The sequence below is a fragment of the Doryrhamphus excisus genome, linkage group LG8, assembly GCF_037039965.1.
Source record: "Doryrhamphus excisus strain RoL-2023G ecotype Guam linkage group LG8, RoL_Dexc_Guam_v1.1, whole genome shotgun sequence".
Classification (NCBI taxonomy): Eukaryota; Metazoa; Chordata; class Actinopteri; order Syngnathiformes; family Syngnathidae; genus Doryrhamphus; species Doryrhamphus excisus.
This window is the reverse complement of record NC_136364.1, coordinates 6,736,732-6,860,117: the sequence shown is the minus strand read 5'-3', so window position 1 is coordinate 6,860,117 and position 123,386 is coordinate 6,736,732. Positions and strand designations below refer to the sequence as shown.

Below are 123,386 nucleotides of genomic sequence, written 5' to 3'. Positions count from 1 at the left end.
GAACATGAATTGGAACGTGGCTGCATGGCGTCAAGTGGTTAGCGTGCAGGCCACACAGCTAGGAGACTCGAGTTTGATTCCACTCTCAGCCATCTCTGTGTGGAATTTGCATGTTCTCTCTGTGCATGTGTGGGTTTTCTCCGGTTTCCCTCCACATTCCAAAAATCCAAATTGTCCATAGGTATGAATGTGAGTGTGAATGGTTGTTTGTTTATTTGTGCCCTGTGATTGGCTGGCCACCAGTCCAGGGTGTACCCTGCCTCTCGCCCAAAGACAGCTGGGATAGGCTCCAGCACTCCCGCGACCCTCGTGAGGATAAGCGGTAGAAAATGAATGAATGAATGAATTGGAACATGCTATTTATTTACATGCATACTTTAGTGTAAATCTATTGATGGTTTAAAGACACCAAAATCTAGTCGTTTTTTATCATTTCAGAAAAAAACATCAATTGAAAAGGAACATATATAGGAAGCACCATCTTTTTAGGATGTTACCTTTAGATCAACAATGGGCTGTCGTCACGTCACTGATAACCATTTCAGACATGCAAGTGTACATGATATACTGTAAACACATGATAGTAACTGTTATGGAAACACTTCACAGAGCTCCCTGAATGCCGTTACTAGATAGCTTTCTTTAGCTTCATAATTAGCACGTAGTTTGTTGGTACCCTTGAGTTGTGTGCACAAATGACCAGCCGCACGTGTAAGTGGATGCTTATAGTTGTCAATTGCATCAAAATATAGAATAGCAAAGAATGAAGTGATGTAAACGCAAGTGACATATCGGTGAACGTAAACCAGGATGTCAATGTTGAGCAAATAGTCGCTTCAGGAAACACATCTTTGACGATCTTATTTGAAAAAGGAGGGCAAAGAGTCAACCAGAGAATGAACACAATGACAAGGACGGCATGCCATTGCTGCTGAGTGGGTTGCAACCACTTGAGGGCACAATGAGCAGCCCTAAAGGAAATGGACAGCGTGATGGTTTTGCCCAGAGAGTACTTGAGTACTAGTGCCAAGGTTATCCAGGACCACTGGGAGGATTGACACACGGCAACAGAAAACCAGCTCAGCTGTATAGAAACAAATGCCACCGACATTTTCATCCTGGCAATGCGGACTCCTGACAGTGCGATTGAGGCCACAAACGCTCTGCTGATCCATCTGTGGGTGTCAGCAAGCAGCCAGCATTCCAGTCTGGCTGGATTTATCGTGATGGTGCCTGTGAAGGAGAAATGCACACATGGTCACGTGTGACACTTTAGGAACATTCAGCCGTACGAGGTCTGTTATTACCTGTTCTTGTGAGAAAGGCCACTTTTGGAGAAAATGTTGCAAACTTTTCTGACAGTTTCTGCATTTGATAAAATACTACTTCAGTATGTGTGGTACATATTTTCAATGTCAATTTAATGTAAGTCATTAATTAACACCATAAATGACTCATCATATGATACCTAACTCTAACCCTGTGTCATGAATTCACACACAAATCCCTCTCATTTAAACTGAAAGAAGAATTATTAAAAAAAACTTAACAGTAGAAAACTGGAGCGAAAACCTTCTCACAGTAGATCCTGATGTACGCCTTTTCTGACATGTCTTTGTCCATAGGTGAGAAATATGATAACATGAGCGTTCCGTTGAATAAACCTTGCTTGGTTTTGAGCTCTGGGTTGTAGTTTTGCAGTTCTGCTCCTACAAGAGCATCAACATTGTGGACCTTTGCCATAGAAATGAGGAGAAAAGAAAAACGGCTGCAATTTAATGTGCTGCAATGATGAACTTTTATCTAGGTGGAGGAAATAGGCAGACAAACACAGAAGCTCATTAGTGCATTTTTATACATGAAGGCATGAATGAGGATGTACAGTTTAACTCACCTGCTTCATCAGAAACGTTTGCATCCTTTTAGGAGCATCTTCTTGAGCTTTGTTTCTCGGTAACTCAGCAAGATGCGTGTTGCGACCTGAGAAGACCATGTAGCTCATCTGTAGAAACCTAAACAGGTCAATAGAAACAAAACCCTTCATTTAGTTAATCAGCTTTATAATATTCTGTATAATAAGCTGGTATCTGTTGCAGGCAAAAACAAATAAATGGTTAAAGAGATGGATTCAATGGAGAAAGTACAAACGTGATTTCACTCACCTGTCGCAGGTTAGCGTAGTTTTGTGTCTATTTCTATGAGGTGCCCAGGTCGAGTCCTCACGGTGGACATGGTGACGGAGCTGAGAACATTGGGCTTGCCTGAGCCATAAGTCAGGTGACACCATCCAAGTGAGCAGTCCCAAAAAGACCAACGCCACTGTTGTCATCTCAGCGCTTCACCTTTTGGCACAGTCAGCCTTCTTTGAACGGGGGGGGGCTGAGTTTTTATTGCTTCTTCTCTACCATTCAGGAGTAGGAGGCAACTTCGGGGGCCGTTCTCTAAGGTACCTGTTTGACTTTGTCAGGCATGAAAGTGAATCCGATGGGAATACACCAGGGCCTGGGTTTCCCATTACCATTGATTATTTGGTGATGACAAGTGCAGCTTCCATGCACAGAACAAATATGCAAAGTGGTTGAAACATCATGAAGGTAATGTATTGTAATTCTATTGAAATAAATAAGGATTTAAAAGTAGAAAACAAGTCCTTTTGTAAGACTTACTACAAGATGTTCAAGATGTTGGAAAATGTCTCTGAGAAGCGTTAGGAATGGAATATGGAATGGACTGAACATTCATGAAGTCAGAGGTTCCTGATGTGTTCCTGGGTTGAACATGACAGAGATACTGTTGTACTTAATTCCAACGGTGCTCCAGTCTTGCCTTTTGTGGACCTTGATTGTAGATCCTGTGTCTTGAAGGCGTGAACAAGAAGAGGACGGGGAAGTCTGCACGGTGCGACTGCAGGTCCTGCATGGCGTTCCACTTGTTGATCGCGACCTGGTCCGAGGAGACAGCGCTTTTGTAGTAGCTGACCCAGGTGAGGATCAGCGACTTGAGTGCCGACGAACAACAAAAGGCCATTCTCAAACAGAAACTGAAAGCCCACAATTGTTCACAATGCTTCAGAGAAACCTAGGAGGTGACCCCAATTGGATTCTGGACTGGACCTCTCCAGCAACGAGGGTCGAATTCCATTCATGGACCAAAATGGATGCACTGCATGAACATTATGTTTGTATTCATTTTGTGTGATGTACTTCTGGATTATTCATTCATTCATTTTCTACCGCTTATCCTCACGAGGGTAGCGGGTGGTGCTGGAGCCTATCCCAGCTGTCTTCGGTTCGGGTGAGAGACGGGGTACACCCTGGACAGGTGGCCAGCCAATCACAGGGCACATATAGACAAACAACCATTCACACTCACATTCATACCTATGGACAATTTGGAGTGGCCAATTAACCTAGCATGTTTTTGGAATGTGGGAGGAAACCGGAGTACCCGGAAAAAAACCCATGCATGCACGGGGAGAACATGCAAACTCCACACAGAGATGGCCGAGGGTGGAATAGGTCTGCACGCTAACCACTCGACCGCCGTGCAGCCTTACTTCTGGATTAATCAAAGACAAAACATCATCTCATAATTATAGTATGCATGACACATTTTAATCATGTCTATAAACAACATTTGTTGACGTAATTTTCCAAGTAAAGACAATTCATAGAACGGACACTGACGAGCAAAGCGACCAGTCGCAGGCCTTTTGGTCAAAACTGTAAACACAAGGAAGTGGGAGTGATCCAAACAAGCTCTTAATCGCTGCAAAACACATGAGGATGTGTTGACAAGGGTGCTAATGAACATAGAGTGTTTTCTGCTCGAGGCAACATGCCACCTGTTGTCCATGTTGTTGTGTTTGAGGATGAGGCAACATTGTTTCATCTCTTGCCTCCTGCCGTGCGCCTTCTCCCGGTGGGCCGGCACCGCAGGGTAATAAAGTTGCGAGCACAACAATATGAGGGCGTATTCATCTCCCACTGGTCTTCCTCCTATTCTTTCTTTTTTGGTTCTCTTTTGGTTGCCTTTTTCAGCTTTAAGACACAATGGGAAGATTTCTTTCTTATGTGTTGTTACTATAGGAAGCATTATTCCCACATTTAATGCAGTTCGGCGCAGGATCGGATATATGGATAGTCCAGTTATATCGGTATTTTTTCAGACTCCCGAGAATATCGATATAACGAGACTTTACTGTATAATGATAATGATAATGATAATGATAATGATAATGATAATGATAATGATAATGATAATGATAATGATAATGATAAATGATAGTGATAATGATAATGATAATGATAATGATCATAATAACCACAATCCTAATAATCATAATCATAACCATGCTCATAACCATAATCATAATCATAGTCATAATCACAATCACAACCATAAACATAATCATAATCACAACTATAATCACAACCATAATAATCATAAGCATAATCATAATCATAATAATCACACTAATCATAGTAATCATAATAATCATAATAATAATATATGATATGATAATGATAATGACCATAATAACCACAATTGTAATAATCATAATCATAACCATGCCCATAACCATGCTCATAACCATACCCACAATCACAATAATAATCATAATTATAATCATAATCATAATACCAACCATAATCATAGTCATAATCACTATCATAATAATAATAATAATTACATAATATAATATAATAATAATATAATCACAAAAATCACAATAATCATCATAATAATTTTAATAATTTTAATTTTGAATCATTGAAATGCAATTCCAAATTTATCTGAAATAAAATAAATAACATACATGTTATGACGCATGACAACATGCACAATTCAAAGGAATACCTAATCATTGATAACCTACCTTTGATTATTTGACTTTCCCATTATGTGTTTTTTAGTGTTCTTTTCAGGTCTAAACATAATTATAAAGCACTTTGGCATAAAAATGGAAAAAAGCAGTGCATAACTGGAGGCCAGAATAGCAAATATCTCCACAGCGACAGTGAACTTGCCGGGAGAGCTGATATAAGCTGGGATGAAGGCGATCCAGACAGCACAGAATATCAACATGCTGAAAGTGATGAATTTAGCTTCATTGAAATTATCAGGCAGCTTTCGAGCTAAAAAAGCAATGACAAAACATAAAACGGCTAGCACTCCTATGTAGCCCAGAACGGCCCAGAAGCCCAAAGCGGCGCCCAAATGGCACTCTAGGATGATTCTGTCTTGGTAAAGTAACATATTTTTGAATGGAAAAGGAGGGCTGATGGTTAACCAAAGTATGCATATGACCACCTGTATAAGAGTGAATGCCACAACACAGATCCGATGCTGCGTGGGTCCAAACCACTTCATTAGATTACTGCCTGGAAGGGATGCTTTAAAAGCTATCAGCACCAGTATTGTTTTCCCTAGAACGCATGAGATGCATAGAACAAATGTGATACCGAAGGCCGTGTGGCGCAGCATGCAGGACCATTGAGTGGGTCGGCCGATGAAGGTTAGGGAACACAGGAAGCACAGGGTCAAGGAGAAGAGCAGCAGGAAACTCAGCTCAGCGTTGTTGGCTCGTACGAGCGGCGTTTCTTTGTGGCAGTAAAAAACCAACGTTACCATTGTGGTTAGGAAGACTCCCAGCAAAGAAAACAAAGCTAAAAGAGTTCCAAGTATTTCTCCATAGGTTAGAAACTCTATTTCCTTTGGGATGCAGGCATCTCTATGCTTGTTAGACCAGAACTCTGAAGGGCATTTCATACAGTGTATGGAATCTGCAAGATGGCCAACAGCACCGTGTTAGAATGCATTGATTTTAACATCATTTGTGAAATTTATAAGTGATTTACCTGTCATGTTACTGATCTCTCCTGCGGGACAAAGAATACAGTCATAGCAACACACTGGACGGCCTTTTTGAAGGACTTTGTGGGTTCCTGGAACACAACTCTCACTGCACACTGACACAGGCACCTGTAACACAAACCTGGTTCAAATCATCGAAATAAGTGTCAAAAAACAATTTCAGAATAAGCAGATTGACCTCAAAGTGCCCGTTACCCCAGACCAGTGGAATGTTACTCATGATAAACTGATGGTTCTCTGGCAGGGAAGCGTCATAAACGCCCACTGTCACTCCCTCCATGGTTCCTTGGCTTTTCATTTGTAAGTTGACCAGTTCGTATTTTGCTGGTGAGTCACCATTGCTGTCAAAATAAACTATTTCCCCTTCTGGAGTGGTGAAGTTGACCATACTGATATACTGCAGGACCTGGAGAGATACCGCAAACATGCAAACAAATTATCTGGAACTGTATAAAAAGTTAGGCACTCTTGAACCAATGTCACTATACAGGCATTGGTTATGTGCACATGTTCAAAAACCCACAGGAATACACACACACACACACAGACACACTAAGTGACGAGTTCTGCTGCAACACACAACACATAAAATGCTATAATTTTCAACAATAACAATGTGTTATGGTTCTACGCTGACCTGCCATGGCTCAATGTGTGCAGTATTAGCACACCCCCCGTTGGAAAAGGGCCCTCTCCCTTCTTCACACATGAATAGGTCGTCAAGTGCATGAGCCACCGAGTAGACTGACTTGTAGACATTGTTGGTAAACCTCAGTTCCGACACATCTGTGTATTGCGACTGGACGTCTTGCAGGCTCTCCATGCCGCTGCATGGCTTTCGTTGCTCGTTTGCAGTTTTGTTCAGTGAGCAGTCAAACACGTTCTCCCAAAAGTCTTGGACAAACTGGCTGTGTGGAAATTGTGAGGGGTGGAGCCCTCTCAGGTGCTCCTCCAGCCCCGGGATCTCGGCTCTGCTGACAACAAAGCCCAGGGAACCCACAAGGACGCTGTGACCTTCGCTGGCTGTCAGGGAGTGATCCGTGATCCAGGCATCGCTGCCGACCCACTGCAGACCTGTAACGTTCCGGATGAACAGCTCCTTCGCTAGCAATTTAATTTCTCTATGAGACACAAAAGCCATAATCACTTTTGAAGTAGCGTTTTGGATTTTGTCCATCACCCTCTCCAGATCCTCAGGTGGACCAGAAGATGAAAAAGCATCTGAATATTCAATGCACACTCCGTATTCTTGTGCAGCCTCTATGAATGCAGCGATGCCGTTGAGGCCGTATTCATTGTCCACAGCTATGGCTCCAATCCACGTCCAACCCAGGTGCTTGACCAGCCTTGCTAAGGCTCGACTCTGGTAATAGTCGCTGGGAATGGTTCTGAAAAAGGTCGGATACTCTTTCCTGTTGCTGAGACAGGCGCAAGTGGCAAAATGGCTGATCTGTAAACAAAAAGACAAACTAGGTGCTAAATGATTTTTTTTTTACAGTATTAAAATCAATGGAAGCATGTCTTCTTACCACTGGAACATGGAAACGTCCCACAGTTGGTGCAAACGCAATAGTCGGTCTGGAGCCGGAATGACCCAGGATAGCATGTACCGTCTCGATTTTTGTACAGTTTTCATCGCTGACTTCTGTCTTGAATCCACTCACCAGCGCCAGCGCAGCTCTCAGAATGTCCATGCTTCCACAGGCATCATAGATTTTGTAGCCCAGTTTGACATGAGGGAGCATGTCGGGGCTTTCATTGATCTCATTGATAGCGAATATCATCGTCTGAGCAAATTTAAATTCCCTAAAGTTGAAGCTGCGGAAGCATCAAAAAAAGCAAAAATATATTCACTCACTTGACAGATTAAATAAAGTAACTACTAAATAAACTAGTATGCAAATCAGTACATACTTTTTACACCTTCGCACCTCTGGAATGACTTGAAACGTGTTAACTGAATAATCTTGCCCTGTGCGGAATGAAAAAATGCCTCCGATCACGAGATCCCCATCCTGCGCCAGCTCAGGCAGATGTGGCGACCCTCGCAGTCTGCACACACACCCCCCCCTCTTTGCGAGCAAGACCAAAATCAGCAGACTCAACGCTGACATAGTGCAGCTCTGCAGACCAGGCCAGCCAGCCACACAACACATGGCTGGGCTTTATACACCAAGGGTGGGGGGGAAGTTGTCATGGTTCAGCTCATACCTCAGGAGACCAGAAGAAGCTAAGATGTGTTGTTTGTGGAAATATGGATTTTATTCTACAATGAGTACAAGGGTTGTCAATGAAAGATGATCAGAAATAATAATGGCATTTATTCTTCATATAAAAGTAGTTTCATGCAGCACTTCCTCGTGCTATGGTGTGTATTATTTTCCGTGGATGAACATGTGAGGTTGGAGTGGTTTCCTTTTCCAGTTAGCCTAACTTCTATCCTTTTGTGAGGCAGATGTTGGGCCTGCCAGTTCACATTATTTCTTTTGGTACATCTCATATACATCTGAACATGCCTTTTTGGAGCTAGCTGGAACAGAACAAGCCATTCTCAAAAAGTATCTTCGTAAGAAGACTAATTAAGATTAAAGGAGAATCACGGCGGTTGAGTGGTTAGCGCGCAGACCTCACAGCTAGGAGACCAGGGTTCAATTCCACCCTCGGCCATCTCTGTGTGGAGTTTGCATGTTCTCCTCGTGCATGCGTGGGTTTTCTCTGCACGGCGGATGAGTGGTTAGCGCACAGACCTCACAGCTAGGAGACCAGGGTTCAATTCCACCCTCCACACAGAGATGTGTGGAGTTTGCATGTTCTCCTCGTGCATGCGTGGGTTTTCTCCGGGGACTCCGGTTTCCTCCCACATTCCAAAAACATGCTAGGTTAATTGGCGACTCCAAATTGTCCATAGGTATGAATGTGAGTGTGAATGGTTGTTTGTCTATACTATGTGCCGTGTGATTGGCTGGCGACCAGTCCAGGGTGTGCCCCACCTCTCGCCTGAAGACAGCTGGGATAGGCTCCAGCACCCCCACGACCCTCGGGAGGATAAGCAGTAGAGAATGAATGAATGAAGGAGAAAAATAAAAAAAGGGCATCATCTTCTCTAAATCGAAACAAAGAACTGATTATGTGATGTACTCAATTGTATTCTGATGCATGTTCAAATGAAATAAAACCATGACCAAAGGTGTTTTGAAAATTATTCATAAGGATTTTAGTGTCCCTTTACTCATCATGTGCTTTTTTGTGTTCTTCTCAGGTTGCATTAGTATAATATAACATTTAGGTATAAATATGCAAATAAGCAATCCAAAACTGGAGGCCAGTATTGCAAAGATTTCCACTGCAACACTGAACTTACCAGGGGAGCTGACGTAAGCAGGGATGAAAGCAATCCACACTACAGAAAATATCAGCATGCTGAACGTGATCAGTTTGGCTTCATTAAAATTATCGGGCAGCTTCCGGGCCAGAAAGGCCAGAATGAAGCACAACATGGCCAAAAGACCAATGTAGCCAAGAACAGCCCAGAATCCCACAGCTGAACCCACAGCACACTCCAAGATGATTTTATCCTTAAACTCCTTGATATTCTTAAACGGAAAGGGAGGAGCTATTGTGAGCCAAAGGATGCATATGATGACTTGTATGAGAGTAAAAACCAGAACACTCAGCCTCTGCTGAAGAGGCCCAAACCACTTCATGACATTACTGTCAGGTAGTGTGGCCCTGAAGGCCATCAGCACCACTATAGTCTTTCCCAGTATACAAGAGATGCAAAGCACGAATGTGATGCCGAAAGCCGTGTGCCGCAGCATGCAGGACCACTGAGTTGGCTGGCCGATGAAGGTCAAGGAGCACAGAAAGCACAAGGTCAAGGAGAACAGCAGCAGGAAGCTCAACTCTGAGTTGTTGGCCCTGATGATTGGCGTTTTTCTATATTTAAAGAAAACACAAGCCACAGCAGCAGTCATGCCCGAGCCCAATAAAGACGCCGTGGTGAGGACAACTCCCATGACTTCCTTGTAGGACAGGAATTCTGCATTCTTCCTCATGCAGGCGTCTCTCTTCCCATTTGACCAGAACTCAGGATGGCATCGCTTGCATGTGACGGAATCTGCAAATACAGTATAAGATTAGTGGATAACTGATATCAGCAATAAAATCAGTATCAAATTATTCAGCCTGCATCTAATATTGCAGATGTTAGCACTCCGATGCAAGCAGTTCCATAATGGAGCATTGCGGCCATCTTGTTTACGTGTGTGTTCATTACATATACAAGAATGCGCACTTCTAGTCGATTGATGAGAAAAGTAGTTCTGGTTAGTCATTGGCGCATTAATATGATGTCAAAAAAAGTAAGGCCAAGCGATTTTGTGAGTAAGATTTTTTTCGAGGAGGCATTTTTGTCATGCAAATGAAATACTCTTTGGAGCGCATATTGTTTTGAGAGGCTAAACTCTAATTATGTAACCCCAATCACTTACCCCAAAATCAGACCACAATTGGGCTCAAGGGACGACATGTGTGGTAAGTCACCACTGATGCACTACATTGCTGACGGTGATGTCATAAAAAAACAATTTACAGCTGCAGCATATGATTAGATTTTACAATTAAGCCTGATATATAGTCTTGTGAGTTTATTTCTCATCATTTTTTGTGGGTTTTTGTTGTCATTTTCATGTATGCAATCAGTTTGAGTACCTGTTGTGTTGCTAAATTCTCCCTCTGCACACCTCACACAGTCATAACAGCAGACGGGTTTTCCTTTCTGCAGAACCTTGCGTGTGCCTGGGTGACACTTCTCGCTACACACTGACACAGGCACCTGCACGGTTAAAAATAATGACTTAATTCTACTAACTACTGTCAACGTTGCTTGTTGCACTACGGCTTACCTTTTGAGATTTCCGTGCCCAAACCAGAGACTTAGTCTGCAAAGTCAGCTGTTTGTGTGCAGATGCGTCATAGTGACCAACGGTGACAAATGTGACGACTCCCGTCTCTGTGGGCTGCCAGTTTATAATTTCATACTTGGCTGTTGGATCTCCATTTTCATTGAAGTAAACCTCGTCTCCTTCCTTTGTTTTGAAACGAATCTTCTTCATTTGCTGTAAAATCTAAGCAAGATACAGTACATATTGATGTTATGTAGATTAAAAATCAGATTTTCACACATTGGTATGTACAATATTTTTTGTCCCGTACTGAAGTACGAGGTGATATGACCATATCAAGAGTCTTGAATCAGTCATGATGGGCTATACATACCATTATATTGACAGTTACTATGATACCCATTATGTCATTGTATGGTCATATCACCTTGTACTTCTGTATGGGGAAAAAAAAATACAAAAAAATTACAAAAAAACCCCTTAAACTATATTAGGAAAGCAGAAAGTGAACAAATGTAAGAGTTACTGATTGTAAAAGTAGCAGATGGAGGGGTAGGATTTAATAAGCTTTGCTTCTTCCTACTCCTTTTGGACATGTGGAACTGTGAACTGATCATGTGATGCATTCAATTGTAATCTGATGCATGTTCTAATGAAATAAAACCATTACCATTACCATTACCATTACCATTACCATTACCATTACCATTACCATTACCATTACCATGACTTACCGTGAATGGCTCCAGCTGCACCTTTGTGTTACATGTTGTGTTACAGCCAAGAACACCATGAAGGGCATGGGCCACAGTGTACACCGCCTTATAGACGTTGTTAAATATGGGCATGAGTGACATATCAGTGAAGCTGTTTTGAATGCTGCTCAGGTCCTCAAAACCACTACACTCCCTCCGAGTGGCGGAGGATGAGTTTGTTTGCTTGAGCTGACAGTTGAATAATGTCTCCCAGAATTTCCTGAACGTATCATCCCCCGAGAACTTGAGCGGTTTGATGTCCAGTATAAACTCCCTCATGCCGCTGACGTGTGCTTTGGGGATGGACAGGCCGATGGCTCCATCTAGGATGTGATGCCGATCCATAGCTGCAGTTTGGGAATCAAAGATCCACCCCTCGGTGCCGACCCACTGATAGCCAGTCAGGTTGTGATGAGATAATTGGTGTATTAGTACATCCAAGTCCATATGGGAGAGGAAAGTGACAATCACTTTGGAAGTAGAAGCCTTAATGATATCTATTATGTTTTGTATTTTGTCTGGTGGATCAGTCCTAAAGAAAGACACAGAGTACTCTAGACAGATACCAAGCTGTTGGGCAGTCGCTGTGAATGTCGCCATTCCGTTATTGCCATAATCATCATTGGTTCTAATAGCTCCCACCCAGGTCCACCCAAAGTACTTGACTAACTGCGCCAGGGCTCTACTTTGGTAGTAATCACTGGGTATTGTTCTGAGGAAAGATGGGTATTTGGCTTTATCGCTGAGACAAGCACAGGTGGCAAAGTGGCTGATCTGCAGGAAAAGAGTACAAGTCATTGTTTACATTATTAGATAACCATAGTCTGTACATTTCATCCACTCTAACCCACCAGCGGGATATGGAAGGGTCCGATTGCAGTGGCTATAGCCATGCAGGGAGATGAAGACGTCTCTCCCACAATGGCCTGTACTTGGGCTGGTCTGGTGCAGGGCTCCTCCAAAGGACCGTCTCTGTCCCCATTGGCTAAAGCAAGTGCGACTCTCACCCCTCTAGAAATGGAGCCACAGGAATCGTAGGTTTTGTAGCCCAGAGTGACGCCGGGTAGCAGGTCCGTGCTGTTGTTGATCTCCTCGATAGCAAAGAGCATCGCCTGGGTAAACTGGAACCCCCTAAAATTCAACCTGGTGCAGACAGTGGTAAGCAGCTTTATGCATGAAATGTAGTATTCAAACACAATGAAATGTCTTTGCTATAATTTACCTGGTGCATTGCAGTGGAGGTGGCTCATGCGTGTAAGTATCCTTTCGGTCGTTCCAGCTGCTGTGGAGAGAAAAGATGCCCCCCAACATGATGTCCCCGTCTTTAAACAGCTGAGGGTCCTCAGTATTTCCTCTGCGCCTGCAGATCGGCTGCTCGGCCCGAGAGAAGGACGCTACTAGCAATAGGTGTAGAAGTACCCAACCCTGCTCTGCCCACCTGTGTGTGGACGTCATAGTGTCTGAGCATGAGGCCAAACCACAGAGTGACATGACAGGACCATTAATGTGAATCAGGAGCTCTCAGTGTTTTTTATATGTTGGAGAGCAGCGTACAATCAGTCTGTAAGGTGGGGCCAGAGGAGGGATATGCCCAAAGATATGGATGTTGGGGCCACAGCTTTTATAAAAAAAAAAAAAAAAGACGTCCATTTGTGTTTGGAATGTGCATTTGTTTATTTAAACAATATAATTAACCGATATAATTTCTAGTATGTTCTACAGAGAACATACTAACTCCTTATTTCTAAAATCACAAATACTTAAACTTACTGATATAGTTCATCTTCAAACAGCTAAAATAATGCATAAGGCTAAAAAAAACCAATTACCTAAAAATGTCATCCAATACTTCTCTACAAGAGAGGAGAAATATGATCTGAAAGAATAACTAAATTTGAAACACTTCTATGCTAGGACTACGTTAAAAAGCCATAGCATTTCAGTATGTGGAATCAAACTATGGAATGGATTGAGTAAGACCCTCAAACAATGCACAACGATGAGCCAATTCAAGAAACAATACAAGCAGTTGATGTTTGCTAAATACAAGGATGAAGAGTCTTGAACCAGTCATGATGTGCTATACATATCACTATATTGACACTTACTATGGTACCCATTATGGCATTGGATGGTCATATCACCGAGTACTTCGGTACGGGACAAAAATAAAATTAAAAAACAAAAAAAACATTAACTAACTATATTAGGAAAGCAGGAAGTGAACAAATGTAACAGTTACTGATTGTAAAAGTACCAGATGGAGGGGTAGGATTTAATAAGCTTTGCTTCTTCCTACTCCTTTTGGACATGTGGAACTGTGAACTGATTATGTGATGCATTCAATTGTAATCTGATGCATGTTCAAATGAAATAAAACCATTACCATTACCATTACCATTACCATTACCATTACCATTACCATTACCATTACCATTACCATTACCAATTATTTTGCTCTGTCAAGAAGCATGCTATTCTATTTATTTATAACAGTAAAGACAGCCATTCTCTGACATACCATTGTGATCACCTGTAACCTGTAGACATACAAAGCATTTGGTTTCAGGAAAGCACTGTAGTACAACCTTACAATGTCCGGACACCTCATTAGGTACACCCGCACTACATCTAATGAGACCAAACAGAGAGCTGTGTCCAAAATACAAAGCTCATTGTGAAACAAATTCATGTCCGAAATAAAACTGGGTATAATCATATATTGTGAAGACAGTTAAAACAGGTACCAAATAATTGTCCAATGTGCGTATATTAATTGATGTCTATTACTGAGGTAAGCCTAAAGCGGTTATATCTCAAGGATGCCCATAATATTGGCCAACAGATGGCATTGGCACACTCAGCCAATGATATTGGCGAGCGATTGATGACATGCTACACACAGCATTTCCGGCCTTCACAATAGAAACCTTTGGTCATCACATTCTGTCAGACGGTATCTAACTTCGTCTTCATCAAATCATCAAATCATCATAGATTTTGTTTTTGTAATTTTATGACTTTTCCCCAACACTTATGCAACTTTCCTTTGTTAGGTTTGTTTCTCATAATATGATGATTTTTCTCATGTCACTTGAGATGCTTGCCTCTTTAGGCAAGTTGGCTTTCCCTTACACCCAAACAAACATTTCCTGGAAGCCATTGCTCTGTGCTAACACGGTGAAATTTTCGACAAAAGAGTGCTGCTAAGCAGGGAGGAGGGCAGGCATACCCTGTCCCGCCCATATAAGGAAGTCAGGCTCCCTGTGACATCACATGGTGTTAGAAAAAAAAACTCTGAAACCGAGCGTTTAGAGCCACCCGCAACATGCTGGTGTCAGAAGTGGGATGGCAAATCGTAAAAAGACAACTCACGGGGGCTGCGCTCACATAAACAGCTAGCAGAGACCGGTTTTGATGACCCTAAAATGGACGTGGCCAGAGAAGTGGAGGCCTCAACCCAGTCAGTTTGCGTCTCTCTGACCACCACCTAACATTGGTTGTTATTCATAGACCTGTTGGACAGCAATGGAGGAAAAGTGGGTGAAGTGTGAACCACCAACCTTCCGGTTTCCGGCCAGCCTGCTTTACCTGCTGAGACCCTGCCGCCCTGCATTCCCACTATCCACCTCAGTGAAGTTGCACCCCCACCTCAGTCAAAACTCTGGTCAAATAGTCTCATTTTTTGTGCTATGTTTGTGCTGCTTTCATTTTTGAGTTATTATAGTTTCTTACGAAGGTCAACCAAAAGTCGACCAGCCCCTGACATGCTCGGAATGAAACTAAAATTACCTAAAATGATTTTTTTTTAGTGCTACGTTTGTGCTGTTTTGTGCAGCTAAAATGAACGTTTGTGCTGCTTTTGTTATTGATTTATTATAGTTTCTTACATAGGTCAACCAAAGGTCAACCTGCCTCCCACTCCGAATGAAATCAAAATAATAAACATTTTTAGTGCTACGTTTGTGCTATTTTGTGCAGTTAAAATAAACATTTATGCTGTTTTTGTTTTGGAGTTATTAACAATTAATAAAATCAACTTTAATAATAACTAATAAAAACTAAACTAGCACGAAAATATTAGAATATTTTGGTTGAATTACAAGCATGTTCGGGGGCTGATTTTGCAATAGGCCAAAACTTAAATCAATAATAGATCAATAAAAAAAAAAACAAAACAGCAAAAATAATCATTTTAACTGCACAAAACAGCACTAACCTAGCACTAAAAAATTTGATTGCTCTGGTTTCATTTCGGAACGGCATGGCGGTCGAGTGGTTAGCGCGCAGACCTCACAGCTAGGAGGTCATCTCTGTGTGGAGTTTGCATGTTCTCCCCGTGCATGCGTGGGTTTTCTCCGGGTACTCCGGTTTCCTCCCACATTCCAAAAACATGCTAGGTTAATTGGAGACTCCAAATTGTCCATAGGTATGAATGTGAGTGTGAATGGTTGTTTGTCTATATGTGTCCTGTGATTGGCTGGCGACCAGTCCAGGGTGTACCCCGCCTCTCGCCCAAAAAGACAGCTGGGATAGGCTCCAGCACTCCCTGCGACCCTCGTGAGGAAAAAGCGGTAGAAAATGAATGAATGAACTGTTATAATAACTAATAATAACTAACCTAGCATGAAAATATTAGAATATTTTGGTTGAATTACAAGCATGTCCGGGGGCTGATTTTGCAATAGGCCAAAACTTAAATCAATAATAGCTAAAAAAAAAACAAAACAAAAAAAACAGTAAAAATAATCATTTTAACTGCACAAAACAGCACTAACCTAGCACTAAAAAATGAGAGTGCTTTGGTTTCATTTTGACCATGTAAGAGGCTGGGTGACCTTTGGTTGACCTATGTGATAAACTGTAATAACTCAAAAACAAGAGCAGCACAAACATTCATTTTAACTGCACAAAACACCACAAACGTAGCACTAAAAATGAGAATATTTGACGAGAGCGTTGAATGATGCCAGGCTCACGCTGAATCCGTTGTGTCTCCGGTCCTGATCCAGCCCCCCTTGACCAGAGAGTGCTCCAGCGTCTGCGGCATCTACGGCCGCCAGAGAGCAGCACGGTGCTAGTGTGAGCCCATGACAGGGATCTCTATCTTGCAGAATGCTGCAACGGAGATCAGCTGATGGACGGCCTATTTCACTTGAATGTTTGTTTGCAATAAATTACTTACTCAAAATGTTGGCACAGTTATATTCATATTTGTCCGTGATAATGTCATCATCACTGTCTCATTCATTTGCTGAGTTTTGCATCTGGATAAGAGGATTAGACTTCCACTTTTGACAAGTGATCAAAATAAACTCTTGCACACAACTGATTAAGGAAGGCATTGGGCCGTGTCATATTTAATTTAATGTTGTTGTTTTCCATTGACGAGCTTCCTCTTAGGGCCCAGTTTAATTAAAAAAAGAACGTAAGGCTAATGTCAGTGGATCAAACAGATCAGGGCTCTCCTGAGGGTCGGCCACGTGGGATGGGAACAAGGTCTGGTGCCTCAGGCCTGACCTTGACTTACACCTGAGGTTCTTTCACCTACACACACACACACACACTAACACAAAGCGAGACTCCCTCTGGGGTTTCGTGCCTTTTGCTTTCTGTTACAAGCTGATTGCAACATGAGCCCCTCTCCAAGGAGATTTTTGAAGAGAGACTTGACCTTGATGTTTACACAACAACAAGCACTCATGAACTTCTGATACCGTACGTAAACAATAGTTGTCTTGCTCGTTAGGCCTATAGCCAAACAATGCCTGAAAGTTTCAGAAAATTAGAAAAAAATATGATAGTCTAGTTTATTGGTGTAAACCTGCATCATACTGAAAGCTGTTTGTGCGTCATGTGAGGGACAAATATAACCAACAACTATATTTTGCACAATATTCAATATACTGTACATGTGTCCATAAAGTCTCATATTTTATATATCAGTCTTCATATTTTCTTTTACAAAAGCAAATTAATAGTCAAATCAGGGTTGTTCTGTGTGACCGATTCTGTTCTTAATTCTATGAACAGTATTTCTAGATGATGTGGTCCTGCTGGTCTCATTGAGCCGTGACCTACAACTATCTATATCGGTTCATAGCCGAGTGTGAAGCAGCCGGGATGAGAATCATTATCTCCAAGGCTGAGTCCGAGATTCTCGCTCGGAAATGGGCAGTGTACCAAGAGGGAGCTGAGCCGAAAGGTAAATCTCTCAATTTACCGCTGGATCTACATTCCTTGGAAAAGACAAGATTGTGGGTGAAGCACTGTCATCCCGGAGATACTCGGAGTACTCCAAATTGTCTTTAGGACACAACTGACTGGCTTTGAGGAAAACCTGGGACACTTTGGAGGGACTATTTCTCTCAACCGGCTTGGGAACACCAGGATAGGCCAAAAAGGCATATCTTAATCTTAATCTTAATATATTGTAGCTATACAGTAATCCCTTGTTTATCATGGATAATTGGTTAATATTGTAGGTAAGTAGGACTTCCTATTAATAAATAAAAAAAATTGCATTTATAGTATCAAAAACACTCATATGGTCATCTTTACATGTATATTACCCAATATAGTAGACATAATAAAAGAATTTAAGACAAAATCTAGTTCTTTGTGGTTTTATTTCTGAACAGTGTACTGTATTATTGTGCAATGACAATAAAGAAAGTCTATCTATCTATCTATCTATCTATCTATCTATCTATCTATCTATCTATCTATCTATCTATCTATCTATACTGACACCTAGTGACCAGTTAGGAAAACTACACATGGTTTAATTTTATTTCATTTGAACATCCATCAGGTTACAATGGAATGTGTCACATAATCAATTCACATTTCCACAGTTCCATATCACATCTATGAATGCATCTCCTGAATGCCTGATATTTGTCCGATCCTCCATTTAGCCCTTTTATGCTTGAAAATGCACCAGAGTTCAATTCCACCCTCGGCCATCTCTGTGTGGAGTTTGCATGTTCTCCCCGTGCACGTGTGAGTTTTCTTCAGGTGTACCCCGCCTCTCGCCTGAAGACAGCTGGGATAGGCTCCAGCACCCCTGTGACCTTTGTGAGAAAATGAATGAATGAATGAATGAATGCTTGAAAATGCTTCATTTAGGCCAGAAATGTGCAAAATTTGATATTGCAGTTTTTTTTCAGTCCACGACAAAACAGAGATTATTCGTTCATTTCTTTATTTTGAAAAGAGTTTTGATAGAGAGACGTCTTGAACTTGGAACCACAAAATGGCGAATGTACTGATTTCCTGCCATGTTTGCTAAAGCTTTGCCTCAGTGGTAGCATTAGTGATCTTTTACTTCAGTGTGGCGATGACCTGTTTGAATCATCTTGGTGATGAATCAAATATCTATCTTTCTATCATGTATTGAACACATGATACTGTTAACACAACCCCATAGAAAGGAGTACAAGGGAGTCATTTCTTCATCAACAAGATACCTGAAAAACACAAGGTCAAAACTTTGACAAACGCTGAGTACATAGAACATCCAACAGCCAATATTTCACCATTTTTTTGCTATATTGAATTTAATTGTGTTTGTTTTTGAATAATATGTGCCCTGAATCCAATATTGCATTCCTCCCATGTGATGGTCTACAGTGCCACCTTCTGGCTACATTGTGTAACAGCTACTGTGCTTCTCATGGGGAATACAGTCGGTAATAGCAAGAATCATCCATATACATTTATACAGTTTGATTGATTCTTTTCTATAATTCCTGATTTTTTTTTTTTTTAGAAAAAACACAACTCTCCATCCATTTAATTGATGTATAAACAAGTAGAATTTAAACGGTAAGCCTGCATACACTTCACGTCTAGTTTTAGCTACTTATACACAAATGACTGATAAAGCGTTTTTAGAGGTAAAAATAACAAACATGGTGAACAGCAATTTATTGTTCTGAGTAAATATATGTACTACTCATTTTGTTATACTATATACGTAGATTTGTGAAATGTGCTAAAATAAACCCGGGAAGGAATATATGAGAGTATATAAAAGGAAGACGACCAAATATTGTAAAATTAAACGTTAAAACAAGTAATCTATCTGTTTTATATGACATATTTTGGACTATTTAACCAATAATGGGTCCGTTTATGGTGGATAAAGCTGATGTGATAAACCGGAAATGCACAACTAACCTGCAGAGGAGACGGCAACAGCAGACAGAAAGCTGATTGGCTGAAACAAATGGAAGGGGCGGGGCTTACAGAAATGGCTAACGCTCATGACTGAAAGGATAAAGCCAACACAACCATGCACTGGGAATCATTCAGACAAAGAAATGAAATATTTGAAGTATTTTTTTAAATAAATCAGAAAGAGTTTTTTCCCCCTTTTTATTCTGTGTCAAAATTTTATTAAATAGGTTAAAACCTAGATGCATTTTAAAATATAATTATATCGGATTAAATATATATCGTACATCATAAGACAAAGGCTTGACTTTAAATACAATAAATGTATTTTTTGGCCTTTTATATCAAAATGGCCCCCAGCATCCTTTGATTTTGTATGCATCCCACAGTGGAGAAAGCGTGGACGCCATCCTTCCATCTTCTTCCACTTATCCGGAGGCGAGTTGTGGGGGTAGCAGCCTAAGCAAGAAAGCCCAGGCATCCTTCTCCTTGGCTACTTCGTCCAGCTCCCCCTGGCGAATCCATAGACGTAGTCTCTCCAACCTGTGATGGGTCTTCCTTGAGGCCTCTTACCAGTCAGACGTGTCCTGAACACCTCCCCAGGCAGATGACGACCCACTTCATCTGGCCGTACTCACTGCGTAGAAGCTGAAGTATCTCCCAAAGCCCATGGCCTGGGGCGTCTGCAGTGATGGGGCATCAGCATCGGTCTGTGGTGGAGAAAAGGGAGCTCAGCCGAAAGCAAAGCTCTCAATTTACCGGTCCATCTACATCTTACCCTCACCTTGGGAAATTTGGGCACCCCTGCTCTAAAGGGTCCACAGGTGTGACTGTATTTGTACATTATGATGGATGTGATTGACCTTGACCTACGTAAATGAGAAGAAGCAGCATGCAAGATGGATGAATGGATTATCAGTAATTTCCTCTTAACTAAATATCTAAAATACATACATTTTGTTCCGTTTGTTATACACCAATGTACTTAAATAGTTTTAAAGACATTTGCCTTATTTGATTACTTCTATGAGGGATACAACTAAATAAAAACACACATTTACATGAACATTCACTGTAAACATAAGCTTTCCTTTTTATGAGATTATTTATAAGATTATACAGCATATTACTTAGTTTGCAAGTTGTTATTGGAAAAACCCAAGCCAGCCAATTAGTTCTTGTTTAGAACGAGGTGAGCAGGCCTTTCATTAAAACCTAAAAATAATTAATTTCCCCCACCACACCAGGTGAGCCCGCAAATCCCAGCCTCGGGCTCGCCTCAATCTCATTGGAAACTCTTCCTTGTCTTTGCTTGCCCGTCTGCCCCTCGGCCTGCTGGGAGTAAAGTCAACTGGCAGGTCTGTTGTGACTCCACAGACACAATAACACATTTAAGTGCCTCCCAAGTGTGTGCTGGTCCGGTCCAGCTGATTGTTGTTGCCGCTGACTGGCTGATTCGAATTCAAAACATCCCGATCCCAAGGCAACCCCACATCTGATCCCTGTAATCTCTTCGTAGACAACAATCACAGTTGTGTTTGTGCATGTTGGACATGCTAGGACTGTATCCACTCCAGTAAATACCTCTCTGACAGTGTCAATCATAACTCAGCATTATTATCTTCTAGAGGCAGAATTATAGTCAGGAAATCAAGTGTACCTAAAGTTACAGTAAAGTCAAAATGAATGAAGATTATTAGACATTATTTTGCCTCAGCTTGGACAGGCTCCAGGTCTACCATGATCAAAAGGATGAAAATGAATGAAAACAAAAGTACTTGTAGTAATTTGTCTTCCTGGTTCTATAAAAATTGTCACGTTTTCCACTCTGCATTTAAGCCGAGCTTTTTCGGATGGCGGTTCCACCTGAGGATTTGCATCTTTGGAGGCATAGCGTTCCCAAAATTGAACTTGGTTGGAACTTGTCTTTCACTTGACTTTAGCGGTTCCACTGTACAGGGCAACCCATAGATAGATAGATGGATGGATGGATGGATGGATGGATAGAATTGCCAACGAAATGTTGTTGCCTGGCTCCCATATAATAATAAATAATAAATAATACTGTGAAGAATAAATAAATGACATCAAATATGAACAATGCCCTTTTAATCTGCCGATCAACCACATTACTGACCAACAATAAGAAGCAGACCTCCCCTGATGATCTGTGGTTTATTACACCTGAGTACAATTTTGTCTAGTTACTGTCACACCTCTTCTCAATTGAGAAATCTCTTAAATAGGACCTGTTTGACAAAGTGAAGTAGACCAAAGATCCTCTGAAGCTACGCATCATGCCAAGATCTAAAGAAATTGAGGAATAAGTGTTAAAAGAAAGTAAATGAGATCTATCAGTGTGGGAAAGGTTCTAAAGCTTTGGGACTCCAGCCAACCACAGTGAGAGCCATTATCCACAAATCCACGAAAAACAAGGAACAGCGGTGAACCTTCCCAGGAGTGGCCAGCAAACCAAAATGACCCCTAGAGAGCAACAGCAACTCATCTAAGAGGTCACAAAAGACCCCACAATAGCAAGAGGTCACAAAAGACCCCCCAATAACATGCAAATAACTGCAGGCCTCACTTGCATCAGTTAAGGTCAGTGTTCATGACTCCACTATAAGAAAGAAACTGGGCAAAAAAGGCCTGCATGGCTGAGTTCCAAGACCAAAACCACTGCTGAACAAAAAGAACATTAAGGCTTGTCTCAATTTGGCCAGAAAACATCTTGATAATCTCCAAGACCTTTGGGAAAATACTTTGCGGTCTGACCAGACAAAAGTTGAACCTTTTGGAAGGTGTATGTCCCATTACTTCTGTAGGTATACCAAAATGGTCTCCTTGAGATTAGTGTGTTTAATTGATGGTTTTGGCTATTATTTGATTTGAGTGTTTTTCGCAAGGTTTCCCACGCTCATGCTAATATGGACTTGCACGTGCATGCATGCATGTGTGCCGTGTGTGTGTCCACCTGTCTCTTCCGATCACTGAAGGTTGAGTTAGACCTGCTCAGGCATGACATGGCGACATGACACCGCTAATGTCTCTTCTCCGTTTGGTCAAAGTGTTTCCTTGTTATGGTTGTTATTTACTTTGCAGCAGAGGTTTCCTTTTCCATCGATCATCGACTCAGGGGAAATCTGCTGAATTTGACATTGATGATATGTGACAGGGGGCTAGTCGGTGTATATTAAGCTATAAAGGCTTCAGACTGGTGAAACATCACACTTTGGCGCTGTGGAAGGTTTCCACTGAAGATTTTGTTACAGTCTTTGATATATAGTCTAGTTTTTGGCAAACATTTTTTTTGTTATGAAGACTTTTTAAGACGATATGTTGCAGGTATGGATGAAGACCAGTCTATCCTGTGGGAGGACAGAACTTATACTATGGAGCATCTTATGGGGGGTAATGTTGTTGCCCCACCAATCCCACCAAAACCAGAAGCAACATTGTGACGTCATCCAAGGTTCTATGACCCTGCCGGCGCTGGAGAAAAAGGGGGATATTGTCTTGGGGGGACTCTTCTCCCTTCACGATATGGTTATGGAGCCTCATCTGACCTTTACCCTCAAGCCCCCACCCACACAATGCAGCAGGTAATCATGTGATGATGTGAAACCAATGACATTCATGTTTGCCTGAATCGTTTTTCACCCCAGATTCAACTTCCGGACATTCCGCTGGATGCAGACCATGATCTTTGCCATCGAGGAGATTAACAGGGAGGGCAGACTCCTTCCTAATGTCACTTTGGGATATAAGATCTATGATTCGTGCAGTACCCCTCACCAGGCTCTCAAAGCTGCAATGGAGCTGATGGCCAGTGAGAACACATCAGTGGCTGAAAGTGGGGTGTATCAAAGCAGCTGCAGAGGGGGCGTACCTGCTGTGATCGGGGACGGGGGCTCCACCCAGTCTCTGGTAGTGGCCCTCTTCTTGGGAGTCTTCCATGTGCCTCAGGTGAGACCATATAATGGTGGGGTAGGATGTGCTGCACAATTTTGGACTGCTTTATTGCCAAAAGTGTGCAACAATTTAAATATAAACGACATCCCAATACAAATGTACACTTTCCTTTTGAAATAGAAATAAGAGAATTAGAATGAAAAATGCCTTTTATTGTCACGATACTTGGGATGTCAAAGCTAATCCATTATAATGAAAGTTCCCTTTAACGGCACTATTTTTTTGATGCGCAATTGACCCTCGGCCCACACCGTAGTTTGAGGAAATGCAGCGGTTACAATGGCGCTTCAAGCGGGAGCAAATATTGTGCAGAAATTAAATTTTCATTGCTAATTTTAGCTTCACAAAACCCCGGCAGACCAGAATTTTTTTAATCTACTGTCGTTTTCATGGATTACATCGCCTGCCGGAGAGAAACAAGAAGTTACTGAAGCAATGATGGTATTTTTCAAGTTATTTTTTTAGCTTTACCTTGGCATGCCAGTGTTTTTTTAATGCGAGGTTTCTCTCCTCTGATTTCTTGCTTTAACTTTTAATACAATTTGTGTTACAAGCTGCTAGTTGATGACAGGCATTACTGAGGACAGCTATTTGGGGGCTTGTGTCCGTGTGACCCATAGCTAAAGACGAGAATGGATGTAAATAGCATTAGCAGCGAGCTATCTAAACTTTATAAAACTATGACAGGAACAACATCAAATTAAAAGTACTAAATGAATACAGAACCACCATCACCAGTACAACTCCTTTCGTTCTTTCTGGCATAATTTTTGTGTGTTTTCTCATTCAGGTTAGCTACTTTTCTAGCTGTGCTTGCCTTAGTGACAAAAAAGACTTTCCTGCTTTCCTACGGACCATGCCCAGCGACTTCTTCCAGGTGAGTGCAGCAAAGTCATTCAACTTTATTTGGCTCTCTGAGGGCAAAAGAAAGGTACAGTCATCCCTTGTTTATCAATATTAATTAATTAATTAAAGTAAAGTATTTGAGTACTTGTAGCATAGAAAACCTGCGTGTTTTTTTTACATTATTAGAGCCCTTTATTTATGAAATAACACCCATATAGTCACCCTTACATTGAATATGCAATATAGTAGGTATGATCAGAGAAAATAAGTCATTTAAAACATAAATAAACCGGTGCTATGAGGGGAGCTGATTGGGTGGCGAACAGGAAGTGATGTTGGTGTTCCAGCATTGTCGTGGATTATGGCTGCAACAGTGGTTTGTGTTGTTATTGTTATTATTACTGTACATGCTTCGAGATACTGGAATTTAAACCTGCACTGAACACAGTCAACTTCTTAATGGCTTATATTTTAGTTGATTTAGCCATTTTTAATGCTTGAAATTTATGCTGAAAATTTTTGGGACTAAAAAAAGGCCGGATTTTAACACAAAACAGCATCGCCTAATGCTCATTCACATCCTATGCTACACATTCTACAGTGCATCCGGAAAGTATTCACAGCGCTTCACTTTTTCTACATTTTGTCATGTTACAGCCTCATTCCAAATTGTATTAAATTAATCTCTTACCTCAAAATTCTACACAAAATCCTCCATTATGACAATGTGAAAAAGTTTTTTTTTTTACTTTTTTTGAATTTATTAAAAATAGAAAACAAAAAAATCACATTTACATAAGTATTCACAGCCTTTGCCATGAAGCTCAAAATTGAGCTCAGGTGCATCTTTTTTCCACTGATCATCCTTGAGATCTTTCTACAGCTTAATTGGAGTCCACCTGCAGTAAATTCAGTTGATTGGACATGATTTGGAAATATAATAACTGTCTATATAAGGTCATACTCTGTCACTCTGTCAGAGCTCCAGCGTTCCTCTGTGGAGAGAGGAGAGCCTTCCAGAAGGACAACCATCTCTGCAGCAATCCACCAATCAGGCCTGTATGGTAGAGTGGCCAGACGAAAGCCATCAGACCAGAGAATTTTGTTTCTCATGGTCTGAGAGTCATTCAGGTGCTTTTTGGCAAATTCCAGATGGGCTGCCATGTTCCTTTTACTAAGGAGTGGCTTTCGTCTGGCCACTCTACCATACAGGCCTGATTGGTGGATTGCTGCAGAGATGGTTGTCCTTCTGGAAGGCTCTCCTCTCTCCACAGAGGAACGCTGGAGCTCTGACAGAGTGACCATCGGGGCCTTGGTCACCTCCCTTCTTCCCCGATCGCTCAGTTTAGAAGGCCGGCCAGCTCTAGGAAGAGTCCTGGTGGTTCCAAACGTCTTCCATTTAGAAATAATGGAGGCCACTGTGCTCATTGGGACCTTCAAAGCAGCAGAAATTTTTCTGTATCCTTCCCCAGATTTGTGCCTCAAGACAATCCTGTCTCGCAGGTCTACAGACATGCTTGGTGTTTGTGCTCTGACATGCACAGTCAACTGTGGGACCTTAAATAGACAGTTATTATATTTCCAAATCATGTCCAATCAACTGAATTTACTGCAGGTGGACTCCAATTAAGCTGTAGAAAGATCTCAAGGATGATCAGTGGAAAAAAGATGCACCTGAGCTCAATTTTGAGCTTCATGGCAAAGGCTGTGAATACTTATGTAAATGTGATTTTTTTGTTTTCTATTTTTAATAAATTCAAAACATGTCAAAAAAAACTTTTTTTCACATTGTCATAATGGAGTATTTTGTGTAGAATTTTGAGGTAAGAGATTAATTTAATACAGTTTGGAATGAGGCTGTAACATGACAAAATGTAGAAAAAGTGAAGCGCTGTGAATACTTTCCGGATGCACTGTATGTCCACATTCTTTATGTTACAATATAGCCAAGGTAATCTACAACAAGAGAAAAACAGAGGACAAGGGGTAGCTGGAGCCTACCCCAGCTGACTTTGGGCGAGAGGCGGGGTACACCCTGGACTGGTCGCCAGCCGATCACAGATAAAATATGTGAACATTGTATCGTGAGGATAAGCGGTAGAAAATGAATGAACAATAAAAAAGAAAATAAGCAAACAAGTAAAACCATTCAAATAAATGATATATTATTTTAAAACTACTTTAAGAATATTGACGTCTCAGACAAACACCGCTTCAAATGGCTGAAGTATTAAAAGTATTTGATTTTAGAATTGATTTTAGACTACTTTTCAGAATACTGTGGCGACTCATGCCTGCCACTATAGCCCAGAATGTCATTATGCAACAGTTTCAATGTCAAGAGAATTTGGAAATGCCCGTGGTGGGGGTTACGATGCTTGGCGGACCTGATGTGGCCCATGGGCTGCAGTTCACCCACCCCTGGCCTATAGTGTGTCGCTGGGAGGTGGGGGCTCATCATTCAATATATAAATGTTTCTGAGAGAGAAGAAGAGAAATGACCATTATTGCTTTAAACATGAACACACTCACTGCAGATATTGGATGCTTTGTTCACGGTGCAAGTGTGTTTATTTTAGGTTGATGCGCTTGTACAACTGGTGAAACATTTTGGCTGGACTTGGGTAGGTGTGATCGCAGGCGATGATGCTTATGGTCGTGGTGGTGCAAACATTTTTGCTAATGAGGTGAGTGAAAATGCTTTCCAGTAAAGGTCTCTGTGTATCATCAGTCACCTACAGTATCATCCTGTATTGTTTTCTCAGGTCAGAAAGTTAGGCGCTTGTGTCGCTCTCCATGAAATCATCCCCAAGAATCCGGCGCAGACTGCAATTTCTTCCATCATTTCCAAAATCCTCTCCTCCAGAGCCAGAGTGATACTCGTGTTTGCGGTGGAACAGGACGCAGCAGCGCTCTTTGATGAAGCTCTCAGGCAGGATATTATACAGCAGGGGTGTCCAAACCTTTTAAAGCGAGGGCCACGCAGGGAAAAATGAAAGGATGCGACTTTGATATTTTTGAAAGCAACACATGAAGATATGCTAAGACGTTCAAGAAAAAAATATTTGTCATATAGGTGAAAAAGCCTATTATTAGGGATATCAGCATAAATATGCAGTATCGGTTGATATCGGTATCATTTTTTTTCCCTGATCATGAAAAAACGATCTTAAAAAAATGCTGTCCAACCCACATATGTGTTCATTCCACCACAGGAGATATGTCATGTTACACATATCGGCATATTACCCAAAGTATTCACTTTGATCTTTGCTTTGTTTGTTTCCATTTTTGCTGTAGTTTCAAATATTACAACTTTGTTCACTTATATTTTTTTTAGGTTTTCTTCTTATGATTGTAATATTTTCACTTTATTCCCACACTATTATAACTTTACCTCTTTTTCCAAGGTTTCCAAACATTTTTGCTTAGTTTGCTTAGTGCTGCTCATAATGTCAGGACGTTTTTCTTTAATATTTATTCTCTGTGCTACTAAAATGACATTATTTTCCTCATCGTATGAAGTGTTCTATTCTTATAAAATTGCAAAATTTTTCCTGTTAAATTACGACTTTAAGTTATTATTTTGACTTTATTCTCATAAATTCTTTTTTTGTATTTCTAACTTTCTTCTTCTAAATTTTAACTTTATTGAGCTTTTTCTTTGTTTTTCATAATTGTATTAAAAGTTTAATATTTCAACTTTATTTTCTCATAAAATTAAAAATGTTTATTGCTAGATTACATCTTTTTGCTTAATATTTTGACTTCATTGTTGCAAAGTTACTGCTAATTTTTTTGTAAATAAAATATATACCTTTAAGATGAGCCGTGGGTCAATAAACAAACATTTGGGCCGCTAATGGCCCCCAGGCCACAGTTTGGACACCCCTGTTTTATAGTATGAAATATCATCTCCAGCATTGTAAGCATTAATCTTTGATCATTGATCTTTCTTCCCATTCTTCCCAGGGAAGGCCTGACTGGGATACAGTGGCTGGCCAGCGAGGCTTGGAGCACCGCGGCCGTCCTCTCCACCCCCAAAAAGTACCATCCCATCCTGCAGGGATCCATGGGCTTTGCCATACGCCGAGCAAGCATCCCTGGGCTGCGTGACTTTCTGCTCCGCCTGCATCCCTCCGACCCTGATGCTCGTGAGGATCCTTTTCTGATCCCGTTCTGGGAAGAAGTTTTCCAATGCAGCTTGGTTGCTCAGCAAAGCGATGATGCAAAACCGCCGTGCACTGGAGATGAAGACCTAAAGAGTGTGGCAAATATCTATTCGGATGTATCCCAGCTGAGGATCTCCTATAATGTTTATAAAGCTGTGTATGCTATAGCCTTTGCATTGAGGAGCATGAGTGGCTGTGAGGAAGGGAAAGGGCCTTTTTCTTTACAGGCATGCCCAGATGCACACAGCATACAGCCATGGCAGGTATTTTTTTTTTTACCAAATAATCAGACCTTTTTTTTTTTTACATCATGTAACAAATGCCCTTTTATACTTTTAGCTGCTTCATTACATAAAACAAGTGGAATACTTCAACTCCTTTGGGGATGAAATCAAATTTGATGCGAACGGTGACCCCGCAGCCGTGTACGACCTGGTCAACTGGCAGCTGAGTCCAAGCGGAGAGATGGACTTCGTCACTATTGGAAAGTTTGATGAAAGCGTCACAAACGGACAGCAAAAGCTCCGTATCCAGGAAGAGGATATCGTATGGAACGACAACCAGACCCAAGTAAATATTTCAATCCAATATTCTCCCAGTTATACTTCTATTTACAAACACAACAATCTGCACAATCTAAGGCAGGGGTGGGCAAACTACGGCCCGGGGGCCACATGCGGCCCACTAAGCGATTGAATCCGGCCCGCCTGTTGCTTTTTAAGTATTTCAAATTTTAACATACAATTTGGCAACACAAGTCGGACGTCTTATTTAGTAAAAAAAAAACAAAAAAAATTACAAATTAAATGAAAATAAATAACAAGAAAAATATATATAGTATTAACAATATATATATAAATAAATGTATGATATATTAAATGACTGATGTTTAAAGTGCTCCTGAAAAAGTTTTACAGATAAAATTAGACCAAAAAAATCTAGAAAAATTATAAGTATAAAATAGTGTGTATGTTAAATATATGTTATGGCCCCCCCGGACAATTTTGTTAACTCAATGCGGCCCACCAGTCAAAATATTTGCCCACCCCTGATCTAAGGTGTCCAAGGCACGACCCGAGGGTATAAATATAACAAGAAAAATCAGCAAAAATGGGCAAAAATTGGCATAACGTCATTTTAGTTACATAAAAGTGAAATATAGTGTTAAATGTTTCATATCATCCAACCAATGTAAACATAACACAACACAAGATAACACAAAATGCAGTTTTTATTATCAAGGGAGAAAACAAATCCAAAGCTACAATGAGTAATTGCCCCCCCCTAAAGCTAATAAGTGGTTCAGCCACCCTTAGCAGCAACAACTGCAATCAATCGTTTGCGATAACTTGCAATGAGTCTCTTACAGCGCTGTTGTCATTCAGCCACATTGGAGGCTTTTCCAGCATGAAGCCTTTTTACGGTCATGCCACAGCATCTCAATAGGATTCAGGTCAGGACTTGGACTAGGTCACTCCAAAGTCTTCATTTGGTTTTTCTTCAGCCATTCAGAGGTGGACTTGCTGGTGTGTTTTGGATCATTGTCCTGCCGCAGAACCCAAGTTGCTTTCAGCTTGCATGCTTGCATTTATCACAGCAAGTCTTCCAGCTCCTGAAGCAACAAAACAGCCATAGACCATCACACTACCACCACCATATTTTACTGTTGCTATGATGTTCTTTTTTGAAATGTGGCCTTATTTTTACGCTACATGTAATGGGCAAACACTTTTTCACACCACTGTATAATTTCATGGCTGGATGGATGGACAGAGTATATACACTCCACAAAAGTATCCAGAACAAAGCAATCAGTGAGCATGCTAGGCATGCAAGAACTATCTAGAACTACTAGAACAAGAACTACTTTTGGATCATTGTCCTTCTGTAGAACCTAATTTAGTTTCAGCTGGAGGTCACCAACAGATGGCAGAACATTCTCCTTCAGCAAACTTCATGCTTCCATTTATCACAGCAAGTCCTCCCACTACCACCACCATATTTTACTGTTGCTATGATGTTCTTTTTCTGACACACAACCTCCAAAAAGTTACAATTTTGTCTCGTTGGACCACAGAGTTCTTTGGATGCTGTTGTGAGGTCTTTTGTGACCTCTTGGATGAGCCGTTGCTCTGCTTTTGGGGTCATTTGTCCACTCCTAGGAAGGTTGACCACTGTTCCATGTTTTGACCATTTGTGGATAATGGCTCTCTCTGTGGTTTGTTGGAGTCCCAAACATTTTCAGACTTAATTACAATAATGGAAACGGGGAGCAAAGGCGTTTTGTGGCACCCGTTAGAATTCACCCAAAAATGGTTCCAGGCCCTGTAAATACCTCGAAACTGACGTGATTGTTGATGGTTTGTGACTAGATTGTGCAGATGTACCTATTGAATCATCTGTCATGTGACTGTGCAGGAACCATTGTAGTTTGTGTTGTACTCGTTGCATAGATCCCCCTGTCCGTATGCAGCAGCATATGTCCTCCAGGCACCCGCAAGGCCATCAGACCTAACTTCCCTATCTGCTGCCATGATTGTGTGGTGTGTACAGCTGGGGAGATTAGCAATCAGACCGGTGAGAGAAGTTGCTTGCTAAAATCAACATGACATCAAAAATCTGTCACGCTTTTATTTCTGCTTGCTAGATGCCATAGAGTGTGCACGCTGCTTGCCTGAATTCTGGTCCAATGGCGAGAGGACCGCCTGTGTCCCCAAGCAGGTGGAGTTCCTTTCTTTCAGTGACACCATGGGCATCACCCTGACCGCCATATCCCTCATCGGCGCCTTCTGCACCGGCGTCGTGGTCTTCATCCTCTCCTACCACAGAACTACACCCATCGTCAGGGCCAACAACTCGGAGCTGAGCTTCCTGCTGCTCTTCTCCTTGACTTTGTGTTTTCTTTGCTCTCTGACTTTCATTGGCCGGCCCTCCGCGTGGTCCTGCATGCTGCGACAGACGGCCTTCGGCATCACCTTCGTCCTCTGCATCTCCTGCATACTAGGGAAGACGATAGTGGTGCTGATGGCTTTCAAGGCGTCGCTCCCTGGTAGCAGAGTCATGAGGTGGTTTGGGCCTGCCAGGCAAAAAGCCATTATTGGTTTTTGCACTCTTGTGCAGGTGAGGACGACTACATGCTACGCTAGTCTTGTCTTATGCACGTTGGTTTGTACCACAGTGGAGACTGTACTCTGCTAGAGAACTCTCAATTAGACCGTAAAATTGTCACCGCATTTTTAGAACCTTAATGTGACCAGAAAAAACATTGGCACTGAACACAGGAGTTCAGACCATTCAGAGAAAGCGAGAGGCAAAATAGGCACTTAAAACACTTAAAACGGGGGCAACCGAGCTGCGGCACATAGCTGTTAAAAAATAATTTAACTTAAGCAGTAATTTAGAATGAAGTCAAAATACAAACATTAAAAAGTCTGGTGGGAAAAAAAATTGAATTATGAATTATGTGTGAGGTTTATGTGACTTGTGTGTTATTATTGTGAGGAAAAAAATACAACAAGCATAAAATGAAAATATTGAAAAGAAAATACATGTTTTTAAATAGTGCTACCAATAAAGTAGCACAATAATAAATAATAATAATTGTGAGATGAAAATTAACAAGAAGAAAGTTAAAATAGTTACAACATTCTAAAAAGAGCAGAAATGGAAAAAACAAATGAGAAAAAGTCGCATATTTACAGAAAAAAAGAAAAATATGTATGTCTTACTATTATAAAGAAAAATAGTCATTTTTGCATTGTATTGCGATGGAGTATTAGAGCCACACTGAAAATAAGTAATCTGAGATTTTGAGAATAAAGTCATAAATCTATCAGAAAAAACTCACAATATTGCAAGAATAAAATCATGAATTTGTGAGAGTAAAATCATATATCTAGGAGAAAAAAAACTTGTAATACTTTGAGAATAAAGTCATAAATTTAGACTAAATTTACAAGGAAAAAAGTCAAAATATTACAAGAATAAAGTAATAAATGTACAATAATAAAGTCATAAATCTATGAAAAAACTAGTAATGAGGTCATCAATCTATGAGAAAAAATATGACAAATAATATATAATTTATAATGTTACAAGAATAAAGTAATGGATTCATGAGAATAAAACCATAAGTTGAAAAAATGTTATGAGAGTAAAGGCAAACATTAATGAGAATACATTTATGAGAAAAACCTCCAACTATTACAAGAGTAAAATAAATCTATGAGAAAAAAGAGTAATGTTACAAGAATAAAGTCATACATTTATGATAATAAAGTCATAATCTCAGAAAAATATTTCTCTTGCTTCAGACAAGCTTTTATTGATAAAGTGGCAGCAAAACAGCAGTTGAGCACAAACAGATCAGTACATGTCTAACCCTTCTGACGTCCACCTTCCTCACCCCGCCCACCACCTGACCTAATAGGTCCATAATTGTGCCTGATAATCAAGAAATGAAATATTCATCTCACAGTATTGACGTGTTTTAGAATAATGGAATGAGACCCTTACAATTCCTTTCTCTGCTATTCCTAAAACAGAAAGTCCAGTCAGACGTCCATCCAAGTTGTGAGGGTCCATGCATTGAGCTTTTCTTTCATACAAATGTACCTTTGGACAGGTGGTCATCTGCACCGCGTGGCTCATTGTGGCCCCTCCCACCCCACACAAGCTGATTCCTCGCGAGAGCGCCATGGTCATTCTCCTGTGCAACGAGGGCTCCCACGTGGCTTTCGGCTCCGTCCTAGGCTACATCGGCCTGCTGGCCTGTCTCTGCCTCCTGCTGGCATTCCTGGCCAGGAAACTCCCGGACAATTTCAACGAGGCCCGCCTCATCACCTTCAGCATGCTGATCTTCTGTGCCGTGTGGGTGGCTTTCATTCCCGCCTACATTAGCTCCCCAGGAAAGTACTCCACGGTCACGGAGGTGTTTGCCATCTTAGCCTCCAGCTATGGCTTGCTTGGATGTATCTTTGCACCAAAGTGCTACTTGATCCTGTTCAGGCCTGAGAAGAACACCAGAAAACATCTCATGTCCAGAGCTGATAAGTCTTAGTCACTGCACTATTTTCTAATCATAAATATATATAATACGTCACAAAAATACTGGACCTTTATGATAAAAATGATTGATTGACTTTTCACCACTAGGTGGCAGCAGCAGGTAGTGTCGCACTGCCCTATCCATATTCAAAATAGTTTATTCAGTTTTAGATATCCACAACAGTGCACCATAAAATTGCATGTAATTTGTAATACAATTAAATATAATGAAATACAATTTAAAAATGCCTTTAAAAAAGTTTTATTCTCCAAACATTTACAAGATATATAGGAATTGGAATGGTTTTCACAGCCCACTATATTAATTAGAAAAATTTGTAAAAAACATTTTAAAACCCTTTTTTTAAAAAAATCAAATACACTTACACATTTATATTCAGGAGGGATATACATAATTGGTAATTATTTGTGTGCGTGTGTCCCCCCTCCTCTTGCCCCGCATCTGCAATTTACATTTACAGTTAAGAACCCCCCCTGCATCTGCAATTTACATTTACAGTTAAGACGTACATTTAAGACATATATTTAAGACAATGAAATACAATATTAATACCCACAATATAAAAATCCTGGAACTAATAATTAGAAATACAACAATCTTGTTGGATTTTTTGCAAGACAGCAGAATTCATACTTCTATTTATTACAGGAAGTCTTCCAGGTCTAGAAGCAGCAAAACAGCCCTAGACCATCACACTACCACCACCATATTTTACCGTCTCTATAATGTTCTTTTTCTGAAATGCACACACCTTCCTAAGAGTTCAACTTTTAAGTATTTTCCCAAACACCAAGATCTTTCATATCTATACTTTTAGGTTGACATTTTTAATCATGCCTGACCCTCACAGGCTAGACCACGTTGAACCATTGCTGTGTGGGAACTCCATAAAGGCAACTCTAATGTACGTGAGTGACTATGTTGACAGGGAGCCGTGGAGCTATCTGGGTTGTACAGGGAGGTTCTTGTGTTGTCGAAGCACAATTAGCAGGAGATATTGAGTGGAGAATCCAATTAGGATGAGAGACACTGGAGAGAAAGGCGCAGGGGTTGAGCTGTCAGGTGTTTGCCCAATTATACAACAAGCATTGTCTCTTTTCCACTCCGCTCCTTGTTCTTGTTCCGTTCATCCACTCAACCGCCTGATCTTCCTCACTAAATGACAGTTTTCACCCTGCTACCAAAACACTCATCTGTATTGGTGTTACAGTACCTCAAAGGTGCAGCTCGTCTCCATGTTTCCCACACAACTGTGGTGTTGGGGGGGAGAAATTGTTTTATCACATATGTTGGTATGCATTATGTTATGTTATCTTATCTTGTCCCCATGAAATTGTGTTTTTGTCCTTAAATATTAAGCCATTGTAAAATCGTTAAAACACAAACAGAAGAAATGGGAGTGAGACCAAAACATTTTGAGTCAATTTATTGAAAACAAGCATTAAAGCAGGGGCCCAAACACGCGGCCCGCGGGCCAAATGTGGCCCACAGGACACTAGTTTGAGGCCCCCGCCTTGATATGAAAGTTTAATGTCAGTGCGGCCCACGCAAGTTTGATATGGATGCTGTATGGTATCATGTACCCAGAAAAAATTATTACGTTTGATTAATGTTCATGTTAAAGGTTACTGTTAATAGTTATCCTCCTTATCCGTGTGGAAGTGGTAAGTTTTTGGCTTTTTAAGTTTAAAGGAATTAACTTGAAGGCTACTGTTTAGGTCGCTAGCTCTCTAGTTTGCGAGTTAGCATGTGTCTCAAGACCCTGCAGTTGCGCAATATGTTGTAAATAAAAAGAGTATAAATGTGACTATAGTCGTGTTTTGTCATGTCTACAGGGCTCTAATAATGCTTTGTTCATTTTAATCTGAAAAAAATCATTTGTTTACCCACCAACTATATGTGCTTTCTTAAGTTTTTATTATTTGCCGTTTTATTATTATTATAATATTTATTTATTTATTACTGATTGACTTTCTTTATTCTTGATTTGTTTATTTATTTTTCCATCTCATTTTGTGTAGAAAAATAAAAATTAAGATATTTGAGAACAGTGGAATGTTTCATCAGAGCTTTTATTGTAGAAAATCGGAACCAAAGCAAAGTTTATTCATTTTTCTGTTTTTAATAAATGCGTTTTTTTTTGGTTTTTTTTTTTCGGAAAACCTGATGCGGCCCAGCCTCGCCCAGACCCTATCTCCAGTGGCCCCCAGGTAAATTGAGTTTGAGACCCCTGCATTAAAGTGAACTTGGCTGTTCATCAGCTGATCAAAGGTTTCAGAGCACAGCCTTTAAAAGTCATGATCTCTTGATGGCAAAGGCAAAAAGGCTTTCTCTCTTTGAACACACTTAAATTGTTGAGGTGCGTGAGCAAGCCCTCTTGCAGCGTGCCAAGGCTGCCGAGGTTGGATGCAGAAACTTCTTTAAACATCCTGAGGGTTATGGAAGTGGCAGACCCAACAAAATGTCACCGGCCCTGAGTCGGAGGATTCCATTGACTGTCAATACACGGAACCCAAAAGAAGGTTGTTATTGGTGCACAGTGCAGTCCAACAACCATCAGACCCCATCTGCCAGAGAAGGCTTTCAAGAAGAACATATTTTTTTCAAAGTCCTCATCTCCTTCAACACCCACACATTGTCGTTTGGAAATTGCAGGAGAGTTATTATTATTATACGTAAATTGCTAAAATGCTAATTCTTGTGATTTTCCAACTGGTCTAAAAATTTGGATGAGTGTACATGCGTGCTGATTTTAAAAGTACTGGTGAACTGAAGCCTGAAGTATACATACTCCCTGGACAGGTTTCCAGTTAATCGCAGTTAATCACAAACAAAGCATTCACAATCGCATTAACACATGCAGATAATGTAGACTTTCTACATGCGTGTTTTTAAAATGTGGGACGAAACCCAACCAAGCACAGGCAGAACATTCAAACCTTGTCACCTCGTCTAGCTCACCACTCGGGTTGGATTTGAATTAAAACATGTCCGTTAGTGTCTATAAGAAACTCAGCGCATATAGATATATTTTTTTATATAAGTCCACAAAAACAAGTTTCCTTTTGTCTTGAAGCTTCATGCCCATTTTTCGCCCCCTTATATTGAGTTATGGACTCCTTTAAAGCAGCTACACACCATAACCAGCACAGAAAGCTTTCTAGATCTTCCAGAATCTGCACCTATTCCACCTACTTATTTGGATTTCGTGCTTCCCTCGAAGACATCTGTTTTGAATTTATTCGACCCAAGATCACGGCCACTCCGCTGTGGTTCGTCACACTCCCAAGTGCTTAGAAGGACTTCCGGTGTTAGGCTACTAGCCGCTAACTTTATAGTAGTTAATAAACAGTACAGGAGTTGATAATAAACGGCCATGTATCTTTTTAAAATGTTTGTTTTTAACATACAGCCACATGTGTTGGATCCCGAATCCAATCTGGACGTAGAGACTGGACAGTCCACAGTTTCTCAAGAAAAGAGGTTACTTCAAATGTCTCAATAGTAAGTAGATTTAGCATTTGAGCGTTTTCTACAGCATCAGTAACGTGTAATGTGGTCATTACATGTTTTTTGCGGGACTACGAGTGTTGAAAAAACGCGGGTAGAACCACTGATTGTGGTGGGAAAAGACTGTTAGCAACTCCAGACTTGGTGAGCTTGGAATTTGCACTCTGCTCCTTGTATGCACACTCTATAATGCTACACAGACTACCACTTTAGTTCCATGACTTCCAACACAGTTAGGACACTGATAAATTGTTACTTACTGATTACTCTTTTGACTCTCCCACATGACCACGTAACGTTGGAACGGCTTCGGCATGCTTTTTGGCTAGTCCAACTGCATACTGGCTCATGTTCACCAAACAGTCCAGTGTGAAATACTGTTGACAGATGAGAATCTTTGTCTTTTGCTGGTATGGAATCAGCAACTCCAACTACTTGTGCCTGATGGTGGTGTTGTTAAGAATTGTAAACAAATGTAGCTTTCATTTCCTGGGAGCCATTGCTAGCAATGTAAACACAGAAACAGAGCTTGGGGGAGGGCAGACTGCGTATCTGGCCTACAGCGCACTCCCATATAAGGAGGCCTGCCTATGTGACATCACGAAAACCTGAGTTTGTTGATTGTTTATCATGATAATACAACATTCTAACTACATTTATAGGTCAGAAAAGTGGGAAAGACATAATAATAGGTCCCCTTTAAAAAAAAACATGTATACCCACTGGAGACTGAGTGGGTCGTCTCAGCTGGAGTTGATCCCCTGGGAAAAACAGCCAATGAGGCCATGCACAGCCATGCACAAATCCACTGAGGAAAAAAACGGAACGGAAATGACTCCAAAAAGAGAGAGTGAGAAAACATGAGTTTTTTTTTTTAAATATTTGTAGAAATGGCTAACTAAAGTATGTATGTGGACGAGTGGAGCAGTTTGATTTGGCTTCAGTATGCAGGATGCCAACGTCAACCCTTCCCAAATGTGGCCATGTGCTCAGTACAGCAGGATGATAGTGGAGAGCGATGCCAAGAGAGGTAAGAAAGCAGCATGGCGACTCACAACACTTGACACTCACATCAATATTTACATTCCCCTCCCGCCCGCCCCACCCCGACATAAAACTCTAACACTATGTTGTGTTTTTATCTCTAGCCGAGAGCCCGACAGCTTCGCCCTACAAACTCTTTCCGGTTCTGCTGATTGTTGGCTGGATTGTGGGCTGCACAGCTGTCGTTTATTTTGTCTTTATTTTTACATGAGCCAAAATGTATCATTAAAGTAGGTATAATACACATTGTACATATTAGCCTATGTTTTGCTTGTACATTGTTTAAGTCAAGGGGCAAAAATTGCCTGCTATACAAACACCAGCTATGTTTTCCTCTCTTAATATTTGTGGTTGACGCATGTGCATGCATTTTAGGAATAATTCATGTTTATTTTCTAAACTTTGACAGAATGGAGGTGATGAATGAAGAAAGAGAAGTCAGGGCAGTGGTGAAGTTTCTCCTTGAGTTGAACAGAGGAAGAACAGTTCATATTGTGCTGTGTTGCTGATAGAAATAGAAACTCTACAGTGTCACTTATTAAAGATTCCTTTGAAGATTCCGTTATGTCTGTTTTATAAAAAAAATAAAACGTTATTTCTGCATATTTACATATTTATTGACATGGTGAATTAAAATCCAGCATCATAATGAGAAGACATTAAATCCCATGAAAAGCCAGATGTCACGGTACAGCATGTCTGTGTTGCGGTGCGACCCCAGGATGCAGAGAGCAGGACCAAAAGCAAGTAATAATATTTATTTTTTGCTATAATAGCAGCAGCCGAAAAAGGCAACTCAGGTAGCAGTAGGACAAACTAACAATGATCCAACACAGGGAGACGCACACCTGAACTAAATAGACACAAATTAGGGACAGGTGTGAATGATTGGGACAACGAAGGAAGACAGGGAAAAAACGGAAGTGCAATACAAAATAAGAGTGTCCCAAAAGGTAAACCAAAGCCCAGACAGGAAATTCAGACAAACTGTCACACAGGAACCCACACAGGGCGTGACACCAGATGGATGACAATTACTTCCTTTTTGCTTAATTATAGTGGTGTGTCAGTCATAAACGAATGGGTCAAAAGAACAATTTCTTTTTTGTGAACGGAATGAACGGGGTCACCGCCCCTAAAATAACTGTTCAGTCTCTTCAGTTGCAAATGCTTTTTTTGATTGGCTGGAGAGTCAGTTCGCCGTTCCTTTTGCAGGGCGGGACTTGCCTGTCTTATCCTATCGTTGCGCCTCGCTCTGTGGGTGGGTGAGGTTAGCTCACTGAAAGACTGAGACCAAGAGCATCAATCTCTCGGTCTCGGTCCCCCCATCCCCCGGAGAGACCAAAAGATTGAATATCGAGAGATTGAATATCGAGAGATTGAATATCGAGAGATTGAATATCGAGAGATTGAATATCGAGAGATTGAATATCGCGAGATTGAATATCGAGAGATTGAATATCGCGAGATTGAATATCGAGAGATTGAATCTCTCGGTCTCTCGAGAGATTGAATTTCGAGAGATTGAATCTCTTGGTCTCTGACTGGAAAGAGTAAAAACCATTGAAAACCTTATATTTTTTGTTATTCCTACTATTGTTGCGCTGTTGAGTCAGAACGAACGTGAACATGAGTGAACGGACTGACTCGACACGTCTGACCAGGTCTATGCACAGGGAAGAGATCACAGGCTAACGACCAATTGACCGAAATGAACGAAATTAACAAAATGAACGGATCTTTTTTGAAGATTGAATGAACCGGAATGATCGGTTTTGCCCACCACTACTTAATTACGTCTGCCAAGCACAGCACAGACGTTATGTTTTTGCTGTTTGTTTGTGTTTAAAATATCGTGAAAACTTCTTTATGGATTTGAATGAAATTTTGAGCGATTGTTGGAAACGGGATATGGGAGAAACAATTGCATTATTGGGGTGATCCGGATCAAAATCTGGATTTTCTAAAGGATTCGTTAACATTGCTAGATAGGAGCGTTTTCTGCATATGTGCATATAACTCCACAAAAAATGGTCAGCGCTCTTGGGAATTTTTTTTTTCAACAGGTTCTACAAAATATCAAAAACTGATCCAAAACATTTATGATTATTTTGATGTGAATCACAATGGCTTGGTGGAGATTTTCTCTGTAACATGATACGTGTTTTGTATGTTTTGGCAATAGGGGATTCAAAAGAATATTAAATATATTCCGTTGTTCAGTACGTCTCGCTTCCAAAATATCATGAAAACTTCTGTATGGATTTGGATAACATTTTCAGCGATTGTCGGAAATGTGATATGGGAGAAACAATTACATTTTGGGGGTGATCCGGATCAAAGTCTGGATTCAGGGATTTTTTTAAAGGATTTGTTAACATTGCAAGACAGGAGCGTTTTCTGCATTTGTGCGTATAACTCCACAAAAAATGTTTTTTTCCAACAGGTTCTACAAAATATCAGAAACTGATCCAAAACATGATCATTTTTGGTGTGAATCACACCAAAGGTCTTTTCTGGATCATGATGTATGTTTTGGCGATTCAAAAGAATATTCCATATATTCCGTTGTTCGGTACGTCTCGCTTCCACAGTCCGACCTGATCTACCGGTCTACCCGATGGAGTCACAAAAGGCAGATTCCATTGTTCGTGTTTCTTATGAATTCTTAGCAGGATATACAACGCGGTTCTGCATTCCCAATCAAATAATATCTCTGTTTAGCTGTTATAATATTTATTGATACAACTACAAGTCATAATTCTTTGAATCATTGGAATGGTCTCCATATACATCCGGGCTTCTAACATTTTGTAATCTCTTTGCACTTCCTAAATGTACTTCTCCTGTCCCATAATCACCTCTGAACGTTCTTTATCTGCTGGTTTAATCACCATGTGTCTATTTCACATCAACTCCTTCAATGCCTTCACCTTTCTCTTTCCGAGTCTACACAAAAAGTCTCTTTGATCTTTTTCAATCAACGTTTGAAGTTTGGGTGACATGATTTGTGGAGGTGGCAGCCAAGTAAACGGCTTTAAAAAAAGACCGTTGTTCCTGCTCCTCTGATAGTCTTGCATATCCAGTTTCATTTGTATTCTCTGATCTTTGTACAAATCAATTGTGGCCACAAATGTTAATCCTCGGTTCAGTCATTTTAAATGTGCCTCTGAAGGGTGAAAGTTTTTTGGTCAAAACCCCTGTGGGCTGTGTCTCCAATGTCCCCGTCCCCTCTAGGTTTAAGGGGGACACAAGTTTAAAAAGTCAATCCCGTGCTCCAGCATATGCAATGATGTCAAAGTGTCCCTCCGGAAGCAGTGGAATAAAAGGCACATGGTGGGCAATGTATTCATTCATCTGTTGTAGTACCATACTATACTCTTCTTGGAGATATGAGGAGAAGTTAATCAGTGGGATCTAAATCTTTGCATACAGGAAACATATTTTCGCTTTTCTGAATGCCCCGTCCGAATGCCATGACCCTAAATCTTTGGTCTTTGAAGTTAATCCCAAACGCCAACGACAACTTCTACGTTTGCCTTTGACATCAACAACTCGGCATCACGGAATGTCACCCCTGAGAATCTACCAATCTACAAATCTGGAGGTGTGTGTTGCGGAAATCTGGATATGTTCAAGTCTCCCATGATAAGCCATTGTTTAAGAACTGTCAACTCCCACTGTGGTTTTTCCTCAGACATTCCGGACTGGACATAATGTCTCCCTGTCTTTATTATCAGCAATTTCCAACCTTTTTTTCCTCATAAATTCAGGACTTTTTTTCTCGAAATCACATTTTTTTTCCAATGTAGCCCCAATACTAAGTTGTAGCAAAGTACAAATATAGTACATACAACAAAGGATAAAGGTTTATTTTCGCCGAAATCCCAGTGACCGGTTTTTGCTGTTGCGCTGTGCAAGGATTGGTATACCAACATAAATGAGATCTTCAAGATGAAACATTCTAAATCAGGAGTCTCAAACTCAATTTACTTGGGGGCCACTGGAGCTCGGGTCTGGGTGAGACTGGGCCGCATCAGGTTTTCAAAAAAAAAAAAAAAGCAAAAAACATTTTTAAAACGCAATTATTAAAAACAAAAAAATTTAAACAACTTCGCTTTGGTTCCAATTTTCTACAAGAAAAGCTCTGATAAAACATTCCACTGTTCTCAAATATCTTACTTTTTATTTTTCTACACAAAATAAGAAGAAAAATAAATAAACAAATCAAGAATAAAGAAAATCAATCAAATAAAATAAATAAATATAATAATAATAATAAAACGGCAAATAATAAAAACTTAAGAAACCACATATAGTTGGTGGGTAGACAAATTATTTTTTTCAGATTTAATCAACATAGCATTATTAGAGCCCTGTAGACATGACAAAACACGACTATAGTCACATTTATATATTTATTTTTTATTTACAACATATTGCAACAACTGCAGGGTCTTGAGACACATGCTAATTCGCAAACTAGAGAGCTAGCGACCTAAACGGTAGCCTTCAAGTTATTTCCTTTAAACTTAAATAACCAAAAACTTACCACTTCCACACGGATAGGGAGGATAACTATTAACAGTTATTTAACCTTTAACATGAACATTAATCAAACGTAATATTTTTTTCTGGGTACATGATACCATACAGCATCCATATCAAACTTGTGCGGGCCGCACTAACATTAAACTTTCATATCAAGGCGGGGGCCTCAAACTAGTGTCCCGCGGGCCACGTGTTTGAGACCCCTGTTCTAAATATACCAAATAAGACTTGCATATTTCTTCATATGATGCACACAAGGCAATGAACACTTTGTCCTCTCTGCTCTGTTCTCCTTGTGCCATGAGGCGTTCAGGTCCATGTAATTGTGTAAAAGTGTTAGGCATCACAGGTTTTTCATTTGTATTCACATACCCCCTATTAGAATTGACGTAACCTACTTTGGGAACCTAGATTCTGGATAGTTTCTTTTAACTTTCATTAAAAAAATGACCGAACAAGAAGCTCATCCCCGCAAACGAACGCAAGTGGTTTGGCACATTAGCATGGAAACCACGGAAACATATTTTAAGTAGCTGCTGTCATCATTTTGGTTGAATTTTGCTTTCTTGTCTCCTCATTATCCTCACCGGAAGTTCTTTCAGCGAGAAAGCTTATTAATGCAATTTGTCTCTTCATGTGCAGTAGTGCCCGTTAGTGTCCAACAACCAAGCAGTTCGTATCCGCCCATGCACCAGCGGTTCTGGCCACAACATTGAGTAAACACCAAGTAAAGATGCACAGACAATAATACTCTGCCAGAAGGGTGTTCATTTAACACTTTACTATTGTGGTGGAAGTTTCCAATGGCGGATGTACGTTGGTGTTGTGGCCAGTAAGAAAGCATTCCAACCCACACAACCGCAGAATTGGTGGTTGTCAGCAGCCTTTGACAGTGAGAGCACTTCACAGCGGATCAAGAGTGCATCACTGTGGTTTCATCTCACATGAAGCACTCATGAGCATTATAGTCCCAGTGTATTATTAGCATCGGTGTGTGTGTGCACGTGGGGGTGTGAAGATGAATGCTGATGACAGTGCAACCCTTACCTACTCCTCACACTTAGATACGCTGAACATTCCACAGAACATATGTACAGGGTAAACACACACTAGTAGGGTCACCGACGAGGAAACTATAATAAAATGTTTTAGGACGTAAGATGGCAATTTAGTATTATTATTTTGAAATAGACATCATTTTATTTTGGAAGCTCCAAAATACAATACGGTCCTCCTCTGCAGCATCAATTACGCTGTGTGCATGCATGTCCCAGGAACATGCTGAGGTGTGGTAATGTTAGCTAGTAAGGAAGCAATGACAGGAGGGCGGTGTGAGCCGTCACCATGTCGGCATCGATGTCTCTACGGGCGTTCACGGTAAAGGGTCAGGAAGCTGGCTAAGCACTGCCATTGCAACATATATTAGGCTACAAAATGTCATATGATGAGTAGCGGTGGGTATTCATTCATTCATTCATTTTCTACCGTTTATCCTCACAAGGGTCGTGGGCGTGCTGGAGCCTATCCCAGCTGTCTTCGGGCAAGAGGCGGGGTACACCCTGGACTGGTTGCCAGCCAATCACAAGGGGTGGGCATTGTTTACATATTTACTTCCTCATTATCTGAAACTTTGGCATGGTTTAACATGAGAATACAACATTCTAACTACATTTATAGGTCAGAAAAATGGAAAAAGCATAATAGGTCCACTTTAAGGGAACAAAATTATAATTATGAGAAGAAAAAATAGTTGGAAAAAAACAAAAATAAAGTGCAATTATGAAGAAAAAAAGCTGTATTTTAAGAAGAAAAAGTCACAATTCTATGAAAATAAAATCTTAATATTATGAGGAAAAATAATTATAATTTTAGTTGCATACAGTTGAAATATTTAAGAAAAAATCTTATTTTTTAAGGTCATAATGTTAATCTCAATCTGTAAAATTGTCATGCAATCTGCTATTATTATTTATTATTTTATATTTATATTTAAATATTAAAAAAAAATAAAATATTATAATAATTACAATAAAATTATAATAATAATTATTATATTATTATTATGTAAAATATGCAAATATAACAATAATATTATATATAATTAATATAATAATTAGCATTAATATAATAATTATAATAATCATAATAGTTCTAATAATAATATAATAATCTAATAATAATAATAATTGTTATTATTATTATGTGCTTGTGTCCCTTTTTTCAGGAGCACTTTGTAAACAACAGACCATGTCAAAAAACGAAATTGATAAAACCATCAAAAGGTTGGCTCAGGCCATGATGCCAGGTTGTATGTTGAGTTTAAATGAAATACTTTGGAAAGATTGGGCGGGCCGTATTCAAACACTTGGCGGGCCGGATGTGGCCCCCGGGCCGTAGTTTGCCCACCCCTGCTCTAGTGCCTCCCATGACAGTTCCCCGCTTTCTCCAGGGGAGAGGCACTGGCTTAACCGATTTAACCAATTTTTTTTTGCGCGAGAGGCACAAGAGGTGATGATGTAACGCCACAATAGAAGAGATCATGTTTGGTGCAGTTTTAAGCTTGAAAAAACAAGCCCAAGGTGGCAGACATGCATTTTATAAGAACTCGGCCTGCATCTCATCCTCACCCTGTCCCATACCAACTCCCTAACTAAAGAATATTTGCTGAATGATTATGTAAAGTGTTTTCTGCTGTCACATTTTTGTGATACTACCCAAAGTTCAAGAGCTCAAACAAAACAAAAACACCAACCAGATTCTTTTTGGCAGACACATGCGGCTCACTGTCTTCAAACATTTCATGCCCTTTGATTGTACTAACTTATTATAATCCTATGAAAGGAAGCCAAGTTCACATTCTTGTACACTCACACACACACACACTGTACGCACACATACAGTAGTAACAGCACTCGCCTGAGATCATTGAAAGATTTTATTTTGAAAGGAAAAATGCTCCTGGCGATGATTATTATATTACTAGAAAATACCTTAATACAGGCAACTGAGGTATATCTTTTATATCTTTCTACACGTGAAAAGAGAGGCTGACACCCACACAGACATTGGTGTGCAGAAGTAATAGAAAAAACAACAAATAAACATTCTAGATTCTTACTTATTGGTATTATTTGTAATGATAGCTTCATTTACCTGAAATTGTAGCCTGTTACATTTCAATCAAAAAAGTCGCAAAAACAAAACAGCGCAACATTTTGAAAAAGAGAATGACAGGTTCATAAAATCATAGAAAGTTTAAAACAAAACAATCCATCCAATGTGGGATTATGACTCTTAAAGCTGCAGTACATACCGTCATTTCGGGTGTGTAAGCCGTTACTTTTTGCTTAAACTTTGAACCCTGAACCCCAGAACAAATTGTTTACAGGCTGTGGCGCTCGCGAGTCAGTGAGGAAACGGTAGCTTTTTCTTTGACAGGAGCCAATCACGAACTATCAGCTTGTCAACCCATTGGAAATCACAGGAGGTCATTATATACAACAGTATAACAAAAACACTCTGACTCACGGTGTCATCTTGCACAGAACACTAAACTCATCACACAGCAACTTAACATGCAAACGTTAGACATGAGAAATAAACAAACATGTACCAATATGAGTTTAAAACGTTCTTTTAAAGTTTTCAAGTAATGCGTTGCATCTGAGCAACGCATTCATTGGTGCCTGCTGTCGTGCTGCAATGACATTAGCCTCCCTTTGGTCTCCTCTGCTGGACAGAGACAGCATTACAACCAATATTCTTAGACAAAATGCATCTTGAGAAAACTTTTGTATAAATTTTGTATAAATTTTGTAAATTTATATGTGTGTATATAAATTAAGTATACTTTTCCAGTGTTGCTGTGTGATGAGTTCAATGTTGCTTGTAAGATGACACCTTGAGTCACACTGCTATATTGAGTAAAGACCTTCCGTCATTTTCAGTGAGGTGACAAGCTCGTTGAGAGGTTTTTCACAGCTCATGATTGGCTCCTGTCAAATAAAGAGTTACCTGGTCCTGACAGACTCGTGTGTGCCACAATATGTCATTTTATGACTTGGGCTAGTGCGGCTTATATATATATATATATATATATATATATATATATATATATATATATGCAAATCAATTTGTGGTTGCAGTTTATACACCGGAATTTACGGTATGTTTTTTTTTTCACAAAATAAAGGACTTTTTCACTTTGAAAGGAAGACTGCACTTTTTGAGGAATTTTGCCAATCATCCACAGTCCTTATCTTTCTCTTTTATATGCGTTATAAATAGAGAAACACAGTTAACGCAAGGCAGCTAACAATGGGAGTAATGGGATTTACCTCGCCCACCTCTAAAGACCTCTGCTAAAAAAAACATCCAACTATGTTTTACATACTGTACGTTGTACATTGAATTCAACACCACTGGACTGTTCAGGTTGTTCACGGTCAAAGACTAGGTAGGACAAACACAAGTCAAACTAGATAGGACGGCACTTCTCTAAGAACTTGACGCAACAGTGTTTTTATCCTGTAGAGAAGGAGGCATGTAATGCATGTAATACATATAATACTTACAGTATTTTGCTGTAAAAATGGTTCTTTGAAGTATTACCTTCCAGAGCGCATTGATTTCACAGAGCCCATAGCAACTAATACTACTTCTGTCAACAACAGAGTTTGCTATCAGTAATCACAGCAGCCTTCCTGAGAGCCCCATACTACTTTTAACTTTTACCCCCCCCCCTTTTAAAACTAAATTAATTTCAAGACTGGACGAACAAAAAAACTCAATACAGAGTTATTCCAACATGAGAAAAAAAAACTAATGTGACAATGTGATGTTGATGTTTACGCTACATTGACTATTCTGTTTGATTATAGCGGCGCATGTAGACAAGAGATTGAAATATTCTTTTCCTTGTATACCATTGTTTTCGGAAAAGTCATTTGGAAAGATTCCATTCGGAAAGAGGAAAAATTCCTCATTTAAACGTGGCTAGTGTTGGGCGCTGTGCTAGGCAGATCCAGCTACAGTGAAACGCTTGGTCATTCTCATAGCGTTAGCATGTAGCACTGGTGCTATATGTTTCACAGACAAATTAAGACCATAATACATCAGTCAAATACTCACTCTGATACCCGCTAATGGGATGGCTGACTTGTGCTCCCCGTTGACTTGGTAAATCCAGAATAGTCCTTAGGTACAAAACGCTGAAGGCTAACGAACATCTAGCTTAATCTTCCTTGCAATGTCGTTGAGTCTAAGTTGAGAGCCAGTATCGACTGCTTCAGTCTGCCCAGATGTTGGGTTAACCAACCTTTCTGCTTATTGCCACAATGTTCTACTATATACGCGTACGTGGCCTGATTTATAACCTTGCATGAACTTTTCCAAACTCACGGACGGTGCAGCAACTCCAGCAGCTAACATGACCTCTCGGTATTGGCTTGAGGCGTTGTGAGTGAGGCGCTGTGTCACGCGCCAACAAAGTAGTTCCTGTGTGTTGAGCTGCAACAATTAATTGATGTTTAATCGATTACCCAATTAATTGGTAACTATTTTGGTAATCGAGTAATTGTTTTGGGATTTAAACAGGTAACTATCCTCTGATTCCAGCTTCTCAAATATGAATATTTTAACATCATCCATGATAGCAGATGTATTTTCTTTAGGCAGGGCGTTTTCTTCCCTTTTTCTTGATATGTTGCAGACCCGGCCATTAACTGGAGTTGTTTGCTTCATATCCATTTGGTCCATTTATGGTCGAATTGATCACTCCATCAATTGAAACAACAAGCTTTGGATTAATTAGACTAATAAAATCAGCATAATTGTATTTTTGTGAACATTTATAGCCTGGTTAATATGCAGGTCACATTATACGTATAAGTGGAACCTTGTTGATGTTTTTTTTGAGTTTATAGTAAGTGGGTCCCATTATGTGCATTGTTAGCTGCCTTATGCTCGCTGTTTTTTTCCTCTTTAGAACACACAGAAAAGGGAAAGACATGTGCTCATGTCTCACATTTGAGATGATTGGCTAAATTAAAAAAAAAAAGTGCAGTTTTCCTTGAATTCAACGAACACTGACTCAGAAATCATCCTCTGTAAATCCGTCACTTTTTTATAACCGTTATAACATAACCGGCAGAGACGGTCTTTTGAGACAATACAAGACTTGAGCCTTGACAAAGATGATAATACTACTCAATGATCATTTTCAGCTCTTGTATTGGATCCCATTAGGTGTACCTCCAAATCCAACCCCTAACCACTACCTATGAGCAGCAGACGGGTCATGTAAGGCATTGCGATTGGTGTGACATGGACACACAGTCTGTCGATTGTCGTCTCGGTGACTGGTGCGTCGATCTTAAAAGGCAAGAAAGCGTCCACTAGCTTACAGCACGGATGTGACATATCATATTGATATGCCCATTGACGCCGACTGCTGGCTCATGTCAAACATAGAACAGCATTGTGTAAATCACGAGTAAATACTTTGTGTAACAATGTATCTAAGATAAGGTATGTATGAAGATTGAAGAGTACACCGAAGGCAGTCCCACATACAGTACAGTGGTTCATCCCTCTTTATGGCTATGAGTGTGAGTGGGTGTTTGGTGTATTTATAAGCCAGTGGGCTGGCTTGCATTAACCTCCACATATGCAACACTCCTTGGCAGACTCACACATAAGATGCTCTTAAAAAAGACAAAAGATTGTTTGCATCCAGTGAAGACAATAGTGATGCTTACTGGATGAAATGCAGAGTGGTAGGTGAACAGTGTTCCAGTCTGCTGCTCTTATTCTCCCAGGAAGCGCCTACTGCAGTTCTGCTCTATCCAGGTGAGAGCTGGGAGCATCTTACAACTCCCTCCTTGTGCCCCCCCTTCCACCCACCCACACCAGCAGGGCCTGTGGGTGTACTGTAAGACATCACGGGAGAGCGTTGCGGATCACCACAGGTGGCACACTTTGTCCGGGACCATGTAGCTGCTCTTGTTGCAGCTGAAAGCTTTGGCAAATTCTGGGAAATTCTGAAGGGAGCCCAGGACCCTGAGGGAATTGGGAGGTGTTGTGTTAGCATCATTCCGGCCGTCTACAAACCCCCTCGCTTGTCCCCAAAACATACCTGAATTTTCCTGGACTGTGTTCACTTTCCATGGAATTCTGAGCATCTTCAGGTCGTTGTGTTCCACACCACACCTGAGACAGACACACACGGGATTGATATAATGTAACTATGACACATTCCTAATATACTCCAGTTATTTATCTCAGGGGAGTCCAGACTTTTTCCAAGTTTTCCCGGCCAGCAAGAGAAAAATATGCTCATCTGTCAACAGCACGTTACACGGGACCGTTTTGGGAACATGGGCCAATATATAGCTGGACAATACAAACTGTTGCTGACGTTCAACGTTCAACGAGGTGATGGTTGTGCATGAACGGCACAACGAAGGGCGTCAGGATGTTGTCGCGGCATCTCTGTGCATTCATAACGCCATAAAAAAATGCACCTGTGTTCGTTCTGTTCCTTGACCATAACCTTATTTTGCAGTATGATCAAGCAAGGCACCACGTTGCAACGTCTGTAAAGAATTCCTAAAGCTGAAAACTACTAGTTCTTGCATGGCTCGCATGCTCACCGAATGCTTTGGTCTGGACACTTTTGTGGAGTATATATACTCTATATCTGTCCATCCATCCAGCCATGACAGTGCTGTGAAAAAGTGTTTGCCCATTACATGTGGCGTAAAAGTAAAGCCACATTTCAAAAAAGAACATCATAGCAACAGTAAAATATGGTGGTGGTAGTGTGATGGTCTAGGGCTGTTTTGTTGCTTCAGGAGCTGGAAGACTTGCTGTGATAAATGCAAGCATGCAAGCTGAAACCAACTAGGGTTGTGCAGCAGGACAATGATCCAAAACACACCAACAAATCCACCTCTGAATGGCTGAAGAAAAACCAAATGAAGACTTTGAAGTGACCTAGTCCAAGTCCTGACCTGAATCCTATTGAGATGCTGTGGCATGACCTTATAAAGGCTTCATGCTGGAAAAGCCTCCAATGTGGCTGAATGACAACAATTCTGCAAATAATTCACTACCTGAGCAAAGTTGAGGAAGAAGAGTTGATTGTGGGAAAGGTCAATTCCTGGCAGCGGTGGTTCCTCCCCATGTTTCCTCACATATTTCTGATAGGCCTGCAAACACAACACAATGTGTTGTTTATCATTAAAATCCTGTAGACATTTATACATCTGAAATATCCTTGTTAATTTGACTAAAATATATCATTGTCATACCTGATAGGCCTGCCGTATTCCTCCGTTATCAGCAATGTTCTCCCCCAGGGTGAGGTTACCATTTAACTAGAAAGGGAACAACATGGAGAAAAGAGCGGAACAATGTAGCACTTCAGCAAAGAAACCCGTTTGCCGTACAAGAAAGAGCAGTATAAAAAAAACATTAGTGTAAAAAAAGAGGAGTGAGGCGGGAGGAAGTGGGGATTTATCTGTCAACACTGTATGAAAGACTCAGAGAAACTTGGTGAAATAGAGCGTCTGCTGCCGTGTGAGAAAAATTGGGCTGCTTAAAGATTAAACGGAACGTACATGAAGTCCGTTGGCCAGGTCCCATGAGAAGTTGCTGTACTGATCCACAATGCACTTGGACAGCTCCATGAAGTTTTCAGCAGACTCAGGACTCCACCAGTCTCTCAGGTCGCCATTTTCATCGTATTTTTTACCTGAGAACAAACGTCATTGGCTGACCCCTTGGGTTTTATCAAGGAAAAGGCACATTAGAAAATATGATTTAAAAAGAAAACAAAAATGGCTGCACGGTGGACAAGTGGTTAGCACGCAGGCCACACAGCTAGGAGACCAGGTTTCAATTCCACCCTCGGCCATCTCTGTGTGTAGTTTGCATGTTCTCCCCGTGCATGCATGTTTTTTCTCCGGGTACTCCGGTTTCCTCCCACATTCCAAAAACATGCTAGGTTAATTGGCAACTCCAAATTGTCCATAGGTATGAATGTGAGTGTGAATGGTTGTTTGTCTATACAGTGAAGAAAATAAGTATTTGAACACCCTGCTATTTTGCTATTTCTCCCACTTAGAAATCATGGAGGGGTCTGAAATTTTCATCGTAGGTGCATGTCCACTGTGAGAGAGATAAACTAAAAAGAAAAATCCAAAAATCACAATGCATGATTTTTTAACAATTTATTTGTGTGATACAGCTGCAAATAAGTATTTGAACACCTGTGTATCATCTAGAATTCTGACCCTGAAAGACCTGTTAGTCTGCCCATTAGAAGTCCACCTGCACTCCATGTATCATCCTGAATCAGATGCACCTGTTTGAGGTCGTTAGCTGCATAAAGACACCTGTCCACCCCATACAATCAGTAAGACTTTAACTTGTAACATGGCGAAGACCAAAGAGCTGTCCAAAGACACCAGAGACAAAATTGTACACCTCCACAAGGCTGGAAAGGGCTACGGAGCAATTACCAAGCAGCTTGGTGAAAAAAGGTCCACTGTTGGAGCTATCATTAGAAAATGGAAGAAGCTAAACATGACGGTCAATCTCAATCGGAGTGGAGCCCCATGCAAGATATCACCTCGTGGGGTCTCAATGATTCTAAGAAAGGTGAGGAATCAGCCCAGAACTACACGACAGGACTTGGTCAATGACCTGAAAAGAGCTGGGACCACCGTTTCCAAGGTTACTGTAGGTAATACACTAAGACGTCATGATGTGAAATCATGCATGGCACGAAAGGTTCCCCTGCTTAAACCAGCACATGTCAAGGCCCGTCTTAAGTTTGCATATGACCATTTGGATGATACAGAGGAGTCATGGGAGAAAGTTTTATGGTCAGATGAGACCAAAATAGAACTTTTTGGTCATAATTCCAATAAGCGTGTTTGGAGGAAGAAGAATGAAGAGTACAATCCGAAGAACACCATCCCTACTGTGAAGCATGGGGGTGGTAGCATCATGCTTTGGGGGTGTTTTTCTGCACATGGGACAGGACGAGTGCACTGCATTAAAGAGAGGATGACTGGGGCCGTGTATTGTGAGATTTTGGGGAACAACCTCCTTCCCTCTGTCAGAGCATTGAAGATGGGTCGTGGCTGGGTCTTCCAACACGACAACGACCCGAAGCACACAGCCAGGAAAACCAAGGAGTGGCTCCGTAAGAAGCATATCAAGGTTCTAGCATGGCCCAGCCAGTCTCCAGACCTGAACCCAATCGAAAATCTTTGGAGGGAGCTCAAACTCCGTGTTTCTCAGCGACAGCCCAGAAACCTGACTGATCTAGAGAAGATCTGTGTGGAGGAGTGGGCCAAGATCCCTCCTGCAGTGTGTGCAAACCTGGTGAAAAACTACAGGAAACGTTTGACCTCTGTAATAGCAAACAAAGGCTACTGTACCAAATATTAACATTCATTTTCTCAGGTGTTCAAATACTTATTTGCAGCTGTATCACACAAATAAATTGTTAAAAAATCATGCATTGTGATTTCTGGATTTTTCTTTTTAGTTTATCTCTCTCACAGTGGACATGCACCTACGATGAAAATTTCAGACCCCTCCATGATTTCTAAGTGGGAGAAATAGCAAAATAGCAGGGTGTTCAAATACTTATTTTCTTCACTGTATGTGCCCTGTGATTGGCTGGCCACCAGTCCAAGGTGTACCCCGCCTCTCGCCCGAAGACAGCTGGGATAGGCTCCAGCACCCCCGCGACCCTCATGAGGATAAGCGGTAGAAAATGAATCAATGAATGAAGAAAACAAAAAAAATTCAAAAATAAAACATTTTGAAAGTAATTTTTCAGGAATAAAGTCAAAATATTAAGACAAAAAGTTGTAGTCTAACATGAAGAAGTTGTGATATTACAGTAACAGTAATATAATAATATAATAAATAATACATCAAGAAGAATATAATATTAATTAAGAATATTCATTCATTCATTTTCTACCGCTTATCCTCACGAGGATTACAGGGGGTGCTGGAGCCTATCCCAGCTCTTCGGGCGAGAGGCGAGGTACACCCTGGACTGATTGGCAGCCAATCCCAGGGCACATATAGACAAACAACCATTCACACTCACATTCATACCTATGGACAATTTGGAGTCGCCAATTAACCTAGCATGTTTTTGGAATGTGGGAGGAAACCGGAGTACCCGGAGAAAACCCACGCATGCACAGGGAGAACATGCAAACTCCACACAGAGATGGCCAGCAACATCAAAAATGTGGAAATAACAGCTAAGAGCAAACTATTACTGAGTTGAACAAGACATTGTGCCATGGCTGTACAGTCCAGTTCAGTGTGCAAAAAAAAAAAATAAAGTCAAATTATTTATATATTTTTTTAAAGTTGGAAAGTTGCATCCTTCCTTTTTTTTAGCCCTTGCTTGAAAAAGTTTGGAGTTGAGGTCAAATAATTTCCTTTGCTGAAATTATATTTTAACATCCCTCGTAGGTCAAGCCACATGTGTGAAGCTAAAGCAAAAACGGTGGTAGTTGCAAAGCAAAAATATTTTTTTAAGGTGGTACTCTTAAAAGAATCACAGTACAGTAACAACACCAAGTATGACGGTATCTACCCGTGTTGTCAAAGCCATGCGTGATCTCATGGCCGATGACTGCCCCGATTCCTCCGTAGTTGAGAGATTTGGCCTGACCTTGACTAAAGAAGGGTGGCTGCAGGATACCAGCAGGGAATACTAAGACCAGAGACCAGAAATAAAATACTGTTAGTACAACAGAAAATGGGGGATATGTGTGAACGTGACCTGTAAATACCTATATGGTTTATTCTCGATGAGTAGAAAGCATTAATGACAGCTGCTCCTGACAACCACCTGCAATGAATATAAGTTCATGTCATTATCTTGAAGGCAACCTCCGTATTTATCATGTGACACATTTGTGTCACATGATAGAAAAACAGGCCTTATTCAACCAAGAAAAATAATTAATTACGTATAAGTAGAACCAGAGTAACAGATTTGTACATACATAAGCCACAACAAACAATAAACCGAACGTGTTCATGTATTAAAATGGATTATTGTGGCATGCAGGAGTTTGTGAGGACCAAGCAGCTCTTTATTTGACAGGAACCAATCATGAGCTATGATAAAACTCACAACAACGGTCAACCCATCGGGAATTGCAGGAGGTTATTATTCAACATAACAGTCTGACTCACAGTGTCATTTTAGACAGAAAGCTAAACTCATCACACAGCAACTTGACACTCAAAAGTGCCAATATGAGTTCAAAATAAAAACACATATTTTAACATTTTCCCATAACGCATTGCATCCAAGCAAAGCATTCATTGGTGCCTGCCAGGAAGCAGCAACATGTTTTTTTTGGATGGAGTCAAGTGATAAAAAGATGTCATTCTGAACTCAAAGCAGATTCATAGTCACAGCTAGTGCACTGCTAGAAAGAAACCACATACAGTTGGTAGAGAAATTATTTTTTTCAGATTCAAATGTACAGTATTAACAGTTATTTAACCTTTAACATGAACATTAATGAAACTTAATAATTTTACCCAATTAGCAAGTTAGCATCATACTCAGTCCCATCTGGGATGGAGCGTCGTAACTTTAACAACATGTTTGATGAGATGCTTTATTTTAACGTGTATTTCCCGTTTTATTCCAAATCATTTTCTGCATTTTTTTGTACCCGGCGTCATAAGCCTTTAGCTTCATTGGTAATCCAAAGCAAAACAGGGCGGGGTAACAGGGTAGGGTAACAGTATGGGCGGGGCAAAATCATGTTAATTGTGTCCGGTGTGCATACAGCTTTAAGCTGTCATTTCAACATTAAACTTTGGTATCAAGGTGGGGGCCTCAAACTAGCGTCTCGCGGGCCGCATTTGGCCCGCGGGCCGCGAGTTTGAGACCCCTGCACCAGTACAAGCCTGGTGTTTGTTTTTCCACTGAGAAGATTATTAAGTCATTGTTTGATATGTGTGGTTCAAGGCAATGTGCTCGCATGAATTAACATGAGGGTCTGTGCGCCGAACAAATATGCACATTAGCACTCAATAATGTCATCAAATCTTACCTTTAAGCATTCTCACATAGGAACGGCATTTGGGATCGAATATAAAAAGGGTACAAATACAGTATAGCAGTCTATGTGTGCAGCGATGGAGAAAGTTTGCACGTAAACAATAGTGCTAAGTCTCATGCAACCAGTTTCCAACACGTGACATTAATTGTGTTTTTTCATTATTCTTGTTTTTTTTTGTTTTATTTTACTCAAAATGACAAAACATTTTTAGTTTTCATGGACTAAAACATTTTGAGCTTTGAGCTAATACTATAACATATAGAGAGGCATTTTGTCCAACAGACACAGACTAAAAATATACTGGCTGCCAAAACCAACACTTGGTTGTTTCGCCAATGTACTGTAACTCCGCAAATATAACTTTGCTTAACGGGATCATGATTTGAATTCTGACCCTGACTTAAAATTTTGTATTGTTGTGTAATGGCAGAGGTCCGTGCTCCTGTCAGTGTTATGAATATGAAACATTGGCAAAGATTCAACCACAGTAATGGTACAGTAATCATTGAAGAGCCAAATTAATGAGTGCTCACTCGTCTTTGTTGGCTTTCTGTCTGAGTTTCTCCAGGCGTTTCCTCTGCATGTACTCCAGGGTGTGCAGGCTGTTTTCAAAGAACTCCTCCTCACTGTAGTGCAGCTAACACCAACACACAGCCAGAGAAGATCAGGCTCGATAAGCACCGTGTATCTCTCAGCAGCCAGTGTTATTACAGAGAGCCCACATTTTTCACAAGAATGATATTTATCCACAATAAAGCCATTGTGTGCCATCTTACATAAATGCAAAAGCACATATTTGATACACACTCACATCTTTGTACGCGTCGTTGAGGTATTGGTCGTTCATGATGTCCTCAGAGTAGCCGATTTGTTCTTTGATAGCTCGAGCCTGGAGGTTAAAGTACATACTGTAATCTTATATTCACCATGTTAAATCTCCACACCCTTGTCACCAATACCTTTCGCTCGGCCGCTTTCTTGGTTTCGGGATCCATCCAGGTCAGTTCATGGAGGTTCCTGATGAACATGTCCTGAATCTCTTTAATCATCTCCTCCATCTAAAGCACGTCAAAGATAAGCCGCTGATTTACCGCGTCTATTTCAGACCACGGTGCTAAATGTGAATGTTCTCATGAGGAGATCATAATAGCGCCACATTTTGTCATAGGGCCACATAGTGTAATAACAGCTAAATATTGGACTCCAACGTAATCTTTTGGGGTCCCATCCCATTAACAATTGTCGCCCAACAGGTATAAAATGTACTCTTTCTCCTGCTGCCTCTGGTACATTTAAAAGTACAATTTCACAAACTAATAAAAGCCAGCAGTAACTTTACAAGAATAAAGTCAAAATATGAAGAGAAAAAAAGTTTAATCTAACAAGATTTTTTTTAGAATAATGTTATAATATAAGAAAAAATAATATCTTGAGGAGCATAAACAAATAAATATTAAAGAATAAAAGAACGTAATAGTGTGAGAAACAGAATGTAAAGAATTAGGTTGTGGAAAAAGTTCTAATGCTACAAGAATAAAGTCACAATATTAAAACATTTTAAAGAACATTTACAAGCAGTAAAGTTGGAAAATAAATACAGTAGCAGAAGGTTGCAATTTCATGAGAATAAATTGGAAATATTATGAGGAATTTATTTCAGACCTCAGTGCTAAATGTAAATGTTCTCATGAGGAGATCATAATAGCGCCACATTTTGTCATAGGGCCACATAGTGTAATAACAGGACATATATTCATGCCGCAAATGTCCATTATCATAGCTTATTGACTGTTGGTTGACATTCACTGGGCGTTTGCATTGCTTTCAATGGTGGAGGCGTTTTGTCTTTCCCAACATAAAGTGTGAAATCGGTTCAATTAGAAGGCTGTGAAGTCAGTAGTAATGGCAGGAATCTGTTATATAAAATTAACTATTTACTTGAATCGGTATCGGCCGATACGCGCGTGGGTTCGCCGATGTATTTTTCCGCTGCATGATTTTCAGTCAGGCATCCGCCGGGCAGCTTTTTGTTGCCGGAGGACCCTGCAACACACTCAGTCGCGGTACCCTGCCCCCACTGGTGAATCACAACTCATAAGAAAACAACGTTTTCAACTTTTAATTAGTTTCTACCAGTTAAACTTAGTTAAAATTAGTGACGTTACAAGAGGTGGCGGGGCTTCAAAGCGTGTATCGAGGCTTGATTCATTGGGGGGAGGGGCCGGAATTGATGACGTCCAAAGCCTCGCTGCCCGGCTGTACCACGTGACGGATTCGGGAAAGGATTCCGAATTTGCCGTGATATTTACGGTCACTCAGTTGAGCGTGTGGATAGTGTTTGTCGATGGTTTGGACGGTTTGGTTACTACGGTTACGTTAGTTTGGAATTCAGAGAGAGATGATATGGAGCCAGCTAGAAAGAGGAACATTTTGACTTGATCAGTCCGAATAAGTAAGCTAAATCCAACACTATTAAGAGATGGTATGTTTGCATTTCAAAACCTGTATTTTCATTGTTTGTCATTGTTATTGAGAGGTGAAGTGCTTTATTGTGTTTCAAAGAGTTGGGGTACAATAAAAGTGGCATTAACATGCCTTTCACAAACATAAAGATGAAACTGGACCTTCACCCATCCATGGTAAGTTTATTAGTACTACATTATACAGTAAAGTCTTGTTATATCGATATTCTCGGGAGTAGGAAAAAATACCGATATAACCGGACTATCCATATATCCGATCCTGCGCCGAACTGCATTAAAAGTGGGCAATAATGCACTCGACATTGTTCTATACTATAGAACAATGTCGAGCAATGTCCTTAATCAATCTTTGCTTAAGGATTTCAATACCAAAAAAGAACACGGCGAACGGCTGCTTCCAGTCAACATTATTTTTCACACTTCCACCACCAGAGCACAGCACACACACCGATTCCCGCACTTCCTGGTTCCTGGTTCCCACACAGGCATGTGTTTGGCCAGCTATGTGGGGCAGGTTGAGCATGACCTGTAAACCAGGAAGTCTTTTTTGGTATTGAAATATTGAAATCCTTAAGCAAAGATTGATTTAAGCTGCTTTTGTATCGATATAAGCAGACCAAATTGGCTGGCGGGAGATGAAAAGGGCATCGTAGTAACCGGATTATCATAATAACCGCGTATCGTACTAACAAAATTAATTATATCATGAAAGACTAGAAATTTGCCGGGAAATGAAAATAGTATCGTAATAAGTAGTAATTCGTTATAACCGATATCGCTATAACGAGACTTCACTGCAATATTAATATATTAAAGTATTACTAGTCACACTGCGGAGAAGCAGTCATCACATCGATGCTAGATAAAACTTAAACGACGACAGAAATGTTTTGCACGTAGTTGAATATTTACTCCTTTTAAAGTTGATAATGCCGTTTAAATGTGTGTTCAAGAAAGCTTAATCCTACTGTGTTCAGTGTTAACATTCATTCATTCATTTTCTACCGCTTTTTCCTCACGAGGGTAGCGGGGGGTGCTGGAGCCTATTCCAGCTGTCTTCGGGCGAGAGGCGGGGTACACCCTGGACTGGTCGCCAGCCAATCACAGGGCACATATAGACAAACAACCATTCACACTCACATTCATACCTATGGACAATTTGGAGTCGCCAATTAACCTAGCATGTTTTTGGAATGTGGGAGGAAACCGGAGTACCCGGAGAAAACCCACGCATGCACGGGGAGAACATGCAAACTCCACACAGAGATGGCCGAGGGTGGAATTGAACTCGGATCTCCTAGCTGTGAGGTCTGCACGCTACAGTGTTAACATTTCAATAAATATTTCTTTAAACTTGAGACCTGGAATATTTGTTATCATTGTCTTTTTTCATGGAAATTGAGGGAGCAAAAGCAGTATCGGCCACAAATATCGGCCCAAGCAAAATCGGCCATCGGCTAAGGCTGATGGGAAAAAAACGGTATCGCCCCCCCAAAAAAAACTACATCGGTCGATCCCTATAATTAACTAAATACGAGCGTACAATAGCTATACTGTAGTTATTAGCTTGTAATTATTAGCTTGGCGTGTAGCATCTTGACCAAGTAGCATTGATAATTCTGCATCTTTTGTGCCATTTTGTTTACATTTTCTAGCCATTTCTAGGCAATTAGCCTACAAGGTCAAAGCGACACATTTATTCTCAAGGACAAACATTTCCCATTGAAAACCACTGACATCTTAACATACGTAGATTAAGGCAATCCTTTATGTTAGCATTTCAGTTTGGACTTTAACTGAAATGCGTGTGTGTCTTTGTCTCGATTTTTCCAACAGGTTTAAGATAATAGTGTAAAGTCACATTCAGAGGTGTGCGTGGAAAGATGTATATTTACAGCAACGTATATACTATATATGTGTATATATGTATATATTCAGTAATCCCTTGTTTAATGCAGTTAATTGGTTACTTGGTAGGATTTCTTATTTATGAACATTCAAAGCATAGTATATGAATATTTGCATAGTTACACCACAGAAAACCTTTTTACAACCGTCCAAATACTGTTTTTATTATTGTTAGAAACCTGCGGACATGAGATAACAGCCCTATAGTCATTTTTACACTCCTATTGCCCTATATATTTATTCATTTATTCATTCGTTTTTTCCCGCTTATCCTCACAAGGGGGTGCTGGAGCCTATGCCAGCTGTCTTCGGGCGAGAGGCATGGTACACCCTGGACTGGTCGCCAGCCAATCACAGGGCACATATAGACAAACAACCATTCACACTCACATTCATACTTATGGACAATTTGGAGTCGCCAATTATCCTAGCATGTTTTTGGAATGTGGGAGGACAAACAACCATTCACACAACCATTCACAGATATGGCCGAGGGTGGAATTGAACCCTAGTCTCCTAACTGTGAGGTCTGCGCGCTAACCACTCGAACACCGTGCAGCCCTGCCCTATATATTAGATATGAAATAAGATAACATAAGACATTTAAGACGGTATCAAAGCTTGTGTTTTTCAATAAATGAGTTCCGGATATGTGGAGGACAGGAACTGACGCTTGTTGAGTGGATTACAGCTAGCCCGTGTTATTATTATTGTTATAATCTTTATGAATACTGTTGTCCCTCATTTATCACAGTTAATTGGTTCCAGACTGGACACGATGAGTGAATGTCCGCGAAGTAAGATTCAGTATTATTAAATAGAATACAGTCGTAGGAGTCGTAGAGATGTTTGAACAACAATCTTGCTCGTTGTTATCATCGTGCCAATTATATTGTTTCTCCAAACCACGTCCACATAATCCAAACTCCTTGCCTGTTGTCATTCCAGTAACGACTTAGGCTGAATTAACTTGGGTCGCTGCAGGCAGTGCCAGTGCTGGAGTGTTGCCATCTTGCACTGACGTTGTACACATATGCTGCTGTACTGGATGCCTTATTATTATATGCTGTGATTTTTCACACAACATTGGTTATGACATGATGGTGACATGTTGAAACAAAGGAACACATTGTAAAGGTGCTGAAGCAAAGCAGTGCCTCTATTTCGCTTTACATGACTAACTTGTGAGTGAGGTTCAGTAGACGAGAAACCAGTTTTGGAAATCAATCTGAGGGACTGTGGGACCGCTACAAACATGTGGTCGGAGGTGGCGGTAGAGGAAATCACGCACACACACACACACACTCACAGAGTTAAGACATTTACACACAGTTCCACATGCTAGAGTGGGAAAGGCTCCAGGAGATGACAGAAATTTACGGTGTGTCATTTTGACAAATGCACACTGTCACGGACACACACCGTGATGTGAGTACACAGTTTGACTCAACCACATACACACACACACTCACAACCCCCCCCCCCAAGGATTTACACCGTGGGTGAGAAAAAAGTGCATGTTCGACACACTGTGAAGGGACGAGGGATGGGCAAAATTGATTGTTGATTAATCACATCTTGAAGCCGTTGAAGCAAAATAGAGTGCACTACATTGGCGCCAGCAGCAAAGGCGTTGTCGGTCTCAACTAGTGTGCTGTCTAAAGAAGCCAGGCAAAATGCTCATAATATCAAATTGTATGGAGTATCTCTGTGTACCCAAAGTACATACCAGTATTTTGCTGTTTTTGGAGAAAGCCTCCTGCACATACAGTCGTCCTACTGCATTATCCATGTTATTGTTGACGTAAACCGTACAAAATCGCCACGCCACTGTCTCGGATGTCACGCCGTACAGAACCTGCAGGGAAAGAAATGAGGCCCACATCACATATTTTTGCACACCTCCATTCATACCCTGAATGGTCGGCAGTTTTCAGAAAAAGATAGGAGTCAAGGTCCACTATTGTACTCCCAAGTGCTGAATATTGGACTCCGAGGTAATCTTTTAGGGTCCCATCCCATTAACAATTGTCGTCCAACAGGTATAAAATGTACTCTTTGTCCTGCTGCCTCTGGTACATTCTAAATGTATAATGAAAACTAATAAAAGCAAGCAGTAACTTTACAAGAATAAAGTCAAAATATGAAGAGAAAAAAAAACAAAAGTTGTAATCTAACAAGATAAAGTCGTAATTTTTTGAGAATAATGTTGTAATATAAGAAAAAATAAAGAAAGTCGCAATTTCATGAGAATAAACTGGAACTATTATGAGGAAAAATAATGTCATTTTAGTTAGCAGCATAAAGTTGCAATCGTAAAGAAAAAATATGCAATTTTTTTACGTTGTATTATACAAAAAAAATTGGGGGGAAAATTAGGTTGGGGAAATTTTATTTAATTTAATAATGTATTGTTAAAAAAAAGTTGAAATATTTGGAAAATATATAAAAAAAAAGCAAAAACCAAACTTTCATTCATTCATTCATTTTCTACCGCTTTTCCTCACGAGGGTCGCGGGGGTGCTGGAGCCTATCCCAGCTGTCTTTTTCGGGCGAGAGGCGGGGTACACCCTGGACTGGTCGCCAGCCAATCACAGGGCACATATAGACAAACAACCATTCACACTCACATTCATACCTATGGACAATTTGGAGTTGCCAATTAACCTAGCATGTTTTTGGAATGTGGGAGGAAACCGGAGTACCCGGAGAAAAGGGTGGAATTGAACCCTAGTCTCCTAGCTGTGAGGTCTGCGCGCTAACCACTCGACCGCCGTGCCGCCTTAAGCTGTACTATACAAAACAAAATTTGGGGAAAATTAGGTTGGGGAAATTTAATTTAATAAAATATTGTTTAAAAAATGTTGAAATATTTGGAAAATATTAAAAAATAAAAAAGCAAAAAACAAACTTTATATTAATAAAATAATAGGCTTTTTCATGAATATGACAAAGCTTTTTTTGCAGTATATATAACTTCTTAGCATATTTGACAAAATATCAAGTGGCATCCTTTCATCTTTGGCTATGTTGTCCCTCGGTGGGAAAAGTTTGGACACCCTTATACGTAAGGAATCCCTTCCCCTTTGAGGCACACGTGTACACCTCATTTCCAGTTCATTCCACCTTGAATTGACGATAACTTTTCTTTCGAATTGGTCTTTTTTTTTTTGTGTGTCATGTCTCAACGGATATCTGCTGGGGAATTTAGCATACCTGTGCTGCCAGCTCGACCTGACCTGTTGGAGAAGAGGACGCTTCATTTATTTTACAACCAGCATTCCACAAAGGCAGGGGAAAAAAAAAATCCCTGGTGGTGTAATGGTCCATGCTTCTGACTCTCATGGCAGAGGGCATGGGTTCGTTTGCTGGCCAGACTTGCGTCAGAAAGGGCATTTGACGTAAAAACTAATCTAAACCTGTCATGCGATTGATGAAAAGTAAGCGGAAAAAAAAATCCTCTAAGAAAAAAAAACCTACACTGCATTTGGGAAGAGGTAGCAGGCAGTGGTTAGCACAGCAGGAAGGCTCTGACACAGAAAATCTGGATCCCTAAATATCAATACATTCGTTGTAGACCTTGACCTTGTACAAGATTGGTATTGTGGACAATATCAAATGAATAGATTACAGCAGAGGAGATCAAAGCCTTGATCACAACCAGACATAACATTTTTTAGTTGTGCGATTTTTGGCGTTCCTCAAATCGTTGCATTTTTAAAACATCTGTCGCACGTACACTGTCTGTTCTGTTTGTGCGGTACCTTTCTGAATACTTTTTCTGTATCCCTGTATGCCGTGCTTAGGCGCATCACCATGTTCATAGCAACACGCCACACCAGGTAGTTCTGCAAATCTCTGTGAAAGAGAAAGAGTGTTATATAAAACAACAAAAGGGAACATAATTAATTCACTATTGTTACATACCTCTTGGTGTATTTGGCCAAGATTATCTTAAGGCTTCTGTAATAGTCAGGGCAGAAGTTTATGACCTTCTCGGTGTCATTCACGGTGATGTTGACTGTATTCATTATTTTAGCCACAAAATAAGTCCAGTTGAATACCTTCAGGAGGAGCGCAGACATGGAGAATAATACATGATCAGGAGAATAGAAAGGTGTAAGGTTGTTTGTTTTTTTTTTTACAACTGGTATTTACCTGTGATTCAATTTCAAGGGTGAAATTGGCATTCATATCCCCGAGTTCCATCTTGTGGTAACGCAACTTTGGATCGCTGCGGTACTCTACAGACTCAATAGCCTTAGAGAAGAATAGACAGAGGTCAAAACTTGGTTTAATCCCCTGAGCACAACTGCCGTGCAGGTCCAGGAACAACAAATAACGATCCCTGGAGTCCTTGAGATGTGTAGAGTTTTCAGAGAGAACGGTTTTGTGAATGCTAGCAGTGTAGCACAGGGATGTAAGAGCGTAGATCAGGACAGACTGACAAACGAGAAAAATCTGTTGATGTTTGGCAAAAATCAATGGTGCGAGGATCAGAGGATCAGACGGGTCAACAGCTCGCTGTGCACCGCACCCGGTCCAAAGACTGGCATCGGTAAACTCAAAGACAAGAGCAGCTTTTAGTAGCCCAAATACAAGGTCAATGTAGTGCAAAGCTGGGAAATGAGCGAGACATCTCTCTCGTCTCAGACCCGAGTTGCCATTGGCGTGTGTGAGTGATGAGTGGCGCTTACATTGGCAATGTCTCGCTCCAGGTCGGTTACTCGTGTCATTTCCTCCCTGACCAGTGTCTCGTTGAAGGACAGACCCCGGTCGCTGCGGATCAGCTTCACCAGGTCAAACATGAACTGCTCGTAGGCCCGACATGCCTGTGAAGTAGTCAGCGTTCATGACAGTCACAGCTTAGCATGGAGTGAGCGTGAAGGAGACTGCTTACTGATTTATGTTCAACCAGACTGGACTGGAGTTAAGCACGGACAAACATGCGGCTGCTGTTAAGATGAATGTGATTGATTGCTTCTGAGTGGTAATCAAAAAAGAAAATTTAAAACCCCAAGCTCAAGTCATGTAGAGTCAGAGCGAAGTGTACGTGTGCCAATCACACACATCTGGTTGGAGATGCAACCAAAAAAATGCAAGTTGAATTGCTTTTTCCACCATTGTCCTTTTACGGTCAAGGCTTACTTATTGTGTAGAAATATGGGCTAATAACTATAAGCAATCTTCACTTGCTAAATGTACTGCAAAAAAGGTCAGTAAGGATAATTCATAATGCCGCCTACAGAGAACATACTAACTCCTAATTTCTAAAATCACAAATACTTCAACTTGCTGATATAGTTCATCTTCAAACAGCTAAAATAATAGCCCCCTCGCCGGGGTAGGCCCCCGCTCCCGGGCAAGGCGCCCCCTACCGGGCCAAGCGTGCCGACCCCCGCGTGGACAATCTTGTCCCCTTCACCATACACTTCTCCCCTGCCGCAAGCAGTGCGCACACGGCGGGGCTGTGTGGTTGTCCCCGCACTCACGGCTTCTGGGGGGGCTTGTGTAGTTGTAGGTTACTGGGACATAATTCACCCCGGAACGATCGATAGGGGAGGGGTTGCTACCCGGAGGGGTGGGCGCAAGGGATGGGGGTTTTCCGCTTCCTGTTGTGGTTGAGAGATGGGGCTTTCATGTCTTACGTAGCAAAGAGTGCAAGTTAATGTTTGCAAGAAAAATAAGTTCTTCGGCACTTCAAGGTATTTGTATTACATGTCTGCTAGCATGGTTCTCTGGTTCTACCATATCTTCCTTATTGTGTGGAAATATGGGGTAATAACTATAAAAGCAATCTTCACTCACTAAATGTACTGCAAAAAAGGTCAGTAAGGATAATTCATAATGCCGCCTACAGAGAACATACTAACTCCTAATTTCTAAAATCACAAATACTTGCTGATATAGTTCATCTTCAAACAGCTAAAATAATGCATAAGGCTAAAAATAACCAATTACCTAAAAATGTTATCCAATACTTCTCTACAAGAGAGGAGAAATATGATCTCAGGGAAGAACTACATTTGAAACACTTATATGCTAGGACTACGTTAAAAAGCCATAGCATTTCAGTATGTGGAATCAAACTATGGAATGGATTGAGTAAGGAAGTCAAACAATGCACAACGATGAGCCAATTCAAGAAACAATACAAGCAGTTGATGTTTGCTAAATACAAGGATGAAGAGTCTTGAACCAGTCATGATGTGCTATATATATCACTATATTGACACTTACTATGGTACACATTGTCACGATGTGGGCGTCACCCTCTCGTGACAGCTCCTTTAGTTTCCTTTTTTGCCTCAGTTCGGTTTTCATGCCCTTATTTTGGTTCAACTTCCTTTCTACTTCTCCCTTCTGCTCTCTGACTCAGTTCACACACCTGTCTCTAATTTCCACTCCCTATTTAGTTCAGGTGTGTGCTCTTTTCGTTTGTGGCTTCATTGTCTTTGTTTTTGGTTTGCCTGTAGTTGCTGGCTACATCGCTTAAACACCATTAAATCCCTTTTGCCTACATTTTTGGTCCTGCTCTCTGCATCCTGGGGTCGCATCGCTAAGCTCGCAAGCCAACCGTGACAGAATGAAGCCACCACAAGACAACCTCGCGGAGAGCGATTTCTGGACTTGGCAGATCTTGAAGGCCATGGAGAAGGAATCAGCCATGTTTACCCCGGAGGAGCTGGAGGATATGGTTTGGGGGCCGGACGGCACGCTTATCCCCATGGCGTGGGTGTATTCGGGACCCGCAATGGACAAGCCTATCCGACCACGACGCCGACGCATGTCTCGGCCGACCTCTGCAAAGGGTTCACGTGGCTGTAAGGTGAGGGCACCCCCTTCCTCCACGCCATGCCATGCCAAGGCGGAATTAACCCCCCACGCTGTCGCTGAGTGCCGGCCCATCACACCACTATTGATGGTGCCCCCGTTACGACAGCCCGCTGAGCCCCAGCCGCCTCCCTCTTCGGAATCCCCGTTGCCTCCCATGCAACACGAAGAGGACCACGGCGCACGTTCCCCTCCTGTGCCAAAGCCACGCAGCCTCAAGGGTTCCCAAACCCCGGCTCCCGTGCCAAGCTGCGTGACGGCCCAGATTCCTCCTGTGCACAAACCACGCAGCCCCAAGGGTTCCCAAACCCCGGCTCCCGTGCCAAGCTGCGTGACTCCCCGGATTCCTCCTGTGCCCAAGCCGCGCAGCCCCAAGCCGCAGCATCCCCTGGCTCTCCTGTCCAGTGGCTTGATACTCCAGACCCCTCCCAAGCCCAAACCCCGCCTGAGGTCCCTTCTAGACCTGGTCCGGGCAGCAGAGCGGGCTGAACTCAAGACCCTCCTCCAGGTCCCCCTCCTCCCGTCCCTGGTTCCACATCCAGCAGCATACGGCGTCTGGAATCCGCCTTCGGAAGGGGGGGCTAGTATGACCAGCCGTGCGTTGGAGGACGCACATCACACCCTGTCCGAGGGGTGTAGGGATGATGCCCTCAGCTGGTCGCCTGATGAGGAACAGCCCGCCGGACCGCCAGCGCAACCGGTTCTTCCAGCTGGCCGGGATGTGCTGTCCGGTCGGTTACCTCTCGGCCAAGACTCACTGTGCTGTTCCTCTGCTCCACAGTCCAGCCAAGACCGAGAGTCCGTTCCTCGTGTTCCGGCGCCACCTCTTCCACGGTGGGACGCCACGCCGCCGCCGCCTCCTCCGGGGCCACCTCTTCCACGGTGGGACGCCACGCCGCCGCCGCCTCCTCCGGCGCTACCTCTTCCACGGCGGGACGCCACGCCGCCGCCGCCTCCTCCGGCGCTACCTCTTCCACGGCGGGACGCCACGCCGCCGCCGCCGCCTCCTCCGGCGCTACCTCTTCCACGGCGGGATGCCACGCCACCGCCGCCTCCTCCGGCGCTACCTCTTCCACGGCGGGACGCCACGCCGCCGCCTCCTCCGGCGCTACCTCTTCCACGGCGGGACGCCACGCCGCCTCCGCCTCCTCCGGCGCTACCTCTTCCACGGTGGGATGCCACGCCGCCGCCGCCTCCTCCGGCGCCACCTCTTCCACGGCAAGACGCCACGCCGTCGCCGCAGCCGCCTCCTCCGGCGCCACCTCTTCCACGGCGGGACGCCACGCCGTCGCCGCAGCCGCCTCCTCCGGCGCCACCTCTTCCACGGCGGGACGCCACGCCGTCGCCGCAGCCGCCTCCTCCGGCGCCACCTCTTCCACGGCGGGACGCCACGCCGTCGTCTCAGCCGCCTCCTCCGGCGCCACTTCTTCCACGGCGGGACGCCACGCCGTCGCCTCAGCCGCCTCCTCCGGCGCCACCTCTTCCACGGCGGGCGGGCCTCCCCGGCCAGGCCCACCACCCTGCGCGGCCCCCAGAGGGGTCCACCCATGGCTTCTGCTGGGCCTGCCGTCATGGCCATCCTCCAAAGGAGCCCGGTTCCCTTCGGGCTGCTCACCCTGCGGGCCGCCCTCCTGCGTGGCCTTGCCACCCTGGCCGACCTCCGGAGAGGTCCGGCCAGCAACCCGCCTCCCATCCCTCTTTGTCTGTGGACTTTTTGGACGTCTGGGATCCGTCCTTAAGGGGGGGGTACTGTCACGATGTGGGCGTCACCCTCTCGTGACAGCTCCTTTACAGCTCCTGACAGTTTCCTTTTTTGCCTCAGTTCGGTTTTCATGCCCTTATTTTGGTTCAACTTCCTTTCTACTTCTCCCTTCTGCTCTCTGACTCAGTTCACACACCTGTCTCTAATTTCCACTCCCTATTTAGTTCAGGTGTGTGCTCTTTTCGTTTGTGGCTTCATTGTCTTTGTTTTTGGTTTGCCTGTAGTTGCTGGCTACATCGCTTAAACACCATTAAATCCCTTTTGCCTACATTTTTGGTCCTGCTCTCTGCATCCTGGGGTCGCATCGCTAAGCTCGCAAGCCAACCGTGACACACATTATGTCATTGGATGCTCATATCACCTCCTACTTTGGTATGTGACAAAAAAAATTATATTAGGAAAGCAGGAAGTGAACAAATGTAACAGTTACTGATTGTAAAAGTACCAGATGGAGGGGTAGGATTTAATAAGCTTTGCTTCTTCCTACTCCTTTTGGACATGTGGAACTGTGAACTGATTTTGTGATGCATTCAATTGTAATCTGATGCATGTTCAAATTACATAAAACATAAAAATCCCGGTCTCCACGATACCAGCTCATCAAAATGCCTGCTGCACTTGTAATACTCCTCATCTCATCAAGCAAACCCAGCCACCATCATCATCACTTAAAGCGGTATCCTGACTACCACTGCTGCCTCAACTGCTATTATATAACACAATTATTACTTATTATTACAGAACATTCCCAAGTGATACGACCGGCTATGCTGTGATCAGATTTGAGGGATGTGAGAGGAAGCCAGCAAGCCCAGGGAAAACCAACGCAAGCACAAGGAGAAGATGCAAACTTGACACAGATGTTCCAACAAAGATTTGAACCCAGATCTGCACACTGTGAGCCATCATTTACCTGAGTTGTATGTATCAACAGAATGTAATTAGGCTATGTTGTGTAATTACAGATGGACACTTAACAAACATATTCCTTCATGTTGTCTCCTGGGGCCTGCCTTTTTATGTGGCAGAGGCTTTTTTGAAACACCCTATTAGTGTGTGTGGGTTTTTTTTGTGACGTATAGTCATCCCTCATTTATCGTGGTTAGCTGGTTAAGAAGTGAGTATCCGCAAAGTAGAATTCCTTCTTTAGAAATGGAATATTTTCATAGTTATGGCATATACAACCTGCTTATGATCTTCTAAATCAGGGGTCTCAAACACGCGGCCCGCGGGCCAAATGTGGCCCGCAGGATACTAGTTTGAGGCCCCCGCCTTGATATGAAAGTTTAATGTTAGTGCGGCCCGCGCAAGTTTGATATGGATGCTGTATGGTATCATGTACCCAGAAAAAATGATTACGTTTGATTAATGTTCATGTTAAAGGTTAAATAACTGTTAATAGTTATCCTCCCTATCTGTGTGGAAGTGGTAAGTTTTTGGCTTTTTAAGTTTAAAGGAAAAAACTTGGAGGCTACTGTTTAGGTCGCTAGCTCTCTAGTTTGCGAGTTAGCATGTGTCTCAAGACCCTGCAGTTGCGCAATATGTTGTAAATAAAAAGAGTATAAATGTGACTATAGTCGTGTTTTGTCATGTCTACAGGGCTCTAATAATGCTTTGTTCATTTTAATCTGAAAAAAATCATTTGTCTACCCACCAACTATATGTGGTTTCTTAAGTTTTTATTATTTGCCGTTTTATTATTATTATTATTAGATTTATTTATTACTTATTGATTTAATTTTCTTTATTCTTGATTTGTTTATTTATTTTTCATCTTATTTTGTGTAGAAAAATAAAAAGTAAGATATTTGAGAACAGTGGAATGTTTTATCAGAGCTTTTATTGTAGAAAATCGGAACCAAAGCAAAGTTTATCAATTTTTTTGTTTTTAATAAATGCTTTTTTATTTTTTTTTTTTTTGGAAAACCTGATGCGGCCCAGCCTTGCCCAGACCCTAGCTCCAGTGGCCCCCAGGTAAATTGAGTTTGAGACCCTGTTATAATTATAATATAATTTGCATTTGTGTTGCAGTGAATATGTTCTGAGTAGAGGACAGGAAGTGACGAAGATGGGTGATGAAAGAACATTGCTACATAGTTAGAGAGTATGTATACGCTAGAGACGGAGGGAAAATGGGCAGTCAAATTTTGCCACAATTTCACTAAAGACTACAAGACTGTTGCTGCTATTTCTTTTAGTTTTTCACATTTTAATTCATGCTTGCAACTCAGATTAATTTCACCCTCAAGGCTACAAAGGTACAACATTCAGCAGTGAGAAAGGGGCTTCAGAATAGGCGATTCAGGCCCAAATGAGAGCATGATACTGATTTTTGACACCAAATAAAATAAAAATCATTATCATGCAAACTTTCCACCCACCTCTTCGTAGGATCCGTTACAAGCATAGTGAGATCTGGTCCAGAGGCCCAGGCTGCTCTGCTGGTCAAACTGCCAAAAGGAAAAACACTCCCATTTATTTGTATAAGTCAAAGCAATCAGAACTCCCATTTTATCTGGAAGTGCTGAAAGACGAGGCGGGAATACAGAAGAGAGTTCTTGCTTATTATTATTGCACACCTACATGAATGATGTGTGATTTGGAGTCCTTGTCATCGGTAGACACAAACATAACAACCAGGAGTTCACGTGTATATTTCACATTCAACTTTGCGATGACGTCCTCTAATCTCCATGTTGTACCTAACAAAAAACACACACACACACACACATTTAGAATATGTACAAAGCTCTGGATAAAATTTGCTTAATAACATTATTAAGTATTTTACCATAGTCGGTGTCCCAGTTGTCGACAGCCATGGGCCACTCGAACACATCGGGGAGCATATTCAGCAAAGGTGCACCCCCTCTTTTCTCAATTAAACCTTTGAAGATAGCAGTTACCGTTATTTCAAACTACATGGCTAATTTGCCTCTAGACCAGGGGTGGGCAAACTACGGCCCGCCAAGTGTTTTAATACGACCCGCCCGTTCTGTCCGTATAAGTATTTCATTTAAACTTGAGCTTGAGCCAACATTTTTATTGGTTTAAGTAGCAATTTGGTTATTTGCTGTTTACAAAGTGCTCCTGAAAAAAGGTAAACAAACACATGTAGCAGATTGCATGACACTTTTACAGATGTAATAATTCCAGGTGGAGTGTTACCTGTAAAATATATAGTCTGACCACCCGTCAATTTTGTTAAATCAATGCGGCTCGCGAGTCAAAAAGTTTGCCCACTTCTGCTTTAGACAATGAAGAGTGACAATGAAAGAGAGAGACTGACAAAGTGTGTGATGAAAAAAATATAAGAGTTGTGATGCTTGTCAAGACAACCTGAGTGGTTTTAGTCCCCAGGAGGAGGAGGACGGTAAGCAACTGTTCAACTAGACATTCATTCATTTTCTACCGCTTTTCCTCACGAGGGTCGCGGGGGGTGCTGGAGCCTATCCCAGCTGTCTTCTAGCGAGAGGCGGGGTACACCCTGGACTGGTCGCCAGCCAATCACAGGGCACATATAGACAAACAACCATTCACACTCACATTCATACCTATGGACAATTTGGAGTCGCCAATTAACCTAGCATGTTTTTGGAATGTGGGAGGAAACCGGAGTACCCGGAGAAAATCCACGCATGCACGGGGAGAACATGCAAACTCCACACAGAGATGGCCGAGGGTGGAATTGAACTCGGATCTCCTAGCTGTGAGGTCTGCGCGCTAACCACTCGGCCACCGTGCAGCCTCAACTAGACATCTTACACTCATTGTTATGTAGTGTTTAACTAGTCATCTTATGCTCACTATAACTTGTTATGTTAAAAGGTACTTTTTTGGGAAAAAAGTATTTATGGATAAAAAGTTTAAAAACATCATTATGTGTAACATAATGTAACAATAGAGTGCGGCTTTATATGTACAAATCTTTTTCTCTTCAAATTTAAACAAAAATGACAGTACTATATTATTCCTTTTTTCTATACTTGTCATGTTCAGGGTTACAGGTGATCTGGAGCCTTTCCTAGCTGACGTTGGGTACGCCCTGAACTGGTCACTGGTTACGCACAGGGCACAAACTTCACGAGACTCCATGTTGACCCCAACCTCATCCAAGCAGTTTCTAGAATTGTGCATAACCTGGAATCTTTAACGGCAAAACACTCAAAGTCGCTTACTCACTCTCATTGGTACAGGACTTGTAGAGGGTCTTAGCCTTAGTGAGAGCTTCTGCTTCCCCTTCCACGTTTTTTTCAAGAACACCTAAAAACAAGAAGAAGGTAGTGATGACTGCGAGGCAAAGCAGCACATAGCAAGTCGTCAGCATGAGGCCTGCATCTGATCAAAGCAGCCATGCATTGATTGTGTCTGTACAACACGATATGTTGGTTGAAATATTATACAGCACTGTGTGATGAAAGACCTCTTTCAGCTTGCCTGCTGGTAAAAAAGGAATAAAGTTGACTGCTTTATTGAGTAGTAGTAGTAAGCTGCTTTGTATTATTTTGCAGCAACAAAAGACCTCAATTGGGAATGTTGTGCAGGGCTCCCAATGAAACTACGGTACATCAAGGTGAGTTGCATGATATGAAATAATCATGATTTAGATGGCAAATGAAGATTATTTGACCTCAGCACAAATAGATTTGGGTCAGTGGGGGACTTTCGTGGTTTTCACTTTTTTTTTTTTTTTTTTTGCATGGCTGCAACACCATACACAGTCATGGGTTCTACTGGCAATGTTGTTTTACCACCCTTTGAAACACAACACAACGTTTTCCTTAAAATCAATGACTAAGTTTTTGTAACAAGAAAACTTCCCAGCAGGACGTTGAATGCAGAAGTTGTTTAGATTGCTCATAATGCTGCACAAGAAATGAAGAGACAACTAATTTGTACAGTATAGCCTGAACTGGACAAGCCCCCAATGGAGGCTTGCTAGGTTATTATGAGGATGCATAGTCCTTGAAGGTGGACAACTAAAGTAGCCCAATGGAAGTGTTTTAAAATGCACCGCTTGTAAGGACCTAAGACACGTTAGAGGAAAGGGCACATGACATATGAGTAGAAGGGTTAACAGTGAAGTCCAATGACCATCCTTACTGACAACCAAAACCTTTATCTGTGAACATTTTTGAAAAATACATACATTTGTTGTATTACAACTTTTTTTCCCGTTCTTTCTTTTTTTACTAATTAATGCACATTAAAATATGTTATTTTTTCAGATTTTTGTGTATTTTTTTTAAATTTATCCTTTTTTTGTGTAAATAATCTTCCTTAAAAAATCATTTTATAACTTTAGATTTTGTTAGATTGTGTTAGATTTTGACATTATTGCCATAACACTATACTTTTCCCCCAACATCACCAAAAATTACAACTTCAGATGTTTTATGTTTGTCATATTACGACTTTTTAAATTAAATTATTTAATTTTTTATTTAATGTTAGAACTCTATGCATCTACTAAAACAACTTTATTTTTCTTCAGAATATTAAGAGTTGATTCCCCTAAAATGAAAATTTTTTTCTCTTAATATTTTGGCTTTATTTTAGAATTAGAGTTGGGGTTTTTTTCCTTTCAGCTATTCCTTTTTTATTTTCCAACTATTATGACTTTCTTCTTTTAAATAATCTTCCTAAAAAAATCATATTATAACTTTGTTCCTAGATCTTTTAGACATTATTGACAAAACATTATACATTTCCCCCAACATCACCAAAAACTACAACTTGTAGTTTTTTGTTTGTTATATTATGACTTTAGAAAATATATAATTTTTTCTTTAATGTTTTTTCTTCAGAATATTAAGAGTTGATTCCCCTAAAATGGAAACTTTTTCTTTCATTAGAAAAGTTTTTTTTCTCCTAATATTTTGGCTTTATTTTAGAATTAGGGTTCAGGTTTTTTTCATTTCTGCTACTCTTTTTTTATTTTCCAACTATTGCGACCTTCTTCTCTTAAATATTCTTCTCATACTTATGACTTTCTTTGCATTTTGTTTTTGGAACATTTATTTCTCATAACACAACTTTAAAAATAACATGACTTTAAAAAAATATTCAAAAAAACATCAACATACGTTATTCACAAAAAATTACTATTAATAGCAAATTAATATTTTCTTTATGTTTATGAATATTAACATCTTAATTGTATTATTGTAAAACAATTTTTAACAATTTTGCCAAAAAAATGTCATATGTTACGAGCCAATAAAAAAAAACAGCGGCGGGCCGAATATAGCCCCCAACCTGCACTCTGGACACCCCTGGATTAATGGCAAATTTGAAAAAGGTATGCCCATTAATGCTCATTTTATTTAATAATTTTTAAGGTTAAAAATGCTTACACCCCTGAAATACATTTACATGTAGGGGTGTCCCAGCCGTGGTTATTTATAGCTGAGATGGAGTTTTAAGCATGTCATGCAATGCGATCTTCTGGCATTCAAAAACACTGTGTAGAGTGGCAAGCACGCCGCTATGTTGATCTGCTACAGTCACTCGGGGACAACATGAGGCTTAGTTCATTATTGAAGGTGAAAAATATTTTTATGAACTGGAGTTTTTCTTCTTCTTCTAGTCTTCCTAGTCTGTGTCAGAGTCATGGAATGTGCAGAATCTATACAACTGGTGGCCTCCTTTACAACTCACAATAAATTTCAAAGAAAGGCATAAATATGTTGGACAGCATGGCGACACCAGTGCACGAGGGTTTTCTTCTGGTACTCCAATTTCCTGCCACGGTCCCTACATACAGTATATGTTGGCTTGACTGGAGACTCTAAATCAGGGGTACCCAACCACTGGGCCGCGTAAACAGGAATCTCTATAGACACACGTTTTTTTATTTTTTACATTCATCATTTTTTTGTAAACTGCTGAAAAAACTTCCGGCTGCACGGAAGACAAGTGGTTAGCGTGCAGGCCTCGCAGCTAGGAGACCCGAGTTCAATTCCACCCTCGGCCATCTCTGTGTGGAGTTTGCATGTTCTCTCCGGGCACTCCGGTTTCCTCCCACATTCCAAAAACATGCTAGGTTAATTGGCGACTCCAAATTGTCCATAGGTATGAATGTGAGTGTGAATGGTTGTTTGTCTATATGTGCCCTGTGATTGGCTGGCCACCAGTCCAGGGTGTACCCCGCTTCTCGCCCGAAGACAGCTGGAATAGGCTCCAGCACCTCCGCGACCCTTGTGAGGATAAGCGGTAGAAAATGAAGGAATGAATGAATATATATATATATACACACATTTTTATGAATAAAAATTAAGTTTTTATGAAATGAATTAATATATATATATATATATATATATATATATATATATATATATATATATATATATATACACATATATATACATACTTTTATGGACATTTTTGTGTTCAAATTCAAGAACTAAAAAGTCAAGTGAATTGAACATTAAAATATTTAATTATTAATTTAAAATGTGGAAATTACCATCAAATATTTATTTCATGTATTTCCTGTGTTTAGTTATTTTTTTCACTATTCACGGTTAACTATTTAAAACGAATGAAGTTGAATGAAGAACATGTTTTGCTGAGTTACCATTTCTGTAAAATGCTGAAATGCTGAAACTTCCCTTCTGAGTGAAACTTTTGAAGAACAATACAGACCCGAAGACAGCTCGTCAATAATGTAGCCCAGTGATGGGAAACGCTCTCCCGTGCAGCCAGCAACATTCGTCATGTCACATGGAGGTCACCTCTACGTAGAAAAACACGGTGACTTCAACAGACAAATCCATCCAGTCGTGCATCCGCAAAGCCTCTCCTCAAAACAGACATGGCACAATTTATCCAATCCAGCAGCCCTAAAGATGCACTAAATTGAATCCGGTATATTCATTCCCAACTATTAATTATTTCGTTTTGCTTAACATAGCAATTGTGACGACTCCCCCCCCCATTGCACCCACCACCGTCGAATCATTCCATTTGCACCATTTATGCGCTCTAATGCTTCTGCAGATAGGGAGCCTTTCAGCAAAAGGCCACAGATCGTGTTTGTGATTGGATTAGTGACCGCCTGGTGTAAGAGTTTAGCTCCACGCGGCAGCAAGAGAATAGATTTGATGTTACTTTGAGGCACGGCTGATCTTTTGTCACACTTTTTTTATTCTCAGTCATGTCACAACAAACCATCCATAGCAAGCTGTACAGTACTGTTTGTCCTGACTAATATACAATATCCATCACTGAAAAGAACTCAACAGCTAATGACAGTACGCCTCAATAATGGCATGACTCTGTTATGTAGCAGGAATTTGTTTTTGAACCCCCGGCGTGTCTCCCAGGGTGTTTGAATTAGCAAAAAGAAAAATGGAGCATTTCTGTATGCCACTCATCATCATCATCATTATAATACGACTGCTGTTGAGCACATTTGAAAATATGAACTGTTGCAAAATCACTGCTGAAGTGTGTCAAGATGACCCCATTTGTTCTCCTGTTTGTAACCACGAGAAGAAGAAAACATTGATTTTGGAGAGTTGCAAGGCGATGATCTCGGTTATAACATCTCTTGTTATGTAGCCAGGGTGATGTTTTTGTAGTAGATTGTATATGACTCTCTTGGAAGTGTGCGCTGTATGTTTAATGGCTTTGATTAACTGCAATAATATTTAGTCAACCGGTCCTAGACTGATAAGGGATTTATATCCTGTATGTGGGTGTGGGACCCGTTCACTCTTTTCATCACTAGTGTCTAAAGTGCAGCCTGGGGCCATTTGAAGCACACATTAAATAGAATTTAATGAGAAATATATATATATGTATAAATATATTATATATATATATATTTTTTTTTATTATATATATTTTATATTATATATATTTATATATATATTCTATTATCATACTCCCTAAAAAAACAACAGCAGAGAAAATGGAAAACTCAGCAGTAATTTTACAAGAACAAAGCGACAATATTAAGAAAAAAAAAAGATTATTATATTATTATGATATCATTATATCATGTATGACGTGATCATTGTATTACAATTACAATATTGTATAACATTTATATGCTACATTAATTGTCTCATACTATACTATACTATATAATATAATATAATATAATATAATATAATATAATATAATATAATATAATATAATATAATATAATATAATATAATATAATATAATATAATATAATATAATATAATATAATATAATATATACACACACATTTTATGGACATTTTTGTGCTCAAATTCAAGAACAAAAAAGTTACGTGAATTTAACATTAAAATATTTTATTATTAATTTAAAATGTGGACATTACCATCAAATATTTATTTCATATATATCCTGTGTTTAGCTATTTTTTTTACTATTTTAATGGCGTTATGTTGAATGGCGTTATATATAAATGGTAACATTTATATGCTACATTAATTGTCTCATCCTATTTTATATATAAAATAAAATAAAATAAAATAAAATAAAATAAAATAAAATAAAATAAAATAAAATAAAATAAAATAAATTTAAATATAATATAATATAATATAATATAATATAATATAATATAATATAATATAATATAATATAATATAATATAATATAATATAATATAATATAATATAATATAATATAATATAATATAATATAATATATACACACATTTTATGGACATTTTTGTGCTCAAATTCAAGAACAAAAAAGTTAAGTGAATTTAACATTAAAATATTTTATTATTAATTTAAAATGTGGACATTACCATCAAATATTTATTTCATATATATCCTGTGTTTAGCTATTTTTTTACTATTTTAATGGCGTTATGTTGAATGGCGTTATATATAAATGGTAACATTTATATGCTACATTAATTGTCTCATCCTATTTTATATATAAAATAAATAAAATAAAATAAAATAAAATAAAATAAAATAAAATAAAATAAAATAAAATAAAATAAAATAAAATAAAATAAAATAAAATAAAATAAAATAAAATAAAATAAAATAAAATAAAATAAAATAAAATAAAATAAAATAAATATGTCCACACACATTTTATGGACATTTTTGTGCTCAAATTCAATAACTAAAAAGTCAAGTGAATTGAACATTAAAATATTTAATTATTAATTTAAAATGTGGAAATTACCATCAAATATTTATTTCATATATTTCCTGTGTTTAGTTTTTTTTTTTTTACTATCTTAATGCCGTTATGTTGAATGGTATTTTCATTTGGCATTTTTATTATTATTATTTTACGACGTATTTATTCATGTCATGGTCATGCTGCTGTAGCACATAGAAAAGCAACATTCAAAATGCCATCAGAAGACCTATGGAATGCAACATGAATTTAAATGACTCTTTCAAAGGTCTCGAGGCGGGAATAAATCACGGCGTTTAAACGGGCAGGGATGAGAACAATCCCAGACATTTGCTGGCCAACGCTTGGGCCGTGGTGCCGTTTCCAGCTCTGCCCTATAGGTGTTCCCAGACCGGTCCAGCTGTCAAGCAGGAAGGAGATCTGTCCCCCAGCTGGATGTGAGATCCAGGCACACTTCAGACGTCTTTGAGTTTGACATGAAAGGATAATATCAGCCAACTTCCACACACAAAAACACACCCGACATGTGTGTGTACGCTATGGCGGCTGAAGGAATGGGGCTTGCGGATTTCAGCTGCTGACTGATTAGCTGAAGTAAGTGTAAACATTTACACTGCATCAAATATTACACAATTTGAAACCAATGAACTTGGTTCATTTTAAAGCGACACGCTTAGAAATACCAAGGCACACTGTCTGTTTAGTTATGAAAACATGACATAGACTGCTCTTGTGAGCCATTACATCTCATCATGCAGCAAATTATGCATGAGGGGTAGCGGCCAGAATTTAAATAATGCACTTTTATGATGACGGTACCAATTATCCGGTGGCAGGTGGCGAATTAACTGACTTCTTCCATTTCTTAATAATAATAATAATAACGGATTAGTTTTTATATAGAGCTTCATAATGAACCTATTATTCATTCATTCCTCCTTCACGCACTAGTGGTGGTATTCTACATCTGTGGACACAGCTGTTCTGGGGTAGTCTGACAGGAACGTGGCTGCTAAACTTTCATACATCAGTGTGAGCAGCCCTGAAGCCAAGGTGGGCGAAGTGTTTTGCCCAAAGTCGCAATTATACAAAAAATATACAAAAATACAAAAATATACAAAATGCAAAATAACAATTATAACTTGCATTGTCGAACTGTTTTCTCTAATCAACCAATCATAGAACGGAAAAATGTTGTCTGAAATCTCATAGATTAAAGAAACAGCTCCATTTGCACGGCAACATAAACAAGCTGAAATCTGATTGGACCAAAACATCAAACTACGCATGCTGGAAGCAGTGCAGCCAAGAGACACAACAACATGACGAATAAATGAATACATTTTCATGGAGCAAATACTATAAGTTCAGTTGTAAATGTAGGTCAGTGCTTCTGATAGTGTAATAGCAGCAGAGAAGGCTTTGCTGGCACTGACTACACTCCACTGCAATTATCATCATATTCACTTTTACCCCTAAGAGCCCCATCCTAGGAAAAGATGTTAGCATTTAAGGTGTCTGCAATCATGTCCTCAAGCTGCATATGGAAGATATGTTTTGCTGCAGAGGAAACGAGGAACAAAAGCTTAGCGCTGAAGACATATAATACACAGTGGAGCGACAAAGCGATGCGCTTCTCTTGATTGTTTGTGCTTTGATCTGGATTCACAACTCCAAAAGAGTCAGGGGTACGTTGTGACAAAGTGAATTAGTTTGGAGCTCATCGCTTGTCCCTTTAGATTCAGAAGAACTAAATTTGAAACACTTATATGCTAGGACTACGTTAAAAAAAGCCATAGCATTTCAGTATGTGGAATCAAACTATGGAATGAACTGAGTAAGACCCTCAAACAATGCACAACAATTCAAGAAACAATACAAGCAGTTGATGTTTGCTAAATACAAGAATGAAGAGTCTTGAACCAGTCATGATGTGCTATATATATCACTATATTGACACTTACTATGGTACCCATTATGGCATTGGATGCTCATATCACCTCCTACTTTGGTACAAGGTACATTATTAAAAAAAAACTGTATTATAGAAAGCAGGAAGTGAACAAATGAAACAGTTACTGATTGTAAAAGTAAACTGTATTATGGAAAGCAGGAAGTGAACAAATAAAACTGTTACTGATTGTAAAAGTAAACTGTATAATGGAAAGCAGGAAGTGAACAAATGTAACAGTTACTGATTGTAAAAGTACCAGATGGAGGGGTAGGATTTAATAAGCTTTGCTTCTTCCTACTCCTTTTGGACATGTGGAACTGTGAACTGATTATGGGATGCAATCAATTGTAATCTGATGCATGTTCAAATGAAATAAAACCATTACCATTACCATTACCATTACCATTACCATTACCATTACCATTACCATTACCAGAAGTCACATCATTTAGTTGTTTTATTGTGAATTAGTGTGTAAAATGTACGTCATTTTTAATCAGGCATACGTATGACCATACCATGTACTGAGGGTTTTGTTAGTCCAGTCAGCGTCTCTGGGCACTGATTATGGTGGAGGCCATTTTGACGGTTTGAGGGAGAACGACAGGATCACTACATCCGGTCACAACACCTGCGGGACCAATTGGTTTGATCTATAATGCATGAATATTCTCATTAATTCAAGTCAGTATATTCTCAGGTGATTTTTATCTATTCGCAGATCGTACCTCATATACTGCTACCACATTACGACACGCTTATATACGTAATTCCATCCACTTTGAGTTTGTCAACTCTATTTCAACTGCGTAAGATTGATGTCGGAGCTGACCAGATTTCTGACAAACCACAATTTCATCTGATATGATCATACGATTGGACGGCAGCTACCAATCCCTCTGACGGGTCTTGAAATGGGCCTACTCTGTATCGGGCTTGAAGGCGGAATTTAAATGACATTGGTTTTCTATTTCTCCTGCAGACAATCCAGGATCTTGACAAATTCCCAATGACAACCTCGCCGCTGCTCCACTAAAGCGCTCTCATTTACAAGTTTGTACGTCATAAGGTGGGAAAGAATGTAACACGACTCTGTTTGTATCACTTGAAGATGTCAGTCAGCGGATCAGAACAGGAGTCAAACTGTCCTGGCATGGTTGACATCTACGGCGTTGGATTTCCTGGAAGGACATCCGCTATGAATCTGATCCTCATCCTCGTTCCCTTCCTTACGTTTTAACCCCATCCTTGACTTAGCTGCCAAAGCTCTGAATGCCACCGCAGAGTTGGTTGTTTAAGAGATCCACTTCCTGCAGCACTCGGATGTGACTCCCTTGATGCGTACTATAGAAGCAGAGGTATTTTATATGGAAATAAAGAGAAGGCACCAACCACTGAGGGAGACTACATACCAGTGTGCGATGGTATAAATTACAATAAAATGAATCAATATAAAAGCCGATAACAAAAATAAGAATAACCATAGAGCAGCAGTAATATTACTGTACTTGACCCAAATATAAGATGGTATTTTTCCCGGAAAAAATGTGTCAGTCGCAAACAAATCGGCTCTTTGAAATGAACAATAAGAGACAGCTTTTTTTCTATTAAAAGTGTCTTTAAATGCCAATCTTCCAACTCTTACCTGGATGCTGCTTTTTCTTTTATTTTGCACATATTCATTTGTGTGTTGTTTGATTGTAACTCGTTAGAAATGTGCATGCAGATATTTGACCTTGTCTATTGAGATGGGTCTTGTATTTTATATATTTTTAGCTGCTCATTGGGGATTGAAATGAATCCATTTAAATGGTAAACATTTGACATTGTGTATTTCTTACATTACACAATACACATAATTTGGTGAGAAAATTAATTTAGGACAACAACAAAAAAAAAAAATCGGAGGAGCCACTTAGCAGCTCTTTTTTGTGAATGGAGCCAAAAGAAACAGCTCTCTAAAAAGAGCTGAAATCTCCATCACTGCTAGAAAACAGTCTGAAAAACACAGATGCAGGCTGTCCGAAGTTCGAGATCTCGAGACTTATATGTGAAAGCCATCACTTTTTCATAATACTCATCCCTCGACTTTCACGGCTTCACTCTATCACGGTTTTTCAAAATGTATTAACCCTTTATAGAGCACTCACTGAAATACTAAAAATTCAATCCTTGAGTGTTATTGGGGGCTATAAGAAGACATTTTTTCTCGTTTTACTTTTTAAAAAAGTTTCAGTGTGTGACTGTGATCAATTTATCATGGTTAGTTTTTATGTTTGGGCCGAGAGTGTCGGGCCCCAAGCGTCAGAAAATTGCAATTTCCAACTTCTGAATGAAGAAGGAAGTTTGATACTCTCTGGCTCACTCCTGATTGATCACAGCCCATGATGTCACTTCCTGTGACATTGTCTGATCTTGGCTGATTGGCATGAGAAAGTCACATGACTCTGTTGCCTTGCTGAGACATGTGCAAACCCTGTTTTTTAAGTTACCATATATGGATGAATTAATAAATCATTACTGTCTCATATATGACTACAGCTTATTATTAGTCAAAAATATGCATGTTTAAGCACATTTTATCTTTTTTTGGGCTTAAATTAAGCATGTTCAAGCATAAAAAATCATTAAGACTGAAACACATTCAGAAAACACATTAAAAAACTACCACTATATTGGTTAGCATGAGTGTAAAGGTAACCATAGGGGTGTTATTTCATGTCTAGAGGACTCTAATAGTGTTACAAAAGTTAAAAATAATGTGAAAAAACACATTTAGGAGGTCATAAATGGGTTTTCTATGCTCAACCTTTAAAAATATCTCAATCACAAAGAATCCTAATGAAGAATCCTAATTCAGTCTAAACAAAAACTTACCACTTCCACACAGAATGAGAGGATAACTTTGTTTTCATATGGGACATACCATGGCTAACTTCATGCAGCGTTAAGGTGATGTAATGTAAGGTAATGTCTCAATGTTTTGTGTCATTACTACCACCTAATGACCAGCATACTACATATCACTTGTATTTCAATAAGTATTGAATTAATTATCATTAGTTAATTATTTTCTGAAAAACACCATACAGAGAGAGGTCGATAATTGAAGGAGGGATTACTGTAAATCCAAACTGTATGTAGCAAATGATTCTTGTGCTGTAGTGGAGGTAAATAGCTGATGTGGTGTTATTCTTTGAGACTGGCACAACAGAGCTTCTGCTGGTTGAGAACAAGTGGTGTACTCCATTTTGCCCGGGTGTGTGAGCAGACGCTGACCTTTAAGAATAACCTGCAGTTCCTCCCGTAAGATGTCAAAGGTGCTGTATCTTGAGCTGCTATCAGGGATGACGTTCTTTTTGAGCCAGCCCCCGCAGGCGTACTGGTAGAAGTTGTCGCAAGGATCCGTGCTGGTGTCCATGTTCTGGAGCAGGCGAGCCGCTGTCATGTAAGAGACAGACGGCGCAAACCATGTAAGTGGCAGGAAGTGGTCAGGTAGGAATTATTTGCTCCGTCATGATAGGGCTGTGGCACCACATCACATTAAAGGATAAACTCTCAACCTCGTACAAGATTTCTGATTTTTTTTTCCATTTCTCTGATATAATCATAGCGAGGAATGAAAATTACAAATCCCAAGGTTGACAACAGTAGAAGCTGAGATTTGTCTCTTTTCCAAAGCTATTTTTTAGAAGTTATGTAACAGCAAGCTGGCAAAAGGCGATAAAGGGATTATTATCGCATTTTGGGGTGTGCTTATTTTCCATGTTGATGAAATTCTTTGTGGTGGTGATTTGAGGGTTTAATTCTTGAAAAGCACTGGGACTTACTCTGCTATTAATAATCTAGCGTAATTATTGCAAGGCAAACCATAAACTCATCTGATTATTTGCATTCAGCATCTCGAAATCATATCAAGTATCGCGTATATGATCTAAAAGTCAGAAAAGTCCATGCAGGTAGGCTTAATAGTGCAAAATAAACATTAAGTTAATGTCTCAATCAAAGCTCAGCATTATCCATTATTATGTTATGTAATACACTCCTGATCCAAAGTTTAAGACCAGTTAAATAAATAAAAGAATTTACATTGTGCACTGTTGGACCTTAAGGAGATTCTAAGTACAGTAGATCTAAATGCAAAACAAAGAAATGGGAGTCAATCAAAAGTTTAAGAGCACAACCTTTAAAAGGCAAAAATGTGTTCATTCATTCATTTTCTACCACTTTTCCTCACGAGGGTCGCGGGGGTGCTGGAGCTGTCTTTGGGCAAGAGACGGGGTACACCCTGGACTGGTTGCCAGCCAATCACAGGGCACATATAGACAAACAACCATTCACACTCACATTCATACCTATGGACAATTTGGAGTCGCCAATTAACCTAGCATATTTTTGGAATGTGGGAGGAAACCGGAGTACCCGGAGAAAACCCACGCATGCACGGGGAGAACATGCAAACTCCACACAGAGATGGCAGAGGGTGGAGCGCTAACCACTCGACCGCCGTGCCACTCGGCAAAAATGTGTCATGTATTCTATTGATGGCATAGGCCGTAAAGGGATTGTTGAGCTGCATAAGCAATGCCTCTCTCAGCTGCCAAGGTTGGATGCAGTAAGACAGTCATTGAAACTTCTTCAAGCATTTATGGAAAAAAATTATGGAAAAAAGTTAAGTGGTCGACCCCAAAATAAATGTTTTTGGATGTTTTGGAATTGGCAGGAGAGCACCAAACATTGGACATTGAAAGTTTTATTCTCCCTTGACGGTCCTGATGGCTTCCAACATTACTGGCATGACAAGGAGATCTTCATGACCCATAAATGGAACAATGGAGCCTCAGGTTGTGCAGGGGTGTCAAACAACAGCTAGCTATGTGGAGATGTTGCCTCTTCACTGAAGGCCCTCATCTGTGTGGAACACAGAACATTTGGACATGGATGGCAATGGAAATTTCCAAAAATTGACATTTCCAGACAGTGGAAGCCATCTTCACCAACCTTTGAAGCTCTACTTAGAACCTCTGTAAGATCCAACAGTGCAAAATGTATATTTTTGTACTATTTTAACTATTTAGTATATTAAAATAGTATAAAACAGATTTAGTAATGTGACCCAAACTGCGGATTGTTGAAAGTGTGAAGCAGGCCTCCCAGCAGAGGTGCCAGAGAAGACTTTGTGAGTGACGGAAGGGTGGGAGGCGTGGAAGGTGCAGCAGCTCTAGAAAAATAAAGAAAACATAATTTCCAAGCCTGCTAAGTTAACTTCAGTCACGTCAAAGTGATTGATTTTTCGTTCCTACAGTGAGAGAGTAAACAGAGTCAGTTTTTACGGGGAGCAGGAGAGGCCCCAAACGTATTACGTACATTTCTCTGCCGGCAGGTTCACTGTGAAACACTTTGAAAACTTCTGTTTTAGAAGACTTTCGATGAAACAACGTAGCGATCCTCTCATCTAACCCTCAGCCTGATATTGTCTAAGTCAGTGATGCGGACCACCAACGTTTCCTGAGACCTCCCGGCATACAAACACAGTGTTTCACACCCCACTGGTATAGTGAATATACATACACAAGTCCACTTTAAAACAAACTATCCCTTTCAACCTGACATCCATAAATCAAGTGGAAAAAAACAGATGATGGAGCTCATTTGAGCTCACACATTAAACTGCGGTTCGGTTCTTTCAGATCATTCACTGGGATGTGGATTTATTTTTTCTGAAAGGCTGCAGCGAGATCACTTCTGACTATTGTCAGTCAAATGTGACAGAAGTAGGACATTAATCCTCTGAAATGCATCCAAATTTACAAGCTGGAGTCTCAGACTACAGCAGTGAATGTCATGTTAATAAATGAGATGAGATTAAATATCCATCTACAGTGGAAGCTGGGTTTTCGTCATTCATTTGTTCCAAAAGGTCCAATGAAAAACTAATCATTTTCCCCCATAAAATAATGTAAATGCAACTAATCCTTCCCAGACAGCCCAAAATATTAACATTTTATAGAGAATAATTATAGTTTAAAATGCAGAAAATAAAGCAGAATACAGATAAATGATGGATGAAATACGCGCATCAGTAAATGTCGCCCTTGACACATTAGCCACGTTTACATGGACACAAATATTCAAATTCCATTCGGGTTATTTGCTCAAACGGAAAGAATGTAACCTTTGTATACACCTCATTCCGAAAGAAAAGTGCCAATCCGAATGAATATATAATGGGATTCCCAGGGGTGGAATATTCCTTTCCCCAATCCGATTGAGGTATCTTGTACCCGCTCAATCGGAAAGTTGTCAGAGTACGTTCTTCTTCGTGGTGTTTTTCTTCTTCTGTTGTTTATTGGCGGTTGGCAAGCAGCTTTGGTGTGCATTAGCGCCATCTGTGGAACACAATCTAAACCCTTCTATACGCCATTCACAAGTACAGTTTTATTAAAAAAGAAAATACATATCTATATAAAACATGTGACGAGCTTAATTATAAAATATTAGCAAGATTGAAATTTATATTTTCTTGTTCATGGGTGCGTTCTTTCAGCGAATGCTGAGATATGACGTAACACGCAGCTCGTAACGTTCTTTGATTTAAAAAAATGGAGGCGAACAATCGGCACTGGACTGCTGCGGAAAGTTTGTTTTTGATTCAAACTAAATTTCATGACTGGAAGAACGAAAAAATGGCAATACGGAGTTATTCCAACAAGTGAAAGAAAAACTCGAGGAGGTCGATATCACGTGATGTTGGTGTTTGCGCTTTACTGGGCATGCCCCATTGACTATTCTGGTTGATTATAGCGGCGCATGTAGACACGCAATTGGAATATTCCTTTCCATATATACCATTGCTTTCGGAAAGGTCATTCGGAAAGAGAAAAACTTCTCATGTAACTGTGGCTATAGATTCCTTGGGTGGAATCTGTCTATAGTGTCCCAAAACTAAAAAAAGTCCATAGAGAGTCAACAATGTGAGGATGCTTTTATTGGGGTGTTGGGCCGTACAATAACCGAGACAGTGTATGAAAACCAAGTCGTATTTTTATTAAGAATCTTTATCACAAACCCAGGTTCCACTGTGTTTGTTTCTGTGGAGCAAAACTGCTTTCGAAGGGTTGAAGTGGCGTTTTATTAAAGTATGTTTGAAGTTCATGCCTTTTTTTTTTCCAATCTCAAAAGCCATGCCCGAGAAAGAGACAAAAAAAAAAGACAAACAAACAGTCCTTACCCGACTGAGTGCAGTCAGCAGTGGTGCAGATTTCTTCTAGAGGAGAACACAAAAGAAATCAGGGTGAATATTTGTGGTTATGATTCATTATCAAATATAGATACATTCAAATCCCCTTTTGGCAGCTAAACTTTTCACCCTCATCAAACTTAACAATGTTATCATGACCTTCAAAATGCGTTCATGCTCAGCAAATCTCTCACTCCTTTTTTTTCCACTGCAAGTGCAGGACAGCTGAAGATCATTTGCTCAAAACAAACATATTTTACATGCTAATCCAACTGGTTTTAGAAGCTTCTGTTGCTGCAGAATTTGTACGTGGCTCTACATAAATGAACCCTTTCATACACACAAAACTGAATATTTCAACGATTGGAGTACGGCCTTTCACTTTCACTTGTATTGCGCTTTTGAAAACCATCATATTTCATATATTTTCACAGTTATTGTGTTTTTTTTTGTGTCTCCCTATAATGAGGTCCATTTTGAACACCCACTTAAAGAGCCAAAGATGCTACTGGCTCCTCCTTAAAACAGTGACATATCTAGAAACTGTGTGATTGTGCGTTTTAGTTCTGCTTTTAACATGTCTTGTTCAAAGCGGAGGGAAAATGTTCCATTCCTAACAGTTCATATTGATTTGCCTGGTAGAGTTAATGACGAGCTACACTATGTTCCTTAGATTTGTAATACACGTCATGTTGCCAAATATAGGCTTCAATATATGTATTTTTACCAGTGTTCAAAAATACGGTGATTTTAAATACAGTGAAAACATTGCACATTAACTATGATGTGCTAGTGGTGCACAGACAGTTAATTAGTGCAGCAACTAACGATTATTTTCTCAGTTGATTAATCTGAAGCTTGTTGTTTGGATTAATCGAGTAATCGGTTCAGCACTAGACCAAATCAATATGAACTGTTAGGAATGGAATATTTTACCTCCGCTTTCCAACTGAGATTGGCTGGTACCAAAAGGGAAATTTACACCCGTTGTACCACCTCTCTGACAGAAGAAAGTAGGAGAGAGTTCCTCTTTGGAGATCGATTAGCTTTTGCTAAACTTTTTCGCCGACAGTCGCTCTCTCCGGTGCTGGCATTGCAATTGCTTTTTTGTATGAAATTGTAGCTGTCCTTGAGGTTGGTCCCAACAGAACCAAACCCAAACAGTTAGCGGTTTGGTCGGCACCTTATCAGAAAAGAGGCAACATTGTGGATCGCTGTTTTCAAAGTCAAAACTAATGTGTGTGAATATCTTGGTTCGCCTTAAACACAAAAACAAGACCTCACAGCTGGGAGACCCGGGTTCAATTCCACCCTTGGCCATCTCTGTGTGGGGTTTGCGTGTTCTCCCCGTTCATGCGTGGGTTTTCTCCGGGTACTCCGGTTTCCTCCCACATTCCAAAAACATGCTAGGTTAATTGGCGACTCCAAATTGTCCATAGGTATGAATGTGAGTGTCAATGGTTGTTTGCGATCAGTCCAGGGTGCACCCCGTCTCTCGCCCGAAGACAGCTGGGATAGGCTCCAGCACCCATGCGACCCTCGTGGGGATAAGCGGTAGAAAATGAATGAATGAATTATTTAATTAATCATTGAGTGATCAATTAATTACTGCATGTCTACCATGAATTCAGGGAAACTGGACGTAGAGTCAGTCTGATGGATGGATGGTTATTTTTGTGATGTTGCGTCATTATTTTTGCATGGGGGTATGTGGGTTGTTTGAGGTATAACTCAATAAACATAAACTCAGTGATATTGGACATGAGTCACTTAAAAATGCATTTAAATTGACTATAAAATCAGATATATGCCGTAAATAGGAGTAGAGCACTTAGACTTGCAGTGTAAATCCAGCCATTGATTTAAAACAGGTTCTGCTATCCTATGCAGAGGTAGAGCATCCAGGCTAAACAGTCTTTGGAACTAAATCCTGATTCATAAAATGTGTTTAGTGGTGATTCTAACAATATTTAGAAAGGCTCTGAATGCCTTTTTCACGGCTCGGTAGATAGACGGCGCCCAGGTTCTGCACAACAACACGTGTCACCGCTCTTCACCGAGCTCCTTCCTTCGTGCCTTCAACCGTGATCACAGCTGGAAGTGAGGGTCCATGCACACTTAGTCCAAATGAGGCCGACCCTGAAAGCCCCCATGGGTTGGTTTCACAACAGTGAGAGACAACAACAAAACCGCAGACCCCTCCCCCACATTATCTTGTTTTTTCCGATTGGAACACTCACCAGTCCTCTGTGTGGCGTAGAGAATGACGAGGGCCACGATGACGATGAAGAGTAAGGACACTACTGTGATGAGGCCGATCTCCAGGGACGTCCAGTGGGGCTTCTTGGCCGACTTGGGGGGGTTGTTGTCGGTCATTGTCATCAGGTCTCCTTCTGCTGCTAACTGTATGGAATCACCTGCATGTAATAACACCCAATTAATAATCTGCTATGGCTTTGTTTAGAGGAAAGCTTGGCAGTTAGGTTGGAATCTCGCTAAAGACCCTAAAGCAGGGGTGTCCAAAGTGCGACCTGGGGGCCATTCGCAGCCTGGGGCTGTTTTTGTATCGGCCCACGGCACATTCTAAAGATAGAATTTGACAATAAAACTAAAAAAAAACACAACAAATGTGGAAAAATCAGCCCGCAGGACACACACGGTTAGCGCGCAGGCCACACAGCTCGGAGACCCGAGTTCAATTCCACCCTTGGGCATCTCTGTGTGGAGTTTGCATGTTCTCCCCGTGCATGTGTGGGTTTTCTCCGGGTACTCCGGTTTCCTCCCACATTCCAAAGACATGTCTCAAATGGCATGCTACAAATGTAAAAGGGACTATAGGGGTGTTATTTCATGTTTAGAGGGCTCTAATAATATTTAAAAGATTTGGAAAAATGTTCTATAAGACGGCCGCATGGTGACCGAGTGGATAGCATGTTGGCCACACAGTCATGAGATCGGGAAAACTTGGGTTTGATTCTCCGCTCTGTGTGGAGTTTGCATGTTCTCCCGGTGCATGCGTGGGTTTTCTCCGGGTACTCCGGTTTCCTCCCACATTCCAAAAACATGCTAGGTTAATTGGCGACTCCAAATTGTCCATAGGTATGAATGTGAGTGTGAATGGTTGTTTGTCTATATGTGCCCTGTGATTGTATTGAGTTGTATTGTTAGAATAATCAAAATATTGTGGGAGTAGAGTCATAATATTACGAGAGCAAAAGTTGACATAATTGGAAAATAAAAAGAAAAAACAAAAATTTGTTAATTATGGATTTTTTTCACCTATATGACAAAGCTGAGACAAAATATATATAACTTCTTCCTTTACAAAATATCAACATGGCAAAGTTGCTTCCTTTCATTCTTCATTACGTGGCCCTCGCTGGAAAAGGTTTGGACACCCGTGCCCAAAGTTCCAGGGATGTTCTGTGCAATGAGCTGTGTGAGAAATTCCGACTCCGACTTATGGGGTCAAACTAGGGGTTTAAATACAGCGTCTAAGAAAGAAAAGACTCAAGCAGCTCAGTGGGGGTTCATGTTTTGTCCTAATTTTCACGCTTCTTTGAGCAGCAAAGCAAACATATTCTCTTCATTTAAATAACTGTAAATGAAGATAATTCATAAGTAAATAGCACACAGTTATTCTTTAATGGTGCTACAAAGTGGACAATTTCTTACCCTCACGTGGAGTGAAAAAAAAAACAATTTCCTCCGCCGCTCACTAAATAGCTTTGTTTCCTCTCTGGGGCCAAAGTGAGAACTTTACAGAGTTCATGGAACATCTCTTGAAGGCAATTAATCCTTAATCCCTCAGCACACACTCACGCAATCGCTGCACACATATTGGCCTCAAAGCCATGCTTTCTTTCTGTCTCTCTCTCTCGCTGACACACACACACACAGTCACTTTTACAAGCTGGTGTGATGAGGAGCCTTTGTGCACACGGGAGGGTGTTTCCATGTGCTGGCTGAGATGAGAGCACACAACCAGAGGACAAAGCCTCATGGCTCCCTTTGAACAAGTGGACACACACACATACACTTGGTGCTGTATCCATAACCACATCCATCAAACACAATAGATTTGGAATCCTATTCAATATTGCTGAACTTTTTAAATGTGATGTGAATGTCAGCGTCGTCCTCCATGTACTGTCACTACATGTTTTACTGTGTTTGGCAACATGACTCACCACCGTGGTCAACAATACAGCTGGTGACTAACATCGACATTTCACAATTTATCAATTCTTTATCAAACAATTATTTTCTTAGTCAATTATTTTATTCATGTACTATACACCTAGATCAATTGTGTCCAAATCAATGGCACAAGGGGGCCAAAGCTCAATTTTCAACATTTGTTTTTTTATGCATATTAAAAGCCTTAAAAACTAGAGATGAGCATTATCTGTGACAGTAGCCACGTTTAAATGTTTGAGTTTTTCTCTTTCCAAAATGACCATTCCGAAAGCAATAGTATACATGGAAAGGAATATTCCAATCGGGTGTCTACATGCGCCGCTATAATCAACCAGAATAGTCAATGGGGCATGCCCAGTAAAACGTAAACACCAACATCACGTGATACCGACTTCCTCGAGTTTTTCTTTCACTTGTTGGAATAACTCCGTATTGCCAGTTTTTCGTTCATCCAGCCTTGAAATTTAGTTTGAATCGAAAACAAACTTTCAGCAGCAGTCCAGTGCCGATTGCTCGCCTCCATTTTTTTAAAATCGAAGAACATCTCCAGCTGCGTGTTACGTCATATCTCAGCATTCGCTGAAAGAACGCACCCATGAACAAGAAAATATAAATTTCAATCTTGCTAATATTTTATAATTAAGCTCGGCACGGTATGGTAATGGTAATGGTTTTATTTCATTTGAACATGCATCAGATTACAATTGAATGCATCACATAATCAGTTCCCAGTTCCACATGTCCAAAAGGAGTAGGAAGAAGCAAAGCTTATTAAATCCTACCCCTCCATCTGGTACTTTTACAATCAGTAACTGTTACATTTGTTCACTTCCTGCTTTCCTAATATAGTTTACGTTTTGTTTTTTGTTTTTTTGTCACGTACTGAAGTACAAGGTGATATAACTACACAATTAAGGTCTGAATGTGGCCCCCTGACTAACATCCATCCATTTTCCTCCGCTTAGCTGGGGTCCGGGTCATGGGGGCAGTAGTCACCACCTCCTCCAGCGCCACCACGAGGACACCAAGATGCTCCCAGGCTAGCTGTGAGACATAATCCCTCCAGCTTCTCCTGGCTGGTTGGGCATGCCCAGAACACCTCACCAAGGAGGCATCTGGGAGGCATCCAGACTAGATACCGATTGTTCCTCTTGGAACAATAAATAAATTATAAATAAAGAAATACAACCCAGAAAACCCAAAGACAGGATTTGTTTCAACATTTATGTATTACTGGCGATGTGTCCATACTTCAGCAGTGAGTGCAAGTTTGCCGCTGTTTGTGTTCATTGCAGTCTTCACTTCTTTGAAAGTCTCTTCATATTTTCTCTCTGTGAGCTTTTTAAGAGGTGTCCTTCAGGGACGAGTGTAACCTGGATGAAAGTTGCGGACCATTGTAGTGTTCAACCACCTCATGTCAGTAACAATCAGGTTGAGGAGGCGCTCAGTCAAGACAGCTGCTTGCTTTGGTGTGCATGTCTTTCTCTTCGTGTTTGCTGTTTGAATGAAATGGGAAAGATGGTACAGTATGAGTATGTATTATAGCACAATATGTTTATATGTGCACACATGTATTAAATATATCTAACAAACATTAATACTTCATTACACAAAGTAGAGGATGTAATAAGTTCCATTAACCACTGCTGTAAGTCATCCTGCCTCACGTCAATAACCGGCTTCACTCAGACTTTAGTCCGAAAATTAAAACTTGCAGCTTATGACTGAAATAAAAAGTAACACACGATCAACGTTACGTTTCCTCACTTTAAAGCGGAACAAACCTGGGGTGTTGTTGACTGACTGCGCTGTTGAGTTCCCTTCCACGACTCCAACATGTTTCCGTTTCAGGTGCTGCATCCTCACCGTGGAGAGTCCCGCCGTGTCGTATCACTTTTGCAAAGCTTGCATGTTACATTTTTTTTTTTTGTTTTGTGAAGCGTGGTGGAGTGCTCCCACACTTTTGAAGACTTCGGTCGAACTGTTTTTTTCCGTGTTGGTCATGTTTCAATTGTTGAATTTACTTTTATTCCGCTCTGACTCCAGCTCGCTCTGTTCCGCTCTGCGGGTGGAGTTTTTTTTTTTTGTGGTTAAACTTGATTTCAATTAGCTGGCATTGACAAAGCTCTGCAGGTAATCTAATGTCCCACGTGAAAAAAATTATGTGTGGAAGTGGTAGGTTTTTGGCTTGTTAATACAAGTGTGAAGGGGACAATGGGGTGTCTAATAATGTTAAAACCTGTCATGAACAAATTTAACCAACTAAAAAATATTCAATTTATTAACTAATTCACTTCCAAAGATGTATATGTTTTTTTTTCAACCCAACCTTTTGCCCCCAAAGATATACTTATATGTTTTTTCATGTGGTTTTTTTGCGCTGGAGGCAAAAAAGAGGTGGTGACACAACTCCACAATAGAAGAGAGCATGTTTGGTGCCGGGCTGCACGGCGGTTGAGTGGTTAGCACACAGACCTGGGTTAAATTCCACCCTTGGCCATCTCTGTGTGGCGTTTGCATGATCTCCCTGTGCATGCGTGGGTTTTCTCCGGGTACTCCGGTTTCCTCCCACATTCCAAAAACATGCTAGGTTAATTGGCGACTCCAAATTGTCCATAGGTATGAATGTGAGTGTGAATGGTTGTTTGTCTATATGTGCCACCAGTCCAGGGTGTACCCCGCTTCTCGCCCAAAGACGACTGGGATAGGCTCCAGCACCCCCGCGACCCTTGTGAGGATAAGCGGTAGAAAATGAATACATTTTTTGCTGCTATTTTAAGACAGAAAAACAACCAAAAGGTGGCAGAAGTGCAATTTATAAGAACTCTACCTGCAATTTCCCCACAATAAAAAGCAAAAGGCCTTTTTTCCTACCTTTTTTAAAGCAGTCAGGTATGGAACAAATTAAACAAGGGATGACTTTACACTTTAAAATGCATTTAATAAATGTGTGAAGCATATTTCGGCTTTAAACCTGGATTGTGTTGCGAGTGAACAATGGCAGAAAGGGTTGGGTCATATCATTCTTTAATACTCGTGTGCTTAATTTGTTTGCACACGTTTTTCAGGTATTGTGATGTTTCCTATCTGTAAGTATGGTATGGTACATTTCCCAGTGTAAAGATCCATAGTGACCAGTCAACAAAACATGAAGCATCCATCCATGCAAATGGAGACTTTGCACCTCAAGCACGTTTGTTCCCTTACAGCCCAAGTGTTGAATACGAGAGACAAACAGGAAATGAATTCAAACATGCGTCTCTGTGCAATCTGCCCAGAGCGAGCGAGCGAGTGAGGCGGTGGTCAGATCCTTTCTTTGACTTTATTTTCTTGTCTGGAGGCAAACACATCACAGTCAGTGACAGCCCCCCCCCCCTCTCGACCCCCACGCTGCAATAAAACCACGGTGTACATCAGAGGGGGCGCGCACATTGTTTGCTGCCGCTGAATCTGATTCATTGCACGCCAAGAAATGAAATGCAGTTGCAATGAAGTTTATACAAACAGAAAAGTAAAAGACCGACTTGAGAATGTGAGGAAAGGAAGACAAGGACGGCGGAGAGATGGGGGGGGTGAGAGGTGTAAAAACCAAGTGGGACACTGACAGGCTCCTAAATCACGTTTAAGTGGACTGCCTCACACTGAGCTGAGGCATGCTAGGTATGGATCTTATAGGACACGTAGAGCATGTCCACCCTTACTTATTACAACTATGCTTTTACATCGCTTGGCATAGGAAGTGTAGAGAAGTTTGTTTTTAAAAGTACCAAAACATCATATATTCCCCCCTATACAAGTAGATCCCCCAAAAAGCCAAACCAATGTTGATGATGATCATAATGTGCCAATTACAAAATACTATGCTATGACATTCATATAATATATATGAAAAAGTATTACACAGACACAGGCTAGGAACTAAACAACACATCTACTACCAGAACTGGAAATAGAAATACAGGCTTGGACTAAGGACTGAATAGGTGCAGTTAATCAGGTTAACGAGGTGTTGAGGGTGAAAACAACCAATCAATAGCCACGTTTACATGAGGAGTTTTTCTCTTTCCGAATCGAATCTTTCCGAATGACCTTTCCGAAAGAAATGGTATACATGGAAAGGAATATTCCAATCGCGTGTCTACATGCGCCGCTATAATTAACCAGAATAGCTAATGGGGCATGCCCAGTAAAACGTAAACACCAACATCACGTGATACCGACTTCCTCGAGTTGTTGGAATAACTAACGTATTGCCAGTTTTTCGTTCGTCTAGTCTTATTTTGAATCAAAAACAAACTTTCCGCAGCAGTCCAGTGCCGATTGTTCGCCTCCATTTTTTTAAATCGAAGAACATCTGGAGCTGCGTGTTACGTCATATCTCAGCATTCGCTGAAAAAACGCACCCGGGAACAGGAAAAGATAAAGTTCAATCTTGCTAATATTTTATAATTAAGCTCGGCACATGTTTTATATAGATATGTATTTTCTTTTTAAATAAAACTGTACTTGTGAATGGCGTATAGAAGGGTTTAGATCAGGGGTGGGCAAATACTTTCACTCGTGGGCCGCATTGAGGAAACAAAATTGTCCGGGGGGGCCAGAACATATATATATATTTAACACACACACTATTTTATACTTATAATTTTCCTTGAATTTTTTTTTGTCTAATTTTATCTGTAAGTGTTATATACTATCAGCTGTATGTTTTCATGTCCCTTTTTTCAGGAGCACTTTAAACATCACACCACATCTAACTACGTCATTTAATTTGACAGTTTTGTTGTTTTTTTTTTACTAAATAAGACTTGCAAGTCATGTTGCCAGTTTGTATGTTAAAAGTTGAAATACTTAGAAAGCAACTGGCGGGCCGGATTCAAACGCTTGGTGGGCCGCATGTGGCCCCCGGGCCGTAGTTTGCCCACCCCTGGTTTAGATTGTGTTCCACAGATGGCGCTAATGCACACCAAGCTGCTTGCCAACCGCCAATAAACAACAGAAGAAGAAAAACACCACGAAGAAGAAACAAGATACCTCAATCGGATTGGGGAAAGGAATATTCCACCCTTGTGAATCCGATTATATATTCATTCGGATTGACACTTTTCTTTCGGAAAGGTTACATTCTTTCCGTTTGAGCAAATAACCCGAATGGAATTGGAATATTCGGGTCCATGTAAACGTGGCTAATCATGAGGACAGTCGGGCATAATGACCGATTCCAGAATGAAAACGACACTAAGCATTATTACCATGTATCAGGTGATGATGTTATTTTCCCGCCCCTTCCCAAAAGTGTTATTTCAGTTTATTTAAGCAGAACTCAAAGTGTCCACTCACTGTCTGTCTCAAAAATATCCCAAACATAATCACTCCCCATGTCCCGTGGGACTTTCAAAATTAAACCCATCATTCACTATGACACCTGAAAACACCCATCGACTCCCCTCCCAACACACACACACACACACCATGTGAGCCATGAACATGTCATGCACTTAATTGAGGTGTTATAATAAGCGCAAGAATGTGGCCTACTTAAATTTGAACTAACGCCTTCTGTGAAACATGTGGCCCGTTAGCTGCTACTGGCAACATTACGGGATATTTGGTGTGCGTATGTTGTCACACCCATGTGACAAGTTACTGGACCGATGACAGAATGGTTAGTTATGGTGAAGCAGCTGAGGTTTCATTGAGCAAGACACTTAACTGGAAAGTTGAACTCCAGTTTCACACTAATAGCGTGTGTGTTTGTGTTGTGTAGCGCCTACGGTTCACTCCGCATGTGTCATGACACAGTTCCATTGTGGATGTGCAGTGGGGCCTGTGGGGCGCTTGCTGGGGCGTTTGATCGGCAAAGAGAACGTACAGGGAGTGGTACACTCTAGAGCAGGGGTCTCAAACTCAATTTACTTGGGGGCCACTGGAGCTAGGGTCTGGGCAAGGCTGGGCCGCATCAGGTTTTCCAAAAATTTATTAAAAACAGAAAAATATACAAACTTTTTCAGTGCTTTGGTTCCGATTTTCTACAAGAAAAGCTCTGATAAAACATTCCACTGTTCTCAAATATCTTAATTTTTATTTTTCTGCACAAAATAAGATGAAAAATAAATAAGCAAATGAACAATAAAAAAATCAATCAATCAGTAATAAATAAATATAATAATAATAATAATAATAAAAAGGCAAATAATAAAAACTTAAGAAAGCACATATAGTTGCTTGGTAGACAAATTATTTTTTTCATATTAAAATGAACAAAGCATTATTAGAGCCCTGTAGACATGACAAAACACGACTATAGTAACATTTATACTCTTTTTATTTACAACATATTGCGCAACTGCAGGGTCTTGAGACACGTGCTAACTCGCAAACTAGAGAGCTAGCGACCTAAACGGTAGCCTTCAAGTTATTTCCTTTAAACTTAAATAGCCAAAAAATCACCACTTCCACACGGATAGGGAGGATAACTATTAACAGTTATTTAACCTTTAACATGAACATTAATCAAACGTAATAATTTTTTCTGGGTACATGATATCATACAGCATCCATATCAAACTTGCGTGGGCCGCACTAACATTAAACTTTCATATCAAGGCGGGGGCCTCAAATTAGTGTCCTGCGGGCCACATTTGGCCCACGGGCCGCGTGTTTGAGACCCCTGCTCTAGAGTGTCGCTCACTGGTGCAGCCAACGTGTTTGAGGTGTTTGGTGGATGGTGCCAGTTGTTTGGGAGGGCCTGCATGCACTTGTTCCTGAGCTGTATGGTCGAGTGCAGGACGGCGTGTGAACGACCATCAGCAACATTACATTTTCCGCCACAACTCAGCTGTATCGGTTTTATTTGATTTTTTTTTTTTCTTATCACAGACAGTCTTTATAGTGTAGCATTGCACTTCACTTCACTTGGGAGCACTTCCTGTTTCCCAGCGAGCTTTGCTGTAGTATGGCTGATAAGTACATACTTAGAGCTCACATAGTTGTTGGTTTATTGGTTAGTAGTGTTTTTATCTGTGTTGCTGTCTGATATTTTAAAGGGGACCTATTATACTCATTTTCAACCTATTGAGTTCTGGACTACTATGGAGCAGCTGCACACAATAACCCTTACATCAGGGGTCTCAAACACGTGACCCCAAATACACTAGTTTGAGGCCTCCGTCTTGATATGAAAGTTTAATGTTAGTGCAGCCCATGCAAGTTTGATATGGATGCTGTATGGTATCATGTACCCAGAAAAAATTATTACGTTTGATTAATGTTCATGTTAAAGGTTAAATAACTGTTAATAGTTATCCTCCCTATCTGTGTGGAAGTGGTAAGTTTTTGGCTATTTAAGTTTAAAGGAAATAATTTGAAGGCTACCGTTTAGGTCGCTAGCTCTCTAGTTTGCAACTTAGCATGTGTCTCAAGACCCTGCAGTTGCGCAATATGTTGTAAATAAAAAAAGTATAAATATGACTATAGTCGTGTTTTGTCATGTCTACAGGGCTCTAATAATGCTTTGTTCATTTTAATCTGGAAAAAAACATTTGTCTACCCACCAACTATATGTGGTTTCTTAAGTTTTTATTATTTGCCGTTTTATTATTATTATTATATTTATTTATTTATTACTGATTGATTGATTTTCTTTATTCTTGATTTTTCATCTTATTTTGTGCAGAAAAATACAAATTAAGATATTTGAGAACAGTGGAATGTTTTATCAGAGCTTTTATTGTAGAAAATCGGAACCATTTTTAATCTGTTTTTAATAAATGCGTTTTTTTTGGGGGAAAACCTGATGCGGCCCAGCCTTGCCCAGACCCTAGCTCCAGTGGCCCCCAGGTAAATTGAGTTTGAGACCCCTGCCTTACATAAAGCTCTCTAGATCTTCCAGACTCTGTACCTCTTCCAGTGTTTCTATGGGTTTCCTGCCTTCCGCCGAAACGGTCTGTGTAATTTACTCCACTTCACCCCCGGCCCTCCTCCAGGCATGTCGAGCACACGCCACTGTGATTGGTCACACACCCTCAACTTTGTATGAACACTATATGCACACACAGATTTGTGCCAGGGCACGCCCAGAAAAGGTAGTCTGGGTTGCATTGACTACTTTTTTACTAAAAAAAAAAAAGGTTGATATTGATTATCGACAATAATTTATAGCGCAATTATCGACCAGCAAAATTTGTTATCAGGACAGGCTTATTCTTGGGCATGGAATTCACTAGAATAATTTGCCATGACAACATCAATGGTGGAGCTAGTGCATGCCCACATGATTATATATATATATATATTATTATAAATGTGTTCCGGTAGTAGTGTGCGGACAGGAAGTGACATCCAGTTGAGTCGTAGCAACAGTGGCTCATGTTTTTATTATTGTGCCTGTTGTCAGGTAATTCAAACCTGCAATAAAAGTTCCACTTGTGTGTCTCACTTAACATTACAGTAACATTACTGACACCTAGTGGCCAGTGTAGAATACTGCGTATTATTTAAAGCATCCACTCGGGTGGATGTTGAAAACATTTTTTAATACCACAGCGGGGGAAATGTGCACTTTAAAAACATATCCATGTTCGTGTGGTCATCTCTTTCCCTTCCACTTGAGGATGTGTCACACATGCTCAATTGCATTTATGTCTGGAGACATACTTGGCCACTCCATCACTTTCACCTTCAGCTTCCTCAGCAGGCACTTGTCATTTGGGGGTGGGGGGGGGGTGTTTGGGCTCCATATCATGCTGGAAAACTCTCATGCTGCCCAGTTTCCCAAGGGAGGAATCATGCACTGCAGAATGATGGAATTACAGCAGGAGGAAACTTTTAAACGAGAAGTATCTTTAGTAAACGTAGTATGTATGTTTCATATTAGAGGTGTTCCGTCATTCAAAGAATTCATTGGTTTAATTTGTTTTTATGTGTTCAGTTCCAAATGTTGCAGGATTTATTCCAGGTCGCCATGTGGAATATTTATTCATTTATTCACACCCGTTTTTGCTGTTCTCTGTATATTGGCTGTCATTTTAGAATCAAGGACTTATAAAACCACATGCTTGGCCTTTTGGAATGGTTGGCACTAAAAATAAGAAACTTAATGCTTGAAGCTTTTTCTTTGAAGTCTCTGCAGCCAGTACCCGATTTTTCTTGAATTTAAATTTATCTGCAACAAAACTGTTTTGCACAATCAATGTGTTTCTTTTTTAAGTGTTAATAAGAATTTGCCCCCTTCCTTCCTTTTTTTGTCACACTTAAATATTTCAGATCATCAAATGAAATGTTTTACTATTAATGGAGAGAAAATAACACATGGCCCTGTGTGAAAAATTGATTGCCCACCCCCCAAAAATGTGTGGAAAAATTAAGCCATTTCTAAAACTTTGGGACTCCAGCCAACCACAATGAGAGTCATTATCCACAATTGGTGAAAACACGGAACAGTGGTGAATAATCCCAAGAGTGGTGGGCCAATCAAAATGACCCTAAAAACGCAGCCATGACCTATCCATGAGGTCGCAAAAGACCCCACAACAACATCCAAAGAACTGCAGGCCTCCCTTGACTCAGTTAAGGTCAGTGTTCATGACTCCACCATAAGAATGGTCCGTGGAACATTCGAAAAATATAATTTTACAAAAATGTTTTTTGAAATACAAGGTTGTAATAGCTTCTGAAATACTGGGGCAGTCCCCCCTGGGGGGGGGGGTGCGATGAACTGAGGGACATGAGAGGCAGGGAGGACTTTCAATTTTAGTGCAGACCTGCCAGCATGTCTGAATTTGTCGTACTCAGCATGCAATTTGACTCTTGAATAAGCTTGTATGCTTCACTGCTCACTTTGTTGCCTTTCACTTTCCACGAAAACATTTTCTGTCCCGACGTGTGAATGACAGAAAATCACTTTTTGAAACCATTGTTGAGAACCAGCATTGTTGAAACATTATGAGGAAAAATAATGTCATTTTAGCACCATACAGCTGAAATTCATTATATTATGAGACAAAAAAAATAGTTTGGGGGAAAAAGTCACAATATTACTGGAGTACAGTCCAAATATTAATCCAATTAGTCCAATTTTACAACAACAAAGTCGTAATAATAAGAGGAAAAATAATGCCATTTTAGTAGCACGATAAGAAAGTCATATATTATGAGAAACAAACAAAACAAAACAAATTCGAAAATGAGTTTGGGAAAAAAAGTTGAGACCGATATCGATATGCCGATATTGTCCAACTTTATGATACTTTATGTACAACATGGCATATCACCTGTGGTGGAATGAACACATATGTGTTGTATCCAGCTTTTTTTTAAAAAAAACATTTTCATGATCGAGAAAAAGTCTGATACCAATATCAACCGATATTGCATTTTTATGCTGATAGTGGGCCAATAATTACCGTGCCGATAATTATCGGACACCCCTAGAAAAATTAATATTAAAAAATAAAAATAAAAATAAAAATAAAAATAAAAATAAAAATAAAAATAAAAATAAAAATAAAAATAAAAATAAAAATAAAAATAAAAATAAAAATAAAAATAAAAATAAAAAGGGATAATTATTATTATTATTAAATATCACAATAAATATTAAATATATAATATTAAATGATAATATAATATAAATATATAATAATAATAATATATAATATATATAACAAATATAAACTATAATATAATAAAATAATATAATATAATAATACAAATTAAAATAAAATACCAATATGGGACTAAAGTCCAAATATAATGGCACTAATGTCATAATTATAAAAATAAAGTGTCCTAAAGAAAGAATTGAATTATTTGGAAAATGCAAAAGCAGTAAAAATGGAGGTGGAAAGACGCAATGTTTATACTAACAAACTTCATATCATATCTACAGTACATGTGTTGTTATACAAAATATCAAAGCGGCAAAGTTGCCAATTATCCTTTTTCACTATGTGGCCCTCACCGGAATAGGTTGCTGTAGTATTTATTTTGGAGCACTCTTTTTTACAGCACTTGAAATGTCCACCCTGCACTACAAGATATAATCAATATCAGCTCTAAAGAATCACATGAGAATATTTTAAAGTCTTTTAGGTAGAGTTCAGGCAATCCAATGAAATAACCCAATGCAAAAAGTGCAGCAGTTGCAGCAACACATGCAACACTCCTGTTGCACATCAGGAACTCCAATGAGGTCTTTGCATGAATCAACTGGTGCCCGCTGCCACCGTGTCAACACCAAATAGACCCAAATACACCCGAGAACACGTCGGCAGTGATGAACTTACCGGCCGAGTCGGGGAATTTTCGGTCGATGCTATAAACTGGCATCCCATCCACTCGTCAGACATCCATCCGATGCACTTGGAGGAGGAGGAGGCGCGAAGTGCAGATCCGCTCGCCTCAGTCGGGAAGCTCCGCCAGGAACATAATCCCGCCTCTCTGCTTCGCTTCTTTTGACTTGCCTCCTGCGCACGCACGCGTGCATGCCCAGCACCTCCACTACCTGCTCCTTGGCGTATCAACCGCTCTGGAAGAGAGAGAGAGAGAGAGAGAGAGAGAGACGGAGAGAGAGAAAGGGGTTGGCTGAATGTAAATGATCCATCACACTCTTGCGCATGCGGTGCAAGTGTAGGTCAGGTGTGAAGTGCACACCGCGCCGTGCTCCATATTTAGCTTCCACTGCGCTGATTCAACCCTCACAAGTAGGCCTGCAACATTTTCATAGCTGCAAACATACAGCATGGAGAGGAGTACACCGGGATGGTTTTGTGGATTATATTCGGCATAAATTATATGTCGGGCTGCACGGCGGTCGAGTGGTTAGCGTGCAGACCTCACAGCTAGGAGACTAGGGTTCAATTCCACCCTCGGCCATCTCTGTGTGGAGTTTGCATGTTCTCCCCTATAGACATGCGTGGGTTTTCTCCGGGTACTCCGGTTTCCTCCCACATTCCAAAAACATGCTAGGTTAACTGGTGACTCCAAATTGTCCATAGGTATGAATGTGAGTGTGAATGGTTGTTTGTCTATATGTGCCCTGTGATTGGCTGGCCACCAGTCCAGGGTGTACCCCGCCTCTCGCCCGAAGACAGCTGGGATAGGCTCCAGCACTCCCCGCGACCCTCGTGAGGAAAAGCAGTAGAAAATGAAAGAATGAATGAATAAATTATATGTTGATTTAAAAAAAGAACATGATTAAAACCGTATTGATTCAAATACAGCAGTGGTTCCCAAAGTGGGGCAACTTGTATCAACAAATAAGTAACTCTGAATGATGACTTTGTGCATTTCATTTACCGTATTTTTTGGACTATAAGTCGCTCCGGAGTATACATAAGTGCACAAGGCCAAAAATGCATAATTAGGTAAAAAAAAAAAAAAACATACAAAGTTACACTGGAGTATAAGTTGCATTTTTTTCAGGTAATTTATTTTATGACCAAAACAGACATTAGGTCCTCTTGGAAGGCAAGTTGTAACAATAAAAGAATAGAGAACAGGCTGAATAGGTGCAAGATACGCTAACACAATGGTTATTCAGTTACACAAAAAATAAACATAAATAGAAAAGGTGCCCAGTGTTTATGTAACGTAAACATTTTTTTCATTTATAAGTCGCAGGAACAGCCAACCTATGAAAAAAAGTGTGACTTACAGTCCGGAACATACGGTATATTGGCGTTCCAATTAATCCCAGTCCGGCCCCAGTGGTGAAAACCTGGCACTGTGAGTGGAGATCCACCCGAAAATGAGCCTTTATTGATGGTTGTATGTATTTTTGTATTTTAGATACCATTAAGAAGGGGGTAGTGGTTCTCTTAGAGTTTGGACACCATGGAAAGATTCCATTCAGATCATGGACACTTCATACTCAACAAGCAGGATCAAAACTAGCAAACCGCTGTCAGTGCTGCTAAAGCTTTCTCTAAAATGGTGTGTTCAGGTGCGTCACATAACTCCTGGGACACTACATTCAGGGACACTAAACCACAGCAAACCAAAGTAGGTGATATTTACAAAACCAACCATCTGTTGCTCATACAACAATAAGACGATGAGCCCCACTAAATATAAGACGACTGACTTTTTATCAAGACATTCATTCATTCATTTTCTACCGCTTATCTTCACGAGGGTCGCGGGGGGTGCTGGAGCCTATCCCAGCTGTACACCCTGGACTGGTGGCCAGCCAATCACAGGGCACATATAGACAAACAACCATTCACACTCACATTCATACCTATGGACAATTTGGAGTCACCAATTAACCTAGCATGTTTTTGGAATGTGGGAGGAAACCGGAGTACCCGGAGAAAACCCACGCATGCACGGGGAGAACATGCAAACTCCACATAGAGCGGAGAATCAAACCCAAGTTTTCCCGATCTCATGACTGTGTGGCCAACATGCTATCCACTCGGGCACCGTGCGGCCTTCTTATAGAACATTTTTCCAAATCTTTTAAACATTATTAGAGCCCTCTAAACAGGAAATAACACCCCTATAGTCCCTTTTACATTTGTAGCATGCCATTTGAGACAGTTTAACTTGGAAGATGTCGGTAGTTGTAGCAGCTACTTGTGTTATTATTATTATTATTGTTATTAGCTTTGTGTTATTATGACCTGTTAGTATCAACCAGCTGAGTCATAGTTGAGTCATGTGAAAATGTGATCAGGGTTGTACCATTCTAATTATTCAGATTTTTTTTTTAAATAGTGCTTTTGGCCATTCAATAAACGATAATGGAATTTTAGAGAGAAGAAATAAAAAGTTGTGGGGAGCTGGAGTCTATCCCAGTTAACAAAACTTGACAAAACTTGAACTTACATACATCACTAAGCAGGACCGAAACCCACTCTGGCTGCTTGGAAGTGGACCGTCAGCAACAAGTGGAAAAGTTTTAAAATGGACCTCAAAGTGGTCACCGGAGGTCAAATTGGGGCAATCACGCTGTGACTACGCCAATATTACAACATATCAACATGTCAAACTAAATTCCTTAATTCCATTTGCTCTGTTTACAAGTTTAGCCCCAAGTGACCTGTGGCTTCAAGTCCTTTCAACCACCACTGGAGCCCGAAGGTCACCCAGGGGTCACATTTGTTGGAGCAATTACCTCTGCAAATCATTGTTAGGGCTAGTTTTTTAAGAGAGTGACTTACTCTGGCTGTCATTTCATATTCACACAGGACATGTCAAGATTTTAGTTATGTTGTAACGGAGGCAAAATTACACATTTATTCCCCGCATGGGCTTGGCTTTTTTTTTTTTTTTTCGGCTGCATTGTCAATCATCGCTTCAGAGAACACTTATGCAAGCCTCGTCTTGTGTCACCCCATCACGCAATCCATATTTCATTGCTTCTGATAATGAAAGGCACACCCCCTCATACAAATACACACAAGGCATTTCCATCTGTGTGTATAACTTTTGATAATCGGTGAAGCACAACTGACAGCTGTTTTGAAAAGTAGCAGCCCGTCAACACGTAGGAGACGTGCCTGCTGTGCAATCACTGTGATCATACTACTCATCATTTTTGTTGCCGCGCGCCGCAAATTAAAGCACCTCACCCTGTCTCTGTTGGTCATTTGATCATTGTTCACTGACATTTTATTGCCGAGTAATTGTGTTGTTTGCTGGGTGACTAAAGCACTTTAAAGGGAAAGATTCCTTTCTTTTAAAACACATAGTGTGACATGTAGCTTTTTGGAGTCTCTATTCTTATATTAAATATGCTTTTTACTTGGTTTCATAAAAGTCATCAGGAAAAAGCAGAAAGAAATTGAGTTCCAAAGAAGAACCCTATACATTTGGTGCAGATCTGGGTAAAAATCCAGATATAGGAATTATTGTTTTGACTAGCATATAAAATGAGAAAACACCCAAAGTCTTCATTCATTCATTCATTTTCTACCGCTTTTTCCTCACGAGGGTCACGGGGGTGCTGGAGCCTATCCCAGCTGTCATTGGGCGAGAGGTGGGGTACACCCTGACAAACAACCATTCACACTCACATTCATACCTATGGACAATTTGGAGTCACCAATTAACCTAGCATGTTTTTGGAATGTGGGAGGAAACCGGAGTACCCGGAGAAAACCCACGCATGCATGACCGAGGGTGGAATTGAACCCTCGTCTCCTAGATGTGAGGTCTGCGCGCTAACCACTACACCGCCGTGCCACCCATTCGGAAGTCTTTCTATATTTAAATAGACACATATACATCCCAACTCACAGGGGACGGCAAATTACTCATCCCCAAGCAAGTCAGAGCTTTTCTCCTGGTCACTCCCACAATCCTGTGATCTAGAGTGATGTAGCCGTGACACAGAGACAAGCTGGAAAAAGTGACAGTACTTTTGAGATAACAACTGTCTTAAAGGGGACCCATTATGCTCATTTCCAGCCATTCGAGATGTGGATTCCTATAGGGCAGCTACACATGATAACCTGATATGATAGTTTCTAGAATCTGTACCTATTCCAACTGTATTCCTTGGATTTTCAAAACATTCATTCATTCACCGCTTATCCTCACGAGGGTCGCGGGGGTGCTGGAGCCTATCCCAGCTGTCCTCAGGCGAGAGACGGGGTACATCCTGGACTGGTGGCCAGCCAATCACAGGGCACATATAGACAAACAACCATTCACACTCACATTCATACCTATGGACAATTTGGAGTCACCAATTAACCTAGCATGTTTTTGGAATGTGGGAGGGGACCCGGAGAAAACCCGAGGAGAACATGCAAACTCCACACAGAGGTGGCCGAGGGTGGCATCGAACTCGGATCTGTGAGGGCAGCTGTGAGGTCTGCGCGCTAACCACTCGTCCGCCCTGCAGCCATTTCCAAACAATCTGTCCTAATTTATTCCACCCACGGCACCTGTCTCCGGATATGGCCAGTCTGCTGTGATTGGTCACATTCCCAAGCACTCCAGAGTACTTCCGGATTACTGCCGAATCCCACTTTCTGATTTTGTCGGTGGTCAGGTGCTACTGGTATCTCATGAGCTACTGGCTGGAGACCCCTGACTAGCTGTGTATGAACACAAGGAGTGGTAACACTGCTTGTGCGGTGTAGCTCAGGAGAAGCCAGGAGTGAGGGCGCTGCATTCATCTTGCCTGCCTGAGGAGGAGCACTCATTGTCAGACACAATTTGTCAGAGGCACCGTTGGTGCCGTGAAGCTTAAAAGCCATGTTTACTAAGTGCAACCTTACAACTAAGACAACCTGTGTTTAAAAACACTTGAATAGACCCACTGACTGTGAGCTTGTAATTCGCACACTTTGCACACTCTATAATGCTACACAGACAAGCACTTAATTACACAGAATACACAGTGAGCACACTTAAATTGTTACTTACAGGCAGCTCTACAGGAGCAAAGACATAGAAAGGAAACTAAACAAACTGTCACGCAGGTTAACTCCCACATCGTGTAACTACGGTAACACCCGGTAACATGGAGCACACAGATACCACAGCAAAGGGGGCAAGTTGACCCAGTCAGGGCAGAACACATGGCGTGCGTAGGGCCCCACGAGTACTAGACCGATGCATTTTGCGTCTCTGCTGTGACACGAGCATGAAGCTGTTGGTGTAAATTTTTTGTAACTTTGCCACTTTGATATTTTGTAAAGCAACACATGTAGACACATATGCTAAGAAGGTACATACACAGGGTGATTGAAAAGTACTGTAACTCCATATTTTAAAATAAAAAAAAATGTACTCAATATTTTTGTACTTTTTTGTGTATATTCTATGATATATGGAAATTAAATCTGGTATAATTACATGTATGAATTAAATATATGGCAAATACAAGAAGTTACAGTACAGGACTTCCTGTCTATGTGAGAGTGATATAAGTTTTGCGCCGTGCAAAACATCCCACAAAAAACGTCTCACAGGGGTGGCGCTGTCATGATCTGCACTTGTTTTGTTCTGCTGCCCCCTGTTGCCTCTTTTCTGTTCTGCAGCAGACTCCTGCCTTGTTCTCCTGGTTTGCACACCTGTTGCCCATCAGCCATTAGGCCTTCATATGCCACTCCGCTTCCTTTGTTCCCCTGCCAGATTGTTTGCCTTCTCATGCCTCGTCCTGCCTGCAATTTGCTCCTGACCTTTTGTATTTTGACCCTGTAACTCGTATTTTTGCTAGTAGTTGAGCCACTTTGTAATTTGTTACATTGTACTCTTTTGTTTGAACTTTTAGCTTCCCAGTGACCTTCTGTCACTGCCGTCTTTTGTTGTACTTTGTTTTTCCTCCTTATTGAGTGCCCTTTTTTTGTTATTAAATACATCTGCCTTGGTCTCTTCTCTGGGGTCCTCAACACTTGGCACAAGTGCCAGCGTAACCCAGCGTAACCCAGCGTAAAAAGCTTCAGATTGGTGTGGCATTTAGGGGATCGGGGGGCTTTCATTTAGTAAAAGTAGCTCTCACAGGAAAAAACCTTGACACATATGCTAATATGTAATATGCTACCCTTAATATAGCCAGTACTTATGTGATCATATTGGTATCAATATTGGCTGATTTAACTCATTATTGGATTATTTGTATCGGTATCTGCATCATAAAACCATGAAATTACTGCTGATTTTTCAATTTTCCATCATTAGACTGTGCCAGGGGCCAACAAGGAACAAATGGACACACTTTGGACACCCCTGATGGAATGTTAGACGCTGCTGCCTTTCAAGGCAGAGACCGTTGGTTTGATCCCAGCTCTTGACAGCTTTGTTGGGTCAAGAGGCTAATATTCACTTTTTGACTCATTAAGTCACAACTGAACTGTTCACCTCTCCCCACAATGCAAATGGTTCCTGCCTATCTCTTCTTAATGTTTTTATGTTATCCTCCATTAAAGTCAAAGCAGCCGCAGCAGGCAGCTCACTCAGGTGGTTTGTTCTATCAGCACCTTCTTTCCGGGAAACTGTCAGGGGAAAGGTTCTGCCTGGTTCTGCTTAAAGTCTGCTGTTGTTGGCTGACACACAAGTACTTTAAATGAGTTTGCCCGTGTCGCTCAGAGAGAGACGCTATCAGACTTGAGCTGTGAGGCTGCAAGAAGAGCGATGGAGGATGGAGGAAGAAATACGAAGAGAACATAAAGTGCCAGCTTCCTCCATATATCCCAGAATGACACAAGACAAGAGACAGTCCTTTTAATCCCTTACCCACGCTCGCTCTTCCGTGGCGAGACAGTAGTGAAGCATAAGAAGTAAAACCAAGATAAGAAAATATGTAAATGTTTTTTAGAGATATGCTCTTGAGAGGAGTGAGATGATACCCCTCCATTGGGTAAATCTGCATAGTCGATTTCACCATATCAAATTCTTCCCCAAAAGTGTATACAAATTGAGCCGCCATTGAGAGACATCTCTGTTCAATACGTCGTGTTCTTACCAATGATGCTGTGCTTTTTGCGGAGTCAATGGATATCCTTGTTGCCGCACCAGAAAAAATTAGAAGTGAATCGGTGTGCTTTAGATGAGTGCGTTTGTCCCAATGAAAGACCAGCATTCACACATTCAGGGACTTGTATCAGTGTGTTGTACAAGTGTAAATATATCATGGAGAGATTTGCCTCGTGTAGCAGCAGCATTCATTCTTTTGGTTATTGTGCTCATAAGGTCAGCAGACATATGAGTCCGACAGAGAAGTCATGTTTACCTCCATTTTGGTAATGGTAATGGTAATGGTTTTATTTCATTTGAACATGCATCAGATTACTATTGAATGCATCACATAATCAGTTCACAGTTCCACATGTCCAAAAGGAGTAGGAAGAAGCAAAGCTTATTAAATCCTACCCCTCCATCTGGCACTTTTACAATCAGTAACTGTGACATTTGTTCACTTCCTGCTTTCCTAATATAGTTTTATATATTTTTTTTGTCACGTACCAAAGTACAAGGTGATATGACCATACAATAACATAATGGGTACCATAGTAAGTGTCAATATAATAATAATAATAATAATACATTGTATTTGTATAGCGCTTTTCAAGATACTCAAAGACACTTTGACACTACAGAAAAATGAAGTTGAATAAAGCAAGTAAACAGAATAGAAGACACACCAAAATACAGCATTCATTGGTTAATACACAGTTAAAACATGAGTAAAAGCGGGGCGGGGCATATATAGTGATACATATAGCACATCATGACTGGTTCAAGACTCTTCATCCTTGTATTTAGCAAACATCAACTGCTTGTATTGTTTCTTGAATTGGCTCATCGTTGTGCATTGTTTGAGGGTCTTACTCAATCCATTCCATAGTTTGATTCCACATACTGAAATGCTATGGCTTTTTAACGTAGTCCTAGCATAGAAGTGTTTCAAATGTAGTTCTTCCCTGAGATCATATTTCTCCTCTCTTGTAGAGAAGTATTGGATGACATTTTTAGGTAATTGGTTATTTTTAGCCTTATGCATTATTTTAGCTGTTTGAAGATTAACTATATCAGCAAGTATTTGTGATTTTAGAAATAAGCAATATGTTCTCTGTAGGCGGCATTATGAATTATCCTTACTGACCTTTTTTGCAGTACATTTAGCAAGTGAAGATTGTTTTTATAGTTATTACCCCATATTTCCACACAATAAGTAAGATACGATAGAACCAGAGAACCATGCTAGCAGAGATGTAATACAAATACCTTCAAATTGTTATAATCTTGAGACAAATACCCAATGACTTAGTACATGGACAATTAGTTTCAAAGACATTTTGCTAATTCGCAAACTGATTTGGGGACAAAGTTTTCAGTTGAAAACCCAAAGGTACTAAAATTGGGGTGTTCGAAAACTGAGGTTTGACTATATTAACATTAAAATCATGGTGCTTGCTGTCTTGGACCTCAGCAGTAACCCATAATGTAACACAAGACCATTTGTCTCCGGGCTCCAAAAGTTGAACATTTGTGCTTATGCCATCACTGGCACAAAGCTGTATTACTGCAATTTTCCTGACTTTGTGGATTCTTATTTTGACTCTCATTTATTCATTTCCTTTGTGCAAGGTGGTGGCATGAAAGAGAAACAATCACATTATTACATACATAATTATTTGCTTATATTACGTATGTGTGCAAAGCTGCAATGGAGCAAACTGTGTTGTGACCTTGGATTCATATTCCTAACTGATGGTTATCAGTAAGAACTGAAACATTACAGTCATTCTCTTGTGTGTCTCTGTGCTGTCCTGGCCCACCTTGGGTCCTGACTCACACGGGCCAAATAAGCCACTTGGCATGCTTTCCGGAGAATGAGCCACAACTGGTGGTCAAGACCTGAGAAGAAAGCTCCTTCTCTCTCTGGTGGTAAGTGGACATTAGACTGTTCACAAAATGAGTCCCGAATGCAAATTCCAGCGTTATCAAGTACCTTGTTGACTCTCTTTATAAATCCTTCACTACCGTAACCCATTCATTTTCTGCACACTGGAGGGCTAATCAGAATGTGTCATTAGCGTTTCATTTCTCAGCCATCAGGTGGTACTAGAATTCACAATGATCGCAGTTCATTCTGGCTGTCAAAAGTAGGTCGTTCAGTTCAAGGGGATTACTAACTTTCATTTTGACTTCAGTGTCATGGTTATGTCTGGGCAATAGTTTTGTTCAGTTCGACCTTATTATGATGTTACAATGAAGTCAGATGACATTTAATTATGCTGTCTTATGTACAGTACTTACACTCTGTGCTGAGGCTCAATTGAGGCTTGTAAGTGACAATGAACATTGTTTTCTGGTGTTTTTGTTTTCAAAGTCTTTTTTTCTAAAGCATTTTGTATACTTTCTTTGTGGATAACACAGGCACAGATACGGGCATCTTAATGACAAAAGTCAGTCACAGACAGGAAGTGGGATGTATTTTGTTTCCTCTTTCAACATAAGATTAAAGAAAGGGAGCCTGTGATGTTGAGTAAAGGAAGCTGAGCGACATTTACTCGTCCCCATGTGGTGAAGCACACTTGCTATTTTTAGTAAAAGGAGGGATTTTTATCCCCTTTGACGGCAGCCAAACGACTCATTTCTTTTGCAGCAGGATGGGGAAGGTTCAAAAACATATAAAATGAGATTCGTTGAGAAGATGCAGCATGTTGGATGCTGTGTTTGATGATGATTGGCTCAAGTGTGTGTCTCTGTGTGTTTGTGTGGACAGGAGTCAAGCCCGCTGCCAAGAGACCAAATGTTCAATTTAAGATTTGGTTTGGATGCTTGTCTGTAGGAAAAGTCCATATATAAATATATATATATATGGGTCTCCAGCCAGTAGCTCATATATATAAACCGTTTATATATAAACATATATAAATATATATATATATATATATATATAAACCGCTATATACAAATATAACTTGCCAAAAATAGCTCCATGTGCTGTACAAAACACTCACTGTAACTTTATAAAATTTGGTACACACCTTTAGGAGATTGATGAGCACACTCCTGAAAAGTTTGAGCATGACTGGTTGAAAAACATGTCAGCGAATTAGCAAAATGTCTTTGGAACTAATTGTCCATGTACTAAGTCATTGGGTATTTGTCTCAAGATTATAACAATTTGAAGGTATTTGTATTACATGTCAGCTAGCATGGTTCTCTGGTTCTACCAAATCTTACTTATTGTGTGGGAATATGGGGTAATAACTATAAAAGCATTCTTCACTTGCTAAAAATGTCCTGCAAAAAAGGTCAGTAAGGATAATTCATAATGCCGCCTACAGAGAACATACTAACTCCTTATTTCTAAAATCACAAATACTTCAACTTGCTGATATAGTTCATCTTCAAACAGCTAAAATAATGCATAAGGCTAAAAATAACCAATTACCTAAAAATGTCATTACATGAGTACCATTATGTCATTGTATGGTCATATCGCCTCCTACTTTGGTACGTGACAAAAAAAATAAAAATAAAAATAAAAATTAACATAAAATAAATTATGTAAATAACATTGATTAATATTATATTAATTAAAAAAATAAAAATAAAAATAAAAATAAAAATAAAAATAAAAATAAAAATAAAAATAAAAATAAAAATAAAAATAAAAATAAAAATAAAGTAAAAAAAACTTTAATTATATTAGGAAAGCAGGAAGTGAACAAATGTAACAGTTACTGATTGTAAAAGTACCAGATGGAGGGGTAGGATTTAATAGCTTTGCTTCTTCCTACTCCTTTTGGACATGTGGAACTGTGAACTGATTATGTGATGCATTCAATTGTAATCTGATGCATGTTCTAATGAAATAAAACCATTACCATGTTTTCTAAAGCATTATGAGCTCAACCAATAAGTGTTTTTAAATGAGTCCAAAGAGGGCAGTGAGGGTAATTGTTGGAGGCTTTGTGATCTTCTTGTCTTCAGAAGCCACAAAGCTTCAAACATTGCAGCTTGCTCATTGTATCAGGGTTGGAGAAGGCCAAGTCTAGGACAATGTCTTCCAGTGGACGCCATACGGGGCACTCATGCAGCACTTGCAGTCGGGCCTCAGATACAGGCTGCAGATTGCACTGCAGCATACTGCATTGTTCCTGCAATTCTACCTCCCAAATACAAAAGTTCTGATTGGATCTCCATCGTAACTCACCCCATACTTCCTCACTTACACAATTAATATATTTTAATTAGAACTGACAAATGCGTCAGTTCCCTTTCTCATTGTATTTTAAACATGAAGAAGATTAATGTTGGAAATGAACCGCATGAGGTTGCAGCCTGGGATGGGCCGTAGGAGTTTCAGGATGAGGCCACACAATTCCATAGACCGCAATAAGGTCTAGCGGGATGACTCCATCTGTCTGCCATTAGCAGAAGGCTGTTGAGCTGGGAGCTGGGGGTCGATGACAGGTTCATGGAGTCGCTCCAAGAGCTTGAGGGGAACACAGTGAGATCGGACAGTAATTCTTGGGATTGTCTATTGGTTTGTTTGGCTAGGGTAGGGCAATGATAGTTTTAGGTATGGACTGCCAAAATCCAAGCATGAGGGTCCAAGCAAATGAAGGAACGCTGATGTTGTGAGGTCAATTCTTTGCGTGTGTTCCTGAAATGACCGTTGATGAGGAGCTGCTTTGTGATTAGGTTGGCAGCCACTGGTTATTATTCTTTCTCACGATTAAAGTGGGAGGCATTTCTCAGGTGGTGGAATGGTCGTCTCCCAACCTGAAGGTTGTGGATTCGATCCTCTGTCCTCCCGTGCTTATGTCGAAGTATCCTTGGACAAGATACTGAACTCCCAGTTGCTCCTGATGCTGCGTCACCAGTTGGTAAATATGCTAACAGTGTCAAAGCCCTTTGAGTGCCTTGGAGGTGTAAAAAAAAGGGCTATAAAAGTGAAAGAACATTTAAAGGTGTTCCAGGCCTGCCTGCCTTGGACTGCATCTTCCAATGGGTCTTTTTGGTCCAGGCACTCTGCACCCGATTCCACCAGCTTTTTGAACTTTTTCCATCGAGCCCTGTGGAAGTTCAGCTTCTTCACAGACTTGGTAGGGATGGATGCTTTTGAGTCTGGAAAAATCAGCGACAGCCTTTGTTGGAACTTTGGAAAAGAGTCTAAAATGAGATGCTATGAAGATTTGAAGATGTGGTCCATCTGCCTGAATAAAAGCTGTCTGACTGCTTTGGGGTCATCAAGTAAATGTGTAATGGAAGTGCAGCGCTATCCCAGGTAGTACTGTGACAGTTGAGACCACCAGATGATGCAAGGGTCTCAAAGGCAGCGATGGTATCTGCATGAAAGCGAGGCTTATCGATGTTGATGATGGTGGCAGTCTGAAGGAGATGTTCTGAGTCGTTTCCGCTTTGCCGAGTGCTCGATGAAGGTGGCTTTTCCAATTGAGGGCAAGTCCAGGTACCTGGGAGGGGTCCTGTTGCATTGTGTTTTTGTAGTACGTGTTCAATGAAGATGATCTTAACCTCAGCACAGTGATGCCCTGACAGGATGCTGTAGGTTGAAACTGTTCCGGTGGCTTAATGATTTTGGGGCTTGATGATAATCTCCAGCCTACTCATTCATGTACAGCAGAGGTATACATCATGGAAGGGAAACAACACACACACACACACACACACACACACACATACAAATGGTTTTGCCACATGACCTCTGTGTCGTGCTCTCCTTTCATCACCCCCACACTGGCGCTGCTTATCACAAGTGGGCAAGAAAACCAATGCAGGTGTCGCCATGGTAACTTAGCACGCATGGCTGCAAGCAACTTTTATGTCAATGCCTTTCAGACTGATTGAGGATGATGATGTGCTTTTTGATACGGTCTCTTCAACCTGTCTGCGTTGCATAGATTTCGGGTGCTCACGGTGGAAAGGTTAAGGATGGGGAAGTACACTCCATGAAGAAAATAATATAGCTTTTATTCATTTTTGTTGTGCTTATAGTTCTGAGAAAGGGAACTCATTTTGCTAAATGAGGTACCTTTTACTTGTAATGAATATGTGACAATGAAATTCCTAAAAAAATTAAAAAAACATCTGGGAATAAACACAACTGTGACCTTGCTGCAGACGACACACTGAGAATTTGACATTTTTTCAGCATGAATATTAATCCAGTCTTCATCATTTTACTTTCCCAACTCTTCTGCTTGGCTGCCTCTTTTCTTCTCACTAGTAATTGATTCCATTATACCAGGCAAGCTGAAGGAATTCATTGTGATGATTAGTGTGACGCAGGCGGTGGGGATGAAGGTTCACAGTTCACAGATGGAGGTGAGTCTCCCCAAAAAATTGATATAATTTGCTGCATTTCTTCCGTCATGGTTCTTGTTGATTGCTTTTCTCACGGAGCTTTTCAGTGTCCTCACCTAACTTTTTCTGACAAATAGACATGAGTCTCTGGTGGCGTCTTATTGTTGACAAACCCGGAATTCAATGTACATACACTAGAATGTTTGTAAACGTATTGCAATATCACTACAGTGCAATAGGGCCATCTAGTGGTAAAAATGTGAACTCCCTAGACACTTCATGAGGTACAATGCACACCTAATGAGATGACATGGGCCCACAAGAGCTTTATGGCCAATTAGTTTGAACAAATAGCTGGCATCATTTGCACAATTGGCGATCCTTTATTCACACCACAACTTTTACATCTTGACACATATTTCATTTCTTTACATTTTCTTTGCTTCCTATGGGAAAAGAGTCAGGAAGCAAATTGGACACAATATGTCGTTTGTGGAGTGTTAAAGATCTCAAAAAATGCAGTGAAAAAATTATTCCCTTAATAAATATTTGGTCATACTGCAAATAAAAAACAAATAAAAAAACAACAACAAAGTCAAAATATTGAGAAAAAAGAGAGAAAGTAATTGAATAACATAATATTATGAGGTAAAAATATTTTTTGTGGCATAAAATTTAAATATTAAAGAAAAAATGAAATTGTAATATTATGAGAAACAAACAAAACCAAGAAAAAAATTGGGGAGTGTAAAAATTAAAATTAAAATTAAAATTAAAATTAAAATTAAAATTAAAATTAAAATTAAAATTAAAATTAAAATTAAAATTAAAATTAAAATTAATAAAAATAAAAATAAAAATAAAAATAAAAATAAAAATAAAAATAAAAATAAAAATAAAAATAAAAATAAAAATAAAAATAAAAATAAAAATACAAATAAAAATAAAAATAAAAATAAAAATTTGAAACAAACAAAACTAAATATTATATTATATTATACTATATTATATTATATTATATTATATTATATTATATTATATTATATTATATTATATTATATTATATTATATTATATTATATTATATTATATTATATTATATTATATTATATTATATTATATTATATTATATGGGAAAAAAGTCATAACATTATGTGAATAAAATTTACAAAATCATTAAAAATAGAATTTGAAGCATGAATAGTCCAAGGTGTACCCCGCCTTTCACCCAAAGTCAATACATAAGCGGTACAGAAAATGGATGGATGGGAAATAAAAAAAATAAAACGAAAAGGATCCATACTGGATGCCAAAAAATGTGGCTTATGACGTCCCTGCTTGGTATTGGTCCTTTTAACATAACCTTGCTTATGCAAATCAGAGGTCAAATGTCTATTATTAATATCAACTTTGCTCTTTTTGCTGTTATTTTTTTCATTTTCCAAATGTTTCTAAATTATTTTTCCTCATATTGCATGTTTATTCCTGCTAAAATTGCGACTTTCTTTTTTACTAAAATACTCGTACAGTTACAGCTGTATTTGCCATTTTTGCTGTTATTTTTTAAATTGATTTTCTAATTATTTCAACATTATTCTTGTAAAAAAATTGTAATAATGTATTATGACTTTATTATGACTTTATTCCCATAACATGTTGACTTCATGCTCATGACATTATAACTTTTTCTGCACCCTAATTTTCCAAACTTGTCCTTTTTTCTTGTTAGTTAGCTTTTTTTTTTTTTTTTAAACATGTGTAGTTTGTTTTAGATGCTTTTCACAGTCATGGTTCCGATTGTTCCACACTTACACTCTTGGCACTCAAATGAAAAGAGGAAAATGTCAGTAGCTATAAAATATACTGTTTAAATAAGTCACCATGAAGATGAAAAGATGTCAGAAGTCCCCTCTTTGAAAGATCCCCTCCTTTGTTGTGTAGGACAACATCTGGGATATCCTGATTGAATGCAATTAGGCCGGACATAAATTTTGGGTACAGCAAATGCGCCAACAGTACAAGTTGGCTCAAGTGGTGCCAGATATCTGGTCTTACTTTGAGTTGTGTCCATCCACTGAATCCAGCCCTCATCTTCTTCACAGCGCTGGATCTGCTGCCATCACATCCAGCCAAGGTCCCTTATCCCCTCAATAAACCTCCAAAATGTACCCAAGTTTGTAAGCAGGACAGACTGTGACTGTGACATTGTGACTTCCATGACAAGACCTGATCCCCGTCACCTCGGACCACACCCAGGCTCTGGACTGTTCCCCATCTTTGTAATAGAAACTAGATTACTTTGATTCCAGGCTCCAGAGTTTTCTCTCCAGCAAGCAGCGTTTGATGACACAAGTGGCCTCTTTTCTTTTTCCCCGTCAAGCAATCTACAAAACTTTCATTTCTTTCTTTTTCTTACGTCGCCCCACATTACCCGTAGAATCACACAGTAATCGGGACTTTTCTCAATCCTTTGTCACAAATGGAAGGATCAACACTGTCATTTCTTTATCTACCTTTCATCACAACTTGCACAATCATGACCTGGGACACGCACCAGCAAATACAAATAGACGGTGTAGACATTGCAAGGGTGAACGAAAATACATTTCTGGGGATCACAATAGATGAAAATATGCGCCGGAAACCTCATATTACAAATATACAACGTAAGGTGGCCAGAAATATTTCAGTATTGAACAAAGCAAAATTTGTTCTCAATCAGAAATCACTCCACACTCTTTATTGCTCTCTGGTTCTACCATATCTTACTTATTGTGTGGAAATATGGGGTAATCACTATAAAAGCAATCTTTACTGGCTAAATGTACTGCAAAAAAGGTCAGTAAGGATAATTCATAATGCCGCCTACAGAGAACATACTAACTCCTTATTTCTAAAATCACAAATACTTCAACTTGCTGATATACGTAGTTCATCTTCAAACAGCTAAAATAATGCATAAGGATAAAAATAACCAATGACCTAAAAATGTCATCCAATACTTCTCTACAAGAGAGGAGAAATATGATCTCAGGGAAGAACTACATTTGAAACACTTCTATGCTAGGACTACGTTAAAAAGCCATAGCATTTCAGTATGTGGAATCAAACTATGGAATGGATTGAGTAAGACCATCAAACAATGCACAACGATGAGCCAATTCAAGAAACAATACAAGCAGTTGATGTTTGCTAAATACAAGGATGAAGAGTCTTGAACCAGTCATGATGTGCTATACATACAGTGAAGAAAATAAGTATTTGAACACCCTGCTATTTTGCTATTTCTCCCACTTAGAAATCATGGAGGGGTCTGAAATTTTCATCGTAGGTGCATGTCCACTGTGAGAGAGATAAACTAAAAAGAAAAATCCAGAAATCACAATGCATGATTTTTTAACAATTTATTTGTGTGATACAGCTGCAAATAAGTATTTGAACACCTGTGTATCATCTAGAATTCTGACCCTGAAAGACCTGTTAGTCTGCCCATTAGAAGTCCACCTGCACTCCATGTATCATCCTGAATCAGATGCACCTGTTTGAGGTCGTTAGCTGCATAAAGACACCTGTCCACCCCATACAATCAGTAAGACTTTAACTTGTAACATGGCGAAGACCAAAGAGCTGTCCAAAGACACCAGAGACAAAATTGTACACCTCCACAAGGCTGGAAAGGGCTACGGAGCAATTACCAAGCAGCTTGGTGAAAAAAGGTCCACTGTTGGAGCTATCATTAGAAAATGGAAGAAGCTAAACATGACGGTCAATCTCAATCGGAGTGGAGCCCCATGCAAGATATCACCTCGTGGGGTCTCAATGATTCTAAGAAAGGTGAGGAATCAGCCCAGAACTACACGACAGGACTTGGTCAATGACCTGAAAAGAGCTGGGACCACCGTTTCCAAGGTTACTGTAGGTAATACACTAAGACGTCATGATGTGAAATCATGCATGGTACGAAAGGTTCCCCTGCTTAAACCAGCACATGTCAAGGCCCGTCTTAAGTTTGCATATGACCATTTGGATGATACAGAGGAGTCATGGGAGAAAGTTTTATGGTCAGATGAGACCAAAATAGAACTTTTTGGTCATAATTCCAATAAGCGTGTTTGGAGGAAGAAGAATGAAGAGTACAATCCGAAGAACACCATCCCTACTGTGAAGCATGGGGGTGGTAGCATCATGCTTTGGGGGTGTTTTTCTGCACATGGGACAGGACGAGTGCACTGCATTAAAGAGAGGATGACTGGGGCCGTGTATTGTGAGATTTTGGGGAACAACCTCCTTCCCTCTGTCAGAGCATTGAAGATGGGTCGTGGCTGGGTCTTCCAACACGACAACGACCCGAAGCACACAGCCAAGAAAACCAAGGAGTGGCTCCGTAAGAAGCATATCAAGGTTCTAGCATGGCCCAGCCAGTCTCCAGACCTGAACCCAATCGAAAATCTTTGGAGGGAGCTCAAACTCCGTGTTTCTCAGCGACAGCCCAGAAACCTGACTGATCTAGAGAAGATCTGTGTGGAGGAGTGGGCCAAGATCCCTCCTGCAGTGTGTGCAAACCTGGTGAAAAACTACAGGAAACGTTTGACCTCTGTAATAGCAAACAAAGGCTACTGTACCAAATATTAACATTCATTTTCTCAGGTGTTCAAATACTTATTTGCAGCTGTATCACACAAATAAATTGTTAAAAAATCATGCATTGTGATTTCTGGATTTTTCTTTTTAGTTTATCTCTCTCACAGTGGACATGCACCTACGATGAAAATTTCAGACCCCTCCATGATTTCTAAGTGGGAGAAATAGCAAAATAGCAGGGTGTTCAAATACTTATTTTCTTCACTGTATCACTATATTGACACTTACTATGTCATTGTATGGTCATATCACCTCGTACTTCATTACGTGGCAAAATAAAATAAAAATAAAAAAACTTAAACTATATTTGGAAAGCAGGAAGTGAACAAATATAGACAAACAACTATTCACACTCACTTCATCACTTTATAGCCATGGCTTCCTATTCTTGTTACATACTGTATATCTTCTATCATATTTATGCTGCACTAAGAAAGCTACTTGAAACAAACCCACAGCAGTGTGCCGGAAGTGTTCCCTGAAGCACAATCTGATTTGAATCTATATTTGGGGTTTATAGACTTAAAGATGCAAGCCAACAGGGGGCGCCAAATAACTTTTGCCCAAGAAAGTCAGAGCTTTTCTTCCTGTCACTCGCACCCAGGTGCAGACGTGACACAAAGACCTGCTGAAAAAGACGTGCCTCCAAGTTGGGCAGGTTCATCCATCTATCTTCTACCACTTAAACAAGGTTGGGTCACGGGGGCAGCAGCCCAAGCAAGGAGGCCAACTTAAAACTGTTCCTTCCAAATGCCCACAAGTCATGCTGGGTAGTCCGGCTGCAACAGGAACATGAACTATGGTAATGGTAATGGTTTTATTTCATTTGAACATGCATCAGATTACAATTGAGTGCATGCATCCCATAATCAGTTCACAGTTCCACATGTCCAAAAGGAGTAGGAAGAAGCAAAGCTTATTAAATCCTACCCCTCCATCTGGTACTTTTACAATCAGTAACTGTTACATTTGTTCACTTCCTGCTTTCCTAATATAGTTTTTACCGAAGTAGGAGGTGATATGACCACCCAATGACATAATGGGTACCATAGTAAGTGTCAATATTACAATTACAATATACATTTGTTCACTTCCTGCTTTCCATAATACAGTTTAAGTTTTTTTTTTGTTTTTTTTTAATAATGTACCTCGTACCAAAGTATGAGGTGATGTGACCCTACAATGACATAATGGGTACCATAGCAAGTGTCAATATACTGATATGTGTAGCACATCATGACTGGTTCAAGACTCTTCATCCTTGTATTTAGCAAACATCAACTGCTTGTATTGTTTCTTGAATTGGCTCATCGTTGTGCATTGTTTGAGGGTCTTACTCAATCCATTCCATAGTTTGATTCCACATACTGAAATGCTATGGCTTTTTAACGTAGTCCTAGCATATACCCCCTGGGGAACTCCGCACATAATATATGAACTTGCAGATGTGTATTCTCCTAGCTTTACGTTTTGCTTCCTGTCAGCTTCCTGTCAGCAATAGAACTGCAAG

The 123,386-nt window shown here is 40.3% G+C and overlaps 4 protein-coding genes and 1 long non-coding RNA gene across 6 annotated transcripts; 2 read left to right on the top strand and 3 right to left on the bottom strand.

Annotated features, from left to right (window-relative positions):
* Positions 1–4,875: 4,875 nt before the first annotated feature.
* Positions 4,876–7,931, bottom strand: LOC131134455 (extracellular calcium-sensing receptor-like). The gene is made up of 6 exons (XM_058079762.2): positions 7,792–7,931; positions 7,407–7,695; positions 6,515–7,327; positions 6,056–6,283; positions 5,862–5,985; positions 4,876–5,786 (listed from the first exon to the last, which is right to left on the bottom strand). The coding sequence occupies exons 2-6, from the start codon at positions 7,659–7,661 to the stop codon at positions 4,876–4,878; spliced, it is 2,331 nt and encodes a 776-aa protein (XP_057935745.2). The 5' UTR covers positions 7,662–7,695; positions 7,792–7,931.
* A 1,149-nt stretch (positions 7,932–9,080) lies between these two features.
* Positions 9,081–31,692, bottom strand: LOC131134325 (extracellular calcium-sensing receptor-like). The gene is made up of 7 exons (XM_058079465.2): positions 31,503–31,692; positions 12,759–12,858; positions 12,388–12,679; positions 11,516–12,310; positions 10,782–11,003; positions 10,588–10,711; positions 9,081–9,994 (listed from the first exon to the last, which is right to left on the bottom strand). Exons 2-7 carry the CDS (start codon positions 12,845–12,847, stop codon positions 9,081–9,083), a joined length of 2,436 nt encoding a protein of 811 aa, XP_057935448.2. The 5' UTR covers positions 12,848–12,858; positions 31,503–31,692.
* Positions 23,195–33,811, top strand: LOC131134324 (extracellular calcium-sensing receptor-like). Its single transcript, XM_078792970.1, has 10 exons — positions 23,195–23,319; positions 23,383–23,683; positions 24,480–24,566; positions 27,115–27,222; positions 27,301–27,467; positions 28,508–28,970; positions 29,047–29,277; positions 31,161–31,284; positions 31,355–31,827; positions 33,332–33,811. The coding sequence occupies exons 1-10, from the start codon at positions 23,195–23,197 to the stop codon at positions 33,764–33,766; spliced, it is 2,514 nt and encodes an 837-aa protein (XP_078649096.1). The 3' UTR covers positions 33,767–33,811.
* A 4,387-nt stretch (positions 33,812–38,198) lies between these two features.
* LOC144899625 (uncharacterized) lies at positions 38,199–38,844 on the top strand. Its single transcript, XR_013627907.1, has 3 exons — positions 38,199–38,315; positions 38,434–38,559; positions 38,739–38,844. It is a non-coding gene; the product is annotated as an uncharacterized LOC144899625 (long non-coding RNA).
* A 10,360-nt stretch (positions 38,845–49,204) lies between these two features.
* On the bottom strand, positions 49,205–104,005 carry LOC131134323 (neprilysin-like). Of its 2 annotated transcripts, none has more exons than XM_058079458.2 (23): positions 103,781–104,005; positions 90,536–90,712; positions 88,287–88,322; positions 84,335–84,496; positions 73,180–73,260; positions 71,789–71,884; positions 71,581–71,699; positions 71,379–71,447; positions 65,099–65,233; positions 64,560–64,661; positions 64,329–64,465; positions 64,166–64,259; positions 62,131–62,259; positions 56,970–57,068; positions 56,822–56,899; positions 56,544–56,647; positions 54,718–54,776; positions 54,519–54,638; positions 51,502–51,635; positions 51,193–51,258; positions 50,995–51,090; positions 50,016–50,089; positions 49,205–49,939 (listed from the first exon to the last, which is right to left on the bottom strand). In XM_058079458.2, exons 1-23 carry the CDS (start codon positions 103,821–103,823, stop codon positions 49,840–49,842), a joined length of 2,310 nt encoding a protein of 769 aa, XP_057935441.2. In that variant the 5' UTR covers positions 103,824–104,005; the 3' UTR covers positions 49,205–49,839. The 2 variants fall into 2 exon arrangements, with proteins under 2 accessions (XP_057935441.2, XP_057935443.2); XM_058079460.2 differs by having other exon boundaries at positions 88,287–88,319.
* Between the last annotated feature and the right edge of the window lie 19,381 nt (positions 104,006–123,386).

Excerpts from the sequence above, each read along its gene's own strand:
- LOC131134455 (XM_058079762.2), bottom strand. The coding sequence starts at position 7,661 with ATGATATTCGCTATCAATGAGATCAATGAAAGCCCCGACATGCTCCCT. Across the intron at positions 6,284-6,514 it reads CACACATTGAGCCATGGCAG|GTCCTGCAGTATATCAGTAT; the intron begins GTCAGCGTAGAA and ends GTATCTCTCCAG. Across the intron at positions 5,986-6,055 it reads GGGGTAACGGGCACTTTGAG|GTGCCTGTGTCAGTGTGCAG; the intron begins GTCAATCTGCTT and ends TTTGTGTTACAG.
- LOC131134325 (XM_058079465.2), bottom strand. The coding sequence starts at position 12,847 with ATGTTGGGGGGCATCTTTTCTCTCCACAGCAGCTGGAACGACCGAAAG. Across the intron at positions 11,004-11,515 it reads TGCAGCTGGAGCCATTCACG|ATTTTACAGCAAATGAAGAA; the intron begins GTAAGTCATGGT and ends TATCTTGCTTAG. Across the intron at positions 9,995-10,587 it reads AGAATTTAGCAACACAACAG|ATTCCGTCACATGCAAGCGA; the intron begins GTACTCAAACTG and ends CTGTATTTGCAG.
- LOC131134323 (XM_058079458.2), bottom strand. The coding sequence starts at position 103,823 with ATGCCAGTTTATAGCATCGACCGAAAATTCCCCGACTCGGCCG. Across the intron at positions 88,323-90,535 it reads CTACGCCACACAGAGGACTG|AAGAAATCTGCACCACTGCT; the intron begins GTGAGTGTTCCA and ends GTTCTCCTCTAG. Across the intron at positions 73,261-84,334 it reads ACTGCAGGTTATTCTTAAAG|GTGTTCTTGAAAAAAACGTG; the intron begins GTCAGCGTCTGC and ends TCTTGTTTTTAG.
- LOC131134324 (XM_078792970.1), top strand. The coding sequence starts at position 23,195 with ATGACCCTGCCGGCGCTGGAGAAAAAGGGGGATATTGTCTTGGGGGGA. Across the intron at positions 24,567-27,114 it reads TGCCCAGCGACTTCTTCCAG|GTTGATGCGCTTGTACAACT; the intron begins GTGAGTGCAGCA and ends TGTTTATTTTAG. Across the intron at positions 27,468-28,507 it reads CTCTTTGATGAAGCTCTCAG|GGAAGGCCTGACTGGGATAC; the intron begins GCAGGATATTAT and ends CATTCTTCCCAG.